The following is a 144,179-nucleotide window of genomic DNA, read 5'->3' as shown; positions in this document are numbered from 1 at the left end:
GAGAAAAGTCTATGACTTGGGTGACTAGAGTCTCTGAAAATGTTATGGGCTTTCCTCTGACACCGCCTATTATATAGGTCCTGGATTGCAGGAAGCTTGGCCCCAGTGATGTACTGGGCCGTACGCACTACCATCTGTAGCGCCTTACGGTCAGATACCGAGCAGTTGCCATACCAGGTGTTGATGCAACTAGTCAGGATGCTCTCCATGGTGCAGCTGTAGAACCTTTTGAGGATCTGAGGACCAATGCCAACTCTTTTGAGTCTCCTGAGGGGGAAAAGGTTTTGTCGTGCCCTCTTCACAACTGTCTTGGTGTGTTTGGACCATGATAGATCGTTGGTGATGTGGACACCAAGGAACTTGAAACTCTCGACCCGCTCCAGTACAGCCCACCTTTTCCTGTAGTCCACGATCCTTTGTCTTGCTCACATTGAGGGAGAGGTTCTTGTCCTGGCACCAGACTGCCAGTTCTCTGACCTTCTGCCTATAGGCTGTCTCATCGTTGTCGGTGATCAGGCCTACCACTGTTGTGTCATCAGCAAACCTAATGATGGTGTTGGAGTCATGTTTGGCCACACAGTCGTGGGTGAACAGGGAGTACAGGAGGGGACTAAGTACACACCCCTGAGGGGCCCCAGTGTTGAGGATCAGCGTTGCCTACCATTACCACCTGGGGGCGGCCCGTCAGGAAGTCCAGGATCCAGTTTCAGAGGGAGGTGTTTAGTCCCAGGGTCCTTAGCTTAGTGATGAGCTTCGTGGGTACTATGGTGTTGAATGCTGAGTGGTAGTCAATGAACAGCATTCTCACATAGGTGTTCCTTTTGTCCAGGTGGGAAAGGGCAGTGTGGAGTGCGATTTGAGATTGCGTCATCTGTGGATCTGTTGGGGCGGTACGCGAATTGGAGTGGGTCTAGGGTATCCGGGACGATCCTGTTGATGTGAGCCATGACCAGCCTTTCAAAGCACTTCATGGCTACCGACGTGAGTGCTACGGGGCGGTAATCATTTAGGCAGGTTACCTTCGCTTCCTTGGGCACAGGGACTATGATGGTCTGCTTGAAACATGTAAGTATTACAGACTCAGTCAGGGAGAGGTTGAAAATGTCAGTGAAGACACTTGCCAGTTGGTACGCGCATGCTTTGAGTACACATCCTGGTTATACATCTGGTCCCGCGGCTTTGTGAATGTTGACCTGTTTAAAGGTCTTACTCACATCGGCTACCGAGAGCATTATCACACAGTCATTCAGAACAGCTGGTGCTCTTGTGCATGCTTCAATGTTGCTAGCCTCGAAGTGAGCATAAAAGGCATTTAGCTGGTCTGGTAGACTCGCGTCACTGGGCAGCTCGCGTCTGAGGTTTCCCTTTGTAGTCCGTAATAGTTTTCAAGCCGGTGTAGTAGGATTCAGTCTTAATTCTGTATTGACGCTTTGCTTGTTTGATGGTTCATCACTCCAGACCGCACGTTTCCACTGCTCCATAGTTCGGTAGTGAGAATTGCAACTGAGGACAGACGATTTCTACGCGCTACACGCTTTAACACTCGGCGGTACTGTTCTGTGAGCTTGTGTGGCCTACCACTTCGCGGCTGAGCCGTTGTTGCTCCTAGACGTTTCCACTTCACAATAACAGCACTTACATTTTTCCAGGGCAGCTCTAGCAGGGCAGAAAGGTGGCATCTTATGATGGGGCCACGTTGAAAATCACTGAGCTATTCAGTAAGGCCATTCTACTGCCAATGTTTGTCTATGCAGAATTTGCTATGTGCTAGATTTTACACATGCTGAAATTGCCAGATCCACTAATTTGAAGGGGTGTCCACATACTTTTGTAAATACTGTAAAGTGTATATCCTGAATAAAGCTTACGGGCCTCTCGTGTCTTATTGTTTCCATATAATGTTTTATAATGTTTTATACTGCATCTAAAAGGTGAAATGAGCATTTCTATCAGGCATAACACATCATAAGAAGGTGCGGCAATGATTCACACTAACTCTATCCTTTATGCTTTATAAAGATACAGCTCATGTAAATCGTGACCAAAAGGGTTCGCAGTACAGTCCTAAAAAAACACAATGAGTTTGAGCCCAGGAGCCATTGACGAGAAACCTGGCATGCTTGAATTATTAACACAGTAAAGGAGTGGAAGGGTCAAGGGGCATCGTGTCACTCACTGTGCTCTGGTTTCAGAGGAGGCGGGGGCAGCTAGAGGGGTTTGCTACACTCCCCTCAACACCCCGACAACACAGGAAACAGCTGTCGATGAGCTCATCAAGCTTTTGTTTTGATCAGGTTATCAGAAAACGCTTGGAGCTTTCAGTGACAACAACCACTATAGGTATCAGTCTCACATACCTTTCCTGACAACAGGCTATTGGATGTTTGCCATAGCAAAGGCATGGTCATATGTTCTCATACCAGTGATAGGTCCCATGTTAAATTAAACCTTCATAAACCCTTTATTAGGCATATAAGGATACTACCTAAATAATTTGAAGAAAATGTAATGTTAAATAAAAGGTGGCAAATATATTATGTCGCATTTATCAAAGGGACAGATGTAAATGACTGGTGAAGCATCTATGTAGTGCTTATGAAGACTTTATGAATGTTCCATAAAGCCTTTATTAGTTATGTTTAGTTACAAGTGGGACCCAGGGATTCTAAGTAAAAGGCAAGCATGGGTAAAGGATACTTCCCAGACAATTTGTGAATTTATTATTCATTTTGGACTTCGGTAAGTTGTTTTAGGCTGATCGGGCACACAACATTTTATAAGGCAAGCCGAAGTCGGTAGCAGAAGTCTACGCCCCTTCGTCGGTGATTGGTCAACAGAAGGGATTCTTCAATAAAGTCTTTGTCGTCATTCAATGAGAAACAATTCATTTTCATGCACATTTTTTCATTGAGAAATACTCCACCAAACATCTTAGTTAGATGTAAAATTGCACAATTAACATCTCCTCTGCAAAAAAGTCTAAATTAATGACAGATTTCTCGAGTTATCTTAGATTAATTCTGACTATTTTGAGGAAGTGACCACCGGCTACAGCATCTCAAAATGGACAAAGTCCTATTGCTGCTTTTTTCTCGTTTCCCAAGCAAAGGTATTTTAAGGGAGTATACAAGCACACTCGTTTGGTTCCCCTAATAGGCGCCAACTGAACTGAAGCATGCTGAGTGTATCGTTGTATCAGTAGTGGATCTGGAATGCAGATGTAGGGTGTATTCATGCGAGTTTACAAGCAACTTGGGAGAAAGCTGGAATGTCTGATTGTTGGACAGGGAAAGTGCTACAGGGGGACTAATAGCAACCATTCTTTAATAAAATGTGAGATAACAAAGCAGAGACAAGCAAATCTGCCAAAATGATGGGAATCCAGATTAACTTTGTGATCTTTTCGACTCGTTCAGTCAAAATAACAAATCTTTCGACTCATTTCGTTCATTTGAGTCAGTAATGCCCAGAGCGCGCAGGAACCCCTACCGGCGGACAATGAACTGAAAACTCGAAAGAGTCATTACATTTCTACAAGCCTCTCGTTCACCATAGGGGGCTTGTTGGAGCTGTCATTTGTGGCTGAGACTTGTAAACATGTGCCTTAAACAATGCAGGCCACATTTGTTGACTGCTAGGCATACAAATACAATTATTTCTTGACACATTTGAAACTGGGTCTAGTTGTAACCACAACCGGACTAGATTATGAAAGACTCTTGGCGGAATCTATTGCTTGACTGCAGTGAGGGTGATGATCAGCACAATATCATTTGCGAACTGCAGCCCACCAAACGATTTGTTTTCAAGTTGAGCAGAGGCTGTGTATGTTTTGGTTCTACAAAGCTGTGTTCATCATAACGTTCAATACACAATTAATTGCATTCATTTTTGCACCATGTGATCAATTATCAGTTAGTTGTAAACATGTATTTTTCTTCTCTATACTGCCTGCAGCAAGATAATCTATTTTCCTGTGCGTATATGACAGTTGTTGGTCAGAGCACGTCTCTGTGGCCCGCTAAACTGTCACGCTCTGACCTAAGAGAGCTGTTTTTTCTCTGTTTAGGTAGGTCAGGGTGTGATAGGTGGGTGGGCATTCTATGTTGGTATTTCTATGTTTTGGCCGGGTATGGTTTCCAATCAGAGGCAGCTGTCTATCGTTGTCTCTGATTGGAAGCCATACTTAGGCAGCCTTTTTTCCCTTGGTTTTCGTGGGTAGTTGCTTTCTGTTTAGTTTGTATAACCTGATGGAACTGTTGGCTGTCATTTTGTTTATTTTGTCTAGTGTTCGTTTTCATTAAAATATAACGATGAGCACTCAACACGCTGCGCCTTGGTCTCCTCTATATGACGCCCGTTACAGAGACGGAGCATGTATCAATCCTGCTGTAGCACCCATTGTAGCCTGCAGGTCAAATCAACTACTACAATGAACGAGTCACTCAGAAAAAAACTAATCATGACTCTCTCAGTCAGTAAAAAGAGTTGTTCAAAGATAACCAACCAATCGTACGCGAACTGTACATCACTAATGGAAACACACCTTTGGTGGGAAAATGCACATATTCTTTCTATGCAGACTTTAGAATATTCACATTAAAATCTGCCTCCAATTGGATGGAAACCTAGTTTATGTCTCCAAATTTCATGGAATTGTACAATGCATTTGCTGTCAAAGGAATACAAAGCTACATTCTAGCTGTTGGAACAGCGTGATATAAGGTATTTTTTTCTGCTGCAGCCGCTTGCCGGTACTTGGTGAATTATCATCAATGAGGCTCCTTAAAGGAGTTGTGGTGCAGCATTTAACTTGCTCTTTTATGCTCAATCTCAACTGATTACTTGACAGAAATGAAACCTATACATTTTCCTCATATTTCTTTTGAAAGGAATCCATAAATAAAAGTAAAACATCTTATTACAAAATGTTAAAGTATTAAAAAGTAAAAATCCCTCTCTGTGCACCAATCCAAAAATAATCTAAACTCTTAAAACAATCACAAATGCCTCTACTCCCCCAGAATGTTCAATGGGAGGTACATTTGGAAGCAATGTAGAAAACAGGTGTTTGTGGTTGTACGCTATAGCCTTGACCTTGACACAATATTAATGGTCATCACAGCATTCTTGTACATATAAATAACATAGTAATTTCCCAATAATCCAGGGTTTCAAGTCTTATAAATCAATTTCTGCATTATTCTAGTTGGCAGGCTCTTTTATGCAATTCACATTACAGTGAGTGCATCCCGTTTTAGTATGTGTAAGTGAGCCCTGCTGGAATCGAACCCCACGACCTTGGTAGCACTATGATCTTACTAACTGAGCCACAGGACAATATTGTGTCGATAACGTAACGTCGCTAAAAAGCACAAGGGAGAAAGGAAGAGGTGAAGAAGCTTTTGGCATGTCATTTCAAGACAGCCACATGAAATAACAGAGAAGAAAAGAAGTTCTGAGCCTTGCTAGCCCCAACTAAAACATAAACACGCTTATCCTGTGCATAAGAAAGATGAACTTACATTTCAAACAAAAATATTTAAAAAAAACATTTTGAAAACCCAACGGCTTTGAAGTGAAGATTAAATCCTACTTCGCTTTCCTGTTTGGACTCGGGAATGGCGTTACCGCCTTCATCTTCCTCATCGGAGAGAATATTAATCGACAAGCTGCCATTTTGGTTTACTCCTTTTGAACAAAACAACTCCAAATGCCAAGGCTGTAATCTCAGATGTGCTTGCTGGGCAAGTTCCTTTGTTTCCACACGGAGTCATATATGCAGTTTACATAGAAAAGGGAGTATGTTTTTGCTTGTATTTTTGGTCAGGCATTTTGGGGGCCACCTCATGCTGCATCTGCATCAATATTTGTCAACCAGGGTGTGTTGAGTGAGACTAGGCCCTCGGGTGTGTGAGTGTGGGCACGTGCATGTGTAGTCTGGACAATATGTGTGTGTGTGTGTGTGTGTGTGTGTGTGTGTGTGTGTGTGTGTGTGTGTGTGTGTGTCTCTGTATGTGACCCAATGGCGGGTATAGCGGAACAGAGTCAGAAGCAGTGGTGTGCGTGTGTGTGTGTCTGGACAGGATACAAAGGTGTGTGTGTATTAGCCAAAGGGGCCCTGAACAAAAATATAAACGCAACATGTAAAGTGAAATAAAAGATCCCAGAAATGTTCCAGACGCACAAAAGGTTTTTCTCTCAAGTGTTGTGCACAAATTTGTTTATATCCCTGTTAGTGAGCATTTCTCCTTTGCCAAGATAAGGTGTGGCATAAGGTGTGGCATATCAAGAAGCTGATTAACATCACTTTGTGATGGGGACAATAAAAAGCCACTCTGTGCAGTTTTCCTACAGTTTTGTCACACAACACAATGCCACATTTGTCTCAAGTTTTGAGGGAGTGTGCAATTGGCATTCTGACTGCAGGAATGTCCACCAGAGCTGTTGCCAGATAAGCCTCCTCCAACGTAGTTTTCCAGAATTTGGCAGTACATCCAACGAGTCTCACATCCGCAGACCACGTGTAACCATGCCAGCCCAGGACCTCCACATCTGGCTTCTTCACCTGTCTGTGGGTGGGCCTGTGCTCTCCCAGGTCCACCCATGGCTGCGCCCCTGCCTAGTCATCCATAGAGTAGGGCCTAACTAATTTATTTCAATTGACTGATTTCCTTATATGAACTGTAACTCAGTAAAATTGTTGAAATTGTTGCACGCTGCGTTTATATTTTTGTTCAGTATAAAAAGAGTTACGTCCTATTCCACCCTCATTTCCACTTCCCCAAAACCCATAGTTAATTTCTTAAAATGCTTTACTAATCCCCATTGAACCAGTCTTGATACATTATTTGGCCATACAAAATCTCCATCAACAACAATAACCAAAATGGTTTATGAGCATTTCCGAAGTCTACTACTCTGGAGGTATCATTGAAAACCTTGTGTAATATAAAAACACATTTCTATATACTGTAGTGTCGTAGTTCTGTATTTGAGCAATAATATAAAACAATAATATATGCCATTCAGCAAACACTTTTAAGTACCATGCTCTACCAACTGAGCTACAAACAAACACAATCAGCAGTACTTGCTTTACATGCAGGGACAGTACAGTATGATTCACCTGAGCCAGAGACTTCATGGCAGCTGTGGAACACATATTGCAACTGGAAAAAGACAAAAGCCAATGTTGTTCTTGTTCCCAGGCATTTTTTGGGGGGAAAAGAACAGAATAAAAATAAACTTGAATGAAAGCAGGGCTAACATGAACACTGAAAGAAAGCTCAAGTTGTGATGATTCTGTGTAGTTCAGTTGCTACAGCTTGGCAAATACAAAGCCAGGGTTGTGGATTTGATTACCGCTGTGCCCACCCATACAAAAAAATGTATTCACACACTACTGTATAAAAGCGTCTGCTAAATGGCATATACTGTATAACTTAAGATTTCTGCTCAGTATCTCTCAACCAATTTCATTAGAGGACTCAGAAAGAGCCTTCAAGTTAGACTTATGTCCGATGACCTCACTGAGAACTACTGCACGGCAAAGCGTATTGTCTGAGTTCACGAGCAATGAAATGTTTTACTTGCAGGTTCCCTCTCTGTAATGCAACCCAATCAGAAATAATACAAGATAAGAATAAAAATTATAATGGCTCAGTAGAATAGAATTTAAAAAATGTGTCAGGAAGGCACTCAACAATTTATAGTACAATATTTACACGTGTGTCGGGGAAGGGAGGGATTAGAGCAAGTGTTTAAATTCTGTAGTATTTAGCAATAATAAATACAAGTCTAGCAGCAGTTGTGATGTGTGTGTAGTAGGAATGTATATGTGTTTGTGTGTGTGTGTGTGTGTGTGTGTGTGTGTGTGTGTGTGTGTGTGTGTGTGTGTGTGTGTGTGTGTGTGTGTGTGTGTGTGTGTGTGTGTGTGTGCATGTGTGTTAAGGTGTGGAGAGTCAGTGCAAGGCTGTCTTCACTAGTCCAGTTCAAGTGTTCAGCAGTCTGATGGCTTGTAGATAGAAACAGTCTCTGAGTCTGTTGGTCTGATACCCCATGCTTCGATACAGTCTGCCCAACAGTAAGAGAGTGAACAGTCGCCCCATGGCTGGGGTCCTTGATGATGCTTCCTCAGGCACTGCTTCGATTAGATGTCCTGGATGGGTGGGAGCACGGCCCCAGTGATGTACTGTGATGTCTTAACCACCCGCTGGAGGGTCTTGCGGTCGTGGGCGGAGCAGTTCCTGTACCAGGCCGTGATGCAGCCAGTCAGGACGCTCTCAATGGTGCAGCGGAAGTATTTGGAGAGGATCCGGAGAGGCATAGCAAAACTTTTTAGCTGCCTGAAAATTGGTGGTGTTGTTGGTCCATGTCAAGTTCTTAATGATGTGGACGCAAAGGAACTTAAAACAACTGACTCTCTCCACTGCAGCCCCGTGGATGTGGATCGGGCGTATCCTATCCTCTGCTTCCTGAAATCGACAATGAACTCCTTTGTTTTGCTGACGTTGAGGCCGTTGTCCTGGCACCACAATGCCAGTTCACTTACCTCCTACCTTGTCGTTGTTAATGATCAGGCTTACCACCGTGGTGTCATCAGCAAACTTGATGATGGAGTTGGTGTCGTGCTTAGCCACACAGTCGTGGATGAACAGGGAGTACAGCAGAGGGCTGAGGACACATCTCTGACGGGCCCCAGTGTTCAGAGTCAGTGTGGAGGAGAAGTTTGCTGCCAGTCCTCACAGCCTGTGTGTCTGTCTGTCAGGAAGTCCAGGATCCATTTGTAGAGGGTGGTGTCCAGGCCTAGGGCCCTGAGCTTGGTGACGAGCTTGGAGGGAACAATAGTGTTGAATGCTGAACTGTAGTAAATTAACAGCATTCTCTTTTCCAGGTGAGTTAGGCCATTGTGAATTGCAATGGAAATGGCATCTTCCGTGGATCTGTTGGAACGGTAAGCAAAATGGAGTGGGTCCAGTGCAGAGTGCAAATTTACAGGGGCCCGGGGGGTGTAAAAAAATAATGCACATTTGACCATTCTCCTATAATCCATGTGGCTGCACTTTCATGTGGCTGTCATCTCAGGGCAGTCCCGTATCTCAGGTGTCCCAACTTTTCTTTCTACAATCAATCGCCGAATGTCATTATACTTATTATAATGGATGTGTCTTTCCATTCATCATATGGCACAAGTGCAGAGTGCACTGTTTGGGTGCTGGAATTATTTGGGGTGGACGAACATCCGCAGGTAGCCTAATTTTTGAAGTGATTTGTTTGACAATAAGATGAAAACATCATGACTGGCTGTGTTGTTGCCCAATTAAAATGTAATACAAAATGTTTACAGTTATATGACATGTCTTTACTGTCAGGCCCATTAAAAATCACATAGGAGGTCCCGAAAAAAATAGAGACCCCCTGAATTTCACAGTATAATTCACACTCTGACTCTGGTCCACTGTGTATGGCATGCTGACCTTGATGTGGGGACTACAGGGAACATTGTTATCGAATAATGATTCAAGTTTGAGTCTGTATTGTCTTTTTGCATCCTTAATGGAGCTCGTACCTGCTTGCCTTGTACGCATCGTGCGCAACCGAGTCATCAGGGTTCGTTCTGCCCCTTCGCTAAGCAACCGGTGGCCCCACACTCAAAGACTTCCTGACCTACTTTCCGTGTGTGTGTGTGTGTGTGTGTGTGTGTGTGTGTGTGTGTGTGTGTGTGTGTGTGTGTGTGTGTGTGTGTGTGTGTGTGTGTGTGTGTGTGTATATTACAGGCTGGCAGCTGAGGCCAGTGTTGCCATGTGTTGGCCAGCTGTGGTCCCCTGGTGCGGATATCCAGAGTTTTGCAAAATTGTAGCAGAGGAGGGCATATTCAGGAGAGGGGGGGTGGGGCGAATGTAAATACCGGCTTCCCTTTCTGGCTTTCTTCTAGCGGTAACAACAGTCACCCTTGTTATACTCAAGACACCGTTATCTGTTACATTGAGCTATGGCATTAGGCAGGACATACTAAAAACGAACTGAACAACGAAGATAGAGAGATCCAAGCTGTTTATTTGGTCTCAAGGCTGTTTGTTCAGTCAGCGATGTGAAGAAGAATAGAAAAAAATGGGAGGTAGTCCAACCCTCTCAGTGTTTAAAATCTGTGTCGTAATTCATTAATGCAACCCGTAGCAAAACACTATGCAATGGACATGTTCAGGTATTCACTCCCCATTTCTGTCTGTTTTCTTCCGTTTACTTCTAGTGAATATGACCCTGGTCATCTGATGACTTTATAGCCTTTTTGGAACTGTTTCAAGGCACTTAGTGCCATTTTGTAGTCTTGCTAATAATGTTGGCAGAAGTGTGAGGTATTACTCTGGTGCCGACGTATAAACAAACTCTGAAGATTGTTTACCTGACCGGATCCTCATGTCCTTAGTTTCATGAAAAAAGACCTCAAAGCCTAACGTACCTATCTACCCAAACAAACTATTACAGCTTTTTGTGAAATGACACTAATTACTTATTCGAAATTCGTAACAGGCACACGAAAAAGTATTACACAATTTCATTCACAACGCATTTCATGTGTATTACACAATTTCATTTCTTTATAACCCATTCGTGTACATTACCCAAATTCCAATTTGTTGTGGCTAACGTTAGGACTGTGAATAATAAATGTGTGATAATTGCAATAAAGAAATCACTCAAGTAGTTTTATTGGAAGATATGAACATTTTGGATATGAGTTGGAACCTATTTTGGCGTTTAATAGAAATGGCTCTTTAAAACGTAGGAACAGAAGCCATCGCCCTTTGGAAAGAGTGAATACATTCTTAATTGCCTTGAACTTACAAACAAATTCAAACCACAATGTATGGCATTGATAGGGGAGCTCACACAGCAAATAGAACTGAAAAAGAACAAGGATCATGTGGCCTGGCTGGTTTGGCTGTAATGCTGCAGCCTCTGGCACACATCTGCAGTATTGGCATAGTTTCAAATCCGGCCTAATGCCTTTTGACACAACCTCTATCTTTCCTACTGCCATACTCTCTCACTATCTGAACATAAAAATGGCATCCATGAGTTCATCTGACTCTGGGGAAGTAGATAAAGGGCTTCATTGCAAAAATCGCCAAGTGTCCCTTTAAGCCTTTAATGCTTAACATTAACCGCTTTCCCAACAGCGTGTATAAAAAAAAGAACTGTTGAATCATTAAGCAGTTGAGTAGGGCTCTTAGTGGAAAAGTCCAGTAGCTCCTCCACCGTAACAGGGTTGCATGGCAAGGAGATAATAACAAATAAATAACCAAACAGAATGTCCAGACAAACAAGCTTTTATCCATCATGAATCCATCTTACAACTCCCACATGATCTCACATAGTGAGTTTATCTCTCTATAGAAAAAGTAAGAAGGGCAGTTGATAGATAAAACTAGGTATAACCTAGAAACCAATTCGACCATTCACAAGTACTTTAATCACACCTCATATCTGCTCAGAACGATGAACGATAAAAGCAGTTGGCAAAAAAGGCAAGGTTAAAATGCATCAGGCTTTTCTTTGTTCAGTAGCTCTCACCGCATATAGGAGACAGCTTGTCACTGCACATAAATGAAACACGGTAAGTTTGAGGTACTTTTATGCTGTTTTTAATTGACCAGCTAGACTGTCTGGAACACCGACCCAACAGGAGCCATTAGCGTCAGGAAGCCATTTTCTATTTCTCTTGATGATTTTGATATATTGCGTATGTATTTTTATGCTCAAAACCTTGACATTTTTTTCAAATGGGATATTACACTAAAAAAGCTTACTGAGTGACTACCCACTGGTTGAATCAAGATTGCTTCCACGTAATTTCATTGAAATTACATTGAACCAACATGGAATAGACGTTGAATTGAAGTCTGTGCCCAGCACAGACCTCAGCATTCTGTACTAAAGACAACGGACTGCAGAACTGTATTTTCATACAAGAAGCAAAGCTAATATCATGAATCAAAAAAGCTGCACCACTGATCGCAAAAACCTTTTAAAAAATGTGTGAACCAAAAACATGCAAAGAGGTGAAAAGGAAACAAAAGTAGTACGTGTTATGAATTATGAAGTGATGGAACACAACCATGGCCTGTATTCAGGCGCACATATTGACTCAAGCAGGAGGACGGTAGAGGTAAGATGTTTCAGAGCCATACAGAATGTTACCAGCAATCAGGCAGGAAATTGGGCCTTTTTTCATTGCATACCAAATGGAAGAGAATGCGAAACAGGGAGGGACTACCTGAAATGGTCAAATAAGAAACACATTTTTGTTTTACATTGCAAAAAGTTTTCTATGTTTTCTGTTGCCTGCCCTAATGAACACAACCCAGATTGTTTTTCTCAAGCTCATGTAACAGTATAGCTTCCGTCCCTCTCCTCGCCCCAACCTGGGCTCAAATCAGGGACCCTCTGCGCACATCAACAACTGACACCCCACGAAACATCGTTACTCATCGCGCCACAAAAGCCACGGCCCTTGCAGCGCAAGGGGAAACACTACTTAACCTGTTAGGGCTAGGGGGCAGTATTGACACGGCCGGATAAAAAACGTACCCGATTTAATCTGGTTACTACTCCTGCCCAGTAACTAGAATATGCATATAATTATTGGCTTTGGATAGAAAACACCCTAAAGTTTCTAAAACTGTTTGAATGGTGTCTGTGAGTATAACAGAACTCATATGGCAGGCAAAAACCTGAGAAGATTCCAAACAGGAAGCGCCCTCTCTGACAAGTTGTTGTTCATCTTGGCTCTTTTTATTGAAGACTGAGGATCTTTGCCGTAACGTGACATTTCCTACGGCTCCCATAGGCTCTCAGAACCCGGGAAAAAGCTGAACGATATCGAGGCAGCCTCTGGCTGAAACACATTATCGCGTTTGGATAGTGGCTGGTCAGAGTACTCTGAGACTCACGCTCGTGCACGAGGGCACGAGATGTATTTATTTTCTCTCTCTTTGTACGTATACAGGCTTTCCCGGTCGGAATAGTATTGCTTTTTTACGAGAAAAATGGCATAAAAATTTATTTTAACCTCTCTGGGCTAGGCGGGACGAATTCGTAACAGCCAGTTGAAGCCTGTGGCGCGATTTTCAAAACCTTAAAAATCTTTTACTTAAATTTCTCAAACATATGACTATTTTACAGCTATTTAAAGACAAGACTCTCATTAATCTAACCACACTGTCCGATTTCAAAAAGGCTTTACAACGAAAGCAAAACATTAGATTATGTCAGCAGAGTACCAAGCCAGAAATAATCAGACACCCATTTTTCAAGCTAGCATATAATGTCACAAAAACCCAGAAGGCAGCTAAATGCAGCACTAACCTTTGATGATCTTCATCAGATGACAACCCTAGGACATTATGTTATACAATACATGCATGTTTTGTTCAATCAAGTTCATAGTTATATCAAAAACCAGCTTTTTACATTAGCATGTGACGTTCAGAACTAGCATACCCGGGGGAATTCGCTAACATTTTACTAAATTACTCACGATAAACGTTCACAAAAAACATAACAATTATATTAAGAATTATTGATACAGACCTCCTCTATGCACTCGATATGTCCGATTTTAAAATAGCTTTTTGGTGAAAGCACATTTTGCAATATTCTAAGTACATAGCCCAGGCATCACGGGCTAGCTATTTAGACACCCGGCAAGTTTAGCACTCACCAATATCAGATTTACTATTATAAAAGTTTGATTACCTTTTGTTGTCTTCGTCAGAATGCACTCCCAGGACTGCTACTTCAATAACAAATGTTGGTTTGGTCCAAAATAATCCATCGTTATATCCGAATAGCGGCGTTTTGTTCGTGCGTCCCAGACACTATCTGAAATGGTAAATCAGGGTCGCGCGCATGGCGCAATTCGTGACAAAAAAATCTAAATATTCCATTACCGTACTTCGAAGCATGTCAACCGCTGTTTAAAATCCATTTTTATGCCATTTTTCTCGTAAAAAGCGATAATATTCCGACCGGGAATCTCCTTTTAGCTAAACAGAGGAAAGTAAACAAAGCTTTCGGTCGACGCGGGCACGAGCCTGAGTCTCACAGTACTGTAACCAGCCACTACCCAAACGCTTACTTTTTTTCAGCCAGAGCCTGCAAAGCCACGATTCAGCTTTTTACCGCCTTCTGAGACCCTATGGCAGCCGTAGGAAGTGTCACAGGACAGCTAAGATCCTCACTCTTCAATAAACAGAGACAAGAAGAACGACACCTTGTCAGACAGGCCACTTCCTGCCTGAAACCTTGTCAGGTTTTTGCCTGCCAAATGAGTTCTGTTATACTCACAGACACCATTCAAACAGTTTTAGAAACTTTACGGTGTTTTCTATCCATATGTAATAAGTATATGCATATTCTAGTTACTGGGTAGGAGTGGTAACCAGATTAAATCGGGTACGTTTTTTATCCGGCGGTGTAAATACTGCCCCCTAGCCCTAACAGGTTAAACAGCGGTTGACATGCTTCGAAGTACGGTAATGGAATTTTTTTGTCACGAAATGCGCCATGCTCGCCACCCTTATTTACCCTTTCGGATAGTGTCTTGAACGCACGAACAAAACGCCGCTGTTTGGATATAACAATGGATTATTTGGGACCAAACCAACATTTGTTATTGAAGTAGCAGTCCTGGGAGTGCATTCTGACGAAGAACACCAAAGGTAATCAAACTTTTCTAATAGTAAATCTGACTTTGGTGAGTGCTAAACTTGCTGGGTGTCTAAATAGCTAGCCCTGTGATGCCGGGCTATCTACTGAGAATATTGCAAAATGTGCTTTCACCGAAAAGCTATTTTAAAATCGGACATATCGAGTGCATAGAGGAGTTCTGTATCTATAATTCTTAAAATAATTGTTATGTTTTTTGTGAACGTTTATCGTGAGTAATTTAGTAAATTCACCAGCAGTGTTCGGTGGGAATGCTAGTCACATGCTAGTCACATGCTAATGTAAAAAGCTGATTTTTGATATAAATATGAACTTGATTGAACAAAACATGCATGTATTGTATAACATAATGTCCTTGGGTTGTCATCTGATGAAGATCATCAAAGGTTTGTCCTGCATTTAGCTGTGGTTTGGGTTTATGTGACATTATATGCTAGCTTGAAAAATGGGTGTCTGATTATTTCTGGCTGGGTACTCTGCTGACATAATCTAATGTTTTGCTTTCATTGTAAAGCCTTTTTGAAATCGGACAGTGTGGTTAGATTAACGAGAGTCTTGTCTTTAAAATGGTGTAAAATAGTCATATGTTTGAAAAATTGTTTTTGCATTTTTTAGGTATTTGAATAACGCGCCACGGGATTACACTGGCTGTTGAGTAGGTAGCCCATAGAGGTTAAGGTCGCAGAGCGAGTGACGTCACCGATTGAAACGCTATTAGTGCGCACCACCGCTAACTAACTAGCCATTTCACATCGGTTACACTCATCCATTCGCACTGAATAGTGTGGGTAAAAGTGGTTTATATTCCACACTAATTTACACCTTTACATGGTAAGCAGAAACACACTGTGGCTCAGTGAGTATATCCTTACAGTTAGCAGCGAGGTGAAGACATGCCCCGTCTAGATGCTATAGAGATCTACATACTGAGCTGTATCGTCATGTTTGAAGCAGGGATTAACCTAGAAAATTGAAAAGTCAAATGACTTTGAGGAATTTTGTGGACACTGACCTTTGTATTTGGGATGTTTGGGGGCCGTCTCCAAAAGGGAGCAGATTTTGGCCAAAAGTGTATCAAGCCATTGGGTATGTAAACAGTCAGTTCAATCAGTTCGTAGGAGATGCAGGATTGGATCATGTTTAATTTGTCACCGTCACAGTTGCTCTGTGACCTTACTCTGTCAGTTCAGGGCGAAGAAACCTCTTCGAGATACATTGCAGACTGTTCTGGCTTCGATCCAAAATATCTGCCTCCTTGAGTAGGTGTTATTTCAAGAGTGGTGTGAAAAAGTGTTAAATGATACAGCAGCCATTTTTCAGGAGAAACTTGACTGACTGGCTGGCTCACAGATTTTTCCTTATTTAATTTGGTAGGGTTACAAGGACTAAAATGAAAGGCGAAATACGATACAACCCTCCTAAAAGTGTGCTAAGACAAGACCCTTGTTTTTGTTTCAGGTATTACAAATAGTCAAAGGCCAACTTCATGAAACTTGTATTCACTTTTAGACATGTCACAGAAACTGAGGTTCCTATGTATGGGTTATGAATGTTTTATGAAGTCCTTAAGTAGGCACCCTTCAAGTAAAGTTTTGAATGTCAGGACTTCTAAATCAAATGTTTTTTGTCACATGCTTCATAAACAACAGGTGTAAACTAACAGTGAAATGCTTACTTACGGGCCCTTCCCAACAATGCAGAGAGAAAAATATAAACATTTTAGAAAATAATAACACAAGGAATAAATACACAATATATACAGTTGAAGTCGGTAGTTTACATACACTTAGGTTGGAGTCATTAAAACTCATTTTTCAACCACTCCACAAATTTCTTGTTAACAAACTATTGTTTTGGTAAGTCGGTAAGGACATCTACTTTGTGCAAGACACAAGTAATTTTCCGAACAATTTTTATAGACAGATTATTTCACTTATAATTCACTGTATCACAATTCCAGTGGGTCAGAAGTTTACATACACTAAGTTGACTGTGCCTTTAAACAGCTTGGAAAATTCCAGAAAATGATGTCATGGCTTTAGAAGCTTCTGATAGGCTAATTGACATAATCTGAGTCAATTGGAGGTGTACCTGTGGATGTATTTCAAGGCCTACCTTCAAACTCCATGCCTCTTTGCTTGACATCATGGGAAAATCTAAAGAAATCAGCCAAGACCTCAGAAAAACAATTGTAGACCTCCACAAGTCTGGTTCATCCTTGGGAGCAATTTCCAAACGCCTGAAGGTACCACGTTCATCTGTACAAACAATGGTACGCAAGTATAAACACCATGGGACCACACAGCCATCATACCGCTCAGGAAGGAGACGCGTTGTCTCCTAGAGATGAACGTACTTTGGTGCAAAAACTGCGAATCAATCCCATAACAACAGCAAAGGATCTTGTGAAGATGCTGGAGGAAACAGGTACAAAAGTATATATATCCACAGTAAAACAAGTCCTATATCAACATAACCTGAAAGGCCGCTCAGCAAGGAAGAAGCCACTGCTCCAAAACCGCCATAAAAAAAGCCAGACTACGGTTTTCAACTGCACATGGGGACAAAGATTGTACTTTTTGAAGAAATGTCCTCTGGTCTGATGAAACAAAAATAGAATTGTTTGGCCATAATGGCCATCGTTACATTTGGAGGAAAAAGGGGGAGGCTTGCAAGCCGAAGAACACCATCCCAACCATGAAGCACGGGGGTGGCAGCATCATGTTGTGGGGGTGCCTTGCTGCAGGAGGGACTGGTGCACTTCACAAAATAGATGGCATGATGAGGAAGCAAAATTATGTGGATATATTGAAGCAACATCTCAAGACATCAGTCAGGAAGTTAAAGCTTGGTCGCAAATGGGTCTTCCAAATGGACAATGACCCCAAGCAAACTTAAAAGTTGTGGCAAAATGGCTTAAGGACAACAAAGTCAAGGTATTGGAGTGGCCATCACAAAGCCCTGACCTCAATCCTATAGAACATTTTTGGGCAGAACTCAAAAAGCGTGTTACAGCAAGGAGGCCTACAAACCTGACTCAGTTACACCAGCTCTGTTAGGAGGAATGGGCCAAAATTCACCCAATTTATTCTGTGAAGCTTGTGGAAGGCTACCCGAAATGTTTGACCCAAATTAAACAATTTAAAGGCAATGCTACCAAATACTAATTGAGTGTATGTAAACTTCTGACCCACTGCGAATGTGATGAAATAAATCAAAGCTGAAATAAATCATTCTCTCTATTATTATTCTGACATTTCATATTCTTAATATAACGTGGTGATCCTAACTGTCCTAAGACAGGGAATTTTTACTAGGGTTAAATGTCAGGAATTGCTAAAAACTGTTTAAATGCATTTGGCTAAGGTGTATGTAAACTTCCGACTTCAACTGTACATGCTCCAACAAATCTCGTGTCCTGACTTTCAAAACTGTACTTGAAGGGTGCCTACTTCATAACACATTAATAACCCATACATACCACACTCATTAGCAGTTTCATACATGCTTATGTCGACTTGTGCCAACAACCACCAAGTTGATATTTTTGTTATGTTTTGTCATTGTTGCCTTGCAGTTGTTGCTTATGAATGCTGGTATGTATGGTTTATAACTGTGTTATGAATTACATAAGTAGGTACGCGTCAAGTTAAGTGTTCCCAAATATTCACTTTTATGGCTTTTAGTCTTGTGTCCAGTTTATTAACTTGTAATTAATCTCAACAATTGTCCACATAATGAAGCTTCAGACTAAGCAAATGTTCAGTAAGAACAGGAATACACGGTAACAGCATTGGGTAGAAGACAAAGAAGGCAGCTGAGCACAAAATTATAAATCTGCAAGATCTTTAAATTCCATCTAGCCGTTTCACAGGTGTCATGTTTCAACCCTTGAAGAAGACGGAAGAAAGAGAGAAAGAAACTTCAACATCTAACACAGCACTGCTGCTTTGAATTCATCATGAGAGCGTTTCAGTATAATGTAGGTATATAGACTGTGTATGTTGTGGTAACACTATTAACATCATGATTAGGCTATTATATTTTATGCCCTTAATGAGAAATGCAGACAGTTGCGGGCTATGGGAGTAGCCTGCAAAGCAGAGATATTCTAGAATGATTTCATGAGGTTGTATTCACAGAGTTTCAACATATTTTGCTCATGAAACAGTTAGTTCACAGTGTCCTCAATAAGTTGTGACATCTAGTGACTGGTGCATTGAAAGAGTATATCCGGTGTTTGAGAATTTTTTTAAATGATCACTGATGATCGTTTTATCAGCAACTGTACAAGAAGTACCCTCACAAAATAGTTATACTAATACAATTATATGAATAAAACCCTCTTTAGTGAAGTGAGTTGACACTGTCTTAAATCTCTTATGGGTTTCAAATGTTCTCTTCTATGAGACATAATGTATCTATCAAACAATGCTTCCATGATTCAAATGGCCATTGGCCATGTCAGCACTCAGTCCCACAGACATGCCACAAGTGTAGAATAAAGTTGTCCCTGAGTGCTGGCCTGGATTTAGTTTCACTTTCTAACAGTTTTCATTCTTCAATTTAAGATTTGCATTGGGGAAATAAGCTTAGTTGACCCGGAGCTGATAAATTCTACCAGTAATATGCTAGTGTTATTAGTGACACATCAAGTAGCCTTGGACCTGATACAATGCATTCAAAAAGTATACACCCCTTACTTTTTCCCCATGTTTTGTTTTGTTACAGCCTGAATTTAAAATGGATTAATGTGTATGTGTCACTGGCCTACACATACTACCCCATAATGTCAAAGTGAAATTGTTTTTTTGACATTTTTACACATTTATTAAAAATGTCAAGTTTAAATGTCTTTAGTCAAGAAGTATTCAACCCCTTTGTTATGGCAAGCCTAAATAAGTTCAGGAGTAAAAATATGCTTAACAAGTCACATAATATGTTGGATGGACTCTGTGTGCAATAATAGTGTTTAAGAGTTTTGAATGACAACCTCATTGCTGTACCCCACACATACAATTATCTGTAAGGTCCCTCAGTCAAGCAGAAAATTTCAAACACAAAGAAGAAGAAAAAAAGCAGATATTGAATATCCCTTTGAGCATGGTGAAGATATTAAATACACTTTGGATGGCATGTCAATACACCCAGTCACTACAGAGATACAGGCGTCCTTTCTAACTCAGTTGCCAGAGAGGAAGGAAACCGCTCAGGGATTACACCATGAGGCCAATGATGACTTTAAAACAGTTACAGAGTTTAATGGCTGTGATAGGAGAAAACTGAGGATGGATCAAACTTGTAGTTATTACTCCATAATACTAACCTAGTTGACAGAGTGAAAAAAAGGAAGTCTGTACAGAATAAAGTATTCCAAAACATGCATCCTATTTGCAACAAGGCACTAAAGTAATGCTGCAAAAAATGTGGTAAAGCAATAAACCTTTTGCCCTGAATATAAAGTGCTGTTTGGGGAAAATCCAATAGAACACATTACTGAGTACCACTCTCCATATTTTCAAGCATAGTGGTGGCTGTATCACTGGGGAGTTTTTCAGGATAAAAAACAAACAGAATGGAGCTAAGCACAAGCAAAATCCTAGAAGAAACCCTGGTTCAGTCTGCTTTCCACCAGACACTGGGAGATGACCTTTCAGCAGGACAATGAGCTAAAACACAAGGCCAAGGTTTCTTAGCAAGAACACACTGAATGTTCCTGGGTGGTCGATTTCCAGTTTTGACTTACATCTGCTTGGAAATCTATGGAAACACTTGAAAATGGCTGTCTTGCAATGATCAACCACCAATTTGACAGAGCTTGAAGAATTATTTTAAGAATAATGGGCAAATATTGTACAATGCAGGTGTGCAAAGCTATTAGAGACGTACCCAGAAAGACTCACAGCTGTAATCGCTGCCAAAGGTGATTCTAACATGTATTGACTCAGCAGTGTGAATACTTATGCAAATGCAATATTTCTGTATTTCATTTTCAATACATTTGCTAACATTTCTAAAAACATGTTTCACTTTGTCATTATGGGGTATTGTGTGTAATCCATTTTAATCAATTTTGAATTCAGGCTGTAACACAACAAAATGTGGAATAAATCAAGGGGTAGGAATATTTTCTGAAGGCACTGTAGGTGGAAAGTGAAGTCTGCCCAAGCTATCTTGAAACAAGTCTGCCCACAACACAGCAGTTCAAATAAACACAAGCCCATTCAACTGACAGTGCTGATAGACATTGAACCGTCTGACTCTGCTGTGTCAAGACCGACTGGCCACTGGATAAGGTTGTAGGCTACTAAAAATGGGCCAAGGGAGTCTACAGGAAAACCTACTTGTGAATGTTATCTTATCAATCTATAGAAACTTACAATAAAATGGCCAGTGGTGAGTGCCGTCTATCACCACTAAATGAATGAGCACTCAACCTTGAAGCCAGTCAGTGTTTTGACTTTTGAATATCATGACCGAAAAGGATATATCTATATGTATCTACCTGAAATAAGCTAATCTACATTCTCTGCACAACCTTTACTGGTTGGACGCGAGTTTGTTTCCTTGTCAAATGCCCTTTTCCTTAAAGACTGGGGGCTTTGTTTCAGGCAGAGATTAACTGAGAGATATAAAGGCAGGCAGGCCGATATTTGAGACTACTCTGTGTGAGCCTGCCTGCTTCTGGCAATGAGAAATATTCACTGTTTTTCAGAATTTCTAGATCCTTGGCGATCGTCCTGTTGTCATGCAACAAGGATATCAACTAACTGTTGCTTCTACTTGTTTGCCTACTTTGGTTGGTTATGGTAATGACCATGCCTTTTCTACCTAATATTCAGCCACACCCACGCCAATAAACAAACACATCATACGTAATGATAGATAGATAGGTGAAGTCAACTTTCCCAACTGTCAGTGGTGGTGCAATAACCGCTTGGGGCAAAGTAATATTCAGGTGTGACTCAAACATCAACACTTTTTCAGGTGGAGCTTATACCTGCATCATCAAAAGGGAGTGGTGTTCTTTTCATCATACAGGTTTCACAAATCAACTGTCATTGTGGACCCCAGGAAGGGTAGATGATGCATTTGCAGCGGCTAATGGGGATCCGAATAAATACCAAAATTGTATGTACACTGTGGTTTCGACACAGTATTTCCCTGACTCACACAGCAAATTGGCCAGTGTTACCTAATGTTGATTTTTCAATGTACCCTTCCCCATTTTTTTGTGTTGATTCAGGTAAAATGATTAACTCTTAAAGTGTTAAATTAACACTCATTAGTCAAAAAGAACATCAGTTTTTCTGTTAATAACCAGTGTTAAACCAAAACCACACCATCATTATCATATTTCCCAGCATGTTCTATTGCAGGATGTTCTTTAGAATTGTTTGTTTCAATATCTATGTTTTTGCATGTACATTGATTGATTAATTAATCATATGCTACTCAAATATAAATAACATACATTTTTCTAAGCTAATCCAATCTGTTGCTTGGAAATGTTTTTTGCAGGTTAGATAGTTTAGGTAGTCTCATATCTTATCCTTTTCAACCTGGCAGTCATTCTAAATGTAGGCTGCGGGTGAATAAAAATGTTGGATATCCCCACTCTGGCTGGATTCCAATAGGAATTACACATTACTTTGCAAGCCATCATAATGTGACTTGCAGCCCTGAAAACCATGCGTTTCAGGCCACTGTATTTGGGTGAAACTAGGCCCTCAAAATAATGCCTCATCAAATACTTAATTTAACTTAATTTTAATTATAACATATTCACTTAGGATCTCACTTGTTGAAGGCCACCAGACTGAACATGGATGCAGGTTGTCATCAAGTATCTCTCTGAACTTTGCTCCATTCACCTTCCCTCAATCCTGACGAGTCTCCCAGTCCCTGCCGCTGAAAAACATCCCCACAGCATGATGCTGCCACCACCATGCTTCATCGTAGGGATGGTGCCATGTTTCCTCCAGAACGTGATGCTTGGCATTCAGGCCAAAGAGTTTGATCTTGGTTTCATCAGACCAGAGAATCTTGTTTCTCATGGTCTGAGAGTCTTCAGGTGCCTTTTGGCAAACTCATAGCAGGCTGTCATGTGCCTTTTACTGAGGAGTGGCTTCCGTCTGGCAACTCTACCATAAAGGCCTGATTGGTGGAGTGCTGCAGAGATGGTTGTTCTTCTGGAAGGTTCTCCCATCTCCACTGAGGAACTCTGGAGCTTTGTCAGAGTGACCATCGGAGTCTTGGTCACCTCCCTGATCAAGGCCCTTCTCCTCCAATTGCTCAGTTTGGCTGGGCGGCAAGCTCTAGGAAGTCTTGGTGGTTCCAAACTTCTTCCATTCAATAATGATGGAGGCCACTGTGTTCTTGAGAACCTTCAATGCTGCCGAATTTTTTTGGTACCCTTTCCCAGATCTGTGCCTTGACAGAATTCTGTCTCAGAGCTGTGACTCCAATGAAGTTGTAGAAACATCTCAAGGATGATCAATGGAAACAGGATGCACCTGAGCTCAATTTCGAGTCTCATAGCAAAGGGTCTGAATACTTACGTAAATAAGGTATCTGTTTTTTGTTTTTAATACATTTGCAAACATTTCTAAAAACCTGTTTTTGCTTTGTCATTATGGGGTATTGTGTGTAGATTGCTGAGGAAATAGTTTTATTGAATACGTTTCAGAATAAGGCTGTAACGTAACAAAATGTGGAAAAAGTCAAGGGGTCTGAATAATTTACAAAGGCACTGTATTATCATTCACAATGGATGTTAAAAACACAAACATTTTTACTTACTATGTGAGGTGAAGAAAAAATAACTGAGAAGGACAATCAGAAATCAGACATCCCCAAATGGGTACTTTCCTACATTTGCTCGCAGCAGGCTAGTTAGCCTACTTCTATGTGTGCTCAGTTGCGCATGCTCCGTCAACATTAAGAGAACAGAGAAACCAGACACATGCTGATTGCGCACAAACAAAACGCAATGAACAAATTGAGAAAACTTGTAAATGGTATGAAATAAATCAAAACTTGCTTTTCATAAGTGTAGCAGGTTGTGAACTCTCCAAATAACGTTTCCACATCGAGAAAGTGAATGGTAAATTGCAACACACTCCTCCCCTTCTTCTTGTCTCAACATTTCAAATGATACTCAAGACACACTGTTTTTTTTCACACACATATTTTAGATGCATTGCTAATCATCTCAATAATCAGCTAGGCCTATTGCCACACGCATTGTGTAGACACTGGACCAGTGTTGAATTGAACACCATCAGTGTTGATTTAATACTGGATCATTTTGTATGCAGGTTAACCTTACAAGCATTTTGTGTTTTATCCCATTTTTTATCCCATTTAATATCTCAGGTTTTTATGAAGAGGATAAATATAAAGCATTTAGCTAATAGCAAATATTGAAAGGTTTAAAGCATTATCAGTTCTTTAACGAACATTATTAAACTGTAATAACAAACCTTTACAGTAGTAGGCATAGTAATGAGGATCATAGTGTTTGAGTTTTCTATAGGCTATAAATATGCATGCCTATTGTCAAATCAACAAGTGTCAATTGTTGGCTAATTACAGTTTCCCTTTACTCAAGTGGTGTAGGTTGAATCCATATTCTATTGCTTCTATTATTAGCTTTCGCAGGATGTCTTCTCGGAGGAAACGTGAAAAAACGAAGGTACGGAAATGCCAGAGTTCTACTTGGAAAAGGTCCAAACCCTGTTTTATCCAGAAGCATTTGACACACAGCCTAAATCTATGAGCTAGCGTTACGACTTACTGTCTGATGAACTCTCTCACATTATTGCATTATAAGGAACGATGTTACAGAAATAAAAAAAATTGCAATTCATTCGTATTCCTTAGAGGGCATAAGTACAAGTATGTTTCCTATAGGTTACATGGCATCAACTTTCAACCCCCCCAAAAATAACTAAAGTTGTTTCCCATCATTTTCTTGAAATATAATTCTTACTACAGACTTGTTATAACCAACTTGTAACTCAATGATGCGTTTTTATTACAAAAAAGTTTTAATAGCCAACTTACCTCGGTGAAAAAATTATCCATCGTCCTTAAATTAATCCACAAGGATCTCTGTATGCTAATCGCGCAGGCAAAACATGTGTTTTGATGTACAGGGCAAAGGCATCTTCTTTAGTCCATGATCAGAAATACATCTCTTCCAATAGTTCTCGGCACAGGGAAAAAGGGAATCAATTCTTCTGCAACTTCTGCCTTTGTTTCATAGATTACATTTCCAGCAAAATCAGCATTTGTTATTTAAAATAACATAAAAATCAGTCTTCCGATATTGGAGAAAAACGGGACTTGATGCGCGATAAAACTTAGTATGGAGGGAGATCAAATGCTGTGCACCTGGACACTTTGTCTGCCGGACATTCACATTGGTAAATAGTCCAACTCGCTTAAGTAAAGTATTTGTGGCGACTGGCGAGCCAAGTTTGGAGTGACTCCATCCGTAGATACTGTAGCTCCACCCAGCACTGGTTTGAATGGTAAAGTAAATCTCACCCCAGGATTGCCTCTCTTACCCCGCCTGCCGTCCAAAGTAGCCTAAAGTTTGAAACCTGACTGCGGACTGCCGCTGCGGAGATTTTCAAATAGTGTGAAATAAAACAGTGTGAAAAAGTAACAGTCTATGTCAATTGAGTTTTTCTATATAAGTAAGCAATAGGCATATGAACATGGATTCCATCGCGTGTAATCAAATAATGGACTGTGCAGGTCACAATTATCTTATGAAACTGAAACTGACATATAGGCCTATCCCACTGGGCACCAGGGGCGAAAATCTGATATCAACTTTGGAGGGGACAATTACATGAAATTTTCTCAAGAGCAATTCCTGAGGGGGACACCAAAAGTAGTGCTGTAACACATAGCCTACATTGTAATATGGTAAATGTATATTGAGGAACCAAAGAAATAAGGTGTTTGCCGTACTCCTAACTACCGGTACCCAATCCATGGCATTTTCCAATTATGTTCCTATTTTACAAGTCCAAAAAATTGAGAACCTTTCATAATGTTGCCAAACAAAGACTCAACAAACTTACCTGAGACTCCCTGTCTCTGCCAGTCTGTCCCTGCATATCTGTCCCCAACTCTGCTGTCTGTGTGCCTGCTCTGCCTAATGACATCATTGTGAAACATTTCCATTAGAATTTCATTTCTTTCTTATGAACATTTTATCAACTAGTCTTTGAGATATTAGGCTACTAGGGTTCTTACTATGCGTTTTGGTGTATTGAAAAATACTCTGATGTCCGTCTTTTATTTTTCTGCCATTTTTCTACCTGGCTGGCTGGCTGGCTACACACACAGTGTGTAGGTTATTTACAGTAGGAGATGGGCTTCTATCATCTTCAATCATTCTATTTGGGCTTCGATCTAAAAGGTAGCTAGCAAATGTGAAACGGATTAAAATTACAAGAGCTGACAGCTGTATGAGTTCACCATTTACACAACATATGCTGCAACCTTTTGTAATTTTAATAGTTTGTTTCATATTGGCTGGCTTCCAACAATAGCTGAATTTGCAAAGCTAGCGAGCACCAATTCAGTTTCAGTGGTGTTTGCTATAATCTTTGCTACCCGGGTTAAATAAAGGTGAAATAAAATAAATAAATAAAAGTTCACTTGCGACAATTTAGCTTTTGCAACGAGACCATTAAATATATTTAAGACAATGGTAGAAGAGAGTGTAGTTCTGTTCAGTTTGGATTTCAGTTTATCGCTAACCTTATCACAGGGACTTTGAAGCACTAACTTGCATCATCTGCATGCTGATTCCATCTTTGACGACGCCACATAAATGGAATAGGTACTAGCTAGCTTAATAGTTCATATTTGCGCGCTACCTCTGCATATTCAGCCAGTGTGCGATTGACTGGATTAACCTGTTGGGGATAGGGGGCAGTATTGACACGGCTGGATAAAAAACGTACCCGATTTAATCTGGTTACTACTCCTGCCCAGTAACTAGAATATGCATATAATTATTGGCTTTGGATAGAAAACACCCTAAAGTTTCTAAAACCGTTTGAATGGTGTCTGTGAGTATAACAGAACTCCTATGGCAGGCCAAAACCTGAGAAGATTTCAAGCAGGAAGTGGCCTGTCTGAGAAGTAGTGTTTCATCTTGGCTCTTTTTATTGAAGACTCAGGATCTGTGCAATAACGTGACACTTCCTACGTCTTCCATAGGGTCTCAGAGCCCGGGAAAACGTTGAACGATATCGAGGCAGGCTCTGGCTGAAACACTTTATCGCTTTTGGCAAGTGGCCACTCAGAGTACTATGGGCTTAGGCGCGTGCCCGCTTCGACCGAATACTTTGTTTTCCTTTGTCTGTTTATCTAAACGCAGATTCCCGGTCGGAATATTATCGCTTTTTTATGAGAAAAATTGCATAAAAATTGATTTTAAACAGCGGTTGACATGCTTCGAAGTACGGTAATGGAATATTTAGAATTCTTTTGTCACGAATTGCGCCATGCTCGTAACCCTGATTTAGCCTTTAGGATAGTGTCTAGAACGCACGAACAAAACGCCGCTGTTTGGATATAACGATGGATTATTTTGGACCAAACCAACATTTGTTATTGAAGTAGAAGTCCTGGGAGTGCATTCTGACGAAGACAACAAAGGTAAGAACATCTTTCTTATAGTAAATCTGACTTTGATGAGTGCTAAACCTGCTGGGTGTCTAAATAGCTAGCCCTGTGATGCCGGGCTATCTACTGAGAATATTGCAAAATGTGCTTTCACCGAAAAGCTATTTTAAAATCGGACATATCGAGTGCATAGAGGAGTTCTGTATCTATAATTCTTAAAATAATTGCTATGCTTTTTGTGAACGTTTATCGTGAGTAATTTAGTAAATTCACCGGCAGTGTTCGGTGGGAATGCTAGTCACATGCTAGTCACATGCTAATGTAAAAAGCTGGTTTTTGATATAAATATGAACTTGATTGAACAAAACATGCATGTATTGTATAACATAATGTCCTAGGGTTGTCATCTGATGAAGATCATCAAAGGTTAGTGCTACATTTAGCGGTGGTTTGGGTTTATGTGACATTATATGCTAGCTTGAAAAATGGGTGTCTGATTATTTCTGTCTCGGTACTCTGCTGACATAATCTAATGTTTTGCTTTCGTTGTAAAGCCTTTTTGAAATCGGACAGTGTGGTTAGATTAACGAGAGTCTTATCTTTAAAATGGTGTAAAATAGTCATATTTTTGAAAAAATGAAGTAATAGCATATCTAAGGATTTGAATAACGCGCCACAGGATTCAACTGGCTTTTGAGTAGGCAAGCGTCCCACCTAGCCCATAGAGGTTAACCTCACGTCAGTTACGTGCATTGTGTGCCTTTCAGACAGTAGATACGACCTCTCTGTTACCTAGCAAGCTAAGGAACTGGCAGTGGATCAAACCATTGTGAGGCATTAGGTGGGGGGGTTGCAATCTTTTGAAACTTAAAAACGCGCTATTAAGTATCTATAATCAGCACAATTGCTTTCATTGCGTATTATTAATATTATTTAAATTACATAGTTATGTTTCAGTGATATATTGGGGGGGACAAATCATATTTTTCCCAGGATGGGAGGGTCGTGTCCCCCCCGTCCCCCCCGGGATTTCCGCCCCTGCTGGGCACACACTGTAGAGTGACCATTGTTTCCACGTCTTTTCAATTACATTATGTTGAATCAACATGGAATAGACATTGAATTGAAGTCTGTGCCCAGTAAGACGTTGCAATATGGTGTAATTGCAGACCAAAATTTGGGCCGTTTCTTGATGTGGGCTTTCCTTGATATTAATTATTTATTTATTTTATTTCACCTTCATTTTTACCAGATAGGCTCGTTGAGAACAAGTTCTCATTTGCAACTGCGACCTGGCCAAGCTAAAGCATAGCAATTCGACACATACAACAACACAGAAACTGAAACACATACAACAACAACACGCAAATGAGGTAAGTTAAGGCAATAAATAGGCCATGGTGGTGCTTAAAGCTAGTGAGGGAGATAAGTGTTTCCAGTTTCAGAGATTTTTGTAGTTCGTTCCAGTCATTGGCAGCAGAGAACTGGAAGGAAAGGAGGCCAAAGGACGAATAGGCTTTGGGGGTGACCAGTGAGATATACCTGCTGGAGCGCGTGCTACGAGTGGGTGCTGCTATGGTGACCAGTGAGCTGAGATAAGGCGGGGCTTTACCTAGCAGGGACTTGTAGATAACCTGTCGCCAGTGGTTTTGGCGACAGGTATGAAGCGAGGGCCAACCACCGAGAGCGTACAGGTCGCAATGGTGGGTAGTGTATGGGGCTTTGGTGACAAAACGGATGGCACTGTGATAGACTGCATCCAGTTTGTTGAGTAGAGTGTTGGAGGATATTTTATAGATGACATCACCGAAGTCGAGGATCGGTATGATGGTCAGTTTTACGAGGGTATGTTTGGCAGCATGAGTGAAGGATGCTTTGTTGCGATATAGGAAGCCGATTCTAGATTTAATTTTGGATTGGAGATGCTTAATGTGAGTCTGGAAGGAGAGTTTACAGTCTAACCAGACACCTAGGTATTTGTAGTTGTCCACGTATTCTAAGTCAGAGCCGTCCAGAGTAGTGATGCTGGACGGGCGAGCAGGTGCGGGCAGTGATCGATTGAATAGCATGCATTTAGTTTTACTTGCATTTAAGAGCAGTTGGAGGCCACGGAAGGAGAGTTGTATGGCATTGAAGCTCGTCTGGAGGTTAGTAAACACAGTGTCCAAAGAGGGGCCAGAAGTATACAGAATGGTGTCGTCTGCGTAGAGGTGGATCAGAGAATCACCAGCAGCAAGAGCAACTTCATTGATGTATACAGAGAAGAGAGTCGGCCCGAGGATTGAACCCTGTGGCAAACCCATAGAGACTGCCAGAGGTCCGGACAACAGGCCCTCCGATTTGACACACTGAACTCTATCAGAGAAGTAGTTGGTAAACCAGGCGAGGCAATCATTTGAGAAACCAAGGCTGTCGAGTCTGCCAATAAGAATGTGGTGATTGACAGAGTCGAAAGCCTTGGCCAGGTCAATGAATACGGCTGCACAGTAATGTCTCTTATCGATGGCGGTTATGATGTCATTTAGGACCTTGAGCGTGGCTGAGGTGCACCGATGACCAGCTCTGAAACCAGATTGCATAGCGGAGAAGGTACGGTGGGATTCGAAATGGTCGGTAATCTGTTTGTTAACTTGGCTTTCGAAGACCTTAGAAAGACAGGGTAGGATAGATATAGGTCTGTAGCAGTTTGGGTCTAGAGTGTCACCCCCTTTGAAGAGGGGGATGACCGCGACAGCTTTCCAATCTTGGGAATCTCAGACAATACGAAAGAGAGGTTGAACAGGCTAGTAATAGGGGTTGCAACAATTTCGGCAGATAATTTTAGAAAGAGAGGGTCCAGATTGTCTAGCCCGGCTGATTTCTATGGGTCCAGATTTTGCAGCTCTTTCAGAACATCAGCTATCTGGATTTGGGTGAAGGAGAAATGGTATCAGGAAACGCCCATTGATGCCTGCCGTTGGACAGTCCATTAATATCTGCCAATGATGAGTTCCTGCACTATCCCACTCAGTTTATATCAAGGAACCATTTCCGGATTTCAGATGTCAAAAAAGCACGTTTTAAAGGAATGCTTTAGATATGATTAGAATTGCATTTCTTCTGGCAAAGTGAGAGGGTAATAACTCTGGTGCCGTTCAGCTATCCTCAGCCAGAAACCTCACAATCTTAACCCGGTCAAATTAGGTTTCTATGCAAACCTTAAACACTGTAGAAGTCAACCAAACATGTTTCATCATTCTACATTACATTTTGTCTACAGATCATGTCAATTAGCCCATGAAGATCAGCCATCATTACGCACCAATGATACGAGCAGCGTTCACTTGATTGACAGCGTCTTGGTCCAATGACCACCTATCGTTTTGAAACATAGCTAGGTAGATAGCCAGTGAGCTGGGATTTCCAGATATACAGTACCAGTCAATAGTTTGGACACGCCTCATGCTAAGGTTTTTGTTATTTTTACTATTTTATACATTGTAAAATAATAGTGAAGACTTTAAAACTATGAAATAACACATCTGGAATCATGTAGTAACCAACCACTGTCAAAATATATTTATTATTCAAGATTCTTCAAACTAGCCACCCTTTACCTTGATGACAGCTTTGCACAATGTTGGCATTCTCTCAACCAGCTTCATGAGGTAGTCACCTGGAATGCGTTTTAATTAACAGGTGTGCCTTGTTAAAAGTTAATTTCTGGAATGTCTTTCCTTCTTAATGTGTTTGAGCCAATCAGTTGTGTAGTGACAAGGTAAGTGTCACGTCCTGACCATAGTAAGATGTTATTTTCTATGGTAGAGTACGTCAGGGCGTGACAGGGGGTGTTTTTCTATGTTTTGTGTTTCTATGTTCATGTTCTAGTTTTGTATTTCTATGTGGGTTTTGTTTGGGATGATCTCCAATTAGAGGCAGCTGGTCCTCATTGTCTCTAATTGGAGATCATACTTAAGTAGGGTTTTTTTCCCACCTGGGTTTGTGGGAGATTGTTTTTGAGTAGTGTATGTTTCACCTCTGCGTCACGGTTTGTTGTTTTTGTTACTCAGTTTATTTATATGTATTTGCATAGTTTCACAGTGTAAATAAAATGTGGAACGACACACACGCTGCACTTTGGTCCGCTCCTCCTTCCAACAACCGTGACAGTAAGGGTGGTATACAGATGATAGCTCTATTGGGTAAAAGACCAAGTCCATATTATTTCAAGAACAGCTCAAATCATTTAAGAGAAATGACAGTCCATCATTACTTTAAGACATGAAGGTCAGTCAATTCGGAAGTGCAGTCGCAACAACCAAGCGCTATGATGAAACTGGCTCTCATGAAGACCGCCACAGGAAAGGAAGACCCAGAGTTACCTCTGCTGCAGAGGATATGTTCATTAGAGTTAACTGCACCTCAGATTGCTGCCCAAATAAATGCTTCACGGAGTTCAAGTAACAGACACATCCCAACATCAACTGTTCAGAGGAGACTGCGTGAAGCAGGCCTTCATGTTCAAATTGATGCAAAGAAACCATTACTAAAGGACACCAATATGAAAAAGAGACTTGCTTGGGCCAAGAAACACGAGCAATGGACATTCAACCGGTGGAAATCCGTTTTTTGGTCTGATGAGTCCAAATTTGAGATTTTTGGTTCCAACTGCCATGTCTTTGTGAGACGCAGAGTAGGTGAACAGATGATCTCTGCATGTGTGGTTTTCACCGTTAAGCACTGAGGAGGGGGTGTGATGGTGTGAGAGTGCTTTGCTGGTGACACTGTCTGTGATTTATATAGAATTCAAGGCACACCTAACCAGCATGGCTACGACAGCATTCTGCAGCGACACGCCATCCCATCTGGTTTGCGTTAAGTGGGACTATCATTTGTTTTTCAACAGGACAATGACCCAGCACACCTCCAGGCTGTGTAAGGGCTATTTGACCAAGAAGGAGAGAGAGTGATGTCCTGCATCAGATGACCTGGCCTCCACAATCATCCGACCTCAACCCAATTGAGATGGTTTGGGATGAGTTGGACCGCAACGTGAAGGAAAAGTAGCCAACAAGTGCTCAGCATATGTGGGAACTCCTTCAAGACTGTTGGAAAAGCATTCCTCATGAAGCTGGTTGAGAGAATGCCAAGAGTGTGCAAAGCTGTCATCAAGGCAAAGGGTGGCTTCTTTGAAGAATCTAAAATATACAATATATTTTTATTTGTTTAACTCTTGTTTTGGTTACTACATGATTCTGTATGTGTTATTTCATAGTGTTGATGTCTTCACTATTATTCTACAATGTAGAAAACAGTAAAATAAAGTAGCTGTGTACAAACTTTTGACTGGTACTGTATCTGGTTTACGATTTAGAAATGAAAGCACTTTATGAATCTAGTTTGCCTGACAATTCAATCTGAATTCTTCCGCTGCTCTATGTTAGTTACATACTTCAGTCTGAGACTGACATAATTGAAGTAGTTTGTGGTGATGTACAAAAGCTATCAGCGATTGGATCATTTCTAACCAATCAGAGAATCAAAGGTAATGACCAATTTTCAAAACCCTGCTTTACACACGTGTGTTCTGGCTTTGGCTCAACCCATTGGTTTCTTGGACCAATCAGAGCGGTTAGAATGTGTTTGCGTTCTGGGTACTCAGATTCAGACTCATTGCAGAGAAGAAACTAAAGTCTGTGGGTGTGGTGTAGCGTTTGGCTGGAGCAAGGAGTTTGGGTAGCCAGGAAAGTCTCTAGTCCCCCCATTTGAAGGTTTCAAAAGGTTGTTGTGTTTACAACAAAAGGTTGTTGTAGTTTACTATTGTTCGATTATGCAATAGCCTATCATCTATAAATATATACAGGAAACAAACATATAAATGCAACATGTAAAGTATTGGTCTCATGTTTTATGAGCTGAAATAAAAGATCCCAGAAATGTTCCATATGCACAAAAAGCTTATTTCTCTCACATTTTGTGCACAAAATTTGTTTACATCCCTGTTAGTGAGCGTTTCTCCTTTGCCAAGATAATCCATCCACCTGACAGGAGTGGCATATCAATAACTGATTAAACAGCATGACCATTACACAGGTGCACCTTGTGCTGGGAATAATAAATGTCAACTTTAAAATGTGCAGTTTTGACACACAACACAATGCCAAAGATGTCTTAAGTTTTGAGGGAGTGTGTAATTGATATGCTGACTGAAAGAATGTTCACCAGAGCTGTTGCCAGTGAATTGAATGCTAATTTCTCTAACATAGCCACCTCCAGCGTCGTTTTAGAGAATTTGGCAGTACATCCTACCGGCCTCACAACCGCAGGTCCAGGTTGAGAGCCCGACTGTTTTCCATTCTGAGTATTGACAACACAGACAGTCTTTTCTGAGACATTGTGCATTATATGTCCATTGTGCTGTTTACAATTTTAAATGAGTCTTGAATTATGCATGCCAAGCACCAGAGATAAGGGACCGTTGATATTGCAACCACAACTCAAATGCTGGTTTACCAGTATGATCAAAATTGTGAACTGCTTTCTTTTGTTTGTGCCGTAAAGAACTGTTGCCCGCTAAAGATGATAATCTGTTTGCATCTACCAATTTATTGGCTGTCCAGTTTCCAGATGACCTGTCCCAGAACTTCCTCTACAGTTCATCTCTTTCCGTAATGTGGTGAGGTTGCCAAATAAGGAGAATGCGAGAGGCTCAATTAAAGATGTTGCATAACTGCTGTATTTGCACCACTCCCTTCTGCCCAGTTTCCCTGATGTTGCTACGACAATCAAGCTGTTTTTAACCTTCCCTGTAACTGTCACTTCTGCGGAGAAATCGTTTTCTACACTAAAACTCATAAAGAACTACCTAAGGAGCATTAGGTTTTTGGTCTGCTATGTTTTGAACATCTGAGTAAGCCCCACTTATTGTACTGGCCCCATAGCCTGGCCATGGCATTTGCTTACTGATATCCCCTTGCATTCAATCAGTTAAATTATTTATTTTTCAAGGCCTGAGGCACTTTGATCAGTCACAATCTTGAATCCCAAGAAACAAATACTTAGCTTCCGAGTACATATGGAAATTAAAAAGGTTTTTGAATGACTTTTTTTGAGGGTTACTGTCAAAATGATTTATTAACAACAAAAAAATAGACATTGATGAAAGTCGCATTGGCCCCCAGAGCTCATGCCCCCTCCCCCTTATCCTATGAACGACTACATTCACTTTTAATTTTGTGATGTGAAAATAAAGATTCTTTACATAAAAGATATTCCAAATGTTGCTCTGTATATCTGTTTGGACTTGGCTTCAAGGGGAATCATGTTACAGCAGGGCTCTCCAACCCTGTTCCTGCAGAGCTACCGTCCTGTACATTTTCACGCCAACTTTAATCTAGCCCACATGGTAATTAGCTGGTTGATAAGCTGAATCAGGTTAGTTACAACTGGTGTTCGAGCGAAAACCTACAGGACGCTAGCTCTCCAGGGACAGGGTTGGAGAGCCATGTGTTACAGACTACAGTTAACAATAGACAATTTCACTTGGTTTCATGGCTTGGTATGAATCGCCATCTATTGGCCAATCAGAATACTAACAATGAAATGCATCGAATACATTTCTTGTTCATAGTGCATGGCATATGCAAATTAGTGTAAATTATTGGTCTATCAATTTGATGTATTTATTTTTCATAAAATAACAGTTTTTATTCTCTTTCAAAACGGTGATACAAATACAACACTTAAACACGTTGAATATACATTCTTTAGTCAGAATCAGAATCCCCTTTATTCAGCAAGTACATTTACATATAGCCGGAATTTGACTTGGTAAAATGGTGCAGAGAGCAATAGACAAAATATAAAGACAGAATAAAGACAGGAATTTACACATTGTCTACATACAGTATATACACATAGGTACAGAAAAGATAGAACAATTACACATCATAGGAGACTATCGGCAAATTTACAGTGGAGGATATACAATTTACATTGGAAATGTATCTACTGTATATCAATAGTTAAGATTGAAAATATCAATATGCAGAGTGTTTGAACAAAAAATAATTATGGGTAGCAGTTTATTTTAAGGTGCACAAGTATACAGTGCCTTCAGAAAGTATTCACACACCTTGATTTTTTTCACATTGTTGCGTTACAGCCTGAATTGAAAACGGATTAAATTGAGATTTTGTGTCACTGGCCTACACACAATGGGGAATAAAAAGAAACGGAATAGAACTAAGAACAGGCAAAATCCTAGAGGACAACCTCATTCAGTTTGCTTTTCAACAGACACTGGGAGAGAAATTCACCTTTCATCAGGACAATAACCCAAAAGAAAAGGCCAAATATACACTGGAGTTGCTTAACAAGACAACATTGAATGTTCCTGAGTGGCCTAGTTACTGTTTTGACTTAAATCGGCTTGAAAATCTATGACAACAATGACAGAGCTTGAATAATTTAACAATTATGAGCAAATATTGTACAATCCAGGTGTGCAAAGCCCTTAGAGACTTACCCAGAAAGACTCGGTGATTCTAACATGCATTGACTCAGGGGTGTGAATACTTCTGTAAATTAGATATTTCTGTATTTCATTCTCAATAAATTTGCAAACACTTCTAAAAACATGTTTTCACTTTGTCATTATGGCACATTGTCTGTAGATGGGTAAAAAAAAAATGTAATCCATCTTGAATTCAGATTGTAACACAACAAGATGCGGAATAATTTATGGGGTATGAATACTTTCTGAAGGCACTGTAGCTAACAAGGTCTTTAGTATGTCCTATTAGCCATATATTAGGCCTGAATTAAGGTGTCGATGAGGTGTCGATTATTCGCACACCCTGTACAAACACATATAAAACATAAAAATCTACAAAAGCAAACTTTCCCTCACTGAAACTCAGGCAAATAAATAGAACGTAAAAAAATGTAGCATCATTGTCCAAATACATACGGAGAGCACTGTATACATGCACCAAGTCCTAATACATTGTGATCATTCTAATTTAAAGATATACTTTGGAAGTTTAGTATCTCATGAAACTACACAAATCCTGTGTTTCAGACAAACATTATATGCTTTTGCTCACGAGTGTGGGGAGATGTGCTTCTTTTCTTCCAAAGTGGTCATTTCTGGGAAAAATGTCTACAAGTAAGAATAAGGTTATTTAGTGTAGGGAACACATCGGTACTATGCTTTTCTTAGTTCTACATTGAGACAGCATACTAAGAGTCTGTTTCTTGTGTAACTTGCTCTATATTAAATACTATATAAAAATGATATATTTACAGACCACCCAATGCCCCAGTAGACTCCATAAACAATATTATCGCCACTGTTAATTCAATACATCGGTCAAATGAATGAATTATTTTAGGTGACTTTGATAAGAATTGGCTAGATAAATCCTCTGCTAAGGATAGAAAAACTATTGAAAATATATGTATTTTACTCAATTAATTAAAGAACCAATGATAGTCATACCACAAACTCATAATGGGACTTTGCTGGATTGGCTCTTGGTGACACGTCCTGACAGGATTAGAAATCCAGGTGTTCTTCCAGACGGTTTCAATGATCTGGTGTGTTTGGAAAATTAAGATACCTAAAGCACCACCCAAATTGATTAAAATACATGGGATTACTTTCCCACTGAATTCACAAAGGTATGTGATAAACATGGACCTTGGAGAACAGTGAAAGTGTAGGGCTGTCACCTTCCCTGGGTTAGCTCTGAATTAATACATCTGTTCAGAGAAAGGGATAAAAACTGGGCTAAGTACCGTAGAACCAAAGATCCAACTGATTGGGAGTCCTATAGAAAATTAAGAAACTCCAGTAAAACTAAAAGTAGAAATGCAAAAGCCTCCTAATGGATAGTCTTAAAAATCATTTAAAAAATCCACAGCACTTCTGGAAATACACAAATTACCTTTTAAATAGGTCAAATAATCAACCTATTAATAAAAGAATCCTAAATGACCATGTCATTCAAGAGCCAGTAGATATAGATTATGATTTTAACCAGAATTTCTTATCTATTAGCTCATGTGTTACCTCAAATAATAATTTCAAGTACAATTCCATTAGTAGCTAGGTTTCCGTCCAATTCGCTACAGATTTTCATTTGAATATATTAAAAAATATGCATGAAGAAAATATGCGCCTTTTCTCACAAGTGGTGTTTCCACCAAACAAACTTTTTTCAGATAAAAATGTGTGATTGATGACATAGTGCACACAAATGTTCATGTGCTGAATAAAATTCAAAAGTTCAATGTATTTTCATGGCATTTTCAACTATACCGATAGTTTTGTCACAAAAACTGTTGCGTTAAATAGCAAATGTGCCTACTCGGGTCTTGGCACATGCGCTCTAGCCAACAGCTTGCAGATACCGTGCGGATAGGCTAGTTTACATGATGAGATGATTATGGATAAGAGAGAGATTATTTTTATTTGTTAAACAGCTGTCAGTCAAGCGTCGATCATCATTTCACCAGAATCAGACCCTCGATATTTATTGGAAAGGAGCATCAAGATCACAGTGCACTTTCACCACCCTGTAAAGTTCATTATAAATTACTTCATCTGTAGCCTAATAAAACTGCATGGTTTCCCAAGTCATAGTGGGAGGACCACACATCATATCATCGTGTGACTCCAAGTTTACTTCGATATGATGGTTATTATATATATTTCCACCGCCATTTCTCACATAATTAATTTTACTTGCACAAACAAATCCCACCTTGTCTTGCAATTTTTGTTTTCTCGACCGACACATTTTCTGTTTCCATCAGGCCATGACATTTTTATATGTACTTTACTCACCTAAAAAGGTTGATGTAAACCTGGTTAGAGCTAGGTATACATGGAACCAGGATACCAGGACACCCCAAATCAGACATTTAAAGCTGCAATATGTAGGTTTTTGGGCAACCCGAACAAATTCACATAGAAATCATTTTCTACACTCTCGATGCTTGTTTTGTCACATGAACTGAAATTAGGCCAACTATTAGAATTTTGGTGATTTCTGCATAGTGCATCTTTAACTTTAAAAAGTTCAAACCAACTGATATACTGCCTATCCTCAATGATATAAATACTGTTACTGTCACGACTTCTACCGAAGTCGGTTCCTCTCCTTGTTCGGGCGGCGCTTGGCGGTCGACGTCGCTAGTCTTCTAGCCATCACCGATCCACTTTTCATTTTCCATTGGTTTTGTCTGTGTTTCCCACACACCTGGTTTTCATTTCCCAATTACTGGTCATGTATTTAACCCTATGTTTCCCCCATGTCTTTGTGTATGTATGTTTATTGTTAGGGTTGGTACATTTCCGGCTGGTTTGTTCCGGGTGCTGTGTTCACCAGTGTTGGATGGCAACCATTATTGTTCGCACATTGGTTTTGTTACTTCGTGCTATTTTCTCTAGTAAAGTGCGTTGTTCACTCATCTCTGCTCTCCTGCGCCTGCCTTCATGCACCAGCTACACCCACTGCCTGACAGAAACACACACCAGTCGTCATGGAGTCAGCAGGAGCAGATACCCCTGTTATTGGGTTCGAGGAGCGCGTCCAGGAGCAAGCGGCGATGCTCCATCATCTCGGCACCACCATGGATCGCGTCCTACAGACTATGGATCGCTGGGAGAGAAAGGGAGGTCCTCCAGCGCCTCCGCCAGCGCAACCAAGGTCTCCACTACTCGCCCCTCTTTCACCCGGTCCCAGTGGGATTCGTCTGGCCCTCCCTAGGGAATATGATGGGACGGCTGCACAATGTCAGGGTTTCCTCTTACAACTGGAGCTCTACCTAGCAACCGTCCACCCGGCACCTTCGGACTGAGAGAGGGAGAGCCCTCTCAGGGAAAGCCCTGGAGTGGGCCAACGGCGTGTGGGGAGAAAGAGATGCGGCGCTGGACCACTTTGAAGACTTCACCCGCCGCTTCCAGGCAGTCTTCCACCACCCGCCCGAGGGTAGAGCGGTGGGTAAATGTCTCATACATCTGAGGCAGGGGATGAGGAGCGCCCAGGATTCGCTCTGGACTTCCGGACCCTGGCCGCTGGCGTGGGATATAACGACAGATCGACCACTATCGTTGCAGTTTGCGTGAGGACATCCACCGAGAGTTGGCCTGCAGGGACACCACCCTCACTTTTGATCAGCTGGTGGACCTGTCCATTCGGTTGGATAACCTGCTGGCTACCCGCGGACGTCCAGATCGAGGTCTGTTGGTTCCATCCCCCAGCACCACCGCTCCGACGCCCATGGAGCTGGTAGGTGCTACGCTTAGGGAGACCGGAGGAGGTTCCGTTTCATGCACCGTCTGTGGCCGCAGAGGGCACACTGCCGGTCGGTGCTGGGGAGGTTCCTCTAGGAGTCGAGGCAGCAGGCAGGGCGCTCTCGCGTCACCCTATGTGAGTCTGCACCATGCTCACCCAGAGCTCTCTGTTGCCCACATGTTTTTGAACGTTACTTTTCCTGAGTTTTCCCCGCATTCCCAGCATAAGGCGCTCATCGATTCTGGCGCAGCTGGGATTTTCATTGACAGATCATTTTCCCATAGATTAGGGATCCCCATTGTTCCAGTGGATATGCCCTTCCCAGTTCACGCCCTAGACAGTCGACCATTAGGGTCCGGGTTGATTAGGGAGGTCACCGGGGCCCCTGGGCATGGTGACGCAGGAGGGTTATAAGGAGAGAATTAGTCTCTTCCTTATTGATTCTCCTGCGTTTCCCGTGGTGCTAGGCCTACCCTGGTTAGTCTGTCATGATCTCACTGTTTCATGGCAATGGAGGGCTCTCACGGGGTAGTCACTAGAGTGCTCGCGGTGGTGTTTAGGGATTTCCGTTGGTGCTACTACGGTGGAAAGTCCAGACCAGGTCTCCACCGTGCGCATTCCCCGTGAATATGCCAATTTGGCTCTCGCCTTCTGTAAGAAGAAGGGGACTCAATTACCACCCCATCGACAGGGGGATGGTGCGATAAATCTCATGGTAGACGCTGCACTTCCCAGGAGTCACATGTATCCCCTGTTACAAGCGAAGACGGCGGCTATGGAGACATATGTCTCCGAATCCCTGCGTCAGGGGTACATTCGGTCTTCCACTTCACCCGCCTCCTCGAGTTTCTTTTTTGTGAAGAAGAAGGAGGGAGGTCTGCGACCGTGTATTGACTATTGAGGTCTAAATCAAATCATGGTGAGGTACAGTTACCCGCTACCTCCATCGCCACGGCGATTGAGTCAATGCACAGGGCAAGCTTCTTCATGAAACTAGATCTCAGGAGCGAGTACAACTTGGTGCGTATCCGGGAGGGAGATGAGTGGAAGACGGCCTTCAGTACCACCTCAGGGCATTATGAGTACATCGTCATGCCGTACGGGTTAATGAATGCTCCATCAGTTTTCCAAGCCTTTGTAGACAAGATTTTCAGGGACCTGCACGGGCAGGGTGTAGTGGTGTATATTGATGACATTCTGATATACTCCGCTACATGCGCCGAGCATGTGTCCCTGGTGCGCAGGGTGCTTGGGCGATTGTTGGAGCATGACCTGTACGTCAAGGCTGAGAAATGCCTGTTTTTCCAGCAGGCCGTCTCCTTCCTAGGGTACCGCATTTCCACCTCAGGGGTGGAGATGGAGAGTGACCGCATTTCAGCCGTGCGTTATTGGCAAAATCCCACCACGGTAAAGGAGGTGCAGCTGTTTTTAGGGTTTGCAATTACTACCGGAGGTTTATCCGGAGTTTTGGCCAGGTGGTGGCTCCCATTACCTCACTGCTGAAGGGGGGTCCTGTACGTTTGCAGTGGTCGGCTGAGGCGGAAAGGGGTTTTGGTCACCTTAGGGCTCTGTTTACCTCGGCTCCCATGCTGGCCCATCCGGATCCTTCTTTGGCGTTCATAGTGGAGGTGGACGCGTCCGAGGAGGAGCCGTGCTCTCTCAGCGCTCGGGCACGCCACCGAAGCTCCGCCCCTGTGCTTTCTTCTCGAAGAACCTCAGCCAGGCGGAGCGGAACTATGATGTGGGGGACCGGGAGTTGTTGGCTGAATGCCTTGAAGGCGTGGATACATTGGCTTGAGGGGGCTAAACACCCTCTTTTCATCTGGACTGACCACCGCAATCTGGAGTACATACCGGCAGCGAGGAGACTGAATCCGCACCAGGCAAGGTGGGCATGTTTCTTACCCGTTTTGTGTTTACCCTGTCCTACAGACCAGGTTCCCAAAATGTGAAGGCGGACGCACTGTCCCGGCTGTATGACACAGAAGAGTGGATCATACTCCCATACTCCTGGCCTCCTGCCTGGTAGCGCCGGTCGTGTGGGAGCTGGACGCAGACATTGAGCAGGCATTACGTACAGAGCCCACTCCCCTCCAGTGTCCAGCTGGGCGTCTGTACGTTCCGTCTGCTGTCCGCGACCGGCTGATCATTGGGCCCACACGTCACCCTCCTCTGGTCATCCTGGTATCGGTCGGACAGTGAGATGTCTTAGTGGGAAGTACTGGTGGCCCACTTTGGCTAAGGACGTGAGGGTTTATGTTTCCTCCTGCTCAGTGTGCGCCCAGTGTAAGGCTCCTAGGCACCTGCCCAGAGGTAAGTTACAACCCTTACCCGTTCCACAACGGCCGTGGTCGCACCTGTCGGTAGATTTCCTGACCGATCTTCCTCCCTCACAGGGTAACACCACGATCCTGGTTGTTGTGGATCGTTTTTCTAAGTCCTGTCGTCTCCTCCATTTGCCCGGTCTCCCAATGGCCCGACAGACTGCGGATGCCCTGTTTACACACGTCTTCTGGCACTACGGGGTGCCTGAGGATATAGTGTCTGATCTGGGTCCCCAGTTCACGTGGAGGGTCTGGAAGGCGTTCATGGAACGTTTGGGGGTCTCAGTCACCCAGAGAGTAACGGGCAGGTGGAGAGAGTGAACCAGGATGTGGGTAGGTTTCTGAGGTCCTATTGCCAGGACTGGCTGGGAGAGTGGGCGGCGTTCGTGCCCTGGGCAGAGATGGCTGGACTGGACTCGAGGCGTCGGGCAAAGGGCCTTCAGTACCTCGTGGAGTGGGAGGGGTACGGTCCGGAGGAGAGTTGCTGGGTTCCGGTGGAGGACATGTTGGACCCTTCAATGCTGCGGGAGTTCCACCGTCTCTGTCCGGATCGCCCTGCGCCTCACCCTCTGGGTCGTCCCAGAGGCTGGCGTCGGCACGCTCCAAAGGGGGGTTACTGTCACAACTTCTGCTGAAGTCGGTTCCTCTCCTTGTTCGGGCGGCGCTTGGCGGTCGACGTCGCTGGTCTTCTAGCCATCGCCGATCCACTTTTCATTTTCCATTGGTTTTGTCTATGTTTCCCACCCACCTGGTTTTCATTTCCCATTTACTGGTCATGTATTTAACCCTCTCTTTCCCCCATATCTTTGTGTGTGTTTGTTTATTGTTAGGGTTGGTACGTTTCCGGCTGGTTTGTTCCGGGTGCTGTGTTCACCCGTGTTGGATGGCAACCATTATTGTTCGTACATGCACCAGCTACATGCACCAGACTTCATGCACCAGCTACACCCACCGCCTGACAGTCACGTTGGTATGATGAGATTTGGGAGACAGGCGCAGGAATGCGTAATATTTTTTTTTATTAAGCCCCAAATTAAAGGCACGGGGACGAAGACCAAAGAAACACGTAACAAAAACACAGGGTTGAAACCCAAACAAAAGAGCGAGGAGTACCTCGAATAAATAACACTAGCGCACAATGATTATCACACCGGACGAGACCCGTAATCATCTGCGCAATCCATAAGGGCACGAAAGCCCAAAACACACAGCACAGGTACTCACACACACCAACGGACATTGTAACAATAATCGACAGCACCATGGTGAACAAAGGGCACATATATACAAATACAATCAGTGGGAATAGGGGCCAGGTGTGCACAATGAAAGTTACCGAGGGATCCATGACAAATACCAACAAAGGAGCTGGCCTAGATGGACTGGAACCCAAATGTATAAAGTCGTCCGCTAATGTTATAATGTATCCTTTCAGATATTCCCAAACTGGGGTGCCGTCGGGGGTACGCCAAATAAAAAGGTGATTCACATTTTTGAAAAACAGTACATTTATATTTTCCAACAGGGCTATACATTTGGGTGAGTTTTTTTTGTCGTCTGAGTAGCCTCGTTTCACTGCCAAAAATAAAATTCAACCATATAGTGTTCAGCGAAATAACAACACAATGTCAAATACAGGTAGCCTAGTCAAATAATTAACATCCAATCATCTAGACGTTCCGCTAGCGGAACACCTGCTCCAATATCCAATGATAGGCGTGGCGCGAATTACAAATTCCTCAAAAATACAAAAACTTCAATTTTTCAAACATATGACTATTTTACAGCATTTTAAAGACAAGACTCTCCTTTATCTAACCACACTGTCCGATTTCAAAAAGGCTTTACAGCGAAAGCAAAACATTAGATTATGTCAGCAGAGTACCCAGCCAGAAATAATCAGACACCCATTTTTCAAGCTAGCATATAATGTCACATAAACCCAAACCACAGCTAAATGCAGCACTAACCTTTGATGATCTTCATCAGATGACAACCCAAGGACATTATGTTATACAATACATGCATGTTTTGTTCAATCAAGTTCATATTTATATCAAAAACCAGCTTTTTACATTAGCATGTGACGTTCAGAACTAGCATACCCCCCGCAAACTTCCGGTGAATTTACTAAATTACTCACGATAAACGTTCACAAAAAACATAACAATTATTTTAAGAATTATAGATACAGAACTCCTCTATGCACTCGCTATGTCCGATTTTAAAATAGCTTTACGGTGAAAGCACATTTTACAATATTCTCAGTAGATAGCCCGGCATCACAGGGCTAGCTATTTAGACACCCACCAAGTTTAGCACTCACCAAAGTCAGATTTACTATAAGAAAAATGTTATTACCTTTGCTGTCTTCGTCAGAATGCACTCCCAGGACTTCTACTTCAATAACAGATGTTGGTTTGGTTCAAAATAATCCATAGTTATGTTCAAATATCCTCTGTTTTGTTCGTGCGTTCAAGACACTATCCGAATGGTAAAGAAGGGTGACGCGCACGACGCATTTCGTGACAAAAAAATTCTAAATATTCCATTACCGTACTTCGAAGCATGTCAACCGCTGTTTAAAATCAATTTTTATGCCATTTTTCTCGTAAAAAAGCGATAATATTCCGACCGGGAATCTGTGTTTAGGTTCAAAGACGAAAGAAAATAAAAACATGGGGTCGACTCGTGCACACGCCTCAGCCCATTGTCCTCTGATAGAGCACTTACCAAAGGCGCTAATGTGTTTCAGCCTGGGGCTGGATTTACATCATTCAGCTTTTTCCCGGGTTCTGAGAGCCTATGGGAGCCGTAGGAAGTGTCACGTTACAGCAAAGATCCTAAATGTTCAATAAACAGAGCCAAGAAGCCCAAGGAATGGTCAGAGAGGGTACTTCCTGTTTGGAATCTTCTCAGGTTTTTGCCTGCCATATGAGTTCTGTTATACTCACAGACACCATTCAAACAGTTTTAGAAACTTTAGGGTGTTTTCTATACAAAGCCAATAATTATATGCATATTCTATTTTCTGGGCAGTAGTAATAACCAGATTAAATCGGTATGTTTTTTTATCCGGCCGTGTAAATACTGCCCCCTAGCCCTAACAGGTTAAATACATTGGAAAAGTACAAATGTACACTGTCCATTTACAATGTATTACAATGGGCATTTACCATCACGAATTGGACATGCTCTAATATACTGCAGAAATGCCCAATTGACTGGCTCGCTGAACTCGGGATGGCCGAGCAGTGATTGTGGTTCCTCTCGATCGCTCGTTGGTGTTGATTTCAGCCTGTCCATTTGATGATGGAAAATCCCTCATTAAATACATTGGAAATGTACATTGTCCATTTGCAATATAACATGTACAATGCCAATATATTATACTGCCATCAAGTCAGCCATCAGTCAGTAAGATATCATACTGACACCAAACTTAAACACACTGACACCAAACTCCAAGCCGGTCCACAACTCATAGCGCCTTCTGTTAAAACCATTAAAAACCATTAAAAACATAGTTACATTTGAGCTGTTGGTCCAGTTCTGACATTATGTTTTGGCTTGATAGGTCATTCGGAGCCTGAGCAGTGACCTTAATTAGTGCTGAAAATGCACTTATTTCGGGGGATGCTACGGGGTCCTTGAACAAGCTATCGGACAGAAACGTTTACGGTCTCTATGGGCCGAGGCGGTTTCAATGCACCTAGTCTTGTGATTCTGGGACTTTAATAAATGTTGTCATTTTCGCGGCGTTAAAAATTAATTGAATATATTGCAAATGGACGAGGCTGTTACTCTGCCTGAGAACCTTCTAGAGCCACATAACTCACCGTGCAGAGCTCTAGGTCTGATGGTTCTTTAATGGTGCGAACGCCAGTAACTTTTGCAGGATCTGTGTGTCTGTAAGCCCCATACTCTGTCACTCCATCCTGGCTGTGTGTGTGTGTGTGTGTGTGTGTGTGTGTGTCACTCTATAATGACTGTGTGTGTGTTTGAGTACCGAAAATCACTGAAAATCACAGAAATCACTTAGAGCTCCAAAACCCGCCTTAAGGTAAGTTAGCTCCCATGCCAATTCCAAGTCTTTCTAACCTCATATCTGACTAACTCTGAAATTTTAAGTTATTTCAGAATTAAAGTTAACTGGATAAAGCAACATGCTTTGTGACATTATGTTAGCTAGCTATCCCCAGTTAGATATTGTGTTTTCACTTATTGTATCTTCATACTGCATGTTGCGTTCTCCATAGTGCACTCTTACGTTTGTAAGCTGGCTGCTCGTTCTAAATAGTATAATCTAATCTGTTCAAAACAGACTTGTCATGCAAAAGTGAAAATGGTGTATTTATGCTGTTGTTCAAATGCACAGCACTATATATATCTTCTCTGGGTAACTACCGGTAGTTCAAAAACTTGCCACTACATTTCTGTCATGCGGCCGCTGCCCAAGACCTTACTCTGCGAATTAGATTTAATCTATAACAATCTTTGCAGATTACTTATTGTATGCCATTAAAAGACTCATCGTTGCACAGTGTATGAATCACTAAATTGGTTGTCACTCCCCAAACAGAAGATAACTGTATTGGTACCATTTTTTAAAAATTGGATCACCTTAAATTTTCCTCTTTATATTAAGGAACACCTAACTTTACAACACTCACACTATACCTTTTAACAACAGCAGCAATGACAAATTTCAAGCGTACATCATGAGCCTGGAGAAGATCTTTCAGATACAAAGGCCCAACTGACCGGAAAATGTTCCTACAATCTTGAAGTGTGGATGCCGATTGGTCAGAACAGCGATGAATAGTCCTTAGCACGGGTACTTCCTGTTTGAGTTTCTTCCTATAGTAAAGGAGGAGAAAAATTGAGTTGTGGTCAGATTTGGGGGAGGGCCTTGTATGCATCCCGGAAGTTGGAATAACAATGGTCAAGTATTTTTCCAGCGTGAGTACTACAGTCAATATGCTGATAGAATTTAGGTAGCCTTTTTCTCAAATTTGCTTTGTTAAAGTCCCCAGCTACAATAAACGCAGCCTCAGGATATATGGTTTCCAGTTTGCATAAAGTCCAGTGAAGTTCCTTGAGGGCAGTCGTGGTATCGGCTTGAGGGGGGATATACACAGCTGTGACAATAACCGAAGAGAATTACTTCGGGAGATAATACGGTCGGCATTTGATTGTGAGATATTCTAGGTCGAACAAAAAGACTTGAGTTCCTGTATGTTATTACAATTACACCATGAGTAATTAATCATGAAACATACACCCCGCCCTTCTTCTTCCCGGTGAGATGTTTATTCCTGTCGGCGCGATGAACTGAGAACCCAGCTGGCTGTATGGACCGGGACAGTATATCTGTAGTGAGCCATGATTCCATGAAATAGAGTATGTTACAGTCCCTGATGTCACTCTGAAAGGAGATCCTTGCCCTGAGTTTGTCTACTTTATTGTCCAAAGACTGAACATTAGCGAGTAATATACTCAGAAGCGGTGGATGGTGTACACACCTCCTGAGTCGGACTAGGGATGAGCAAAACTACTCCATTTTGCTCATCCCTTCCAAAAGGCAGAAACTCAAACAGGAAGTACCTGTGCTAAGGTCTATTCAACACTGGTCTGACCAATCAGAATCCATGCTTCAAGATTGTTTTGACCACGCTGATTGGGATATGTTCCGGGTAGCCTCTGAGAATAACATCAACGTATACAGTGACATAGTGACTGAGTTCATCAGGAAGTGTATATTCCCACTGTGATGTTGTTCCCACTGTGACTATTAAAACCTACCAAAATCAGAAACTGTGGATAGATGGCAGTATTCGCACAAAACTGAAAGTGAGAACCACCACATTTAACCATGGCAAGGTGACTGGGAATATGGACAAATAAAAACAGTGAAGTTAATCCCTTTGAAAGGCAATCAAACAAGCAAAACGTCAGTACAGAGACAAATTGGAGTCGCAATTCAACGGCTCAGACACGAGGCGGGATGGGGTATCGCTGCAGAATGATGTGGTAGCCATGCTGGTTACGTGTGCCTTGAATTCAAAATAAATCACAGACGGTGTCACCAACAAAGTACCCCCACGCCATAACACCTCCTCCTCCATGATTTACAGTGGGAAATAAACATGCAGAGATCATCCGTTCACCCACACGCATCTCACAAAGACACGGCGGTTGGAACCAAAAATCTCCAATTTGGACTCTTGATCAAAGGACAAATTTCCACCAGTCTAATGTCCATTGCTCATGTTTCTTGGCCAAAGCAAGTCTCTTCTTATAATTGGTGTCCTTTAGTAGTGGTATCTTTTCAGCAATTTGACCATGAAGGCCTGATTCACACAGTCTCCTCTGAACAGTTGATGTTGAGATGTGTATGTTACTTGAACTCTGTGAAGCATTTATTTGAGCTGCAATTTCTGAGACTGGTAACTCTAATGAACTTATCCTCTGCAGCAGACTTAACTCTGGGTTTTCCATTCCTGTGGCAGTTCTCATGAGAGCCATTTTCATCATAGCGCTTGATGGTTTTTAAGACTGCATTTGAAGATACTTTCAAAGTTCTTGAAATGTTCCGTATTGACTAACCTTCATGTCTTAAAGTAATGATGGAATGTCGTTTCTCTTTGCTTATTTGAGCTGTTCATGCCATAATATGGACTTGGTCTTTTACCAAATAGGGCTATCTTCTGTATACCTCTCCTACAATGTCAAAACACAACTGATTGGCTCAAATGTATTAAAACCTCTACAGGATCGGTGGGTCCCCCGTGGGACGGTTGAGCTAACGTAGGCTAATGCGATTAGCATGAGGTTGTAAGTAACAAGAACATTTCCCAGGACATAGACATATCTGATATTGGCAGAAAGCTTAAATTGTTGTTAATCTAACTGCACTGTCCAACTTACAATTTCTATTACAGAAAAATAATATCATGCTACTGTTTGAGGAGAGTGCACGGTTATGAATTTGAAAAGTTATTAATAAACCAATCAGGCACATTTGGGCAGTCTTGATAAAAAATTTAACAGAAATGCAATGGTTCATTGGATCAGCCTAAAACTTGTAGACCTCCACAAGTCTGGTTCATCCTTGAGAGCAATTTCCAAATGCCTGAAGGTGCCACGTTCATCTGTACAAATAATAGTACGCAAGTATAAACACCATGGGACCAAGTAGCCGTCATACCGCTCAAGAAGGAGACGCGTTCTGTCTCCTAGAGATTAACGTACTTTGGTGCGAGAAGTGCAAATCAATCCAAGAACAACAGCAATGGACCTTGTAAAGATGCTGGAGGAAACAGGTACAAAAGTATCTATATCCACAATAAAACGAGTCCTATATTGACATAACCTGAAAGGCTGCTCAGCTAGGAAGAAGCAACCACTCCAAAACCGCCCCCCAAAAAAGCCAGACTATGGTTTGCAACTGCATATGGGGAAATATATTGTACTTTTTGGAGAAGTGTCCTCTGGAGGCCTACAAACCTGACTCAGTTACACCAGCTCTGTCAGGAGGAATGGGCCAAAATTCACCCAACTTATTGTGGGAAGCTTGTAGAAGGCTACCCGAAACGTATGACCCAAGTTATACAATTTAGAGGCAATGCTACCAAATGCTAATTTAGTGTATGTAAACTTCTGACCCACTGGGAATGTGATGAAAGAAATAACAGCTGAAATAAATCATTCTCTTTACTATTATTCTGACATTTCACATTATTAAAATAAAGTGGGGATCCTAACTGACCTAAGACAGGGAATTTTTACTGAAATTAAATGTCAGGAATTGTGAAAAACTGAGTTTAAATGTATTTGGCTAAGGTGTATGTAAACTTCTGACTTCAACTGTACACTGCTGCCATCTAGTGGCCAAAATATAAATTGTGCCTGAGCTGAAATAATACATTATGACCTTTCTCTTGCATTTCAAAGATGATGGTACAAAATATATTTTTTCTTCTTTGTATTATCTTTTACCATATCTAATGTTTTATATTATCCTACATTAATTTCACATTTCCACAAACTTCAAAGTGTTTCCTTTCAAATGGTATCAAGAATATGCATATCCTTGCTTCAGGTCCTGAGCTACAGACAGGTAGATTTGGGTATGTCATTGCAGGCGAAAATTTAAAAAAGGCTCAGATCCGATGTAAAGAAATTCCACAAATTAATTTTTAAGAAGGCGTACCTGTTAATTGAAATGCATTCCAGGTGACTACCTCATGAAGCTGGTTGAGAGAATGCCAAGAGTGTGCAAAGCTGTCATCAAGGCAAAGGGTGGCTATTTGAAAAATCGCAAATATAAAATATATTTTGATTTGTTTAACTTGTTTTTGGCTACTACGTGATTCCAAATGTGTTATTTCATAGTTTTTATTTCTTCACTATTATTGTACAATGTAGAAAATAGTAAAAATAAAGAAAAACCCTTGAATGAGTAGGTATTCTAAAACTTTTCACCGGTAGTGTATGTGGCAGGGTTTACCAACAATCACGGATTACAAATGGATAACCAGCCACGTCGCGGACACAAGATGTCCACCATTGTTCCTGTACCGAAGAAAGCAAAGGTAACTGAACTAAATGACTGTCGCTCCGTAGCACTCACTTCTGTCATCATGAAGTGCTTTGAGAGACTAGTTAAGGATCATATCACCTCTACCTTACCTGACACCCTAAACCCACTTCAATTTGCATTCCGCCCCAATAGATCCACAGACGATGCAATCGCCATCGCACTGCACACTGCCCTATCCCATCAGGACAAGAGGTATACATTATGTAAGAATGCTGTTCATTGACTATAGCTCAGCCTTCAACACCATAGTAACCTCCAAGCTCATCATTAAGCTCTGGTCCCTGGGTCTGAACCCCGCTCTGTGCAACTGGGTCCTGGACTTCTTGATGGGCCGCCCCCAGGTGGTGAAGGTAGGATCCTCAACACAGGGGCCCCACAAGGGTGTGTGCTCAGCCCCCTCCTATACTCCCTGTTCACCCTTGACTGCTTGGCCACACATGCCTCTACCTCAATCATCAACTTTGCAGACGACACAACAGTGGTAGGCCTGATTACCAACAACGACGAGACAGCCTACAGGGTGGAGGTGAGGGCCCTGGCGGAGTGGTGCCAGGAAAATAACCTTTCCCTCAATGTCAACAAAACGAAATAACTGACTGTGGACTTCAGGAAACAGCAGAGAGAGCAGGCACCAATCCACATCAACGGGACCGCAGTGGAGAAGGTGAAAAGCTTCAAGTTCCTTGGCGTACACATCACAGATGATCTGAAATGGTCCACCCACACAGACAGTGTGGTGAAGAAGGTGCAACAGTGCCTCTTCAACCTTATGTAACAGATGTAAACCGTACTCTCCTTGCGTTGTGTTTTGTCCAAATAAATCACATCAGCCAGTGGTCCCAGTTGAGCATCATTTATTTCTGTTGCTGTTGTTAAATAGGAAACAGCACGTTAGTTGTGCAGGGCTTAACGGTATTGATGGTTGTCGATGGCAAAATCCCTTGCATCACATTTTCATACTGGGCGAACAAAATACAAAAATACAATACAAAATATAACATGTGTAAATAGCTGTTGTTAAATAGTTGTGCAGGGCTTAACGGTATTGATGGCTGTCGATGGCAAAATCTGTAGCATGAAGACAACTGTGTTAGCAGTGGGCTAATGTGACCATTACGTCGGTGTTTGCTAGCTAACACACTTATTTAAAGCAATCATATGTCAAAGCACATCCCAGAAAGCCCCTCAATCCCTAACAGGTACCATATACCCACACATGTATAAATCAGCAATGTACAGCAAACGTGTACACATTGTAAAATAGAAAATAGAAAACAGTATTCAGAACGTGACCTACCCCTTGCATCACATTTTCATACTGGGAAGACCTGACGTTTGCGATCTCCCCCTATCTGCATACGGGGCCAATCACAACACGCCTTATTGTCATCAGAGTTGAACCAACCAATAAGAATGCTTATTGGTTGGTTCAATAAGAAATTTGGCAACTGCACTGCCCGCAACCGCAGGGCTCTCCAGAGGGCGGTGCATTCTGCTCAACACATCACCGGGGGCACACTGCCTGCCTTCCAGGACACCCACAGCACCCGATGTCACAGGAAGGCCAAAAAGATCATCAAGGACAACAACCACCCAAGCCACTGTCTGTTCACCCTGCTACCATCCAGAAGGTGAGTTCAGTACAGGTGTATCAAAGCTGGGACCGAGAGACTGAAAAACAGTTTCTATCTCAAGGCCATCAGACTGTTAAATAGCCATCACTAGCCGGCTACCACCTGGTTACTCAATCCTGCACCTTAGAGGCTACTGCCCTATATACATATACATGGAATCACTGGTCACTTTAATAATGGAACACTAGTCACTTGAATACATACTGCTTTATTCATTTCATATGTATATACTGTGTTATATTCGACTGAATTTTAGTCAATGCCACTCCGACATTGTTCTTCCTAATATTTATATACTTCTATCCCCATTCTTTACTTTAGATTTGTGTGTATTGTTGTTAATTGTTAGATATTACTGCACTGTTGGAGCTAGGAACGCAAGCATTTCGCTACACCTACAATAACAACTGCTAAATATGTGTATGTGACCAATAACATTTGATTTGATGAATGAAAGATGATAATTGTACAAGATGTGTAAGCTCACCTTTAAGGGGGCTGTGTAAGAGGCTTTGTAAGGAGCTTACAGATGGACAGTGGTAAGGGCAACGGTTTCACAGACATCAGTGGGAGTAGTGCAGAGGGCTGCAAAAAAGCAAGCAGTTTTACAAGCAGTGTGGTTTGTGTTGCACATGCCTGTGAGAAGTGGCTAATGGATCAGCACTCTAGGCTCCAAAATATGAAATTAGGTGAAGTCAAGAGCAGGTGCTGTGCATGTTTGACCAATGAGCAGAATGCATCTTGTAAACCAATCAACCAATGTTTTAACGACAACATTCGTGCTGATAACAACCGGGACCGCTGGTCTCTACACATAATCGAATGCCTGCCTCGCGGTTCAATTGCTGTTTATCGTGGCCCATGTGAAAGTCCCTTTAGGCATTTGTAGATCAGCCCTCCACGTCTCAGCAGCGTCGCGCGCCCAAATGATCGCCAGAATGGAGTGAACCGTGTGCGTGCGTGTGCGTGTACGTGCGCGTGTCGCCAGAGAAATGCAGAGCGAGCCACGCAGAACACTACCATAATAGGCACACGCTACCACGCGCACAGGCGAAGCCGCTTGATAAAATACACTCATTGAAAGGAGGGCTTTGTAACTTACTTCACTGTCAACGGTAAGAATCACTCCATTGAATATTTATTTTTGAAAAAGATTAACAATTGCTCAAGTGCGCTTTTTCAAATCGTTTTATTTTCAGGGTGTGTAGATTTCTGCTTTTCACCTATCCATTTGGATAGGTAGAGCGCACGTTGGATAATGGGATGTATTTGACAAAAAAAGGAGCACTTCTGAGCAAATTGACTTGACTGATTATGTGGACAAATCCTAAAAATGTATGAGTAACCTTGTTTGCAATGGAAATGTCATAATTAGTCCGTTTTCCCTTCTATGCAATTCTACCGACAAAATGTCAAGATAAAGGGGTGTGTTCTCTTTCTCGTGCATAATGTCTGGTGAAGTATGGACCTTTTCCTCCATACAAGTATTTTACATGTCTTGATGATAGTGTAGTTTATTAATGTAGGAGCTCTTTAAAAGTAAATATGACTGATTACAAACATTGCGTGCTAATGATGCACAAGTGTCACAATTTAGGCTGACCAAATGGACAGAAACTCCACATTTTATAGAGATTGTGGAACATCTCTCCAAATGGAAATTATAGTAATTCCAGAAATAAGATTATTTGCCCCACCTCTTTGTGTATGGAGGTGTGACACTACATGTAACACACACTCACACACTGTCATATCATTAGATCTGAACGCGACCGAATTAGGTGACTGATTTATTAATATCATATTTCATCTGAATGTGCACAAATAGGAGATGCTCAGTTCTTGTATGGCATGTGTGATGAGAAGGGGGTGTAGGCTACTAGAGTGCCTATCCTTTCGCAAGACTCTTTAGCATCATTTAAAATATTTAGCATCATATCTGATTCGGTTAAATAATAAGTAAAATATTGTTATCATTTTTAGTGTCCATCGTTGCAATTACATCTCAAATACTATTGGGTTGGAGTGAAACTTCGATTAGTAATGCCAAGTCCTTTGTTTGGCGGGACGCATGCGCATTGCTTTTAGGGTGTGGATTGCTGGATGCATGATATTCTACCATGCTTATCAATTGCCTGTCGCGTGTCCCGAAGTTCGATATCCTTATCGATAGCCTAAAATACTACTTTATTTCTTAAATCGAGAGAATTGAGAATGTGCACGGGTTCTCTTTTTTTACGACAGTGATTAGGGCGGGAATGAGACATTTCGTATTGACATGTTATATTATCAAATGTATGACCTAAACATTTGGCTATTATTCAATAACAAAAATAGCTACCGTTCGGTTTGCTTTAATGCATGTTTGTAGGCAATGCAATTTTGGTTTCTGCTTCAAGCTACACTGTCGCCTATACTTAAGCCACCTGTCAAGAAGCAGCATAATGCATTTCAATAACTGCTCTGCTATGGATGCATATCATTTTAACGCATCATTTGGGTATCATCATTACATCTGCAGGAGGGGAATTGGCTATAAATTGGAGGCAACCTGATGTCTATTCGATGCTGCTATGAAATTATGGCTGAATAACTGAATAACTCATCCCATAAACTAAGATATAGTCTAGTGAGCACCATCCAAAGTCCATGGACTTTGAAATTTGGTCCGTCCGCCCTGGCTTTGATGTCAACGTCCAAAGTAATCATTTTTATCTCCGATTGGGACCGGCCTTAATTTCAAACTCCACAGCCGTCTGGTACTTCACAATACAGTACTCTCCTGTGATCTACTGTGCCCCCCTGGATATGCCACACCTGTCAGGTTGATGGATTATATTGAAGAAATGCTCTCTAATAGGGATGTAAACACATTTCTGGGATCTTTTATTTCAGCTTAGGTAACAAGGGACCAACACTTTGCATGTTGTTTATATTTTTGTTCAGTGGTTGCTTCAGGTTGTGTTTTTATGGCCTTTTATGCATTTCCTTGGAATCAATTCCAATGTTAGTCCATTATAGTTTGTTAAATGGCTTACAGAAACAAAATAACAAAATGTAGACCTATTCCTAAATAGGTTAACTTGAACCCATTTGCACTCCACATTGAAGCCATGCTATTACTTACAATAGAATTCACACTGATATAAGGGCTATAGTTCAGGGCCCGGTTTCCCAAAAGCATGTTAAGTTCATCATTAGAACCTTCGTAGGATCTCTGAGCTGTTTCCCAGAACCAGCGTTAACGTTGCACTTGAAAATGAACGCAATCGAATGCCTGCCTCAGACCACTTGATGCACAGCGCATTGTTATATACTGTTTTACCTTCCTGTGTCACTTGATTTATTTGTCTATCTGTGACTGCCGATAACTTCAGAACAAAGTTGACTGCAAATAGAAAGTTGCCAATGTCTTTGCAATTGACACAAACAAGTATAAAAAATATGCTTTAAATGAAAACTGAGATGACTGCATTAAAATAAACAATAGGCTATAGGCCTATTTTAACTATATTAAAATACATTTCATGTTCAGTCGAGTTCTATTTTGCTACTTGTAGGCTAGGCTACTGTCTGTAATTTGTCTCAATATATTTAATGATGTGTAGCCTAACGTGCACAATAATGTGCCAAAACTGTGATTTAATGCATTTTTATTGGGTAAGCATTAGAATAAGCCACGTCAATATTTGCAGCTATTGTGGAAATATTTCTCTAGGAGCTGATCTGTCATCAGTATTGTGAAATAATTCTAATGTTAAGGTAAGATTTGAATTGAGAAAGCTGAAGCGAGACCCTGTCAGTATCGACATATGCTCCAACGATGCGCTCAGTGACCATTCTATCTGTGTGGTGTTTTGGGAAATGCATGTTACATTTTCAGTCATTGCAGTAAAGATGCATTGTTAAAACACTCGTATACCCAAGATCCATCGCTATCGGGAAACTGGGCCCTGTACAGTAGAGTACAGAACAGTAATGTTCATACAGTAAATTAAGTGTGAGTACTGTAGAGTATAGTAAAGTTCAGTATAATGTACTATATTGTACTGAACTCCACTCTACTTGACTGTACTCTATGAAGTACACTCTACTGTAGGCCTACTCTACTGTATTGTGCTGAACTAAATGCAACTTTGCTCTACTGTACTGTGCTGTATTGTACTTAATCTATGATTGGTTCAGATTTGGCCCAGTCCGGGCAGACCAAATATGGTCTTGTTTGGGGGTGAGTTCATTTAGAATAATACTCAGCATGCTTTGAAAGAGTAGATTTACATTTTAGGCTTGTAGCAGAAATGTGTCTAGAGCGACTTAGTCAGTGCATTCAACTAAGGTAGATAAACAAGCACATATCATATTCATAGCAAGAAAAACATTTCTGTAACTGTTACGGAGAACGTTACTGATAAATTGTGAAACCGTTGCAAAGTAGACTTAATGATTCCGAATACAGGAATGGTGTTGCTGTAAGCTTATGGCTAGCTGCATATGATCTTATTTATTTTTGGGGTTTTGATGTTACCGGTAGAGTGCAATGGTATGTCTTATTTAGGGGATCCAATTCCACGGGTGGAAGCAGAAAATTGAACACAAGTGGCTTCTTTGTTGAACTGCCAATGAATGGGATTATGTGTTTCACGTTCACATAATACTGTTTCTGTTTTAATTAAAAACCAAGCAGTTCGCACACTTGGAAAGAGGGTACAGAGAATGTAGTAGGAACATACAGGTGCTCAGGACATTGCCCTCACTGCTAACTCTAGCCACACCCACTAAACCTCTAATTAGCTTTTGGCTGGGATTCATGCTAATAGGCAGAATGTAAGTATATTCATTTAGATAGAATATCTAGGTACAAGTCTTTGATTGACAAACAAAAACCCCAAACCAATTTTGAAATAATATAAAATGGCCCTTTGACTACTACATTAGACCATTTTACAGTTAATAGGATGGGTTCCTTAGAATTTATTAGGAATCATAGGGAGTATTTAATCATATAATGTTTCTCGCTCTAGAAAAAAAATACAATTGAACAAATAATATCCTGCTCTTATGGTAGCCTATAGGCAATATGATTCCCTTCTCAAAATGTCTAAATGAAAAGTACACAATGAAAATATATAGACTACCATTCAAAAGTTTGGGGTCACTTAGAAATGTTCTTGTTTTTGAAAGAAGAGCATTTTTTTGGTCCATTAAAATAACATCAAATTGATCAGAAATACAGTGTAGACATTGTTAATGTTGTAAATGACTATTGTAGCTGGAAGCTGCCAGTTCAGGATTTGTGAGGCATCTATTTCTCAAACTAGACACTCTAATGTACTTGTCCTCTTGTTCAGTTGTGCACCGGGGCCTCCCACTCCTCTTTCTATTGTGGTTAGAGCCTGTTTGCGCTGTTCTGTGAAGGGAGTAGTACACAGCATTGTACGAGATCTTCAGTTTCTTGGCAATTTCTCGCATGGAATAGCCTTCATTTCTCAGAACAAGAATAGACTGACGAGTTTCAGAAGAAAGTCCTTTGTTTCTGGCCATTTTGAGCCTGTAATCAAACCCACAAATGCTGATGCTCCAGCTCCTCAACTAGTCTAAAGAAGGCCAGTTTTATTGCTTCTTTAATCAGATCAACAGTTTTCAGCTGTGCTAAAATAATTGCAAAAAGGTTTTCTAATGATCAATTAGCCTTTTTAAAATGATAAACATAGATTAGCTAACACAATGAATGTGCCATTGGAACACAGGAGTGATGGTTGCTGATAATGGGCCTATGTAGATATTCCATATAAAAATCAGCCGTTTCCAGCTACAATAGTCATTTACAACATTAACAATGTCTACACTGTATTTCTGATCAATTTGATGTTATTTTAATGGACAAAAAAAATAGCTTTTCTTTCAAAAACAAGGACATTTCTAAGTGACCCCAAACTTTTGAACAGTGGTGTATGTTTTATGCCCAGTACGGTCATGCTTCAGATATAACAGCAATCCAACATTTCCTCATCCCCAGTCTCTATACTGTGAGCACCATCTGTCACACAAAACCCTGTCTGCCAAGAAATCATGACTGCAATACAAACTGACAATGCTATTTAATGCAGCCAGAATTGGCATACCGTCAAACCAATTCAATATACCTTGATGTGACCATATCCAAGACGGAGCCTAACTTTTAGCCAAATTTGCTCTGCATTTTGTGAGATGTTTATCATTATATACTATGGGCTCTATTTTCGGCTGGCATTAAGGCGGCACTAGTGTCAAATGCACGTTACTTTGCAATCGTCATGTAGTGCTGCCACACTGGCATTTTCCAGCCCTAATGCCAGGTTTGGTAATTTACCTGCCTTATATCAGCTTGCTTGCGCTCAGATGGGCGGGGTGGAAATATTTGAGGTGTGCCCATAAACATGATCCAAAGTGCTAATTTTAGGTAGCGCTGATGGATATTTAAGACCAACCAAAAGCTGCTTTCAGTGGTAACGCAGTTCGTTATTGCATGGATTTTGACAGCGGAATCGCAGCCTATCCAGCAGTGAGACACAGTGCACATATGTGGATGGAATAAGAGTAACCTAATGTGCTTTCGTTGCCTGTATACGTCATATTTAAAAACACAAATTTTTTTTCACATTTTATTTTCTATAAAACCAAGCATAGCCTCCCCTCAATGAAGGCTTTTTTTTTTGTCTGCTCAATGCAATCGCGAAGTAGTCAAGACTGTCGATAAAGGGTTTGGCTCCTGAGACCGCTTGGAAATACATCTTAGTCACCAAAGCTTTAATAAAATATCAGGTTTGAGAGTAAAACAGTGAGCTGACATTCCCTTTTTATGTATGCATTGTAGGCAGGCCCGCATAATTTTAGCCATGCGGGTCCCATTTTTGGATGTGTGTAAAACCCTCCATAGTCTGCGTTGTTTGAAATGCCCACGGGGAGAAATGGTGCCTGTGAGTGTTTAAAGGAAGTTGTTGTTTTGTTTAGAATTTGATTTATAATTATATTCTCTTTTTAGGCCTTATCAATAATGAATTTAATCTTGCTTATTGACCATGTTTGGCATGTCCATGCTCAGCCATGATTCAATTCACAGTAGGCCTAGTCCTTATATCAGTGTGAATGCGATTGAAGCCATGCTATTACTTAGAACAATGTGGACTGCAAATGGGTTCAAGTTAACCTATTTAGCGTAGGGGTGAAGTTTAGGGTTATGGTTCGTATATAGTTAGTTGAAATGTTACTGATAGTCTGCAGAGCATCTACAGATTGACTATCCAAATCAAGTGTAACCAAATGTCTTATTCCCTTCTGAAAATACAAGGTGCAAATGCTTGGTAAAAGCTTAGCAAATCTGGTCCTAGTTTAGAGGTTGAGAGAGAGAGATGAGTGGCTTAAATCATGTAAGATATGATGGGATAACGTTGTGAGTCCTAGTTAAGTCAGATTTCATTTAGTGTGTGAGTGTTCAAGAGTGGGTGCTGAAGAGGATATTACAGTAATTTTCTCACCGTTTTTTATAGGGCAAGAGGGGAATCAAAGGCTTGTCAAAAACATTCAATTGTGTGTGGGGAGGGGTTATAGATGTGCATGTTGGGGTGAGTGAGCATTGTGTGCTTTGAGTGTATTGCAGAGAGAGAATGTATCTGTGTGTTAACAAGAAAGTGTGTGTGTGTGTCCCGACCCCTCTAGCAGGGGGTTCGGAGGATAGTACCCGGTCTCCCAGCGTCTCCCCTATCTGTCTGGCCACTCTGTGCAGACCTGACCACTGTGTTGTGGCTTTGCCCATGTCTGCCCTGATGCTGCCCACTCAACCACACAGTGAAACGGTCAACGAGAAGCTGTCTTAATAGACCAGCCTAGTCAGTCTGTCAGACAGACAGACAGACAGACAGAGGTAGAGGGAATTTTTTAAATTTTATTTAACCTTTATTTTGACAGGGAGTCAATGCTGAGACAAAGGTCTCTTTTCCAGATGAGCCCTGTATAGCACCAAAATATACATTAAACTACACATTCATATACACAGTAAAATATTTGTATTTTTTTAGGGAAACTCATTAGCTGCTAAAAAAACAAAAGATTACACCACTACATATCTACAATACAAAAATGTATAATACCACCATACAACAATATTACAATGTCCGTGTGTTTGCGTATGCGTGTGTGTTCCTGTATCTCTTCAGTCTCCACTGTTCCATAAGGTGTATTTTCATCTGTTTTTTAAATCTGATTCTACTGCTTGCATCAGTTTCTTGATGTGGAATAGAGTTCCATGTAGCCATGGCTCTATGTAGTACTGTGTGCCTCACATAGTCTGTTCTTGACTGGTGGCATGTCTTGTGGGGTATGCATGGGTGTCTGAGCTGTGTGCTAGTAGTTTAAACAGACACCTCGGTGCATTCAGCATGTCAACACTTCTTACAAAAACGAGTAGTAATGAAGTCAATCTCTCTTCCACTTTGAGCCATGAGAGATTGACATGCATGTCATTAATGTTAGCTCTCTGTGTACTTTTAAGGGCCATCCATCCTGCCCTGTTCTGAGAAATTTGTAGTATTCCAAGGTCCCTCTGAGGCACCAGACCACACGACTGAACAGTAGTCCAAGTGTGAAAAAACTAGAGCCTGTAGGACCTGCGTTGTGGCATGTTTTTAGTAAAGATTGAAAAAAGTAAGGGGCCTAGACAGCTGCCCTAGGGAATTCCTGACTCTAACTGGATGTTGGAGAGGCTTCCATTAAAGAACATCCTCAGTGTTCTGTTAAACAGGTAACTGTATCCATAATATAGCATGGGGTGTAAAGCCATAATACATACGTTTTTCCATAAGCAGACTATGATCGATAATGTCAAAAGCCACAGTGAAGTCTAAAAAAACAGCCCCCACAATTCCTAAGCTTACTAAGGGTTGGTAACAGGCTGATTTTGGTCGGGTATTTGATCAAGTAAACGGGGCTTTACTGTTCTAGAGGAATTACTTTTGCTTCCCTCCAGGCCTGTGGGCACACTTTCTAGTAGGCTTAGATTGAAGATGTGGCAATATCGTCTGCTGTTATCCTCATTCATTTTTCGTCCAAGTTGTCAGACCCAGGTGGCTTGTCATAGCTGATAGTCAACAATACTTTTTTCACCTCTTCCAATCTCACTTTACGGAATTCAAAACTACAATGCTTGTCTTTCATAATTTGATCAGTTAAACTTGGATGTGTAGTTTCAGCGTTTTGTTTCTGGCATGTCATGCCTAAGTTTACTAATCTTGGCAATAGACAATTACTTTAATTATATTTTTTATCTGTGGATTTTGTGATGAATGAGTCATCTGATTCAATGCATGATGGAGCTGAGTTTGCCTTTTTGCCAAAAATTTAATTTAAGGTGCTCCAAGGTTTTTCCTCATCTTTATAAATGTTTTCTTTGTTTCATAGTATAGTTTCTTCTTGTTTTTATTCAGTTTAGTCACATATCTCAATTTGCAGTACGTTTGCCAATCGGTTGTGCAGCCAGACTTATTTGCCATTCCTATTGCCTCATCCCTCTCAACTATACAATGTTTCAATTCCTTATCCATCCAAGGGGATTTAACAGTTTTTACAGTCATTTTCGTAATGGGTGCATGCTTATTAGTAACTGGAATAAGCAATTTCATGAATGTGTCAAGTGCAGTGTCTGATTGGTCCTCATTACACACCACAGACCAGCAAATATTCTTTACATTATCAACAGAATACGTTTTGTAGTGATTCCTATGACCTCTTATACACTATTAGGCCCAGCCTTTGGAACTTTGATTTTCCTAGACATGGCAACTATATTGTGATCACTACATTTGATGGATTTTGATACTTCTTTAAAGCACATATCTGCAGCATTAGTAAAGATGTGATCAGTACATGTTGTTGATTTCATTCCTGTGCTGTTTAACTTCTCTTACTGATAACCTGAACGAGGTTGCAGGCACTAGTTACAGTTTGAAGTTTTTTTCTTGAGTGGGCAGCTTGATGAAAGCCAGTCGATATTTAAATCACCCAGAAAATATACTTCTATGTTGATATCAGATACATTATACAGATACTGACTGTTAGCATTTGGTTGTCTATAGCAGCTTCCCAGATGAACCTGTAGCCATATTACTTCAACAGTATTTAACATGAGATCTTCTCTGAGCTTTAAAGGAATGTGGTTCTGATCGACGATTATGATTTTTCAATGCCGATACCGATTATCGGAGGACCAAAAAAAGCCGATACTGATTAATCAGCCAATTTTTTAAAATTTTATTTATTTATTTATTTTGTAATAATGACAATTACAAAAATACTGAATGAACACTTATTTTAATTTAATATAATGCATCAATAAAATCAATTTAGCCTCAAATAAATAATGAAACATGTTCAATTTGGTTTAAATAATGCAAAAACAAAGTGTTGGAGAAGAAAGTAAAAGTGAAATATGTGCCATATAAGAAAGTTAACGTTTAAGTGCCTTGCTCAGAACATGAAAACGTATGAAAGCTGGTGGTTCCTTTTAACATGAGTCTTCAATATTCCCATGTAAGAAGTTTTAGGTTGTAGTTATTATAGGAATTATAGGACTATTTCTTTCTATACGATTTGTATTTCATTTACCTTTGACTATTGGATGTTCTTATAGGCACTTTATTGCCAGTGTAACAGTATAGCTTCCGTCCCTCTCCTCGCTCCTACCTGGGCTCGAACCAGGAACACATCAACAACAGCCACCCTTGAAGCAGCGTTACCCATGCAGAGCAAGGGGAACAACTACTCCAAGTCTCAGAGCGAGTGACGTTTGAAACGCTATTAGCGCACACCCCGCTAACTAGCTAGCCATTTCACATCGCTTACACCAGCCTAATCTTGGGAGTTGATAGGCTTGAAGTCATAAACAGCGCAATGCTTGAAGCATTGCGAAGAGCTGCTGGCAAAACGCACGAAAGTGCTGTTTGAATGAATGCTTACTAGCCTGCTCAGTCAGCCTGCTCTATCAAATCATAGACTTAATTATAATATAATAAACACACAGAAATACGAGCCTTAGGTCATTAATATGGTTGAATCCGGAAACTATCATCTCGAAAACAAAACGTTTTTTTTCTTTCAGTGAAATACGGAACTGTTCTGTATTTTATCTAACGGGTGGCATCCCTAAGTCTAAATATTCCTGTTACATTGCACAACCTTCAATGTTATGTCATAATTACGTAAAATTCTGGCAAATTAGTTAGCTACAAGCCAGGCGGCCCAAACTGTTGCATATACCCTGACTCTGCGTGCAATGAACGCAAGAGAAGTGACACAATTTCACCTAGTGCCTGCTAACCTGGATTTCTTTTAGCTAAATATGCAGGTTTAAAAATATATACTTCTGTGTATTGATTTTAAGAAAGGCATTGCTGTTTATGGTTAGGTACAGTCGTGCAACGATTGTGCTTTTTTCGCAAAGGCGCTTTTGTTAAATCATCCCCCGTTTGGCGAAGTTGGCTGTCTTTGTTAGGAAGAAATAGTCTTCACACTGCATATATCCTGACTCTGTTGCAAGAGGTGACACATTTTCCCTAGTTAATTAACCTCTTACATCTAGACGTTCAGCTAGCGGAACACCTGCTCCAATATCCAATGATGGGCGTGGCGCGAAATACAAATTCCTCTAAAATCCGAAAACTTCAATTTTTCAAACATATGACTATTTTACAGCATTTTAAAGACAAGACTCTCGTTAATCTAACCACACTGTCCGATTTCAAAAAGGCTTTACAACGAAAGCAAAACATTAGATTATGTCAGCAGAGTACCCAGCCAGAAATAATCAGACTACCCATTTTTCAAGCAAGCATATAATGTCACAAAAAACAAAACCACAGCTAAATGCAGCACTAACCTTTGATCTTCATCAGATGACAACCCTAGGACATTATGTTATACAATGCATGCATGTTTTGTTCAATCAAGTTCATATTTATATCAAAAAACAGCTTTTTTACATTAGCATGTGACGTTCAGAACTAGCATACCCCCGCAAACCTCCGGTGAATTTACTAAATTACTCACGATAAACGTTCACAAAAAACATAACAATTATTTTAAGAATTATAGATACAGAACTCCTCTATGCACTCGATATGTCCGATTTTAAAATAGCTTTTCGGTGAAAGCACATTTTACAATATTCTCAGTAGATAGCCCAGCCATCACGGCTAGCTATTTAGACACCGACCAAGTTTAGCCCTGACCAAAGTCAGATTTACTATTACAAAAGTTTCATTACCTTTGTTGTCTTCGTCAGAATGCACTCCCAGGACTGCTACTTCAATAACAAATGTTGGTTTGGTCCAAAATAATCCATCGTTATATCCAAATAGCGGCGTTTTGTTCGTGCGTTCCAGACACTATCCGAATGGTAAATAAGGGTCGCGCGCAGGCGCATTTCGTGACAAAAGATTTCTAAATATTTCATTACCGTACTTCGAAGCATGTCAACCGCTGTTTAAAATCAATTTTTATGCCATTTTTCTCGTAAAAAAGCGATAATATTCCGGCCACTTGACAAACGCGATAAGTGTTTCCGCCAGGGCTTTGAATTACGTCATTCAGCTTTTTGCCGCCTTCTGAGAGCCTGTGGCAGCCGTAGGAAGTGTCACGTAAGAGCAGAGATCCTTTGTAATGGATAGAGAGGATGAAGAAGGCCAAGAAATGGTCAGACAGGGTACTTCCTGTACAGAATCTTCTCAGGTTTTGGCCTGCCAAATGAGTTCTGTTATACTCACAGACACCATTCAAACAGTTTTAGAAACTTTGGAGTGTTTTCTATCCAAAGCTAATAATTATATGCATATTCTAGTTTCTGGGCAGGAGTAATAATCAGATTAAATCGGGTACGTTTTTTATCCAGCCGTGAAAATACTGCCCCCTAGCCATAACAGGTTAAAAGATTTTCATGTTAGCAGGCAATATTAACTAAATATGCAGGTTTAAAAATATATACTTGTGTATTGATTTTAAGACATTTATGTTTATGGTTAGGTACACGTTGGAGCAACGACAGTCCTTTTTCGCAAATGCGTACCACATCGATTATATGCAACGCAGGACAGGCTTGATAAACTAGTAATATCATCAACCAAGTGTAGTCAACTAGTGATTATGATTGTTTTTTATAAGATAAGTTTAATGCTAGCTAGCAACTTACCTTGGCTTCTTACTGCATTCGCGTAACAGGCAGGCTCCTCGTGGAGTGCAATGTAAAGCAGGTGGTTAGACGTTGGACTAGTTAACCGTAAGGTTGCAAAATTGAATCCCCGAGCTGACAAGGTAAAAATCTGTCATTCTGTCCCTGAACAAGGCAGTTAACCCACCGTTCCTAGGCCGTCATTGAAAATAAGAATTTGTTCTTAACCTCCCTGGGCAAGGTGGGACGCCAGTGGAATCGCGTGGGGCGAAATATAAATACCTCATAAATGCTATAACTTCAATTTCTCAAACATATGACTATTTTACACCATTTTAAAGACAAGACTCTCGTTAATCTAACCACACTGTACGATTTCAAAAAGGCTTTACAGCGAAAGCAAAACATTAGATTATGTCAGGAGAGTACCCTGCCAAAAATAATCGCACAGCCATTTTCAAAGCAAGCATATATGTCACAAAAACCAAAACCACAGCTAAATGCAGCACAAACCTTTGATCTTCATCAGATGACACTCCTATGACATTGTTATACAATACATGCATGTTTTGTTCAATCAAGTTCATATTTATATCAAAAAACTGCTTTTTACATTAGCATGTGATGTTCAGAACTAGCATACCCACCGCAAACTTCCGGTGAATTTACTAAATTACTCATGATTAACGTTGACAAAATACATAATTATTTTAAGAATTATAGATGCAGAACTCCTTTATGCAATCGCGGTGTCAGTTTTTAAAATAGCTTTTCGGCGAAAGCACATTTTTGCAATATTCTCAGTAGATATCACGGCTAGATAATTTGACACCCACCAAGTTTGGCCCTCACCAAACTCAGATTTACTATAAGAAAAATTGGATTACCTATGCTGTTCTTCGTCAGAATGCACTCCCAGGACTTCTACTTCAACAACAAATGTTGTTTTGGTTCGAAATAATCCATAGTTATATCCAAATACCTCCGTTTTGTTTGTGTGTTCAGGTCAGTATCTGAAGGGTGACGCGCGAGCGCATTTTGTGACAAAAAAAATCTAAATATTCCATTACCGTACTTAGAAGCATGTCAAACGCTGTTTGAAATAAATTTTTATGCGATTTTTCTTGTAAAATAGCGATAATATTCCAACCGGGCGACGTTGTATTCGTTCGAAGACTGAAAGAAAAACATGGAGTCCTCTCGTGGACGCGCACTCCAGTGTCATTGTTCTCAGCCTGACCACTCACAAAAACTCCTGCTGTTTTTCGCCCAGAGACTGCAGAGATGTCATTCCACTTTCTGGCGCCTTCTGAGAGCCAATGGAAGCCTTAGAAAATGTCACGTTACAGCAGAGATGCTGTATTTTTGATAGAGATGCCACAGAAGGAGAACAAATTGTCAGACAGGGCACTTCCTGTATAGAATCTTCTCAGGTTTTGGCCTGCCATATGAGTTCTGTTATACTCACACCATTCAAACAGTTTTAGAAACTTTAGAGTGTTTTCTGTCCAAATCTACTAATTATATGCATATTCTTGTTTCTGGGCAAGAGTAGTAACCAGTTTAAATCAGGTACGTTTTTTTTTATCCGGCCGTGCAAATACTGCCCCTTAGCCCCAACAGGTTAACTGACTTGCCTAGTTAAATAAAGGTGTAAAAAAACAAACAAAACAAAAAAAAATCGGCAAATACCGATTTGTTATGAACACTTGAAATCGGCCCTAATTAATCGGCTATTCCGATTAATCGGTCGACCTCTAGTTCTGAATACACGTTATTATTCACAACAACACATGAAAAGAAAAATACAACCAGAAAAACACAGTAAAAAGGTCCCTTGAGGCACCAATTCTTCCCATTTTTAAAGTGTATTGTAGATCATTGCACACGTAGTAAGGTGCAAGGAAATTAAAGGCTGCTTTACATAACTCTTTAGACCCCAAAGGAGTCTCCAGAGTTAACAAACCCTGTGAACGGGTTTGATAACATGTCATTTTAAATCTTAACAGTGACGTTAGCTAAGTCGGAAGTTTGTGGAGCAGGGCTTTGTAAACAAAAAGTGCTTAATGATGTGATCTACGTGACTTCAAAGAGGTCCAGCCAACCTTTTGGTAAACAATTCAGTGATGAGTAATAAAACTAAGGGAGCTATGAAAAACGGCATCCAAGGGTTTAAGAGTAGAGGCAGCTGCACATTGATAAATAGTATAAACAAGAACAGGTAGAAAGGTTGATCTGCTTCCTGTTGACTAGAGAGAGAGACGAGATCTGTTTCTGTAAATAAAGCCCACTTTAAATCTTAGTTTCTTAACAAGCTCAATCGTATGTTTTTTTGAAACAATAAATCATTGTCAATCCAAATATAGAGATATTTGAATGCAGGCACTCATTCGATTATAGAACCATCTGATGAGTAAAGATGTAATCCATCTGAGACAATTTATGAGAACATGAAAACAACATATATTTAGTTTTGCACGTATTAAGCGTTTTAAATCAGTAAGGGCTTCCTGCAAAATTGGACTGTAGCCTTGTCACAGCCAGGTCAGCAGTTAGGGCAATTGCGTTCATAATAGTAGCATTCGCCAAATTATTATTTTCTTTTTTTTGCAGATTGACCAATAGCATTTATATAAATAGTGAAAAGAACAGGTGCTAGTATCACCCCCTGTGGAACACCTTTATGTACTTCAATCAATTTTGTCACGATAGCCTGTGTTCTGTCACTCGGATAATCATGAAACCATGAACAGGCGTCAGAGATCAGGCCTATCGAGGAAAAGGTATTCAATAAAGTAGCATGATCAACAATGTCAAAAGCTCTTGACAGGTCCACAAAGCAGCACATTTTATTTTAGTGTCTAGGGAATGAGAGAAGGGAGAGGAAGTGGGGTGGGGATATGCTGTCAATAGCCCCGTTTATACCTGGTAGTAATATGCGTCCTTTGTCCTGATCTTGTCCAACTGATCTTGTGCCTAACTACCTCCCAGATGTAGTTAGGCACACATTGTAGACAGATCTTGACATTTAAATCATCATTATCCCGCTTTCTAAAATCATTGACAGGTGGCACCATTGACTTATGACATAAATAACTATCATTTTTAAGAATAACCGTCAAATAATTTGCATACCTGGAGGCACCAGGACATCTAGCATGTGTAGATGCATATATGAAAATGTGGGCACAACCAGAATGTAGACAAGATCAGGACAAAGGATACATGTTAGCGCCAGGTATAAACAAAGCTTTAGTTTGGGTTAAAAGGCAACAGGCCTAAGGGATTGATATTCAAAAAAGAGGGTAGTGCGGGATGTGCTATTTTAAGAGTGAGGGCTCGACTCAATCTGTATCGCTGAAGCGTTACAGATTGTGCGATCGAAATGTGAAGGTCTTTTCCGATTGAGCCGACATAGATAGCTTTTACCGTGAATGCAGTCTCCGCTAACGCGGGAACATTGCCTTTAAATTTAAATCGCGCTGTAACGCCGAACTTCAGTGGTACAGATTTAATCCAACCCTGAATTCACAAACATTGTACTTTACAACTATATTTTCCTTCTGTAGATCCTATTGATTGATGTTGGGTCACCTCTTTAGTGGATAAAAGCAGTAGGCCTGAAGCAAAATGTGTACCTTACGCAAAAACGCAATGCAAGAACGTAATTAGGATCATCATGCTGCGTAGGTAATTGCTTTTTCGCGTTGCGTACTTACCTAATGTAGGAATTAGTCTTAAGAGACACAGCAGGCAGACACTGGGATGTAGGTGTGCATGAGAGTGGCGCGTTGGTGGCAGCTGGGGGATCCAGTCTGGAGTAGTATTGATTGACAGTGGATGCCTAGTCAAAACCAAGGGATGCTAGTCATCAGGACTTTTCTTTACAGTGATTGTGGATAGCCAAGTGGTGACCCTATATACCTGTACATACAGTTTAAGTCAGAAGTTTACATACATCTTAGCCAAATACATTTAAACTCAGTTTTTCACAATTCCTGACATTTAATCCTTGTAAAAATACCCTTCTTAGGTCCACTTTATTTTAAATTTCGTTATGCTAATAGCGATAGGATTTTTCGCCGCATACGGGACGGAGCCCGACCAGGGGTTAAGAATGTGAAATGTCAGAATAATAGTCTTTAAATTTGTCTTTAAATTGTTTAACTTGGGTCAAACGTTTTGGGTAGCCTTCCACAAGCTTCCCACAATAAGTTGGGTGAATTTTGGCCCATTCCTCTTGACAGAGCTGGTGTAACTGAGTCAGGTTTGTAGGCCTCCTTGCTCACACATGCTTTTTCAGTTCTTCCCACACATTTTTGGAGGTCTACAGTTTGTGGAGCTCTATCATTTTTTTCTTCTGTGGTCTTGGCTGATTTTTAAATGTTGTATTTCAAGACCTGGCTGATTTCTTTTGATTTTCCCATGATGTCAAGCAAAGAGGCACGGAGTTTGAAGGTAGGCTTTGAAATACATCCACAGGTACACCTCCAATTGACTCAAATGATGTCAATTAGCCTATCAGAAGCTTCTAAAGCCATGACATAATTTTCTAGAATATTCCAAGCTATTTTTAAAAGCACAGTCAATTTAGTGTATGTAAACTTCTGACCCACTGCAATTGTGATTAATTGTAATACAATTTTGGGAAAAATGACTTGTGTCATGCACAAAGTAGATGTCCTATCCGACGTGCCAAGAATATAGTTTAACATCAAATTTGTGGAGTGATTTGAAAAACGAGTTTTAATCACTCCAATGGAAGTGTGTGAATGTTTATTTGTCAGGAGCTCTGTCAGGAGGAATGGGCCAAAATTCACCCAATTTATTGTGGGACGCTTGTGGAAGGCTACCCAAAACGTTTGACACAATTTAAAGGCAATACACTCAATTAGTATTTGGTAGCATGTAAACTTCTGACCCACTGGGAATGTGATGAAATAAATAAAAGCTGAAATGAATCATTCTCTCTGCTATTATTCTGACATTTCACATTCTTAAAATAAATTGGTGATCCTAACTTACCTAAGACAGGGAATTTGTTCTAGGATTAAATGTCAGTAATTGTGAAACTGAGTTTAAATGTATTTGGCTAAGGTGTATGTAAACTTCCGACTTCAACTGTATAGGCATATGCAATATGTATAAGCTCTAATATGCGTATGTTTAAAAAAAAAATGAATCATCACCTTAGAAAGCACTTTTCATTTCCCACTCAGTTTCAACCTGTTGTTGAACTTCTTTTATGATACTGTTTTGATCATAAGTGTTTGATGTGATTTTTCGATTGCATTTGCATTGATGTCAGTGGTTAGAGGGACAATAGGTCGCTAATGGCATGGTACTCAGCGCTCTAACAGTTGCTAGCGAGTTGGTTACTACCAACACATGTACAGAGTGCATAAGAGGAGTTTACCGGGACTCAACAGTCATGTGGAATTTCCTGTGTGGCGGTAATAATACCGCAACAGCCCTAGCCATACCATATTTGTGGGCTTGAGAACAAACGTTACAACACCGCCTGAAACTCCTTCCATTCACCTTTTATGGTTACAAAACTGCCTCATTTGCGATATGATTCGGAGATTTTGGAACTGGGCCATGACAGTTTCTAAAAGAGAGCACAATTGGCAAATTTGACATTTTCTGTAGAGGTATGGGCAGAATGTTAACCTTTTTGTAGTGATTTTTTTCCAATTAAAAAAAAAATGCATTTTGCCTATATAGCGAGTGCCAAACACTGGCTGCGCATTCCTTAAGATTGTTCGACTAGACAATTTAAAAGTATATGCTACAGCCCATACATGCTACATCCACACTACAGCCCACACACATTTGTTCAATATTTCAAAAGATAGAAACACAATCTCCTGCTTTGATAAAGAGTCTATTTAATAATAGACTATGATGTCACGCTTCTTGCACACAATACTGTAGCCTATCCATACTGTCAAATATTTTAAATAAACTACCAGTCTCTTTACTTAAATGGTGGCATTTTATTTGTTGTGTAGTGGGAATAAACCAGTCATGTCAAAGGAGAGATGTCTTGCAATATGATTATTATTTAGGACAATTTAATAAACACAAGGCTACATTCTGCTATCTTACCAATGGCAAATGCATCCGTTTTATGATTAGGCCTAGGCCTACGTTTTGAATGTTTTTAGTAGTCTACCATTATTATATGCCAAATTCCTGTGCATCAAACAACTCCATTTCCCTTAAGGCCTCCGAAGACAGATGAGATTCTATATAAACTGAACAAATATAAATGCAACATTTAAAGTGTAGGTCCAATGTTAGGTTTCATGAGGTGAAGTAAAAGATCCCAGAAATTTTGGATGCACTAAAAGCATATTTCTCTCATTTGTTTAGCTCACATTTGTTTACATCCCTGTTAGTGAGCATTTATCCTTTGCCAAGATAACCCATCCACCTGACAGGTGTGGCATATCAAGAAGCTGATTAAACAGCATGATTATTACTCTTCAATGTGCAGTTGTCACACGTCGCAATGCCACAGATGTCAAAAATGTTGAGGGAGCGTGCAATTGGCATGCTGACTAAAGGAATGTCAAACAGAGCTGCTTCCAGATAATTAAATGTTAATTTCTCCACCATAAGCCGTCTCCAATGTTGTTTTAGAGAATTTGGCAGTACGTCCAACTGGCTTCACAACCGCAGACCACGTATAACCACACCAGCCCAGGACCTCCACATCCGGCTTCTTCACCTGCAGGATCGTCTGAGGGGGGGTTGCTGAGGACTATTCTGTCTGTAATAAAGCCCTTTTGTGATTAAACTAATTTTGATTGTCAGGCCCACCCATGGCTGCACCCCTGCCCAGTTATGTGGCTGGAGTGTTTGTGAGAATAAGAAAAAAAAGTGTTTGGGGTTTATTTGATACACCAAGCTCCAAACAGCCTCTGGAGTTAACATCAGCACAATACGTTTTCTTCGGGAGCTTCCTGCGTTGTATTGATACAATGGAGTACTTGTTGCGATATCAATGCTGTAGGAGTTGTGTATATACTTCACCCTGTTCTGGGATGAGGTCGAACACCATGACTTTCAGTGCGATAATTGCCTGCTCGAGGAGGGCTACAGAGAAGTCACTACGCTGGGCATACAAATAGCTAATTTGCACAGGCTACTAAAAAGCCAAGACCTGTGATTTTCTTGTTTTCCTCCACTCTTATGGCCATGCATCGCGCTGGACTGATAGGTTATCTTCGATAGACTGGCCGCTGCTTGGAAGTGATCGCTCACCGACGGAGAATGGAGTCGGCGGGACCTTTTTGTTTCTGAATTGCGGGATGATCCTCTCTTGGCTGGCTGGGCGGGGAGATGCGTCATCAGAAGTCGAGGGTGGCGTCCTCCTCTTTCTGAGCCCTCTGTGGTGACGGGATTCATGAATGGGCTGCTGACATCATCGAATAGCTTCGCTGCTCTGGAGCCTGATGTCCCGGCGCCATCTTCTCATGGAGCGTTGGAGGTTCCTTCCGTATCGGCCAACGTTATGATGGCATCGCCGGGGTCTAAGGTGGGTTCTGCTTCACCGGGGTCAACGGTGGGCTCGGCTATTCCTGTCATTTGTGCGGGGCGAGTTAGAGGAGCCCCTGGTGGGGCTATGGTTGGGCTGATGGCTCCGGCTCGAAATGGACAACAGCCATCAACCATTATGGGAAGCTCCATGGTTAGATTGTTGGAAGTCTGAAATACCCGTACACTTTGTTTTCCTGGAGCTAGGGTATTGGAGTTATCAGAAGTCAAGCCCACCATCAAGAAACAGATTCCTGCTCTGAAAACAGTTGCGTTGCATATATGTGTGGTGTGAAATCTGTAAAGCCAAGAGACAATTTCTTACAGCTCTTGGAGAATGCTCAGAAATTAGCAGGACATCTAATTGTCTCGGGCCCAATTCCATCTCCTTGCCGTTGCAGGACTGAGTCTTTTAGCCGTCTTTGGTCTCTTCACCCATGGTTAATGCATCTGACCAAGGACTAGGGCATGTCCTTCATTGACAATTTTGACTCTGGAATAGGCCTGGCTACTTTGTAAGATGGAATTCGCCTGGGTGAAAATGGCTCCCGGCTGTTGTCATCAAATTGGAAAGGTTCTTGGTCAACTAAATTGATGTGAGGACAATATTAGCATTATATGCAAGTCAGTTTTTACCACCTCCTCTTTGGTCACTATGGGAGTTCAACATGTTATATCCGATTGCTATTCCTACTTTGTTTTCTTTTCCTAATAGGTGTAATCCAATCTTTGAGTCTGCTGTTCTGAAATCTCAAAGTAATCAGATTTTTATTGAAACTCAGATTTTAAATGCAGGAAATGTTTGACCTTTTTTACATCTTAACATTCATAGTTTATTACATGAAATGGATAATGTCAAGATCTGGCCCTCTCAGGCAGACCCTGATAATTTTTTATATCTGAAATCTGGTTAACTGATAGCAACCTCAGAGTCCAGGGTTTTATGGATGGTTACAATGTGTTTAGGGCTGATACGAAAGGCAAAGGTGGTGGTGTTGCTATTTCCACAAATAATCTTCTTTCTGTGTCTGTTAAAGGCTACCTCTATTCCTAAACAATTTGAATTGTTGGCTTTGTGTCTTCAGTTTGGTTCAATTTTTTGGGGGGAATCTATCGTCCACCCTCCAGCAAGAAGTGTGTACTAAACAAACTCACTGATTTAGTTGCCATTTTTACTACCCCAGAGGTGTTGATCACTGGAGATTTTAATCTTGCATGGGGAACACGGTCAGGCTATTTTGAGAATTCTGTGAGTAAAACTAGTTAGTAAAGCAAAATCTGAGTTATGTTAATACATTATCTGAATGTACAGGGAACCCAGCTAAATTTTGGAAAGCTGTTATGTCACTTACGGGGTGGCTCCTCTTCTCTCCCCCCAAAAATGTATTTAGAGTCTGGCTCTATTACTGACAAAATTATATCAGTAATGCATTTAATCACCATTTTATCTCTGCGGGTTATATATTTGAATGTATTTCAAAGCCAACTCTTGAAAAGAGTAGTTTGGATGTTGATGGTGAAAATCTATTGAATGATACTGAGTTTTCTTTTCGGAAATTCACTGATAAAGAAGTCCTGGATGCTTTGCTATCATTAGACAACAACAAAAAATCAACAGGGGCTGTTCATTTGGAGCCTAGTGTGCTGAAGTGTGCAGCTCCCTTTTATTGCTGGCTCAGTAGCCCACATTTTTTATTTAACAATGTTGTCAGGAAGTATTCCAAAAGCATGGAAATCCGCATCTGTGCTGCCACTCCATAAGGGTGGAGCTACAAATGATCTTGACAACTATCGCTCCATTTCCAGACTACCTTCTTTAGCTAAGATTTTTGAATCCTTGGTTAATGTACAACTTTGTTCCTTTTTATCTGATAATTGTATTTTTAATATAAACCAATAAGGGTTTAGGCCTGGGCATAGTACTACCACAGCCACCATGCTAGTTGTTAATGATCTTGTAAATGCCTCGGATGCTAAAAAGAGCTGTGCTACCTTGTTTATTGACCTATCGAATGCGTTCGACACTGATCATTTTGTTATGCTGAAGACGTTATCAAAAATAGGCCTGGGATATACAGCCTGTTTATGGTTTCAGAATTATCTTAGGGACAGAACACCTGCCATCTTGACAGATGGGGTTAAGTCTGAATTTCTTCACGTTCAAAAAGGTGTTCCTTGGTTCGATTTTGGGTCCATTATTGTTCACCTTACATATTAATGACATTGGAAACACTTAATACTTCTAACATTCATCTCTATGCAGACACAGATTTATGTTCCTGTGCCACCTCGGTGCAGCAGGCCATTCGTGAACTTCATCAAGAATTTGATTCAATTTAGAAATCACTTACTTGTATTTACCACTAATTTAAGATCTGTAAAACCAAGCTCATGCTGTTCTCTAGGTCACGTAATGTTGACCCTGAGGACTTGCATATTTGCGCTACAAATGGAGCCCAAATTGAGCTTATTTCTCAATATAAGTACCTGGGTGTCTGGATTGATGACAAGTTGTCCTTAACGCATATAGAAGATCTGACTAAGAAGCTAAGATCCAGTATTGTTTTTTTATATCTCAATAAATCATGCCTCTGTATTGAAAATAGGAGAAGGATTGTTCAAACAATGCTTCTCCCTGTATTGGATTTTGGTGATATTGTTTACATGCATGCAGCAACCTCTTTTTTTTGAAACATTTGGACGCAGTCTACCATTCCGCAATACGTTTTATCATGGGTGACAATTTAGGACTCATTGTAGTCTGTATTAAAAATGAACCTCTCTGATTGTAAGAAGAGAGCTGCATTCTCTTTTATTTATTTTTAAAGCAATCTTACAGAGACTGCCTCCATATCTAACTTCATTAATGAAGTTAAGAATCATAAGTTACCAAACCCGTTCTCAGGAATGGATATTACTAGAGATCCCTTCAGTCTCCACAGATTTGGAAAAGTCTTTGTTTAGTTTTTTTGCCCCCATTTGTGGAATAATCTGCAGAGTAAACTGCCACTCAGGCAGTTTAAATTATTGATTGAGGACCTCTATGTAGTTGAATGCGATTGCTTTTATTAAATGTTTATTTTGTTATTGTGTTATACACATGTATGTTTTTATTGTAATGTATACAGGGCTCTTGTAAAATTGATTTTAATCTCAATGTGACTCCCTGTTTAAATAAAGGTTAAATAAAACATTTCAATAAATAAAAACAGATTAGGGCCTAATACATTTATTTCAATTGACTGATTTCCTTCCATAAACTGGAACTCAGTAAAATAATTAATTATTGCTTGTTGCGTTTATATTTTTGTTCAGTGTATATAGAATTTGTATAGAAACATTAGACATGCAGTGAAGTGAAATTGAATATAGTGGGTTGGGTTTTGATTTGGTGCCAATAGATGACACTGGGGGCTAAAATGATTCGTATTTTATCATATCCACTACGTACGTACATGCATAAATAAATACATACATACATACATACATACATACATACATACATACATACAGTTCCATGTGCAAACACACATGGATAAATACACAAATTATATGCAACACTTATACACTTACATGCATCATATGAACAGTATGTGTAGATAATAGTTATCGGAAGCTCGATTATTTTTACAGACTCAGACCTTTTCAACTCGATCAGTCAAAATAACAAATCTTGACTCATTTTGTCCTTTTTACGAACAATGAACTAAACTCGAAACACGCCTGATTTTGCAAGTCTCTCATTCACTATAGAGGGCTTATTGGAGCAGTCATTTTGTGACTGAGACTTACAGAAGTGTGCTTCAAACAATGTTTACGTTGTGACCGACCGCATTGATTCTATCTTATGTCGCAAAATCTGAAATTGTGTTTTTTACATTGGATAAAAGCGGAGACACAGAGCTACAAAATGGTATAGCATACACTGCATTTGAGGAACAATGCAATGCTTTGAAAGTTGATAAACTTGTAACCTCACTTTTGAGAAAATGGCCTGTGAATATTTGGTACACATACTGGAGAGCTCTTTGTCTACACCCATTCAGCATCGTTCACACCCTTTTTTTCAATTTCCGTCTAAATCTAACTGCCTGTAACTCAGGCCCTGACGCAAGGATATGCATATTCTTGGTACCATTTGAAAGAAAACACTTTGAAGTTTGTGGAAATGTGAAAGGAATGTAGGAGCATATAATGCAATCGATCTGGTAAAAGATAATACAAAGAAAAAACCAACCGTTCTTTTGTATTTTTTTTTGTACCATCTTTGAAATGCAAGAGAGAGGCCATCATGTATTATTCCAGCCCCGCTGCAATTTAGATTTTGGCCACTAGATGGCAGCAGTGACTGCAAGGTTTTAGACTGATCCAATTAACCATTGCATTTCTGTTCAACATTTTGTATCAAGACGGCCCAAATGTGCCTAATTGGTTTATTAATAACTTTTCATGTTCAAAACTGTGCACTCTCCTCAAACAATAGCATGGTATTCTTTCACTGTAATAGCTACTTTAAATTGGACAGTGCAGTTAGCCAATATCAGATATGTCTATGTATTGGGAAATGTTCTTGTTACTTACAACCTCATGCTAATTGCATTAGCCTACGTTAGCTCAACGTCCCGCAGGGGACCCATCGATCCTGAAGTTAAGGGTTGATCTGAGCATTCTGTCCTAACAGCAGTCAAGCACCCAATCTAACTGGCTAACGCTCGCTAGCTTGCTAGCTACTTCCAGACACAAATGAGAGAACAGCTCACTGACCATTTTACTTTCCCTAGCAGAGCTGGTTAGGCTGTTATGTTTTCCAAAGCGTTGGTGACTGCAGCTGTGCTGCTGGCAACAATTTACACTTTTTTTTGCCAACGTATACTGACCCCGGCCATATTCAACGGGTGTTGAGCGTTTGTAAATTTGTCAGTTATTCTGCTCTCTGGCACACTCAGACGAGTTCTCTGAAATCGGAGTAGATTGCCAGAGCGAATTTACCAGCTACGTCTATCAACAGTTGTCGCAGTGACATTCTATTGAAATGGATACTTGCATAGTGGACTCTTTTTGATAAGACATGTAACTTTTTGATAAGACATGTAGCTTGTTAAGACATGTAGCTAGATGAATCTGCAGGTAGCTAACCAACCAGGTTCAATGTGGCTCTGAGATACGAATAATAAGATCCTACACGTAACGTTAGCTAGCGAGTCAGTCAGTCTAATGTTGGCTCCCTAGCTAACAGTACACTTTAACCTCTCTAGGGTAATCGTCCCACCTACTCAACAGCCAGTGGAATCCCGTGGCGCGATATTCAAATAACTTAGAAATGCTATTACTTCAATTTCTCAAACATATGACTATTTTACACAATTTTTAAAGACAAGACTCTCGTTAATCTAACCACATTGTCCGATTTCAAAAAGGCTTTACAACGAAAGCAAAACATTAGATTATGTCAGCAGAGTACCCAGCCAGAAATAATCAGACACCCATTTTTCAAGCTAGCATATAATGTCACCAAAACCACAGCTAAATGCAGCACTAACCTTTGATGATCTTCATCAGATGACACTCCTAGGACATTATGTTATACAATACATGCATGTTTTGTTCAATCAAGTTCATATTTATATCAAAAACCAGCTTTTTACATTAGCATGTGACTAGCATGTGACTAGCATTCCCACCGAACACTGCCGGTGAATTTACTAAATTACTCACGATAAACATTCACAAAAAGCATAACAATTATTTTAAGAATTATAGATACAGAACTCCTCTATGCACTCGATATGTCCGATTTTAAAATAGCTTTTCGGTGAAAGCACATTTTGCAATATTCTCAGTAGATAGCCCGGCATCACAGGGCTAGCTATTTAGACACCCAGCAAGTTTAGCACTCAGAAAAGTCACATTTTACTATAAGAAAAATGTTATTACCTTTGCTGTCTTCGTCAGAATGCACTCCCAGGACTTCTACTTCAATAACAAATGTTGGTTTGGTTCAAAATAATCCATAGTTATATCCAAACAGCGGCGTTTTGTTCATGCGTTCAAGACACTATCCGAAAGGGTAAATAAGGGTGACGAGCATGGCGCAATTCGTGACAAAAAAATTCTAAATATTCCATTAGCGTACTTCGAAGCATGTCAACCGCTGTTTAAAATCAATTTTTATGCCATTTTCTCATAAAAAAGCGATAATATTCCGACCGGGAATCTGCGTTTAGGTAAACAGACAAAAGAAAATAAAGCATTCGGTCGACTCGGGCACGCGCCTAAGCCCATAGTACTCTTATCGGCCACTTGCCAAAAGCGATAATGTGTTTCAGCCAGAGCCTGTCTCGATATCGTTCAGCTTTTTCCCGGGCTCTGAGAGCCTATGGGAGCCATAGGAAGTGTCACGTTAGAGCAAAGATCCTCAGTCTTCAATAATAAGAGCCAAGATGAAACACCACTTCTCAGACAGGCCACTTCCTGCATGGAATCTTCTCAGGTTTTGGCCTGCCATTTGAGTTCTGTTATACTCACAGACACCATTCAAACAGTTTTAGAAACTTTAGGGTGTTTTCTATCCAAAGCCAATAATTATATGCATATTCTAGTTACTGGGCAGGAGTAGTAACCAGATTAAATCGGGTACGTTTTTTATCCGGCCGTGTCAATACTGCCCCCTAGCCCTAACAGGTCAAAGTGTAATGTTAGTTAGCTAACGTTAGCTGGCTGGCTCGCTAGCTAACATTATGTGTATGCTCTCCACTTTCTGGAGGACCAAGTTTTGAAATCAGTGGAATTCGAGTATGATAGTTAAGGAGATGGAGAAAACACCAGTCTGGTTTACATCGTCAAACTAAGGCAACCATGCATGGCATCAGACAGGGACGCGTCCAACCATGATTTATGCTGGTAAGATTTTCAGACATTACACATTTCTAATTTTGACAAAGTGGTTTCATTTCAAGTGTACTGTTAGCGACCCAGCCAGCTAATGTTAGCTAGCTATGTGTATGATCTTATTCTTCGTATCTCAGACTAGTTATAGCCATAGAACCTGGTTGGTTAGCTACCTGCAGATTCATGCAGGGTAGTAACGCCATGACTTGTGATTATGGTCCATTGTTTAGCTAGCTACATGTCTTAACAAAAGACTCCACTCTAATTTTGACAAGGTATTTTAATTTCAAGTTAGGGTACTGTTAGCTAGCTAGCTAACGTTAGCTGACTGGCTCGCTAACTAACGTTACGCTATGCATTGGGATTCATTGTTTACCTAGAAGCTATCTAGCTACATTTCTTTGTGTGCCAGAGCGCAGAATAACTGATGCATTTTTGAACGCTCAACACCTGTTGAATGTGTCAGTGAACGTCGGCAACAAAGTGTAATTCAGTTGTTGCCAGCAGCACAGTTAGTCATTTAGTCATCAACGCTCTGGATAACATGAAAAAAGCCTAATCAGCTCTGCTAGGGCGAGTAAAATGGTCAGAGTGGGGTGTTCTCTCATTATGTGTCTGGAAGCAGCGAGCCAATGTTAGCCAGTTAGCTTGGGTGATTGACTGTAGTTGTGAGGTCAGAGCTTTCGGAACAACCCTACTTATTGGCCAGAGCGTCCAGTGTGCACTCAACGCGAAACCTCAGATAAAGCGATAGGGCGAGTAATGTCAGTGAGCTGTTCTCTCTCAGATGTTTGGAAGTAGCTGGCAAGTACAGAACGGTTGGATTAACTCTTAAAGAGATGGGTGGGGCTAAGGCTTAAGAGGGTGTGAACAATGCTGAATGGGTGTAGACAAAGAAGGGCTCTCCAATAGTAGTACCAAAACATTGAAAGACGGTTTTCTCAAAAGTGAGTTTACAAGTTGATCAACTTTCAAAGGAGTATTACTTTCTCATTGTTCCTGAAAGATGTAGTGTATGATACACTATTTTGTAGCTCTGCGTCTCTACTTTTATCCAATGTAAAACACAGAAATTCAAATGTTGCTACATAAGACAGAATCCAGGTGGTGAGTCACATACAGACTTCTGTAAGATACTTTGGTGTAGAATACTATAATACACACTGTACTATCCCTTTATCATGTGTAGTACAGTGTGTTAAAGTATTCACACCCCTTGACCTTTTCCACATTTTGTGTTACAGCCTGTATTTAAAATGGCTTACGTTTTGTCACTGGCCTACACACAGTACCCCATAATGTCAAAATGGAATTATGTTTTTAGAAATGTTTACAAATTAATAAAAAATGAAAAGCACATGTCTTGAGTCTAAGTATTCAGCCCCTTTGTTATTGCAAGCTTAAATAAGTTCAGGACTAAAAATGTGCAACAAGTCACATAATAAGTAGGATGGACTTACTCTGTGTGCAATAATAGTGTTTAACATAATTTTTTGAATGACTATCTCATGTATGTACCCCACACATACATTATCTGTAAGGTCGAGCAGTGAATTTCAAAAACTGATTCAACCACAAAGACCAGGGAGGTTTCCAATGCCTCAAAGTGCACCTATTGGTAGATGAGTAAAAAAAAAAAAAAGACTTTGAATATCCCTTCGAGCATTAAGTTATTAATTACACTTTCGATGGTGTATCAGTACACCCAGTCACTACAAAGATGCAGGCATCCTTCCTAACTCAGTTGCCGGAGAGGAAGGAAACTGCTCACGGATTTCACCATGAGGCCAATGGTGACTTTAAAACAGTTACATAGTTTAATGGCTGTGATAGAACTGAGGATGAACAACATTGTAGTTACTCCACAACACTAACATAATTGACAGAGTGAAAAAGAAGCCTGTACAGAATAAAAATATTCTAAAACATGTATCCTGTTTGCAACAAGGCACCTAAGTAATTCTTTCAAAAATGTGGCAAAGCAATTCACTTTTTGTCCAGAATACAAAGTGTTATGTTTGGGACAAATCCAATAAAATACATTAGTGAGTACCACTCTCCATATTTTCAAGCATAGTGGTGGCTGCACATGTTATGGGTATGCTTGTAATCGTTAAGGACTGGGGATTTTTTTCAAGATCAATAAGAAATTGAATGGAGCTAAGCACAGGCAAATTCCTAGAGGAAAACCAGGTTGTCTGCTTTCCACCAGGCACTGGGAGTTGAATTCACCTTTCAGCAGGGCAATAACCAAAAACACAAGGCCACGTCTACACTGGAGTTGCTTTACAAGAAGACAGTGAATGTTCCTGAGTGTCTGAGTTTTGTGTTAAATCTACTTGAAAATCCATGGCAAGACCTGAAACTGGTTGTCTAGCAATTATCAACAACCAATTTGACAAAGCTTGAAGAATTTTGAAACTAATAATGGGAAAATGTTGCACAATCCAGGTGTGGAAAGCTCTTAGATTTACCTAGAAAGCTGTTATCGCTGCCAAAGGTGCTTCAATTCACCCAGGGGAGTGAATACTTATGTAAATTAGATATTTCTGTATTTCATTTTCTACAAATTTGCAAAAGAATCTAAAAACATGTTTTCACTTTGTCATTGTGGGGTATTGTGTAGATTGGAGAGATTATATTTTGTATTTCAGGCTGTAACAAAACAAAATCTGGAATAAGCCAAGGGTATGAATACTTCATGAAAGTACTGTAAGATATGTAATAAACAACTGAGGAGAATTGTTATTTCAAGTAGCCCTGTGTGGAAATCCATTTCCTGGTTGCAAAAATTCTAATAGTTTGCCTAATTTCAGGTTGTGACAAAACAAGCAAGTATAGTGTAGAGAATCATTGTACCATTACTAAACAGCTCTGAAATATATATTTTCATAACCGAAAAGAGTGTATATTCAGCTGTTTGAAGCTGGTGTGCAAAACGGAAAGTAAAAGACGCAAAAATGAAACTTCAGAATGAGGAGCTTAGAAATAGTCCACAGCACAGCTCTACCGCTTCTTAGACTTGCTTTCAATCAATCTCTAACTCACATAGGGGGCAAAAGTGAGAACACTGGGAGGCGTCCTTACATTTTTTAAATAAACGCAAAATGAGTGCTGTATTAACATCCCTTTCAAATGAACCTTTGTCAATCATCAAACATATTACACATTTACAGCTAACCCACATGATTTTCTTTATTGTATACTTAAGCAATAAGGCCCGAGGGTTTGTGGTAAATGGCCAATATACCATGGCTAAGTGCTGTTCTTCTGCACGGCGAAACACGGAGTGCCTGGATACAGCCCTTAGCCGTGGTAGATTGGCCATATACCACAAACCCCCAGAGGTGCCTTATTACTATTATAAACTGGTTACGTAATTAGAGCAGTAAAAATAAATGTTTTGTCATACCCGTGGTATACGGTCTGAAATACCATGGCTGTCAGCCAATCAGCTTTCTGGACTCGAACCACCCAGCTTATAATATGGTTTAAATACTCTTCTACTACTATAATATTCACTGTCGTGTTTTTGTGGACTACTGTAGTATACTATAGTATTCACTGTAGTGTTTTTGCCGGAATGACTGTTGTATACTGTAGTATTTGCTGTAGTCTGTTGTGACAAAGCTCTTAAGAAAAGGAGAAAAAAAATGAGAATGCAATGGACTCTACCTAGTGGCAAGGAAAATTATGTGAACCCTTTGGAATTACCTGGATTTCTGCATAAATTAGTCATCAAATTTGATCTGATCTTCCTCTAAGTCACAACAATAGACAAACATAGTGTGCTTAAACTAATAACAGACAAATTGTATTTTTCTTGTCTATATTGAATATATAATTTAAACATTCAGTGTGGGTTGGAAAAAGTATGTGAACCCCTAGGCTAATGACTTCTCCAAACGTTTATTGGAGTCAGGAGTCAACTAACCTAGAATCCAATCAATGAGACGAGATTAGAGATGTTGGTTAGAGCTGCCTTGCCCTATTAAAAAACACTAACAAAATTTGAGTTTGTTATTCACAAGAAGCATTGCCTGACGTGAACCATGCCTCGAACAAAAGAGATCTCAGAAGACCTAATATTAAGAAATGTTGACTTGCATAAAGCTGGAAAGGGTTACAAAAGTATCTCTAAAAGCCTTGATGTTCATCAGTCCATGGTAAGACAAATTGGCTATAAATGGAGAAAGTTCAGCACTGTTGCTACATTGCTGCATGTCTGAAGTTTTGCAAAAATGCACCTTGATGTTCCACAGAACTATTGGCAAAATATTCTGTGGACAGATGAAACTACAGTTGAGTTGTTTGGAAGAAATACATAACACTGTGGAGAAAAAAAGGCACAGCACACCAACATCAAAACCTCATCCCAACTGTAAAGTATGGTGGAGGGAGCATCATGGTTTGGGGCTGCTTTGCTGCCTCAGAGCCTGGACAGCTTGGAAAAATGAATTCCCAAGTTTATCAAGACATTTTGTAGGAGAATGCACTGTTATCTGTCCGCCAATTGAAGCTCAACAGAAGGTGGATGTTGCAACAAGACAACTACCCGAAACACAGAAGTCAACAAGAGAATGGCTTCAACAGAAGAAAATACGCCTTGTGGAGTGGCCCAGTCAGATTCCTGACCTCTTCCTGATTGAGATGCTGTGGCATGACCTCGAGCAGATCACACCAGACATCCCAAGAATATTGCTGAACTGAAACAATTTTGTAAAGAGGAATGGTCCAATATTCCTCCTGACCGTTGTGCAGGTCTTATCCGCAACAACAAAAAACGTTTGGTTGAGGTTATTGCTGCCAAAGGAGGGTCAACCAGTTATTAAATCCAAGGGTTCACATACTTTTTCCCACCCTGCACTGTGAATGTTTACACGGTGTGTTCAATAAAGACATGAAAACGTATAATTGTTTGTTATTAATTTAAGCAGACTGTCTATTGTTGTGACCTAGATTCAGATCAAATTGTATGACCAATTTATGCAGAAATCTAGGTATTTCTAAAGGGTTCACATACTTTTTCTTGCCTCTGTACGTGTGTATTTATCCTATTGTTTTTACCAATCAAATATCACTGTTGTGTTTTTGCAGACATGACTGTAGTATACTGTATTCTTTTTGCGGACATGACTGTATTATATTGTAGTAACACCTACCGACTAGTGTTGTCAATAGTCAATGTGCAGCAGGTGGAACGGAGTCAGGCGCAGGACACCGAGAATGAGTAATAAAGGTCTTTACTCAACAAAACAACAAAATATTCCACGTAGGGAAACAAACTCAGCTCACAAACATACGCGACAGCTTAACACGGAACAAACACGCACAAAACCAATGGGGAAACCAGAGGGTTAAATGGGGAACAATAGTTAAGAAACGGAAATCAAGTGTGAACAAGAAGACGAAACAAATGGAAAAAGAAATCGTGGATCGGTGGCAACTAGAAAACCGGTGACGACGACCGCCGAACGCCGCCCGAACAAGGAGAGGGACCAACTTCGGCGGAAGTCGTAACATCATGATACCAGAATTTTGACTTCGATACCGATACAGGTTTATTATCACGATACTCGATACCAAAACGATTCCGACCCGAGTTAAGCGAGCCTAAATGGAACGTAATTCCCTTTTTTTATGCACTTGTCTCTCTACTTGTATTCTGACCTTGAACTTAATCATAAGAATAGCATGCTATTCACCCGCTATTTGTTTGGTGTGGATATCAGAGAAATTAAGGTGTGGCTGAGGTGTGTACAGATATGCCATATTCTGAATTTGACATAATTCCACCACCATAACGCTCAATGAGAGATGAATAAGGTCGGGCAACCTGTCGGTTCCAAGTGGAACAACATCTACTTTGTTTTCCCGATTAGAAATAACCCCATTCTCCATGCATTTTAATTTACGAATTGATAAGAGGCTGAGCTACTGATAATAGCTAGGTAAATGAGTAAACCGTTTGGTTAGGGGGATTGTAAATATAAATTACAATATAAATAGTTTTTGATCTATTTGACCTTAAGATCGCTGGAGACATGCGGAACCAGTAATATGGCATCAAACGTAAGCAAAACTACCGAGTTGATTTGTGATTTTTAGAATCCCCAGATTTTTGACTGTATTTTTTACAATGTATATTGTGTTAAATATTAGCCACTATCGGTAGCCAACGTCAGGTATACCCACATACATTTATAACTGTCACTTTAGTGTTAGGTTCCTTACATTTTGCATCATTCCATTCTGTTGTTAGTTTACCTTTCTTTCCTCTGCCACTTTCTTGTGGTTGCTCCTGAGGATCGCTAGCAATAGTGGATCATATTAGGCTAACGTATTAAAAGATGTGCAATAATTTGGGACATGTATCCTATTTTGAATCTATGGAACACAGACCATATGTAGCAGTTTAAACCTTGTGCACAGTTCACAACAACTGGACCGTTGTCATCACACCGTTGATTAGTGAGGATTATTATACTAGATTTATAGGACCACTGTTCAACCTATGGACTCGGGAGAGGCGAAGGTCGCGAGCTATGCGTCCTCCGAAACACAACCCAGCCGAGCCGCCCTGCTTCTTGACACAATGCCCGCTTAACCCGGAAGCCAGGCGCACCAATGTGTCGGAGGAAACACCGTACATCTGGCGACCGTGTCAGCGTGCATTGCGCCAGGCCCACCACAGGAGTCGCTAGAGCGCGATGGGACAAGAATATCCCTGTCGGCCAAACCCTCTCCTAACCTGGACGATGCTGGGCCAATTATGCGCTGACTCGAATCACTGCGACACAGTGCCTTAGACCACTGTGCCACTCTTATTGTACACTTGTCACCTTTCAATATTTCATGGATTGAACAATTGAATATGGCAACTTTCAGGATGAATCAAAACCACAATTTTTGATTCACCAATATATTTTGTGCGTAAAGGCTCTCCAAACCCTGTTTTTATATTATTCATTAATCTAAATAATATACAAGATCATAGTATTTTTAAATATACCAATAGTGGCTGAAAAGGAAGAATATGAGTGTATTTAGGCCTACATGACTTTCTTTTATTAATACTTAATATTCTTAACCGTTCTCTCCGTATACAGTACATTCGGAAAGTATTCAGACCCCTTGACTTTTTCCACCTTTTGTTACGTTGTAGCCTTAATCCGAAATTGATTCAATAGTTTTTTTCCCCCTCTACAATCTACACACAAAACCCCATAATGACAAAGCAAAATATACTTTTTTGTATGTATGAAAAAAATAATACATATACATACATTTTCAGACCGTTTACTCAATATTTTGTTGAAGCACCTTTGGCAGTGATTACAGCCTTGAGTCTTCTTGAGTATGACGCTACAAGCTTGGCACAACTGTATTTGGGGAGTTTCTCCCATTTCTTCTCTGCAGATCCTCTCAAGCTATTTTCAGGTCTCTCCAGAGATGGTCGATCAGGTTCAGTTCTGGACTCTGAGAGACCGGGGGTGTGTGTGTGTTCCGAAGCCACTCCTGCATTGTCTTGGCTATGTGCTTAGGGTTGATGTCCCGTTGGAAGGTGAACCTTCACCCCAGTCTGAGGTCCTGAGCGCTCTGGAGCAGGTTTTCATTAAGGATCTCTCTGTACTTTCCTCCGTTCATCTTTCCCTCGATCCTGACTAGTCCCCCAGTCCCTGACGCTAAAAAACATCCCAACAGCATGATGCTGCCACCACCATGCTTCACTGAAGGGATGGTGCCAGATTTCCTCCAGACATGACACTTGGCATTCAGGCCAAAGAGTTCAATCTTGGTTTCATCAGACCAGAGAATCTTGTTTCTTATGGTCAGTCTTTTTGGTGCCTTTTGGCAAATTCCAAGCGTGCTGGCATTTACTGAAGAGTCACATCCATCTGGCCACTCTACCATAAAGGCCTGATTGGTGGAGTGCTGCAGAGATGGTTGTCCTTCTGGAAGGTTCTCTGATCTCCACAGAGGAACTCTAGAGCTGTCAGAGTGACCATTGGGTTCTACGTCACCTCCCTGACCAAGGCCCTTCTCCCCCGATTGCTCAGTTTGGCCGGGCAGCCAGCACCAGGAAGAGTCTTGGTGGTTCCAAACTTATTCCATTTAAGAAGGATGGAGGCCACTATGTTCTTGGGGACCTTCCATGCTGCAGAACTGTTTTGGGACCCTTCCCCAGATCTGTGCCTCGACACAATCAATGGAAACAGGATGCACCGGAGCTCAATTTCGAGTCTCATAGCAAAGGGTCTGAATACTTATGTATTTTTAAAATATTTTTTTTATACATTTGCCCAAAGAAATAAAACATGTTTTCGCTTTGTCATTATGGCGTATTGTGTGTAGATTGAGGAAATGTTTTTATTTAATCCATTTTATTATAAGGCTGTAACTAGTGATGCAACGATATGACATTTTTGGCCAATACGATATCCAATATTTTCCTTGCCAAAAAACCCGATACCGATATTTAACATTTTAGCGGACTTTTAAGCATTCTAGTTAAATAAAACACACACACATGGATGCAGTGGTCTAAGGCACTGCATCTCAGTGAAAGAGGTGTCACTACAGCGTCGTCCGGGTTTGGCCGGGGTAGGCCGTCATTGTAAATAAGAATTTGTTCTTAACTGACTTGCCTAGTTAAAGGTTACTCTCACACACCCCCCCCGCCCACACCACATCACACCACACTGACCAAAAATGATTTTATGGGGGGGCATTTACTTATGTCCCCATTACCAGTAAAACATAATCAAAACCTATTTCTTTCACTTACTTGCTGTTTCGTTGTTCATTTGTTCAGTTTCATTCTCAACCTGGATTTCTATGGAATGCCGTTTGGGTCTTTGCGTGTCCAAAAAGATACACCTCAAATAACACTATTTGACATGTCAAATAAGCTTGTTGACCAATCAGGACCTGAATATGACTGCATGTCACATAATAATTTAACGCGTTCATACATTTTTTTAACGTAGTTATTACACATTCTCACTCGTATTTCATATGTCATAACGATTCATCGATACGTATGCTGGTAAAGTTGTCTCGTGCACCTGCCCTTCACCAAGCTCTGGACAGTGCTGGTCATAAAAAAAGCTAGCTAACTGATGGACGCAAACAATGTTCTTCCCCAAAAACAGAGCAATATGACATCTGTTTCAGTAGCTATAGTTAGCTAGTGAGAATGAGGTGTCGTCATCTAAAATAATCCTAATTTGTAAAACAGTTCTTACTTGATTAATGGTGGTCAGACCATCTATGTGAAGCTAGCCACAATAAGGATTCGCCAAAATAGTGGACTTTGCGGTTAGCCTTCAAAATAAAAGTATGTCATTGACTGTGATGCAAATTAATACAAATAGTAGAATTATGCCATTAATAGATCATGCTAAACGAGGTTGGAATGTTATATAAAATCAACAAAAGACGATTTATTAATTTGACATATCTGTTGATATCGCACTGGATGTATTATACACAGCTCAAAAAAATTAAGGGAACACTTAAACAACACAATGTAACTCCAAGTCAATCACACTTCTGTGAAATCAAACTGTCCACTTAGGAAGCAACACTGACAATAAATTTCACATGCTGTTGTGCAAATGGAAAAGAAAACAGGTGGAAATTATAGGCAATTAGCAAGACACCCCCAATAAAGGAGTGGTTCTGCAGGTGGGGACCACAGACCACTTCTCAGTTCCTATGCTTCCTGGCTGATGTTTTGGGTCACTTTTGAATGCTGGCGGTGCTTTCACTCGTGGTAGCATGAGACGGAGTCTACAACCCACACAAGTGGCTCAGGTAGTGCAGCTCATCCAGGATGGCACATCAATGCGAGCTGTGGCAAGAAGGTTTGCTGTGTCTGTCAGCGTAGTGTCCAGAGCATGGAGGCGCTACCAGGAGACAGGCCAGTACATCAGGAGACGTGGAGGAGGCCGTAGGAGGGCAACAACCCAGCAGCAGGACCGCTACCTCCGCCTTTGTGCAAAGAGGAGCAGGAGAAGCACTGCCAGAGCCCTGCAAAATGACCTGCAGCAGGCCACAAATGTGCATGTGTCTGCTCAAACGGTCAGAAACAGACTCCATGAGGGTGGTATGAGTGCCCGACGTCCACAGGTGGGGGTTGTGCTTACAGCCCAACACCGTGCAGGACGTTTGGCATTTGCCAGAGAACACCAATATTGGCAAATTCGCCACTGGCGCCCTGTGCTCTTCACAGATGAAAGCAGGTTCACACTGAGCACATGTGACAGACGTGACAGAGTCTGGAGACGCCGTGGAGAACGTTCTGCTGCCTGCAACATCCTCCAGCATGACCGGTTTGGCAGTGGGTCAGTCATGGTGTGGGATGGCATTTCTTTGGGGGGCCGCACAGCCCTCCATGTGCTCGCCAGAGGTAGCCTGACTGCCATTAGGTACCGAGATGAGATCCTCAGACCCCTTGTGAGACCATATGCTGGTGCGGTTGGCCCTGGGTTCCTCCTAATGCAAGACAATGCTAGACCTCATGTGGCTGAAATGTGTGTCAGCAGTTCCTGCAAGAGGAAGGCATTGATGCTATGGACTGGCCCGCCCGTTCCCCAGACCTGAATCCAATTGAGCACATCTGGGACATCATGTCTCGCTCCATCCACCAACGCCACGTTGCACCACAGACTGTCCAGGAGTTGGCGGATGCTTTAGTCCAGGTCTGGGAGGAGATCCCTCAGGAGACCATCCGCCACCTCATCAGGAGCATGCCCAGGCATTGTAGGGAGGTCATACAGGCACGTGGAGGCCACACACACTACTGAGCCTCATTTTGACTTGTTTTAAGGACATTACATCAAAGTTGGATCAGCCTGTAGTGTGGTTTTCCACTTTAATTTTGAGTGTGACTCCAAATCCAGACCTCCATGGGTTGATAAATTGGATTTCCATTGATTATTTTTGTGTGATTTTGTTGTCAGCACATTCAACTTTGTAAAGAAAGTATTTAAGATTATTACATTCATTCAGATCTAGGATGTGTTATTTTAGTGTTCCCTTTATTTTTTTGAGCAGTGTACTTTAGAATTGCATTGGGGGCATACTTATTTCACTGTAGAGCCTAACCTATGGATTGTGGATCAATGAGATGGGGTATCAGTCGTAGCTCTTATTGCAGGACTCTGAAACAACTGTGAATTGAGCCACATTTATTGTCAACCTATGTGTAGTGAATACTATTCTAGAGGAAAAACTATACTGCTTGGATGTTTTGGAGTCTGATAAATCTGAGGACTTTGGGAAAATATATCTTGGGTATTGAGTAGACTGATACCCATTTTCATTGATTCCCCATTTCTTAGGTAAAGCTGTACAATGCAATATGAATGTCAATACACACAATAGGCTGACTGGAGAGGTGTTTTCACACAGCTACAATGCTAATATTTGTGAAAACTCTTCAGTTGTGTTCTGTGGGTGTCACCGAGTAGACTGATGCCCCATTTCATTGCTTCACATTCCAAACTTGTTAAACATTATCTAGTCTAAATATGGCATGATTCCACCAATTGTAACCTTCTGCATCACTTTCAAAGAGGTACTTTTATTTTGAAGGCAAACCACAAAATTCACTACAGCCTAATCTCTATTGTGGCTAGCTTCACAACAAATAGTCCGGTCGAGCATCACTAGCCAGATGAAGCTAGCTGGCTGCTTATAATGTTAGCTTTGGGCAACAGGGTTAAGTAGCTGGCTAGCTATTTATTTTCATGAACTGAAGTTCAATATCAATAAGTGAACAACAAGTGGCTACCTAGCTAATACTTACTCACAAGGATTCCTAAATCATTGCTAAGAATAATGAAAAGGACTGCAGTTTCTACTGGTCATTGTTTTCAGGCTGGTTGTGTTGATGCTAGCTAGGAACCAAGCTAAAGCTAACTAGCTACCCCAGAAGTTACGGTCAAACAAATAATGCTTTATTACCAATGCGGTATTGTAAACACATCGTTCGTGGCCGGTGTTTGCTTGTTTGCAGACTTCTGTACAGCTTTGACAGTGCTACTCATAGTAGTGGTGGCGCTTGGCTTGCACGTGCAAATTCAGAACACACAACATTCTATAATAGAACTGTATTTTACATGTCAAATTAAAAGCTTAAATAGTGTTATTTGACGTGTATCTTTTTTGACATGCAAAGACCCAAACAGCGTTCCATAGTATGTTGTGAAACTAATAGCAGTGACGCTATTACTGTGTAACTCCGGTAGGGCAACATCTGAAAAATAGCGCACTTGGTAGTGTATACCGGTGGTCGACCAGTCGCGAAAGCCAACATCACCCACGACAGAGAACGGTTGATTGTCAAGGTGCAATGAATTCCATTATCTTGGCTTTAACTTCTATGGGCTAGGTGGGATGCTTGCGTCCCACCTACTCAACAGTCAGTGTAATCCCGTGGCGCGATATTCAAATACCTCAAAAATGCAAAAACTTCAATTTTTCAAACATATGACTATTTTACACCATTTTAAAGACAAGACTCTCGTTAATCTAACCACACTGTCCGATTTCAAAAAGGCTTTACAACGAAAGCAAAACATTAGATTATGTCAGCAGAGTACCCAGCCAGAAATAATCAGACACCCATTTTTCAAGCTAGCATATAATGTCACATAAACCCAAACCACAGCTAAATGCAGCACTAACCTTTGATGATCTTCATCAGATGACAATCCTAGGACATTATGTTATACAATACATGCATGTTTTGTTCAATCAAGTTCATATTTATATCAAAAAACAGCTTTTTACATTAGCATGTGACTAGTATGTGACTAGCATTCCCACCGAACACTGCCGGTGAATTTACGAAATTACTCACAAAAAACGTTCACAAAAAACATAACAATTACTTTAAGAATTATAGATACAGAACTACTCAATGTCCGATTTTAAAAATAGATTTTCGGTGAAAGCACATTTTGCAATATTCTCAGTAGATAGCCCGGCATCACAGGGCTAGCTATTTAGACACCCAGCAAGTTTAGCACTCACCAAAGTCAGATTTACTATAAGAAAATGTTATTACCTTTGCTGTTCTTCGTCAGAATGCACTCCCAGGACTTCTACTTCAATAACAAATGTTGGTTTGGTCCCAAATAATCCATTGTTATATCCAAATAGCGGCGTTTTGTTCGTGCGTTCAAGACACTATCCGAAAGGGTAAATAAGGGTGACGAGCATGGCGCATTTCGTGACAAAAAAAATTCTAAATATTCCATTACCGTACTTCGAAGCATGTCAACCGCTGTTTAAAATCAATTTTTATGCCATTTTTCTCGTAAAAAAAGCGATAATATTCCGACCGGGAAAGCCTGTATACGTACAAAGAGAGAAAATAAATACATCTCGTGCACGAGCGTGAGTCTCAGAGTACTCTGACCAGCCACTATCCAAACGCGATAATGTGTTTCAGCCAGAGGCTGCCTTGATATCATTCAGCTTTTTCCCGGGTTCTGAGAGCCTATGGGAGCCGTAGGAAGTGTCACGTTACGGCAAAGATCCTCAGTCTTCAATAAAAAGAGCCAAGATGAACAACAACTTGTCAGAGAGGGCGCTTCCTGTTTCGAATCTTCTCAGGTTTTTGCCTGCCATATGAGTTCTGTTATACTCACAGACACCATTCAAACAGTTTTAGAAACTTTAGGGTGTTTTCTATCCAAAGCCAATAATTACATGCATATTCTAGTTATTGGGCAAGAGTAGTAACCAGATTAAATCGGGTACCTTTTTTATCCGGCCGTGTCAATACGGCCGGATATGAAATGAATGTACTGAAAACCCTTTAGAATGAAAAGTCCACGAGACTGGGTGCGCAAGGGAACCACGCCTGCAACGCCCGTTACACACCTGCATAAGGTAAGTCTGAATACCAACTACAGAGAAGTGTGTAGGAAAGGCGTACGTAAGAAAGGCATACATTTCCTTAGTCTGAACCGGGCCCTAGAAGTGCTTCCATGCATTGAGTTATTGAACTTGTTTTGGCTGATTTCACGGGGCTGCAGATGACAATCTGTTTCCCTTATTTCTGACCAACCATTTTGTGACCATGCTGTCTTGAAGAAATGTTTGGGGTGTGGTTGATTGTTCTGAATGGCGTGTTGAGTTTGATCATCAGTGAGTTTATTCATGTGTGACAATTTTCTAGATGCTCGTTATGTAAAACCACTGCAATAATGTCCTTTTCTTTGTAGTTGGCTTGTTTGGAGAGGCTTTGCTGGTATAAAGGTCCAGTCAGTTTATTGGCAGTGCCCTCCAATAATGTGATTGTCTTTAAGTACTGTAAAATCATTTGTATTTCTAAAATATCCATTGTTTATGTAAATGCAGTGGGTAAGTGTAATTGATTTTCTACCATCAGAAGTACATTATTGTTTGTCACCGATTTCGGGCCTCTTGTGATCTTGGTCAGCTGAATCTTTGAAGGCACTGCATGTCAGAAAGCTTCATAGTAACAATATCTAAGTCATTTTGGTGTACCCTTGTTAATGTGTTTATTTCTGTGCCAAACAAGCAATCCTAATCTGCTAAGCTTTAATAAACTTTTCATTTTCTTTATCTTTCTCTGTACTGCTATCCTTTATTGGGCCTAGAACCTGTCTAACGTTTAGATCAGGTGTCTGATCCGTTGCTTTGCTCAGAACTGTTGAACCAACTAAATAAGTGCTCACGAACCTGTGACTTATGTTCTGATTGACGTGTTCCTCTCATTAAACTGTAACTGGCATTATCTGGTAGTTGTGCCATTTTAGATACCCCTAGTTGGCAGGTGTTACTACAATAAACTAGTCATGTATGCAAAAACACTACAGTAAATACTGCGGTATACAACAGTCCTGTCCGCAAAACACTAATAGTGAAGTCCAAAAACACTAGTGAATACTATAGTATACTAGTCATGTCTGTAAAAACACTGTAGTGAATACTATAGGTTACTACAGTCATGTCTGTAAAAACACTGTAGTGAATACTATAGGTTACTACAGTCATGTCTGTAAAAACACTGTAGTGAATACTATAGGTTACTACAGTCATGTCTGTGAAAACACTATAAAGTTGAAGTCGGAAGTTTACATACCTTTTGCCAAAGACAGCTTTGTCCCTGACCTGTTTGGAGATCTCCTTGGTCTTCATGGTGCCGCTTGCTTGGTGGTGCCCCTTGCTTAGTGGTGTTGCAGACTCTGGGGCCTTTCAGAACAGGTGTATACAGTTGAAGACGGAAGTTTACATATACCTTAGCCAAATACATTTAAACTCAGTTTTTCACAATTCCTGACATTTAATCCTAGCAAAAATTCCCTATTGCAGGTCAGTTAGGATCACCATTTTATTTTAAGAATGTGAAATGTCAGAATAATAGTAGTGATTTATTTCCACTTTTATTTCCTTCATCACATTCCCAGTGGGTCAGACGTTTACATACTCAATAAGTATTTGGTAGCATTGACCTAAGTTAAACAATTTAAAGGCAAACATTTCGGGTAGCCTTGCACAAGCTTCCCACAATAAGTTGGGTGAATTTTGGCCCATTCCTCCTGACAGAGCTGGTGTAACTGAGTCAGGCCTCCTTGCTTGCACACGCTTTTTCAGTTCTGCCCACAAGTTTTCTATAGGATTGAGGTCAGGGCTTTGTGATGGCCAGTCCAATACCTTGACTTTGTTGTCCTTAAGCCATTTTGCAACTTCTTTGGAAGTATGCTTGGGGTCATTGTCCATTTGGAAGACCCATTTGTTTTTCACTTCCTGACTGATGTCTTGAGATGTTGCTTCAATATATCCACATAATTTTCCTCTCTCATGATGCCATCTATCTTGTGAAGTGCACCAGTCCGTCCTGCATCAAAGCACCCCATAACATGATGCTGCCACCCCCGTGCTTCATGGTTGGGATGGTGTTCTTCGGCTTGCAAGCCATTTCATCAGACCATAGGACATTTGTCCAAAAAGTATGATCTTTGTCCCCATGTGCAGTTGCAAACCGTAGTCTGGCTTTTTTATGGTGGTTTTGGAGCAGTGGCTTCTTCCTTGCTGAGAGGCCTTTTAGATTATGTCAATATAGGACTCCTTTTACTGTGGATATAGATACTTTTGTACCCGTTTCCTCCAGCATCTTCACATGGTCCTTTGCTGTTGTTCTGGGATTGATTTGCCCTTTTCGCACCAAAGTACGTTCATCTCTAGGAGACAGGATGCGTCTCCTTCCTGAGTGGTATGATGGCTGCGTGGTTCCATGGTGTTTATACTTGCGTACTATTGTTTGTACAGATGAACGTGGTACCTTCAGCTGTTTTGAAATTTCTTCCAAAGGATGAACCAGACTTGCGGAGGTCTGCAATTTTGGCTGATTTCTTTTGATTTTCCCATGATGTCAAGCAAAGAGGCACTGAGTTTGAAAGTAGGCCTTGAAGTACATCCACAGGTACACCTCCAATTGACTCAAATGATGTCAATTAGCCTGTCAGAAGCTTCTAAAGCCATGACATCATTTTCTGGAATTTTCCAAGCTGTTTAAAGGCACAGTCAACTTAGTGTATGTAAACTTCTGACCCACTGGAATTGTGATTAAGTGAATTAATCTGTCTGTAAAAATTGTTGGAAAAATTACTTGTCATGCACAATGTAGATGTCCTAACCAACTTGCCAAAACTATAGTTTTTTTAACAAGAAATTTGTGGAGTGGTTGAAAAACAAGTCTTAATGACTCCAACCTAAGTGTATGTAAACTTCTGACTTCAACTGTATATACTGAGATCATGTGACACTTAGATTGCACACAGGTGGACTTTATTTAATGTGACTTCTGAAGGTAATTGGTTGCACCAGATCTTATTTAGCTGCTTCATTGCAAAGGGGGTGAATACATATGCAGGCACCAATTTTCCGTTTTTTTTTATTATTTTTTTTAGAATTTTTGGAAACATGTTATTTATTTTTTCATTTGACTTTTTACCAATTTTGACTGTTTTGACTATGTCCATTACATGTAATCCAAATAAAATCCTTTTAAATTACAGGTTGTAATGTAACAAAATAGGAAAAACGCCAAGGGGGATGAATACTTTTGCAAGGCACTGTATGCTTACCCAACCATTAAATAACATTTTAATAAACTACCAGCTACATTAATAAAAAGCAATCGCACAGAGAACAGAAAGGTATTAGGTGAAGAATAGGTAGGTAAAGAAGGGTGAAGGAGCAGTGGTTTTTTTAAAGTGACTATGCATATATGATGAACACAATGCAGATAGCCCGGTTAGCCAATGTGCGGGAGCACTGGTTGGTCGGCCCATATATAGGGAATTTGGTGCCATTTCAGGAGAAGGCAACTCATGCCTTCCATTATATCAATACAGTTAGAGAGCCATGGACAGGCAGTTCTGCTCCTACAGTGTGTATTTAAGATAATAGTTAGCTGCTCTGCGCTCCACCTCTGATCTAAAGTGTACATTTTCTATTGACTCTGGCAGATTTGAACATCTGCTCCCTACAGCAAAGTGACATTAACATCTTAACAGGTCATGTTTGCGTTAAGTACGCTCTTATTTGTGACCCACGTGATCTCTTGTGTTTTGGAGGTCAAAGTCATTGTCATGGTGGGATGACAAACATGATGTTTGACTGTGTTCATACGATCTATTCCATTCACCAGCAGCCATGTGTAGCTTTTTTTCTGATGCATTTCTGAAATGTTTGATTTGGAATGCACAGAGCATTGTTTAAATTTAAAACACAGTTCAAGGCATTCAGGATTTTCACGAAGTGAACTTGGATTTCGTTGTTCAAAGATTGCCATATAGGCTCTTTTATATCGACCACCCATTTGTAGAGTTGAGATAGTCCTCTCCTTCCAGCCCAAGGAATCTCTAAAACGGCCAATATTAGATTATCTATTATCTATAGAGCAAAAGCAGAGAAGATCCAATAAACCTAAAAGAAAGGGCTGTGTATGGGTGAGGGGTCAGACTTGGGTCAAACACGTCAAATTATGTCTAATACCAATGGAAAAGTTGCACTGAAAATACTTCTTTTATAATTACAATGTATATTAAATAAGGCCACAGGTCAATTTAGTTGGCCTCAGTTGGGTTCTAGATGTGAACCACTGTGCACCTGATGCCCTGAAAAACAGTGATGCTTAGAACTATGGGGACATACAGAATAAAATGGAGTTACATGACATTTCAAAACATCAATGTGTTGCTCAATGTGCGTGTTGCATTGAAAATACGTAAATATGATTTGGACCATGAGCATAGCAGTAAACTCACTCCAGCATTTAAACCTGTTCAAAATGGACACCTTATCATTGGTCTCAGACAGCTCTGTGTCGATCATTTATCCCACTTATGCTTTGTGCCAACCCTACGAGATGGATCAAACGGCCTATTGAGTTGACATACACAGAGGGCTAGCCAGTAACTCAGATATGTTTTTTCTTTCCCCAGCTCTGCTCATAGTTGGTCCTATAGGAGCTCTTTTATTTTCTAGACTGCATACATTCTTTTATAAATGGCTGACATCTGGAATCGATTGGAGGTAATATTTGACATGGTGTTGATCAGAGTTTTTATTGAGTCTATATGCCAATTGATTTCCTGAATTGACATGAGCTTAAATAGAACGGATGTGTCATCTCAGTTTAAAGGTGTAGGAGGTTACAAAAACATACAAATAACTGACACAGTTAAACTGTGAAGGACCATCTTGATGCCTCAGCTCTTTGACATCATTAACATTGTACCACCCCCAGGAGACCCAGTAGGCAAGTTGGATCATGCCCCGGTACAAAGCATTGTTCTGGGATACAGGCTGAGGATCAGTCCCTTTTGTATCCTGGAGCTCGACCATTACACGGAAGATACACCATCTGAGGCACGTCATTTGAACAGGTGATGGCTCCCTAGGGGTGGCCATTCTGGTTAGCGCAGTTACGGTACATGTGATGCCAGTTTTACAAGGTGTCAACAACAGCGTTAAATGTGCAATGGCTCAGTAGCACTAAAGGAGCAATAATGTGTCGGCGTATGAGATTATATTCCTATGTGAAATAATAATCACCCTAGTTAAAGATGAAAGGAAATAAATAAATATGGTCTATGGCTTTTGTTACGTGTGTGTGTGTGTGTGTATGTGTATATATATATGTGTGTGTGTGTGTGTGTGTGTGTGTGTGTGTGTATGAGGAAGCACAGTTCCCGCTCAGCCCAGTCAAAACTGTTCGCTGCTCTGGCACACCTATGGTGGAACAAGCTCCCTCACGACGCCAGGACAGCGGAGTCAATCACCACCTTCCGGAGACACCTGAAACCCCACCTCTTTAAGGAATACCTGGGATAGGACAAAGTAATCCTTCTAACCCCCCCCCCCCCCCAAAAGATTTAGATGTACTATTGTAAAGTGGTTGTTCCACTGGACATCATAAGGTGAATGCACCAATTTGTAAGTCGCTCTGGATAAGAGCGTCTGCTAAATGACTTAAATGTAAAATGTATAGACATATATATATATATATATATATATATATATGTGTGTGTGTGTGTGTATATATATATATATATGTGTGTGTTGTGTGTGTATATATATATATGTGTGTGTGTATATACATATATGTGTGTGTGTGTATATACATATGTGTGTGTGTGTGTGTATATACATATATGTGTGTGTGTGTGTGTGTATATACATATATATGCGTGTGTGTATATATATATATATATATGTGTGTGTGTGTGTGTATATACATATATATATATGTGTGTGTGTGTGTGTGTATATACATATATGTGTGTGTATACATATATGTGTGTGTGTGTACACACACACGGGTTTAAATGACAGCATTGGTTTAGAGATACTATAGTCACTGTAACTACCCACCAAAAAAAAGCAAGAACTTTTCAGACTAGGGTTGTAAAAATTCTGGAAACTTTACAAAAATATTCAGGTTTTCCAGAAATCCTGTTTGGAGGTTACCAGAATTTTGCAACCTTATTTAAGAATATGGCCAACCAGTGTTGCCAGTTGCTTCTGTTCAAGGTTTAAAAAGGCTTCAAAAGTTTGATTTCCACTTTAAAATGTCAGACATGATTAGCCCTAACTAAAAATGTATCATCCCCTACAAAAATGTCCATTAATTATAATCCACACAATAATTCCCATTTACGATAACTTCAGGATTTGTTTTACTGCTGTGAGACAGGTCAAATTAAGATCCTATATCTGTAGCATTACAAGTTCAAGAAAAATAACATTAATGGGAACTAACAGTGATTCCTCCATCCAACATGTCCTTATCAAATCACAATACATTAACCAGCCTTACTTCCAAACCCACCGCATTGTCTGCTGTAGGAAATAAATCACACGAGTGAAAAGCAAACCATCTCTGAGTTCTTGAACACTCTCTGTTATAGTCAGACTTAGTCAGACACAGCTGTTTAGTCCAGGTTGGAAGGATAGTGGATGGCCGTGTGGTTTGGTATGGGGGGTTGTAAATACCATAAAGCCCTCGGATGTGTTGGCAGCTTCAGGAGCGTGGAACAGGAGAGATGCTGAAGTGTTAAAGGAGACGTTGCGGACGACGGATCAATCGTGGCCCTCTCTGGGTGTCACTGGACACTTTGATACGGAATTCAATACATTACCGATGTTACTATGCGATTATGCTCTATTTACAGTATTTGGCTTTTGGGTCTACATTTGTATATGGTTGCTGCACATTGGGGTTACTTGTTGTTACATTGTAATGTTTGTACGTTGTGGCTAATTGCACAGACATGTCCCTGCTCTATTTCATGGCTAACTCTGTGCTTCACCATAACTGACTTTGCATAAAAACCTAAGTTAGTTCTTCTGAATGTCTGCCCTATTCAGCCATTCAACGTGCCAAAAAAATTGCGCTGCCTGTGTCCAAATGATTATCTAGTATTACCTCTATTTTAGTGTATTATCTTGAAGCGATAATAGTGCAACAAATATCTGCATTGTTGTGGATTCAAGCCCTTACAGGGTCTAGTGAATATTTTTTATATGCTGTTATCCCGCTGCTGAGGTTTGATTACACCTGTCCATTAGTTTAAATGCCCTGACAGCCTGACCTGGATGTGTCAGACAGCGTAGCGCGACACTGAAATCTTTCCCCCACTTTAAAGGGAAACAACGCCTGGAGTGCTCGCTTAAATTCACAATAACCCAAGATGGGATGTCAAATGAGGTACTCTGAAGTGCTCACTTTGTCAAAGTGTTTAGACATATTTCTGTGTGTGTTCTGAATGTCGGTTGGGTTGGAATATCTGTACTATTCAATGTAAAGTGTTGGCCTATATGTCAAACCTGTGAACAGCACACCAAATAAGATGTAAAATGTGTATAATAGTATAATAAAATGCACATAGATACATTTTTCAATCATTCCTGAATACAAGGGAAGTTTTGCTGAACTATTAATGACAAACATTGTAGATTACAGCAACCTGATTCTCTTTTAGGCTATCACCTACTGCACTGGCATTCTTGTAATGGTAATAAGCGTAGTAGTGGGTCTGTGGTATGACTGGTCTTTTCCTATGGTGGTCGTGCAAGGTTATGCCAGCTTGGTGAGGATGGACGTTATGATGCTGACAAGTCTAGAGGGAAAGGATTTTCAAACGGAAATGCCACAGTATCTTGCGGGACTGAGATTTTAGTGGATGTATTTAATTTCCCTTCTGTTGCTTGCTTTCCCGTTTGTTGTTTGCCATTTATTTCTGGCATTTTGGGTGAATTCGCATTCAAACCGAAGCTCTCAAAGCGCATTGAACGAAAAGTCAAAGCTTGCTTACTCACTCTCGTCTTTGCTGAGTACGTCCTTTGACTCCTAAGCAGCCACTGAACACACAGACAATTCTTTCTCGGCGGCCATTTTGATCAATAGCCATTTCCAGCTAAGGAGGTTGCCCCAGCTTTGTCAATTTGGGAATTGATCCAGTAAACACCAACAAATTGTGTATGTCTGTGTGTTTGCGCATTTTTGTGTGTGTGTACAGCCTTGGGCCAAAACAAGCAGTTGACACAGTCTAAATGCACAGTATGGAAAATGACTCTCCTTTTTTCAATGTCTAAGCAATACTAGACGGTGGACTTGAACTACAAAAAGTCATGATTGATTAGTGGAAGTTCATGTGAAACCAGAGTGCCTTCTGCAGAAAAAAAACAGGCATTACAGTATTTTTTTTTTCAGTGAGACATGATGGATAATACTGGTTTATAGGGTTACAAAATGTTCAATAAATCCTGCTTGTAGGATGCTTATTCCATCTTGATTACAAGAATATTCCAACAAAGATATCAGGAAACCTGGGATTTTTGGGAAAAGTTTCTGGAATTTTGCAACATCAGCGTTAGTCTTAAAGGGATAGTTCACTGAATAGATACATTTAAGTACTTTGTTCATTAGTCCACTCTTTGCTCTGTACTGGAAGTGTTTTATCGCAAACTTGACTGCTGACATGCTACACTTTTGGGGATTATATTAACGGTGGACTGATTTAACAAAGTACTTTCCCTTTTGTTTAACAACTTAGCGCTGTTTGAGTTGAATCATTACACATTAAATAGCCTGTGTGTCCTGCGGATAGTTCTCGATGACTGAGGCCGTTCCACTGGATTTTTCATGAAATAGCCATAGATACTTGGTAACTAATCTAGAGAATTGGAGCACGAGAGGTCATTTGCAAGTATTGAACTGCTTGTGGTCTTTTTTTTAAGTTTGCCACGCTGACAATGGTTTTAAGTTTACTAGTGATGGGAAATTCAGCTCTTTTTACTGACTCAGACGTGTTCGACACATTCAGTCAAAATAACTAATCTTTCAACTAATTTTGTTTGAGTCAGTAATGCCCAGATTGCGCAGGACCCCCTACCGGGGAATGATGAACTGAAAACTCGAAAGAGTCATGATTCTACGAGCCTCTCGTTCACATGTCGTTCACCATAGGGGGCTTATTGGAGTTGTCAGTCCTGTCATGTGCTTGAAACAATGTACATTTGTTGATTGCTAGGCACACAAAAAAATATTATTTCTTGATACACTTGAAACAAGGTCTAGTTGTGGCCGCAACCGGACTAGATTATGAACAACTCTTGGCAGAATGCATTGCTTGACTGCAGTTTCTCGAGTTCGAGTTTGTTGGGTAGATGCTGTTTATGTTTTGGTTCTATAAAACTGTGTCCATCATAACATTCAATAATCAATTAATTGCAGTTATTCTTGCACCATGAGATCAATTATCAGCTCTAAACATGTCTTTATCTTCTCTATGCTCATGATCTATTTTCCTGTGTGCATATGACAGAGAGTTGATGGTCGGAGTATATCTCTGGAGCCGCTGAGCCGTGCATTAATCCTGCTGCAGGTCAAACGAATAACTAAAATGAACAAGTCACTCATAAAAACTAGTCATGACTCTCTAGTCAGTAAAAAGAGTCGTTCAAAAAGAAAGAATCGCTTGAACTGCACATCACTATAGTTTACACATTTGTCCAGATATTTCTATAGCTTCTTAAAAATACATTTCTATTTCTGTAAAGCCATTACAAAAGAAATGATCACGGAAATCCAACATCTTGTTAGTTATTTAAATGCCATATCACTAGAAATGATAAACTTTTAAGTAAAAAATAGTACACCTGGTTATTGTTCTATTCAGGCACTGTGACAAATCAAATCAAAGGGAAGCACAGCCGCGAGCTGCCTAGTGACACGAGCCTACCAGATGAGCTAAATCACTTCTATGCTCGCTTCGAGGCAAGCAACACTGAGGCATGCATGAGAGTATCAGCTGTTTCGAACGACTGTGTGATCGCTCTCCGTAGCCGACGTGAGTAAGACCTTTAAACAGGTCAACATACACAAGGCTGCGGGGCCAGACAGATTACCAGGATGTGTGCTCCGGGCATGTGCTGACCAACTGGCAGGTGTCTTCACTGACATTTTCAACATGTCCCTGACCGAGTCTGTAATACCAACATGTTTCAAGCAGACCACCATAGTCCCTGTGCCCAAGAACACAAAGGCAACCTTCCTAAATGACTACAGACCCTTAGCACTCACGTCCGTAGCCATGAAGTGCTTTGAAAGGTTGGTAATGACTCACATCAACACCATTATCCCAGAAACCCTAGACCCACTCTAATTTGCATACCGACCTAACAGATCCACAGATGAGGCAATCTCTTGCACGCCACACTGCCCTTTCCCACCTGGACAAAAGGAACACTTATGTGAGAATGCTATTCATTGACTACAGCTCAGCGTTCAACACCATAGTACCCTCAAAGCTCATCACTAAGCTAAGGATCCTGGGACTAAACACCTCCCTCTGCAACTGGATCCTGGACTTCCTGACGGGCTGCCCCCAGGTGGTAAGGGTAAGTAGCAACACATCTGCCACGCTGATCCTCAACACTGGAGCTCCACAGGGGTGTGTGCTCAGTCCCCTCCTGTACTCCCTGTTCACCCACGACTGCATGGCCAGGCACGACTCCAACACCATCATTAAGTTTGCAGATGACACAACAGTGGCAGGCCTTATCACCGACAACCACGAGACAGCCTATAGGGAGGAGGTCAGAGACCTGGCCGGGTGGTGCCAGAATAACAACCTATCCCTCAACGTAACCAAGACTAAGGAGATGATTGTGGACTACAGGAATGGGAGGACCGAGCACGCCCCCATTCTCATCGACGGTGCTGTAGTGGAGCAGGTTGAGAGCTTCAAGTTCCTTGGTATCCACATCAACAACAAACTAGAATGGTCTAAACACACCAAGACAGCCGTGAAGAGGGCACGACAAAGCCTATTCCCCCTCAGGAAACTAAAAAGATTTGGCATGGGTCCTGAGATCCTCAAACGGTTCTACCTCTGCAACAGAGCATCCTGACTGGTTGCATCACTGCCTGGTATGGCAATTGCTCGGCCTCTGACCGCAAGGCACTACAGAGGGTAGTGCGTACGGCCCAGTACATCACTGGGGCTAAGCTGCCTGCCATCCAGGACCTCTACACCAGGCGGTGTCAGAGGAAGGCCCTAAAAATTGTCAAAGACCCCAGCCACCCCAGTCATAGACTGTTCTCTCTACTACCGCATGGCAAGCGGTACCGGAGTGCCAAATCTAGGACAAAATGGCTTCTCAACAGTTGTTACCCCCAAGCCATAAGACTCCTGAACAGGTAATCAAATGGCTACCCGGGCTATTTGCATTGTGTGCCCCCCCCCCAACCTCTCTTTTTACGCTGCTGCTACTCTCTGTTATCATATATGCATAGTCACTTTAACTATACATTTCATGTACATACTACCTCAATTGGGCCGACCAACCAGTGCTCCCGCACATTGGCTAACCGGGCTATCTGCATTGTGTCCCACCACCCGCCAACCCCTCTTTTACATTACTGCTACTCTCTGTTCACCATATATGCATAGTCACCTTAACCATATCTACATGTACATACTACCTCAATCAAATCAGCCTGACTAACCGGTGTCTGTATGTAGCCTCACTACTTTTATAGCCTCGCTACTGTATATAGCCTGTCTTTTTACTGTTTTATTTCTTTACTTACCTATTCTTTACCTAATACTTTTTTGCACTATTGGTTAGAGCCTGTAAGTAAGCATTTCACTGTAAGGTCTACAACTGTTGTATTCGGCGCATGTGACAAACTTTGATTTGATCAAATTTTAGTTGTCACATACAAATGGTTAGCAGATGTTAATGCAAGTGTAGCAAAATGCTTGTGCTTCTAGTTCCGACAGTGCTGTAATATGTAACAAATTCACGACTACCTTATATACACACAATGTAAGGGGATGGAATAAGAATATGTACATATAAATCTATGGATGCGCAATGGCCGTGCGGCATAGGCAAAATGCAATAGATGGTATAAAATACAGTATATACATATGAGATGAGTAATATAGGATATGTAAACATTATTAAAGTGGTGTTATTTAAAGTGACTAGTAATACCATTATTAAGTCCGTTGATTTAAGTGGCCAGTGAGTTGGCAGCAGCCTCTCTGTTAGGGATGGCTGTTTAACAGTCTGATGGCCTTGAGATAGAAGCTGTTTTTCAGTCTCTCGGTCCAAGCTTTGATGCATCTGTACTGACCTCGCCTTCTGGATGATAGCGGGGTGAACAGGCAGTGGCTCGGGTGGTTGTGGTCCTTAATGATCTTTTTGGCCTTCCTGTGACCGGGTGCTGTAGGTGTTCCTGGAGGGCAGGTAGTTTGCCTCCGGTGAAGTATTGTGCAGACCGCACTACCTTCTGGAGAGCCTTGCAGTTGAGGGTGGTGCAGTTGCCGTACCAGGCAGTGATACAGACTAACAGGATGCTCTCGATTGTGCATCTGTAGAAGTTTGAGGGTTTTGGGTGACAAGCCAAATTTCTTCTGCCTCCTGAGGTTGAAGAGGAGCTGTTGCGCATTCACCACCCTGTCTGTGTGGGTGGACCATTTCAGTTTGTCCCTGATGTGTACGCCGAGGAACTTTCCACCTTTTCCACTACTGTCCCATCCATGTGGATAGTGGGGTGCTCCCTCTGCTGTTTCCTGAAGTCCACGATCATCTCCTTTTTGTTTTTTTGATGTTGAGTGAGAGGTTATTTTCCTGACACCACACTCCGAGGGCCCGCACCTCCTTCCTGTAGGCTGTCTCGTCGTTGTTGGTAATCAAGCCTACCACTGTAGTGTCATCTGCAAACTTGATGATTGAGTTGAAGGCGTGCATGGCCACACAGTCATGGGTGAACAGGGAGTACAGGAGAGGGCTGAGAACGCACCCTTGTGGGGCCCCAGTGTTGAGGATCAGTGGAGTGGAGATGTTTCCTACCTTCACCACCTGGGGCGGCCCTTCAGAAAGACCAGGACCCATTTGCACAGGGCAGGGTCGAGACCCAGGGACTCAAGCTTAATGATGAGTTTGGAGTGTACTATGGTGTTGACTGCTGAGCTGTAGTCAATGAACAGCATGATTACATAGGTATTCCTCTTGTCCAGATGGGATAGGGCAGTGTGATGGCGATTGCATCGTCTGTGGACCTATTGGGGCGGTAAGCAAATTGAAGTGGGTCTAGGGTATCAGGCAGGGTGGAGGTGATATGGTCCTTGTGGGGTGAACTAGAAATGAGGGTATAAATATGAAAACCAGTGTCCCTCACCTACAAAAATACTACAGTTTACTATAGAATACTACAGTACTTACTATAGAATTATGTAGTATACGGTATAACACTATCACACTGTAGTATACCTTGATCATGTGTAATACCTACTATAGAATGTTATAGTATACTGTAGAATACTCTAGTAAATACTACATTTTACTACATAACTCCAAAACACTAAATACAGTAAATACTACACTATCTAAGGAATATTGTGCCATTTGGGATTCAGCCTAGGAGGAAAACCTTTGACGTGCCCAGGTACAAAGCACTTTGTGTTTTGATTGAGAATTGGACATGAATTCCCCCCTCGTACTTATCTCGAGGTCGAGCATTTTCATATCCCCCAATCATATCCCCATTTTCACAAAATACTTAGTTGCCAGCTTGCAATACAATATTTAAATCACTAGCAGATGTGTGTATGCATGGTTTGAAATGCACATTTTTGCGTGACAACTGCTGCACGCACATTTTGGGGTATGTTTTGTACGTACACATGGTTTATAAATAAGGCCCCAGGTACCTATCCAGATATTTTATTAAAGTTGTCCACCAGGGACTCTTATATAGGCTTCTTTTATATTTATGGTAAGAACACCTTTTTATATATGGCAAAGTATCACGTCAACTCAGTCATACTGACCATAATTTCATTTTAAAAGAATAGAATAGAACAACAATTTTTCATGTTTGTACAGTATATGTAATGTGTCTGTATCCCATTGTAGTCTGTTTATTTAGCTATTTATTTAGATTACGTTTATTTTCAGTTTGTAGACTTTAAATGAATGCTGTCAACCTTGAAAGTCAAAAGGTATTTGTTGCTGTGTAGGCTTACATGATTGTCCAAAAATCATGAATGAGATTCCTTATATTATTTTATTTGACCACTGGCTTGGCTTTTTGTTTGGAATGTGAATATTCCCTTTTTGAACAGTGCTATCGATAGTCATGCTAGTTGATGTTTTACATTGCATATTTTATTCACAATGCAGACACGAACACACACCTACGCACGCATGTGTGTGTTTGTCGCCTGAGTAAGTTTTCTAGTGTTTGCTGTTTTTTCAGTGTTACTGTGCTCCTTATGTTACCTTATTTTCAGTAAAGTATTTACGTTGATCCTAAACCATTGATTCCTTGTCTGATCCATTCTCTGCACCTGGGTCCAACCCCACCATGTCACAGCAAGCTTCTGTCCAAAACATGAATCCAGCAGAGATCACCCAGATCAGGAACATCATAACCCATCAAGGAGCATTGTTGGGACGGCAGCAAGAACAACTCTTCCAAATCTCAGAGACCCTCCGGGCACCTACCGATTCCCTTCAACCACGGCACGCCCCCAACCCAGGAGCAGCCAATGCCCAAGTCTCATCACCCAGTGTTACAGGCATCGCCGTAGTTCCTCAAGGGAACCTGCCCCGGGAACTCAAGATCCCAGCCCCAGAGCAGTATGACAGCCACCCGGGAGGATGTAAGGGTTTCCTCACTCAGTGCTCTCTGGTGTTCAAGCTACAGTCCTCCTCGTTCCATACCGATCAGGCCATGATCGCCTACATCATCTCTCTACTCTCGGGCAAGGCCCTGGCGTGGGCAATGATAGTGTGGGAACAGCAGCCACCATCCTGCAGCTCCATATTAGCCTTCACTGCCGAGCTGCGACGAGTCTTCAACCACCCAGTCAGTGGACGACTGTTAAGACTCCGCCAGGGGGCCAGACCAGTGGCTGATTTCGCCATTGAGTTCCGCACCCTCGCCGCCGAGAGTGGGTGGAATATTGAGGCACTGGTTACCGCCTTCAACCAGGGCCTGTCTAACTCCAAGGATGAACTGGCCCCTCGGGAACTGGGAGAGTACCTCGAGTCCCTGATAACACTAGCAATCAGGATTTACAATCGCATCCGAGAACAGGTGAGACAGTGCCCTTTTGACACCACTCCAGCATCCCGGGTTCCTGAGCACCCCAAGCTCCCCGAACCCATGCAGTTGGGACACACACGTCTGAGCCCACAGGAACGTGACAGGCACATGCCCAAAGGCTGCTGCCTCTACTGAGGAGGTCTTGACCATTTCCGTGCTGCATGCCCAGAGCGGACGGGAAACACCAGGGGAGACCCTGACGAGCTGTGCAGTTTCACCCCGGCTACCCAGTCACTATCCGCAACCCTCCACTGGGACAACTGTCAGCACCAGATTCAAGCCTTTGTGGACTCCGGGGCCGCAGATAATTTCATTGATCAAGAAGTTGCCAGAGAATTACAAATCCCTTGCATGAAATGTCCCATCCTCTGCAGATTCAAGCCTTCAAGCCCTTGGACGGCCCATCGGCTCCGGCCAGGTGGAATACAAGACCAAACCCATTCTACTGCAGGTTGAGGTGAACCACTCAGACTTTGGTACCCCTGGCTAGCGCTACATAACCCACTATTCTCCTGGTCCATGGGGCACCTACTAGACTGGGGTAAGGACTGCCAGACTAAATATCTAAAACCCCCACCAAGAGCCTCGCAACGTCCTCTTGTATCCATTGAAGACCAAGACTTCTCCGCTTTCCCTCCCAAATACTTCAACCTCCAGGAGGCCTTCAGTAAGAGGCAAGCGGCCACCCTTCCCCCTCATCGTCCATAGGACTGTGCCATAGACCTCCTGCAGGTTTCATTCGCCCCTCTATATCCCCCCGCTGGTGCAGGCGGCTTCTTCGTAGGTAAGAAGGATGGAGGCCCGCATCCTTGCATTGATTTAGAGGGCTGAACTGGATTACGATCAAGAATCATTACCCCCTACCGCTGATGCCCACTGCCTTGGAGTTGGACCAAGAGGCCCAATTCTTCACCAAACTGGACCTCCGCAACGCTTACTATCTGGTGAGAATTAGGGAAGGAGATAAGTGGAAAACTTCCTTTAACACCCCTAGTGGCCACTATGATTATTTAGTCATGCCCTTTGGATTATCGAACTCACCGGCAGTCTTTCAAGCATTGGTCAATGACAATTTTAGGGATATGTTGAATCGGTTCGTCTTTGTTTACCTTGACGACATCCTGATCTTCTCCAAGACCCTTTCGGAACACATACTGCACATCTGCCAAGTTTTGAGATGCCTCCTGCAGAGTCAACTATATGTCAAGATAGAGAAGTGTGAGTTCCACATATCCCAAGTTTCCTTCCTGGGTCACATTATCTCTACCGCAGGCATCCAAATGGATCCCGTAAAGGTGGTCACCGACTGGCCCCGCTCACCTCACTCACAGGTCCAGTTTACCAATTTTTACAGGCATTTTATACGCAACTCTGGTGCCATGGCAGAGCCTCACGGTCCTAACCCGCAGGTCCCAGACCTGTTTTTGCTGGCCCTCCGAGGCTGACAGGGCATTCATGGCGCTCAAGGGACATTTCACCTCAAAACCCATCCTTTTTCATCCTGATCCTACTCGTCCCTTTGTGGTAGAGGTGGACACCAGAACGGTGCAGTCCTTTCACAGCGGGAGGAGGAGGACAAGAAACTGCACCAATGCGCCTTCCTCTCCAAGCAGTTCTCGCCTGCGGAACGCAACTACCGTGTAGGCAATTGGGAGCTCTTGGCAGTTAAGTGGGCCCTTGAGGGGTGGAGACACTGGTTGGAGGGGGTACCTCATCCTTTTGTGATCTGGACGGACCAGAAGAACTTGGTCTCCATTCAAGAAGCCAAGAGGTTGAATGCTCACCAGGCTAGGTGGGCTCTGTTTTTTTTAACAGGTTCGATTTCACACTAGCTTATCGCCCAGGATCTAAGAATCAGAAAGCAGATGCCCTGTCCTATCAACACGATGTCTCTAACGAGGAGAGGGACTCCAAGCCCATCATCCCCAGCTCCTGCATTGTGGCCCCTGTGGTATGGAGTATTGAGACCACGGTCCGACAAGCCCAGACCCGATAACCTGACCCCGGCGGGGGACACACTTCCAGACTTTACGTTCCGCGATCAGCCCGTTCCCGTTCCGTGATCAGCCCGTTCCCGAGTACTACAATGGGGACACTCCTCTATATTAACTGGGCATCCAGGGGTTAATCAGACACTGGAGTTCCTGAGGAGGAAATTCTGGTGGCCCAACATGATTGATGTTAGATCCTTCGTTGCGGCTTGTTCCACCTGTGCCCAAAGCAAGTCCTCACGACAGCGACCGGCTGCGTTGCTCCAACCTTTGCCCATCCCCAGCCGCCCCTGGTCCCACCTGTCCGTAGACTTTATCACAGGGTTACCATCCCAAGGGCTTACCACTGGTCATCAATCGGTTCTCCAAGGCACCCCATTTCATCGCTTTACCCAAGTTGCCCTCGGCGAAGGAGACAGCTGATCTCATGATTACCCATGTCTTTCGACTATACGTACTTCCCCAGGACATTGTCTTGGATCATGGGCCCCAGTTTGTCGCACAGTATTGGAAAGCCTTCTGCTCCCTGTTGGGGGTGTCGGTGAGTCTCTCCTCGGGATTCCACCCATAGTCGAATGGGCGAACTGAGCGGGCCAACCAGGAGTTGGAGAAGTTTATCCGCTGTTTCGTCTCCACCCAGGCCAGCAACTGGAGCAAGTACCTCGTCTGGGCAGAGTATGCTCACAACACACTGCCGAACTCGTACACTGAACTGTCGCCATTCAAGTGTCAGTTTGGGTCCCCCCCCACCCATTTCCAGAACAAGAGGCCAAAGTGGGGGTGTCTTCAGCCGAGGCGTTCATTCGATGATGTCACCGCATCTGGATCAGAGCGCAATCTAACCATTCTTTCGCTAACATTTTACTCCTTGCCACTCCTTGCCATAGACAGACTGGCAATCTTCAAATATGAACATTCTATCATGAGCTCGAGGGGAACAGTGGAGTTGATCCTGATTTGATAACCCTCACAGCTATCCTCCAATCACAACATTATTCAAATATTTGGAACTCTATCACTTTTTTCTCTTCACAGAACAAGTCACTGGCTTCCAGTTGAAGCTCGCATCCGCTACAAGACCATGGTGATTGCCTACGGAGCTGTGAAGGGAACGGCACCTCCATACCTTCAGGCTCTGATCAGGCCCTATACCCAAACAAGGGCACTGCGTTCATCCACCTCTGGCCTACTGGCCCCCCTACCTCTGAGGAAGCACAGTTCCCGCTCAGCCCAGTCAAAACTGTTCGCTGCTCTGACACCCCAATGGTGGAACAAGCTCCCTCACGACGCCAGGACAGCGGAGTCAATCACCACCTTCCGGAGACACCTGAAACCCCACCTCTTTAAGGAATACCTAGGATAGGATAAAGTAATCCTTCTAACACCCCCCCCCTTAAAATATTTAGATGCACTATTGTAAAGTGGTTGTTCCACTGGATATCATAAGGTGAATGCACCAATTTGTAAGTCGCTCTGGATAAGAGCGTCTGCTAAATGACTTAAATGTAAATGTAAGTTGGTTTCTGGCTGCTAAGCAACCCTTTTTTGTTTGTCCAAATGAAACCAGTCTGTCAAAAGTTGCTAGCTCATGTTCAAATTCTCAAACTAAATACATACTGCAATTCCAATCACAAAACCTATTTGCTTTGATCTGCCTAGCTAACAGCTAAATGTTTGTTTTTTACTTTGTATTCATTCTAATTATTTTTGAAGCTTCACCTATTGTCATGAAAAATATGAATGTTACAGTGCCTTCAGAAAGTATTCACACCCCTTGACTGTTTTCCACATTTTGTTGTTACATCCTGAATTAAAAATGTATTACATTTAGATTTTTTTGGTCACTGGCCTACATTCAATAGTCTATAATGCAAAGTGGAATGATGTTTTTCAAAATTCTTACAAATTAAATATGAAAACCTGACATTTCTTGGGTGAATAATTATTCAACCCCTTTGTTATGGCAAGCCTAAATAATAAAATTTGCTAACAAGTCACATAGGTTGCATGGACTCACTCTGTGTGCAATAAAGCCCTGTTTCCATTGGCACTTTGAAGTCAACCCGGGTTGGGAAGGTGTCAGTTAAGTGATAATTCCCGAGAAGACTTTGAGGGCATTGTCACTTTTTATACGGGTTACCAACATATAAAATGTTTAACCTCTCTGGGCTAGGCGGGACGAATTCGTCCCACCTACGCAACAGCCAGTTGAATCCCGTGGCGCGATTTTCAAATACCTTAGAAATGCTATTACTACAATTTCTCAAACATATGACTATTTTACAGCATTTTAAAGACAAGACTCTCGTTAATCTAACCACACTGTCCGATTTCAAAAAGGCTTTACAACGAAAGCAAAACATTAGATTATGTCAGCAGAGTACCCAGCCAGAAATAATCAGACACCCATTTTTCAAGCTAGAATATAATGTCACATAAACCCAAACCACAGCTAAATGCAGCACTAACCTTTGATGATCTTCATCAGATGACAACCCTAGGACATTATGTTATACAATACATGCATGTTTTGTTCAATCAAGTTCATATTTATATCAAAAACCAGCTTTTTACATTAGCATGTGATGTTCAGAACTAGCAACAAACTTCCGGGGAATTTACTAACAATTTACTAAATTACTCACGATAAACGTTCACAAAAAACATAACAATTATTTTAAGAATTATAGATACAGAACTCCTTTGTGCAATCGAGGTGTCCGATTTTAAAATAGCTTTTCGGTGAAAGCACATTTTGCAATATTCTCAGTAGATAGCCCAGCCATCACGGCTAGCCATTTAGACACCGACCAAGTTTAGCCCTGGCCAAAGTCAGATTTACTATTACAAAAGTTTGATTACCTTTGTTGTCTTCGTCAGAATGCACTCCCAGGACTGCTACTTCAATAACAAATGTTGGTTTGGTCCAAAATAATCCATCGTTATATCCAAATAGCGGCGTTTTGTTCGTGCGTTCCAGACACTATCCGAAATGGTAAATCAGGGTTACGAGCATGGCGCAATTCGTGACAAAAAAATTCTAAATATTCCATTACCGTACTTCGAAGCATGTCAACCGCTGTTTAAAATCCATTTTTATGCCATTTTTCTCGTAAAAAAAGCGATAATATTCCGACCGGGAATCTCCGTTTAGGTAAACAGAGGAAAGAAAACAAAGCTTTCGGTCGACGCGGGCACGAGCCTGAGTCTCACAGTACTGTAATCAGCCACTACCCAAACGCGCTACTTTTTTCAGCCAGAGCCTGCAAAGCCACGATTCAGCTTTTTGCCGCCTTCTGAGAGCCTATGGCAGCCGTAGGAAGTGTCACGTAACAGCAGAGATCCTTTGTAATGGATAGAGTTGGCAAAGAAGGCCAAGAAATGGTCAGACAGGGTACTTCCTGTACAGAATCTTCTCAGGTTTTGACCTGCCATTTGAGTTCTGTTATACTCACAGACACCATTCAAACAGTTTTAGAAACTTTGGAGTGTTTTCTATCCAAAGCCAATAATTATATGCATATTCTAGTTACTGGGCAGGAGTAGTAACCAGATTCAATCGGGTACGTTTTTTATCCAGCCGTGTCAATACTGCCCCCTAGCCCTAACAGGTTAATTAAAAACATTATTTTGTTGAATTTATTCATACTATTTCATCCTTCCACAAGAAGGTTGACACATCAAGGGTTGCTACCCAAGCTGGCTGGTTGTTCGTTCTATTGGTTCGGTTGCTAGAGACGTGACCCAGTTGTCTTTTTGTTCATTATCTATGGACGCGACCCAGTTGTTCGTTCTAAATGTTCCATTGCCATACTGGCTGGAAACGGTCTTATCCCTTTCTTGCTAGCTAGCCAACTACGGCTAACTTACAGTCACGTCAAAAAGTGAAGCCAGAATAACAGCAAAATAGTCGCGTTTGCCTTTGTTCAAGTTGTATTCTAGTGACATTTATTTGGATACATCCCTAACAATGAGGTAATGAGATGCGATTTCGCCTGGCATAGAAAATGTGCTCACTCGTAAGAACACTGTTGTTTAACCTCTATGGGCTAGGTGGGACGCAAGCGTCCCACCCGTGGTGCACTCCATCAACAGCAGGTGCATTTCAAGAGCGGCAAATTTGAATCCAAATAAATGTCAAAATTCAAATTTTTCAAACATACAACTATTTTACACCCTTTGAAAGATAAACATCTCCTTAATCTAACCACGTTTTACGATTTCAAAAAGGTTTTACGGCGAAAGCATAAATTTAGAGTATGTTAGGACAGTACATTTACAAGAGTTGTGTGTAATGTTTTGTCAATTCAAAGACAGGGTCACCAAAACCATAAAACCAGCTAAAATGATGCACTAACCTTTTACAATCTCCATCAGATGACACTCCTAGGACATTATGTTAGACAATGCATGCATTTTTAGTTCTATCAAGTTCATATTTATATCCAAAAACAGCGTTTTACTATGGCATTGATGTTGAGGAAATCGTTTCCCTCCAATAACCGGCAGTCAAGTCAGCGTCACAAATTAAATAATTAAAATTAGAAAACATTGGTAAAATATTATATTGTCATTTAAAGAATTATAGATTTACATCTCTTGAACGCAATCAACTTGCCAGATTTAAAAATAACCTTACTGGGAAATCACACTTTGCAATAATCTGAGCACTGCGCCCAGAAAAATACGCGTTGCGATACAGACTAGACGTCATGTTGGGGAGATCTAAAATCGAAAATACTATGTAAATAATCCATTACCTTTGATTCTCTTCATCAGATGTCACTTCCAGGTATCACAGGTCCATAACGAATGTAGTTTTGTTCAAAAAAGCTCATCATTTATGTCCAAAAATCTCCGTCTTGTTAGCACATGATCTAAGCCCGCCGGACTTCACTTCATGAACGAGGGGAAAAAATATATTTACGTTCGTTCAAACATGTCAAACGTTGTATAGCATAAATCATTAGGGCCTTTTTTAACCAGAACATGAATAATATTCAAGGTGGACGAATGCATTCTCTTTTATAACGTATTGGAACGAGGGTACCCAACATGAACTCGCGCGCCAGGTGTCTAATGGGCCATCATCGTTCCATGGCTCTTGTTCGGTCAGATCTCCCTCCAGAAGACTCAAAACACTTTGTAAAGGCTGGTGACATCTAGTGGAAGCAATAGGAAGTGCCAAAATATTCCTCAGCCCCTGTGTTTTTCAATGGCATAGGTTTAAAGGTAATACAACACATCAGGTATCCACTTCCTGTCAGAAAATGTCTCAGGGTTTTGCCTGCCAAATGAGTTCTGTTATACTCACAGACACCATTCAAACAGTTTTATAAACTTTAGGGTGTTTTCTATCCATATATAATAAGTATATGCATATTCTAGTTACTGGGTAGGATTAGTAACCAGATTAAATCGGGTACATTTTTTTATCCAGCCGTGCAAATACTGCCCCCTAGCCCTAACAGGTTAAAGGGGCTAGCCAGCAACACAGCTAACACAATCACTTCAAACTGAAGCTGGAAAGACTGCAAACTTGCTGCACTTCATTTCGTTTAACCTTTTTTCTATTGACATTTCTTTGTATATATCCATAAAATTGATGCTAGCTGATTCATGATTTCGACTGGCTGAGAAACGCTGCCTTCCTGTCTCTCGTCCCGACTCTTGACACGTTCATTACTATGGGACAGCTGGAGATTGAATTTGAATATTGAAACAAAGTTGTAAATGTCTGAGAGGCAGACAGCAAGGTTTATACAAATTTCCGTTGTTGAAAACTAAACGTTAGTCTAAAAGAAATGTGAGATAATGTCTAGATGCTTTTTATAGTGGAGAACAAGTTCATAAAGTGCCTGGATGGGCTGATGAGAGAGTGGATTGTGCAGTCTGATGGAATAGAGTACACAGGCATTTTAACATCATAGATTTAGCCGGTGGTAACTTGTGGAATAGACCCTGCTGGAATGCGGTTTTAAGACCATAGGGGATTTTAGAAACACTTCAAATAAGGGCTGTGTTTCGTGTAAGCTTACCCAGGCGTGCCTTTTTGATAACCATGTAAATCTCTCTCGGACAAGGTGACTTTCATCAATATATTCGGTTCCATCTACTCTCAGATTCTAAAATGCTAATTAACATCAAAGTAGACATTATGCAAGACTATAAATCCCTACAAAGCTCTTGCATGTCATCTCTAGCTGGCAGCTTTTGTAACAGGTACATTTAAATAAATGTATCCAATTTATTCATTACTACATTTAGCTAACATTAGATTGTTAATCCAGAGATTCTTACCTTTGCCTCAATTCGGCAGTCTCATCCAGGTCATCATGGCATTTGTAGTTCTTTATGATAGCCACATTAGCAGCTAATTAGCGTTTCATTTTGAGGGGGGTAAATACAGGTGAACATATTGATAAGTCACCTTGTCCGAAAGAGATTTACACGGTTATCGAAACATAACACCAGTGTAAGCCTACACGAAACACAACCCTTATGTTAAGAGTTTCTAAAATCCCCTGTGGGATTTTAGAAACATGATATAAAAGCGATTGGAACCATTTCCCTGTTTGAGCGCTAGGTTTTATGGGTATTATGACTCATACTGTGGTACTTGATTGCTTTTCCACCACTGCCTCCAGAAATGTGAAGTTGTCATGTTGCTAGGTAGCCAATATGTGATTGCGCTGCTGGCTTCGATAATGTTGCCAGCTAGCGAGCAAGAGGTTTAAGAATTTAATTCACTCTCCCCATGCTGTAACTGTTACCCCATACTCCTGCCAGTGCCAGCCAGACACAGAGCCATGTATTTAGCTTGCTAACATTAGCTAGCTAGCTAAACGGTTAAAATCAAATTGTATTTGTCACATGCGCCAAATACAGATGTAGACCTTTTCGTGAAATGCTTACTTACAAGCCCGAAACCAACAATGCAGTTTCAAGAAAAATAAGAGTTAAGAAAATATTTGGGGGCGTGCTCTGCATTTTCCTATAGTCTACAATCTGCTTTGTCTTGATCATGTTGAGGGTGAGGTTGTTGTCGTGACACTACACTGCCAGGTCTTTGACATCCTTCCTATAGGCTGTCTCATCGTTGTCGGTGATAAGGCCTTCCACCAGTGTGTCGTTGGCAAACTTAATGATGGTCGTCGGCAAACTTAATGATGGTGTTGGAGTTGAGCTTGGCCATGCAGTCATGTATGAACAGGGAGTACAGGAGGGGACTATGCATGCACCCCTGAGGGGCCCCTGTGTTGAGCATCAGTGTGGCAGATGTGTTGTTGTCTACCCTTACCACCTGGGGGTGGCCCGTCAGGCAGTACAGGATCCAGTTGCAGAGGGAGGTGTTTAGTCCCAGGGTCCTTAGCTTAGTAATGAGCTTTGAAGGCACTATGGTGTTGAAGGCGGAGCTGTAGTCAATGAACAGCATTCTCACGTAGGTGTCACTCTTGTCCAGGTGGGACAGGGCAGTATGGAGTGCAATAGAAATTGCGTCATCTGTGGATCTGTTGGGGCGGTATGCGAATTGGAGTGGGTCTAGGGTTTCTGGGATGATGGTGTTGTGAGCCATGACCAGCCTTTCAAAGCACATCATGGCTACGGATGTGAGTGCTACAGATTGGTAGTCATTTAGGCAGGTTACCTTTGTTCTTGGGCACAGGGACTGTGGTGGCCTGCTTGAAACATGTTGGTATTACAGACTCGGTCATGGAAAGGTTGAAAATGTCAGTGAAGACACTTGCCAGTTGGTCAGCGCATGCTCTGAGTACCCATCCTGGTAATCCGTCTGCGGCCTTGTGAATGTTGACCTGTTTAAAGGTCTTACTTTAAAGCTCCCGAGTGGTGCAGCGGTCTAAGGCACTGCATCTCAGTGCCAGCGGCATCACTACAGACCCTGGTTCGATTCCAGGCTGTATCACAACTGACTGTGATTGGGAGTCCCATAGGGCGGCGCACAATTGGCCCAGCGTCGCCTGGGTTAGGGTTTGGCCGGGTTAGCCCAACATTGTAAATAAGAATTTGGTCTTAACTGACTTGCATAGTTAAATAAAGGTTAAATTAAATAAATAAAACATTGGCTACTGAGAGCGTGATCACACAGTCGTCTGGAACAGCTGGTGCTCTCATGCATGCTTCAGTGTTGCTTGCCTCGACGTGAGCATAGAAGTCATTTAACCTCTGGGCCAGTGGGATGTTAGCGTCCCACCCTAGTCAACAGCCAGTGGAATCGCGTGGCGCGAAATACAAATATCTCAAAAATGCTATAACTTCAATTTCTCAAACATATGACTATTTTACACCATTTGAAAGATAAGACTCAAGTTAATCCAACCACGTTGTCCGATTTCAAAAAGGCTTTACAGCGAAAGCAAAACATTAGATTGTCAGGAGAGTACCCTGCCAAAAATAATCACACAGCCATTTTCAAAGCAAGCAGATATGTCACAAAAACCAAAACCACAGCTAAATGCAGCACTAACCTTTGATCTTCATCAGATGACACTCCTAGGACATTATGTTATACAATACATGCATGTTTTGTTCAATCAAGTTAATATTTATATCAAAAACCCGCTTTTTACATTAGCATGTGATGTTCAGAACTAGCATACCCACCGAAAACTTCCGGTGAATTTACTAAATTACTCATGATAAACGTTGACAAAATACATAACAATTATTTTTAGAATTATAGATACAGAACTCCTTTATGCAAACGCTATGTCAGATTATAAAATAGCTTTTCGGCGAAAGCCCATTTTGCAATATTCTGAGTACATAGCTCGGCCATCACAGGCTAGCTAATTTGACACCCACCAAGTTTGGCCCTCACCAAACTCAGATTTACTATAAGAAAAATTGGATTACCTTTGCTGTTCTTCGTCAGAATGCACTCCCAGGACTTCTACTTCAACAACAAATGTTGTTTTTGTTCCAAATAATCCATAGTTATATCCAAATACCTCCGTTTTGTTCATGCGTTCAGGTCACTATCCGAAGGGTATTTTGTGACAAAAAAATGCAAAATATTCCATTACCGTACTTAGAAGCATGTCAAATGCTTCTTAAAATAAATGTTTATGCTATTTTTCTCGTAAAATAGCGATAATATTCCAATCGGACAACGTTGTATTCATTCAAAGACTGAAAGAAAAAAATGTAGAAAAAAAGTCTCGTGAACGTGCATCTGTCTCACTGTCCCCAGGCAGGCCACTTACAAACTCTGCTGCTGTACTTTGCCCAGAAACAGGAGACACGTCATTCCGCTTTCTGAACGCTTTAGAGAGCCAATGGAAGCCTTAGAAAGTGTCACGTAACAGCACAAATGCTGTAATGTCGATAGAGATGCAACAGAAGGACAACAAATTGTCAGACAGGGCACTTCCTGCATGGAATCTTCTCAGGTTTTGGCCTGCCATATAATTTCTGTTATACGCACAGACACCATTCAAACAGTTTTAGAAACTTTAGAGTGTTTTCTGTCCAAATCTATTAATTATATGCATATTCTCGTTTCTGGGCAAGAGTAGTAACCAGTTTAACCTGTTAGGGCTAGGGGGCAGTATTTACACCGCCGGATAAAAGACGTACCCGATTTAATCTGGTTACCACTCCTACCCAGTAACTAGAATATGCATATACTTATTACATATGGATAGAAAACACCCTAAAGTTTCTAAAACTGTTTGAATGGTGTCTGAGTATAACAGAACTCATTTGGCAGGCAAAAACCTGACAAGGTTTCATGCAGGAAGTGGCCTGTCTGACAAGGTGTCGTTCTTCTTGTCTCTGTTTATTGAAGAGTGAGGATCTTAGCTGTCCCGTGACACTTCCTACGGCTGCCATAGGGTCTCAGAAGGCGGCAAAACGCAGAATCGTGGCTTTGCAGGCTCTGGCTGAAAAAAAGTAGCGCGTTTTGGGTAGTGGCTGGTTACAGTACTGTGAGACTCAGGCTCGTGCCCGCTTCGACCGAAAGCTGTGTTTTCTTTCCTCTGTTTAGCTAAATGGACATTCCCGGTCGGAATATTATCGCTTTTTTACGAGAAAAATGGCATAAAAATTGATTTTAAACAGCGGTTGACATGCTTCGAAGTACGGTAATGGAATATTTACAATTTTTTTGTCACGAATTGCGCCATGCGCACGACCCTGATTTACCATTTCAGATAGTGTCTGGGACGCACGAACAAAACGCCGCTATTCGGATATAACGATGGATTATTTTGGACCAAACCAACATTTGTTATTGAAGTAGCAGTCCTGGGAGTGCATTCTGACGAAGACAACAAAAGGTAATCAAACTTTTATAATAGTAAATCTGATGTTGGTGAGTGCTAAACTTGGTCGGTGTCTAAATGGCTAGCCCGTGATGCCTGGGCTATGTACTTAGAATATTGCAAAATGTGCTTTCACCAAAAAGCTATTTTAAAATCGGACATATCGAGTGCATAGAGGAGTTCTGTATCTATAATTCTTAAAATAATTGTTATGCTTTTTGTGAACGTTTATCGTGAGTAATTTAGTAAATTGTTAGCGAATTCCCCGGAAGTTTGCGGGGGTATGCTAGTTCTGAACGTCACATGCTAATGTAAAAAGCTGGTTTTTGATATAAATATGAACTTGATTGAACAGAACATGCATGTATTGTATAACATAATGTCCTAGGGTTGTCATCTGATGAAGATCATCAAAGGTTAGTGCTGTCTTCTGGGTTTTTGTGACATTATATGCTAGCTTGAAAAATGGGTGTCTGATTATTTCTGGCTTGGTACTCTGCTGACATAATCTAATGTTTTGCTTTCGTTGTAAAGCCTTTTTGAAATCGGACAGTGTGGTTAGATTAACGAGAGTCTTGTCTTTAAATAGCTGTAAAATAGTCATATGTTTGAAAAATTGAAGTAATAGCATTTCAAAGGTTTTGAAAATCGCGCCACAGGATCCAACTGGCTGTTACATAGGTGGAACGAATTCGTCCCGCCTAGCCCAGAGAGGTTAAATCGGGTACGTTTTTTATCCGTACGTGAAAATACTGCCCCCTAGCCCCAACAGGTTAACTGGTCTGCTAGGCTCATGTCCCTGGGAAGCTCGCGGCTGGGTTTCCCTTTGTAGTCCGTAATAGTTTGCAAGCCCTGATACATCTGACGAGCGTCAGAGCGGGTGTAGTAGGATTCAGTTTTAGTCCTGTATTGATGCTTTGCAGGGTTTGATCGTTCGTTGGAGTGCGTAGCGGAATTACTTATTAGAGTCCCACTCCTTGAAAGCGGCAGCTCTTCCCTTTAGCTCAGTGCAGACGTTGCCTGTAATCTATGGCTTCTGGTTGGGGTATGTACGTACGGTCACTGTGGGGATGACATCATCGATGCACTTACCAATGAAGCTGGTGACTGTGGTATACTCCTCAATTCCATCGGATGAGTGGTTTTTTGTTGTTGTTGTTGTTTGGCGAACAACAAGGAACGCCTAGGAAGTCGACCAGTTGATCGCGATCAACCAGTTGGTGACCACAGCTCTAGAACATTTTGTGAAGTTCAGTCTTGTGCTTCTTTCTGTGGCCTGATATTTCTGCGTAGCAGTCCCGGAAGAGCTGCACGGCAGTCACGTGCGCACCTTAGAGGGAACATTGGTTATGGGTATGCTTGTAATTGTTATGGACTGGGGTGTTTTTCAAGGATAAAAAAGAAACGGAATGGAGTTAAGCACAGGCAACAAAAAAAGAACCTGGTTCAGTCAGCTGTCCACCAGACACTGGGAGATTAATTCACCTTTCAGTAGGACAAAACCTACAACAGAAGGCCAAATCTACGCAAGAAGTCAGTAAATGTTCCTGGGTGGCCTAGTTACAGTTTTGACTTAAATCTGCTTGAAAATCTATGGGCAGACTTGAAAATGGTTGTCTAGCAATGATCAACAACCAATTGTGACTCAACACCTGGATTTGGTTTTATGTAGCATCATTTGAATTTCTGTTTTTTACATTGGCTAAAAGTAGAGACAGAACTACAAAATGGTAGACTGCATCATACACTGCATTTGAGGAAACAACGGGAAAGCAATTATGATTTGAAAGTTGATCAACTTGTAAACTCACTTTTTAGGAAACCGTCTTTAAATGTTTTGGTACTACCATTGGGCTACTATTGGAGAGCCCTTCTTTGTCTACATCCATGCAGCATTGTTCACACCTTAAGCCTTAGCCCCACCCATCTCTTTAAGGGTTGATCTGTGCGTTCTGTACTAACTTGCCAGCTACTTCAAGACATCTAAGAGACGGAGAACCGCTCACTGACATTCCTCGCCCTATCTGTGGTTTTGCGTTCAGAACACACACTGGACGCTCTGGCCAATAAGTAGGGTTGTTCCGAAAGCTCTGACCTCACAACTACAGTCAATCACCCAAGCTAACTGGCTAACATTGGCTAGCTACTTCCAGACACATAATGAGAGACCACATTCTGACCATTTTACTCGCCCTAGCAGAGCTGGTTAGGCTTTTTTCATGTTATCCAGAGCGTTGGTGACTAACAGTGCTGCTGGCAACAACTGAATTACGCATTGTTGCCGACGTTTACTGACACCGGAGATATTCAACAGGTGTTGAGCTATTAATAATGAATCAGTTATTCTGCGCTCTAACACACTAAGACGAGAGTCTGTTAAGAAATGTAGCTAGCTAGGTAAACAATGAATCTCTACGCATTGAGGTAACGTTAGTTAGCGAGCCAGTCAGCTAACGTTAGCTAGCTAGCTAACAGTACCCTAACTTGAAATGAAAATACTTTGTAGACATGTAGCTAGCTAGCTAAATAATGGACCATAATCACAAATCATGACGTTACTACCCTGCATGAATCTGCAGTTAGCTAACCAACCAGGTTCTATGGCTATAACTAGTCTGAGATACGAAGAATGAGATCATACACATAACGTTAGCTAGCGACCCAGCCAGCTAATGTTAGCTAGCTAACAGTACACTTGAAATGAAACCACTTTCTGTCAAAATTAGAAACTTGTAATATCTGAAAATGTAGCTAGCTAGACTATCTTACCCGTGGTCTGAAATCGGAGTAGATAGCCATCTCCATCTCGTTGATTTCAAAACTCGGTCCTCCAGAAAGTGGAGAACATACACTTAATGTTTGCTAGCGAGCCAGCCAGCTAACATTAGCTAGCTAACATTACACTTTAACATTAGGTTTATGCAGTTTTACTGCGCGATACATTTTTATAAAGAAGTCACGTTTGACACAATTACCTAGACATACTGACCAGCTCCAATAGACAGACGCGTGCTATATGGTAGACCAATCCAAACTCGTCTCTCGGCATGTCCAGCCCACTCATTATCTCAGCCAATCATGGCTAGCGGGAAGGTTGTTCACTTTATCTGTGGCTAAACCAGCTAGGCTCGTAATTTAACAATTTTATTTGAATATACTAGTTTCCTGAATCGGGTCACAATTTACCAGAGCTTGAAGAATTTTGAAAATAATGGGCAAATATTGTACAAAGCTGTTAGACATAAGGCTCTGTATGGTCAATACGACGTCTGCATTGGCTGTGCAGCATTTACGGTGATGCGGCATCTGCAGAAGTCAGGGCATTCATAATTCTTGCGCTTTGCGAAGCAGCACAGCTGTTGGGCAGAGCTTTTGTGAAGGAAGTTGTCACAGAAATGAGTTAGTTTATAACGGACTTCCAGCCCCCACCTACAGTCAACCAATCATGTAAATACGGAGCCCTCCGCATTGTTACAAAATTTGGGAGGTGCACGGCGATGTGTTACAGAGCTCAATTTGGCCTCTGCATGTCTTCGGAGGTTCGTCAATAGCATCACACCCTTCATACGGAGCCTCCGGCCACATTTTCCGATCAAATGTAAATTGATAGAACCACAGCTGTAATCACCACCAAAGGTGATTCTAATGTATTGACTCTGGGGTGTGTATACTTATGTAAATTAGATATTTACACAAAACATGTTTTAAAAAAAAAACGTATTTAATACATTTTTAGTTCAGGCTGTAACACCACTAAATGTAGAATAAATCACGGGGAATGAATACCTTTTTACGGTTCTGTATTTCAAACAACCAATGAGCAACTCTGCCGTTAATCCAGCTGTATATTGAACGTTGAGATTGCCGAAAGACCAATCTCTTTGGCACTGACATGGAGTGGCAAAGAGTGGAATGTTAGCTAAAAAAAACTGGTACCCAGACTTGAGACATTCAAACCTCTCCTGGATCAAAATCCCTGTTGCCTATAATTTTTTAAAATAGCGCTCCTTGTAATGCACTTTCGTATACCCCGGTATGGACCAGAAACAATATGAAAATCTGGACACCGTCCAACCCTAACGCACACAGCTAGCTGGGTCAACCCACATGAAAAAATACTACATTTTACTATAGAATACTACAGTACTTACTATAGAATTACTATAGAATTCTATAGTAAACTGTAGAATACTATACTACACACTGTAGTGTCCCTCGATCATGTGTAGTACCTACTATAGTGTCAGGTGTGTGCGTACTGGTAGCAAAGTCAGGTGCAGGAGAGCAGAGATTTGTGAACAGGCGCACACTTTATTGAGGCAAAAGTGCAAAACGCGCAAAACAGTCACAAGACTGATGTTTAACAATAAACATCTTTGTGAAAATAACACGGAAAAAACAAACCAGTCTGGCGCGTCTACAATAGACACGTAACACAAACAATCTTTCACAAAGACATGATGGGGAACAGAGGAATAAATACATGTAGATTGATTGGGAAATGAAAACCAGGTGTGCAGGGAACAAGATAAAACAAATGGATACATGAAAAATGGAGCGGCGATGGCTAGAAAGCCAGTGATGTCGACCGCTGAACGCCGCCCGAACAAGGAGAGGAGCCGACTTCGGCGGAAGTCGTGACATATAGAATCTTGTGCTATACTGTAGAATACTACAGTAAACACTACCATATTATCTGAAGAAAAAAATCTACAGTAATGTCCCACAAACACTATTGTCCACAAAAACACTACACTTTAACTATAGCAAATCCTACAGTATTACATTTGCATATATACTTCCCATTCCCCTTCCCTTTATCACAATTTGTGCCACCCATAAGTGAGAAACCTACATGCCAAGTGTAGACTTTAATGTGTTCCAGACAGTACATAGAAAAGAGCAGAAGCGCTGAACTATCCATTCAGACCCCAGTCCTACTTACCTACAGGTAATGGAACATTTGCTCTATTAGTATTACTCCAGTAGGTTTCCTGAAGGAGTAAGAGTCCATGTTTGTCAGATAATAAAACAAAAACACTATAGTAAATATATTTTTTTTACTACAGTATCGATACCATAGTCAACTGTAAATACTACAGTATAATAATACAGTATACACTAAAGTATTCACTGAGGAGGAAGAGTTTTTTTGGGGGGGCAGAATTTGGTCCACAAACACGACGCTGAATACTACAGTAAAGTCCACAAAAACAACAGTGAATACTATAGTATTTACACTTTAGTATACTACAGTGTTTTCTCTTGAGGAAAGACAACCAGGGAAATTGCAGATGATTCTTTCCTGCGCTCAGCAGTTGCTGGGACTAGCCACATCCCTAACCCCTTCCCTCTTGGTTTACTGGTTGCATCCCAAATGGCACTCTATTCCCTCTATAGTACACTAGTTTTGACCAGGGCTCTGGCAAAAAGTTGTGCACTTTGTAAGGAACAAGGTGCCATTTGGGATGCAAACACGGAGTTGCTTTTAGAGCCAAGTTAGCAACAGCATGATTGATGATCCAGTATCCACCACCAATGGCTCTCTTCTCCTAGATGTTTGTGATAAAACATCTGCTCTGACGTTGTCAGTCTAAATTAACATTTGATATGCAGAAGACTCAAGAGATGGTAATTCCGCATTAAGTTTGGATAGTGTGGTTCCTTTATTAGGACAATCTTTTCTCTCCTGTCCTTTTCTCCCTTGCAATCATATCAACCTCTCTCTCCTCTCTTTCTCTCTTGCCGCCTCTAACTCTAGTCGTCTCCTTTTACAATGTCCATCTTTCACACTGTTTCTGCCCTCATCTCATTTACCTGTCTCTCTTTTAACTGCTTGGTTTCTTCCTCCCCTCTTCCTTCTCTCTCTCTTCCGTGCTGTCTCCTTAGTTGCTTCTCTATCCCTCGCTCTCCACCGCCTCTCTTTTTCTTGCCATCTCCCTTATTGCTTCTCTGTCCCTCTCTCCTCTTCCCCCCTTCTTTCTTTCTTTCTTTCTTTCTTTCTTTCTTTCTTTCTTTCTTTCTTTCTTTCTTTCTTTCTTTCTTTCTTTCTTTCTTTCTTTCTTTCTTCTTTCCTTCTTTACTTCCTTCCTCCTTTCCTTCTTTACTTCCTTCCTCCTTTCCTTCTTTACTTCCTTCCTTCTTTCCTCCTTCCTTTCCCTTCCTTCCTTCCTTCCTTCCTTCCTTCCTTCCTTCCTTCCTTCCTTCCTTCTTCCTTCTTTCTTTCTTTCTTTCTTTCTTTCTTTCTTTCTTTCTTTCTTTCTTTCTTTCTTTCTTTCTTTCTTTCTTTCTTTCTTTCTTTCTTTCTTTCTTTCTTTCTTTCTTTCTTTCTTTCTTTCTTTCTTTCTTTCTTTCTTTCTTTCTTTCTTTCTTTCTTTCTTTCTTTCTTTCTTTCCTCCTTTCTTTCTTTCCCTCTCTCTGGTACGGGGCAGATGGACTTCTCTCCAGGAGGCCCAGAGGTCTCAGTAATCCGGTGGCCGTGGCAGGCTGGGGCGACGGCTCCTTTCACCGGTGGTCTAGGATGACACACTAAAGGTCAAGGCTGCCATCCTAAGATGCCCTCCCTTCCTGTCTGGCTACGCTACTATTATAACCATGAGCCAGCCATGTTACAGTGCTGTGGGAAATACAATAGGCACAGACACAGAGGCACTATAAAGTTCCATGCTAACAAGGGTTTATAAGGCCTTATAAGCATTAATAAACCCTTAATAATCCATTAACAAGGCATTTATAAGTGTTAAAAAGTTACCAGTATTGTCACAGATAAAGACAGTGAAAGGCACAGTAGAAGGCATGGTTACATGCCAACAACAGTTTGTGTTATAAGGCACGAGTAAGCCCGTAACAAGACATTAATACCTGTAAGAAGTTCCCTGTCATGTATAAATTACTTTTCAGGTTTAGACATTGAGAAGGATATAATAAAACATAAATATGTTAAAAACAATTAGGATTTTTCTTTATTGTCAACATTTTAGTCCTTGCTATAAAGTATGCCATTTTTTTCAAGATCCCTGTGACCATATGAAAAAGGACACTATGTCGAAACACATCAACTCACTTCAAAGTACTCAACACTGCATTTATTTTCAATACGCGATTGGAATACAACAGTTAAGTGCACAACTAGCTACATCCTAAACATTCATAAATCATTGACACCCATGGACATCGCAAAATAAGATGTTTTAAAATACAATTCCACTACTTCACTGAAGGGGGTTAGTATGGAGTCATATGACGTTAGTGCTGCTAATTTGTGCTGTTAAAATGGCGCCTTGAGTATAAGACTTGACACAAGCCTGAAAAGATTTGCTCTCTACCCTTTCAACCACCATGCTTGTCATACATTGGTCCTCCAGATGAGGGAAGTGAGGACGACATCAATTAGTAGATAACAGATGCTGTGTGACCTCAGTGGTCATTTTGAGATTATATGTGGTGACTCAAGTACTCACGACTTGGAAGTTGAAACAGTGATTGACGTTAACTGCTATTTGCTCTTGCAGTGATTCCAGAGACAAAAGACTTGCCCTTTCAGTAAGTGGTCATTCATTTAGAGTTTTGGTGTGTGTGTGTGTTTTTTTGTGTAAGTGTTTGTGGTGTGTAAGAATTTCCAACAATCAATTACTAATTTTAAGTAAAAAAGATATGGCCACACCTACTCATTCATGGGTTTTTCTTTATTTTTCTATTTTCTACATTGTAGAATACTAGTGAAGACATCAAAACTATGAAATAACACATATGGAATCATGTAGTAACCAAAAAAGAGTTAAACAAATCAAAATATATTTTATATTTGATATTTTACATTCTTTGCCTTGACAGCTTTGCACATCCTTGGCATTCTCTCAACCAGCTTCACCTGGAATGCTTTTCCATTAGTCTTGAAAGCGTTCCTGCATATGCTGAGCACTTGTTGGCTGCTTTTCCTTCACCCTGCGGTCTAACTCGTCCCAAACCATCTCAATTGTGTTGAGGTGGGGTTATTATGGAGGCCAGGTCATCTGATGCAGCAATCCATCACTCTCCTTCTTGGTCAAATAGCTCTACACACCCTGGAGGTGTGTTGGGTCATTGTCCTGTTGAAAAACAAATGATAGTCCCACTAAGCACAAACCAGATGGGATATCGCTGCAGAATGTTGTGGTAGCCATGCTGCTTAAATGTGCCTTGAATTCGAAATAAATAACTGACAGTGTCACCAGAAAAGCATCCCCACACGATCACACCTCCTCCATGCTTCATGGTGGGAACCACACATGCGGAGATCGTCCGTTCAACTACTTTGTGTTTCACAAAAACAGGGCGGTTGGAACCAAAAATCTCAAATTTGGACTCATCAGACCAAGCAAGTCTCTTATTGGTGTCCTTTAGTAGTGTTTTTTTTTTGTAGCAATTCGACCATGAAGGCCTGATTCACGCAGTCTCATCTGAACAGTTGATGTTGAGATGTGTTTGTTACTTGAACTCTGAAGCATTTTATTTGGGCTGCATTTTCTGAGGCTGGTAACTCTGGGTCTTCCTTTCCTGTGGCGGTCCTCATGAGAATCAGTTTCCTCATAGTGCTTGATGGTTTTTAAGACTGCATTTGAAGAAACTTTCAAAGTAATTGACATTTTCCGTATTGACTGACCTTCATGTCTTAAAGTAATGATGGACTGTCGTTTTGCTTTGCTAAGTTGAGCTGTTCTTGCCATAATATGGAATTGGTTTTTTACCAAATAGGGCTATCTTCCAAACTTTTGACTGGTACTGTATATATACAGTGCCTTCGGATGTCACGTCCTGACCATAGAAGCTTTTATTTTCTATGGTAGAGTAGGTCAGGGCGTGACAGGGTTGTGTCTAGTTTAGATTTTCTACTTTGTCATGTTCTTGTTTCTGTATTTCTATGTTGTTTTTTGGGGGGATGATCTCCAATTTGAGGCAGGTGGCAGGTGGTCATCGTCTCTAATTGGAGATCATACTTAAGTAGTTGTTTTCCCACCTGGGTTTGTGGGAGATTGTATTTGAGTAAGTGTATGTTGCACCTCTTCGTCACAGTTTGTTGTTTTGTTTGAGTGTATTTGTATGTCGGGCATAGTTTCACAGTTTAAATAAAATGTGGAACGATACACACGCTGCGCTTTGGTCCCATTCTTCAGACAGCCGTGACATCGAAGTATTCAGACCCCTTGACTTGTTCCACATTTTGTTATGTTACAGCTTTTTTTCTCAAATAAAAAATCCTCAGCAATCTACACACAATACCCCATAATGACAAAGCGAAAACAGGTTTTTAGATATGTTTGCAAATGTATTCAAATAAAACAGATACTTTTTACATAAGTATTCAAACCCTCTGCTATGAGCCTAGATATTGAGCTCAGGTGCATCCTTTTTCCATTGATTATCCTTGATGTTTCTACAACTTGATTGGACATGATTTGGAAAGGCAGACACCTGTCTCTGAGTTCCCACAGTTGACAGTGCATGTCAGAGCACAGATCTGGGGAACGGTACCAGAAATTCTGCAGCATTGAAGGTCCCCAAGAACACATTGGCCGCCATCATTCTTAAATGGAAGAAGTTGCTTTGCTTTGTCATTATGGGGTATTGTGTGTAGATTGTACAAAGTACTATGCTTTCAAGAAAAAATAATCATGAAATATTGGTTTAATTTCAATGGAAATAGAATTAGCTGAGCCCTGTAGTTAAAGACGAAGCTTGCATTTTATATGGCTCCACGACAAAATTCTGTCAAAGAGGAACAGTCGTGAACAGTGACTACATACCTGAACAAGTCCGATCTCTCTTGGATCCGTATGTAGTGGCTGCTGTTTGCAGGTTAAATGGACTCATTTGTGTCTGAATTGGAGCGGTTCCCTTGGTCCGGTTCCAGCCCCTGCATACACTAAACCACATGTACTGCAGAGAGAGACACTGTGTCTTTGTGAAGAGAATTCATTGTGTGTGAGGATGTTTGTTAGGGCTTGTGGCCACGCAGGCTGCCAGTCAAATGGTACAGGGTAGAAAAGAGTCCCTATTGTCATCTGTAATAACCCGTGATAGGAACGATATGGAGTCTGTAGACATTCAGAGCAATTCACATGACAGTGAAATATTAGGGATAGGAGTATGGATTAACATGAGGTTACATCACAATTGATGGGCCTTTAGCGACTGGGCCACAAATATCTTAAACATCTGTCTACACCTCTCAACATCTTCAGTTTTGATATAAAGCACAGTGCACATTCAACTGAATTTTCCACCAGTACACTATGAAATACGTTATTAAGTCAAGAGTTTGTAAAGTGTTTGAAACCTCTAGGCTGCACAATGAATTGCCCTACTGGGACGATACATATATTGGTTGATATATCGATTGATTCTCATCAATCTCCTGGCTTTTTAATCATTTTGACTTCATCATAAAGTGTCTTAGTATCTCGCTACATGAAATGTGATCATGTGGAGAATATATGTAATACTCTGCTATATAATATGTAATATCTAAAAAATATTCTGTTATATAGTACTCGGCACCTGTAAGGTCTATTGGATGTACATATGGATGTACACTATTTGGATACATTTTAGGTATTGAAAATCCTCTTCCCCATAGCGGAGGCAGATGGTCACTCAGGTTCAATTGCATTATAATAGATGGAGAGAGCCAAGAGCCTGCAGCTATGTGTTCAGCAGAAGCCAAGTCAGACACTAGTCAGACACTATGTCTGACTTCTTATATAACTCAATTGTTGGAGGAGGAGATGCCTGAAGTGCCCTCTTATCCCTGTCACTGATCCCAAATCCAACTCATTGTTCAATGGAAAGGTATTAATAACTCTTTATTTGGACCATCCACCATAAAAACATTTTTTTGACACTTAGCATGATGTAACACGTCATAAGCGTTCCTAGTCAAGACTTGACAACTGACTTCAAACAGTCATGACAATGCCACTGATCACTAAGTCTAGCAAGGTTTTTAGCTGATGATGTTGCCATGGAAGCCACATGCAATATTGTACAATATTAGAAAATATAGACATAAGCTGCTCATGATAACTATTATATCACGCTTATTACAGTATAATTGCAGTTTTATGACAGGAGTTTCAAGTCCATTGGTACTACAGAAGGTTGGTCATCAACTTGACACCTTGGCAGATGTTTATTAATATTTGTCATCTGAATCAGTGTTTCACCAATATGAATGAAGGGTTGAATGTGTGCATGAGGCTTTGCATCATCTGTTGCTGAGAATTCCATTAGTTAGCTGCAATAATCTTCAGAGGGACTTTAAGGGGCTATTTGATAGGAGTGCATGTAGGAGTAAGATATATTTTAATTTCCACTCGCTCTTGGCGTCTGAGCGACGGGAGTTCTTTTTGCATACTCAATGAAGGGACAGTGATGTTTTGAGAGGGAAGTAACTAGCACATATGAAGTGAGTGAAGGCTAGATGTGTAAGGTGAATCTTGCTGAAAAAATCTGTCTGCATACTGATAGGTAGAAGTAGCCAGATGCGGATCAGGGGCCGTATATCAAGGGTCTCAGAGTAAGAGTGCTGATTTTAAGATCAGTTTTGCCTTTCAGATCTCAATAAATAACATTACAGGGACTGGGGGGACCTGATCCTAGATCAACAGTCAACACTAAACAATCTTTGTGTTTGCTGGCAGTAGCATTGTGAAAAATCTTAAGCATTGCTGCAGCAGATTTTTAGAAATCCGTTCCTCTGTTGGTTCATAAATTAACAGTTGAAAGCAGTACATTTTTCATGACTTGTATTGTAATTGCCGAAATACATGTACATACATCCTACTTGGTACATCAATGTTGAGTACCAGAGTGCAGTGCATCAGTATATCACCACAAGCTTTTCCAAAGTCTAAATTAATTCCTCTCTTTTTGATCTTTCAGAGACTAAAATGGGAGGCAAGCTCAGCAAAAAGAAGAAGGGATACAATGTAAACGATGAGAAGGCCAAGGACAAGGATGCCAAACCAGAGGGCGCAACAGCCGAGGAGAGCGAACCTCAGAACGACAAAAAGGACGAGGCCCCTGCTCCCGCAGAGACCACCGAGGTAGCTAACGACACAAAGGATGTGCCCGCAGCCGATACCACAACGACCAAGGAGGAAGAAAAGGGCGCCTCCCCTCCCGCCAAGGAGCCGGAAAAACCTGCAGCAGAGACCAAAGCAGAGGTGCCTAAGGCTGCGGAAGTCACCGACCCTGCCCCCAAAGCCAAGGAGAAATCAGCCGCCCCTGCGAAAGAGCCACCCCCCTCCACTAAGGAAGCCGCCCAAGCTCCAGAGGTCAAGGCCCAGGCGCCTGCACCACCCGCAGCCCAGGCTGAAAGCAAAGACGAGGCCGATGCTAAAAAGACTGAGGCCCCCGCAGCACCAGCGGCTAAAGCCGAGGCGGCCCCTGTTGCCGCTGCCCCCCAGGCCAAGCCCACAGAAGCAGCAGCGGCAGCCCCGGCCAAGGAGGCCCCGGCCGCTAGTTCAACAGCAGCACCACTGGCTGCCACTGAGCCCGCTGCACTGGTCAAGGAGGCCAATGCCACAGAGGCCCCAGTTCCAAGCAAGGATCAAACCGTAGAAGTTCAAGATTAATGGACACCTCTTTTGAAAATAAATTACATTAAACATCAAAAATGAAGTAAAATAGAGAAAAAATGTAATAAAATAGCCCACCCATATTAATATTATAATAATAATAATGATTTGTTGGAGGAGGAGGATTGTGACAACAACCTTGAGAAGGATGATGCTGCTGCTGCCGATGATTATTATTGTTATGGTTATTCTATTTTTTCTGCTGTAGTATTTGAACTTTAATAAAAGTATGTCAGCCATATGCCCCTCCATTCCACAGCATCCTTCCTCCATCCATTTCTGGGATTCAGCATTCTCCGCCTTCATCTCCCTCATAGTCCTCTCAGAGACCTCTGTAGTCTGGGACCATACACGTACATATTTCCCCTAAACAGTGTGCTGCCGATGTCTGAAAACTAAGTGGAAAAAAGGGGTTTGAATCTATTTACCAGATGGACATGCACTCTGTCCCATCCTCAACTCACCTCCTCCCCCATTCCCCAAACTCGCTCATCTCCAGAGTACCGTGTTCTCTGCTACCGTACCTGGCACGTCTGTTTTGGCGCCAAGTGAGTTCCCTTTGCTGTCCCCATAGTCGGCAGCTTATTTGGTATTTTTGGGTTGTTCGTGCTGTATATGGTCACTCAGTTTCTTGCCGCCTGTTTTGCCACAGGTTCATGCCACCTCGTTCAGACGCTGTCAGAGTTGAGAGGAGATACTTTGGAAATTCTGAGACTTTCCTAGAGGTACAATATGTCGATGCATTCTTAGGCATATGAAAATGTCCTAAGAATATTATTTTTTTTAACAATATTCTTATACCTTCTTAGTTTTTCTAAGAAAAACATTAGTTGTAGATGATCAGGACAGTTTTTGAAGCATTTCTTTAAATGTTCCTAGAAATCCTGAAAAGCTTTGTAGATTGTTCTCAGACGTTCCAGCTCTGAATTCGCAGACATCGGGAATTCTCATTTCCTTTGGGCCACTCTGACTGCAGCATAGTCTCTCTCTTCCTTACCCCCCCCCCACCACTATCTTATTTCAATTTAAAAATAAGACATATCTACTGTGTTTTAATCAATGTAACTCAATGGCTCTCAGCCTATATCACAAAGGTGCAATACATTTACACTCTAAAAAGGGATTGTGCCCAGCTGACAACAGTAGTAGTGTTGTCTGGGGATGGGGGGTTCTAAATGAATGATACTGCATGAGGCATCTACAGCCTACTCAAGCTGCCATGGTCCCTGTAACCATGGCTACCATGTGACATGTTCGAGTAGTAAGATGGAAGAAACCCGCACAAGGAAGGGAGTCTCTAATCTTGTCATCTCCACCCACCATGCATTTTTCATCTTTCTGCTCATATATGTTACATATATGTACGTATACAGTACCAGTCAAAGGTTTGGACACCTACTCATTCAAGGGTTTTTCTTTATTTTTACTATTTTCTACATTGTAGAATAATAAGGAAGACATCAAAACTATGAAATAACACATATAGAATCATGTAGTAACCAAAGAAAGTGTTAAACAAACCTAAATGTATTTTATATTTGAGATTCTTCAAATAGCCACCCTGCCTTCATGACAGCTTTGCACACTCTTGGCATTCTCTCAACCAGCTTCACTTGGAATGCTTTTCCAACAGTCTTAAAGGAGTTCCCACATTGTTGGCTGCTTTTCCTTCACTCTGTAGTCCAACTCATCCCAAACCATCTCAATTGGGTTGAGGTCGGGTGATTGTGGAGGCCAAGTCATCTGATGCAGCACTCCATCACTCTCCTTCATGGTCAAATAGCTGTTACACAGCCTGGAGGTGTGTTGTGTCATTGTCTTGTTGAAAAGCAAATTATAGTCCCACTAAGCGCAAACGAATGCTGTGGTAGCCATGCTGGTTAAGTGTGCCTTGAATTCTAAATAAATCACTGACGGTGTCACCAGCAAAGCACCCCAACACCACCTCCATGCTTCACAGTGGGAACCACACATGCGGAGCTCATCAGTTCACCTACTCTGCGTCTCACAAAGACACGGCGGTTGGAACCAAAAATCTCACATTTGGATTCATCAGACCAAAGGACAGATTTCCACCGGTCTAATGTCCATTGCTCGTGTTTCTTGGCCCAAGCAAGTTTCTTCTTATTGGTGTCCTTTAGTAGTGGTTTCTTTGCAGCAATTCAACCATGAAGGCCTGATTCACACAGTCTCATCTGAACAGTTGATGTTGAGATGTCTGTTACTTGAACTCTGAAGCATTTGGGCTGCAATTTCTGAGACTGGTCACTCTAATGAACTTATCCTCTGCAGCAGACGTAACTATGGGTCTTCCTTTCCTGTGGCGGTCCTCATGAGAGCCAGTTTCATCATAGCGCTTGATGGTTTTTGCAATTGCACTTGAAAAAACTTTCAAAGTTATTACATTTTCCAGATTGATTGATCTTCATGTCTTAAAGTAATGATGGACTGTCGTTTCTCTTTGCTTATTTGAGCTATTCTTGCCATAATATGGACTCGGTCTTTTACCAAATAGGGCTATCTTCTGTATACCACTGTCACAACACAACTGATTGGCTCAAACACATTAAGAAGGAAAGAAATGCCACAAATTAACTTTTAACAAGGCACACCTGTTAATTGAAATGCATTCCAGGTGACTACCTCATGAAGCTGGTTGAGAGAATGCCAAGAGTGTGCAAAGCTGTCATCAAGGCAAAGGGTGACTACTTTGAGAATCTCAAATATATAATATATTTTGATTTGTTTAACACTTTTTTGCTTACTACATGATTCCATATGTGTTATTTCATAGTTGTGATATCGTAACTATAGTTCTACAATGTAGAAAATAGTACAAATAAAGAGACCCTTGAATAAGTAGGTGTTCCCAAACTTTTGACTGGTGCTTTATATGTAGATTTATTCACTTCATTCATTCATTCATTCATTCATTCATTGAGTACAGTACCTTTTTGGTCAGTTTCTCCGAGTTGACACACAACATTTATTTTTGCCCAACAATGTAGAAACGTAGCAGAAACATTGCGAGAATGTTGTGTGTCACTTGGGGGATTGTCTCTTCCTCTCTTGACAAAGTAATTGCATGTCCGTGGTTGGGTAAACCTGTGTAGTCCTGTCTTTCGGTGAAGTGGAAAATAGCTTTTTTGAAGTTTGCATTCATGGCAATTACAGTTGATATTTCATTCCATGTCTTACCGCTATCTTCACACCACCTCTAATTCAAACAAAGTAAAATAAAAATGTAAGCATTCAAATGATATGTACTTGTATTAATGGTGCAGCAGTAATAAAATTTAAGAATTTGATTGAAACTTCAGGCCTCTAGCAAGACCATATTTTTTTTCCAGCTTTGTCACACGACTCAAAATACTATCGGGCCTGCCTTCACCTTTTGAACTGTCTCTGTCTGATCAGTATTTGGCGTTGGGCTTGGAAAGAGAGAGCTTGACACTTGCATTCAAGCTTTTAGTTCTGCTCAGGCTAAGTAAGCCATGAAACAACTTTTTGACCGCAGACCTACTGTATTTGTTGTGTATAATTCCTGGGCAGTAGATATGACGGACGTCACTGTTTGCTTAACAGCTTTGCTTCCTTCCCTATCTGGATACACTGTCCTTTAGTGTTAAGCGATTAGTGCTTTTTGAGGTCGTTTCGGTTATTAAAAAATAAGCATGGTTTTTGATTTCAGTTTAGATAATTTGTTTAAAGAAATTCATGTAAATGTTAATGGAAATTCCAAAGCCAAAAAGAGTGAAGATTTAATTTGCAAAAACATTAACTTTCTCTTGTATATGTCCACATTGGTAGACAATCAACAGAAAAATAGGAAATGACTATGAAGTAATAAAATATTTCAGTTGTGTTTATTGCTTTTATTTGAAGACTATCTTTAATTCCATAAAGTCACCATCTCATCTCTGCTCAGGCATTAGCAGCCAGCCAGTCAGACAACCATCTCTGTGCTCCCCATACTGTACAGTCTTTGAGCTAGTAGCTTCCTAAGTATGCTGCAGAGATAATTTTACTAGTTCTTCAAAGTACATAAGGCGTACTTACAAGACTGCTTATTACGAACTACTAAAACTATCAATTGGGTAGAGCTACCTCACGAACTGTCTCTATCCCTCTCGTCGTTGTTACTTTCCTCTCTCCTGACCAGTGTTGCCAACTCCTCAGTAAGGAAAGTAGCTATTGGCTGTTCTGAAAGTCGTTAGAATGCGCTAAATGACGTCATCGCCTAATTTGCATAATTGGCCATGTGCATGTAATTGTGAATGACGCTGTAGGAGAGAGGAATAACGTTGTAGGAGAGACAAAAAGTGAGTAAAAAACACCCTAAATATGTTTAGAACTATAAATTAACTTTCTTCTGATTATTGTTTTTTTAAAGGCACAATTCTAACCCTACTCCTTTATTTTTAACCTTATGGTCCACTTAGGAGCCTACAACAAGTCACATTAAAACATGAACATTTTTAACCATTTTTTTAACCATTTTTTTTGTATACAATCTACATTAATCTAAATGGACCAAAAAGAGACAATAGAAAAAACTGTCAATGGCAATATGAGAGAATTATGGTAACTAGTCTCGGCCCTAATTCAGGTTAATTTTTTTTATTTTTATGTAAACCAGGGCGGGATCAGCCAGGACGGCTGCACGATTCATTTGCAGTCTGGACGCGAAGGGGTGAAAATGTCCTGCTCTGACTGCAGCTGCGTGAGGACTGGGCCGCCTGTGAGTGGTTTGGGACGGGGGTGGGGCCCACGGTAGCACCCGCTGCTCGTTGAGAATAGTAAGAACGATACCTGCTTTCACGTCAGAGTCTCCAAGTCTCCAATAACACCAGAAAAAGTTGCTAGATTTGTCGCTAGTCGCTTTTTGAAAATGTGTCGCTAGAGGGGTCTGAATACTAAATATAGCGACAAAGTCACTAAGTTGGCAACACTGCTCGTGACGTCTGTGTGTACGCTATCCTTCACTGTCTGAGACGGGAACAACAGGCGCAATGGATTATGGTCATTGTAGTTAATTACCATGTTTCTGCACTGAACTAGGTTGAATATTTGAATAATGAAAACTACAACTCCCTTTGGCCCAGCGTCCCAAATAGTTCTTGGCTTAATTTCTCTCATGAATGATATGATTTTTATATTGAGAAACGCATGTTAAGCTCACAAAAAAACGAACTAAATGGAATTTAGGTAATTGAACCGACATCGGTCAATAATTCAATAATAATCAACATTTTGGTAAATTGCTCAGCACTACTGTCCTTACAAAGGCTCTAACCAGGGACCCACTGTTTTGCAAACATAACTGCCCGTGTTAGCCATAAACGCCCCCGATAAGTTAGTGGTTCCTCCTTTAATAAAAGTTGCGTCATGCTGCAGCACACCTTGCGGGCTGCCACAGAATTCTATGGCACGTTATTTAATTGTCTGTCATTGTTACCATTAACGCTAGTTAGTGCTAGTTTGACCACCAGAGGTCATCTTTGAAAAGCATTTGATAGCCTTCAGTAGTGGCTGTACTAGAGAATTGAAAACCTTTTTTTATAAGAACATAGTATATGGGATTGATTTTAAGAAATGTTGCTTAATTAATTTGATTAATATTATGGTGTTTCTATTCCAAAAAAAATGAAAAACAAAACCCTCAGGGTTTCCGTTAGGATGGATCGTAAAATATGGCACTGTACAACGTTACGGTTGGGAGTAGGCTACAGTACTAAGAGCAGTACTAATTTCAATATACTTTTTAAATAAATAAGACCTACACCACTTTTAACAGAACTTTATTTAACACTAGTGAGACTCATGTCGTCTACAGTATATCGCAAATTTTTCTTTTTTCAATGACGTGACTCTCGGACAAAAATTACATTTAGAGGATTGGAGGATTGTAAATGCATGTCTAAGGGGCATTTCTTGTTAGGGTAAAACTGATCTGTGAGAATATCTAAGGGGCTTTTATATAATTCTAAATGTTTTATTATTATCGCTATTTTGGAGATGATTTAGTTTTCATTTAACCTAGAGAAAAGGGTGAGACATTCTCACTAATTTGTAAATAAATCCAGTTTGTTATTTGGAATTATTTATTTCTGTTTTTAGAGGGAGAGTAACCAAAAGCCGCTTCATGGGTCTCCCGGTGGTGGCCGGCACGGGTATCGAACCAGCATCTGTAGCAACGCATTTTGCACTGCGATGCAGTGGCTTAGACCACTGCGCCAATCGGGAGGCCCCATCCACAAAGTTTTTAATGCTGATCAATTGCCTTGCACAAAGTTTCAGCCAATATATAACGATATTCTGGACATTATTTCGTTTTCAAAAAAATGAAAGTGAGCGATTTGTAATTTGAATAAAGGCCAAAATAATATTTATAAAGGCCAAATGTGAATTTCTCTTTCTAGAGGGAGAGAAACCATTAGCCCACGTTGCCTATTTTTTGGACAAGAACATCCCAGCCAGCCAAACACTCACAGCTTGTGAAAAACAGGGTTAATAATAAGACTTTTTCCCTGTTCCACATGTTAAAGGTTCCAATTGATTCATTTTTTTTATCAATTAGTATATTTGAGTTTAACCATAATATTTGTTGTTATTTGTTTTGTCTTTTCTGGTGGATTAAACTGAAATTGCAACCAATCATGGCCAGTTGTGATACAGCCAACCTAACTAAGAAATACATTTGATGATATTCTCCCCCTACCACCCTTCTAGGCAAGTCTATTGCCCTGTTAATAACCTCTTACATCTAGACGTTCCGCTAGCGGAACACCTGCTCCAATATCCAATGATAGGCGTGGCGCGAATTACAAATTCCTCAAAAATACAAAAACTTCAATTTTTCAAACATATGACTATTTCACAGCATTTTAAAGACAAGACTCTCCTTTATCTAACCACACTGTCCGATTTCAAAAAGGCTTTACAGCGAAAGCAAAACATTAGATTATGTCAGCAGAGTACCAAGCCAGAAATAATCAGACACCCATTTTTCAAGCTAGCATATAATGTCACAAAAAACAAAACCACAGCTAAATGCAGCACTAACCTTTGATGATCTTCATCAGATGACAACCCTAGGACATTATGTTATACAATGCATGCATGTTTTGTTCAATCAAGTTCATATTTATATAAAAAAACAGCTTTTTACATTAGCATGTGACGTTCAGAACTAGCATACCCCCCGCAAACATCCGGTGAATTTACTAAATTACTCACGATAAACGTTCACAAAAAACAACAATTATTTTAAGAATTATAGATACAGAACTCCTCTATGCACTCGATATGTCCGATTTTAAAATAGCTTTTCGGTGAAAGCACATTTTGCAATATTCTCAGTAGATAGCCCAGCCATCATGGCTAGCCATTTAGACACGGACCAAGTTTAGCCCTGATCAAACTCCGATTTACTATTACAAAAGTTTCATTACCTTTGTTGTCTTCGTCAGAATGCACTCCCAGGACTGCTACTTCAATAACAAATGTTGGTTTGGTCCAAAATAATCCATCGTTATATCCGAATAGCGGCGTTTTGTTCGTGCGTTCCAGACACTATCCGAAATGGTAAAGAAGGGTCGTGCGCATGGCGCAATTCGTGACAAAAAAATTCTAAATATTCCATTACCGTACTTCGAAGCATGTCAACCGCTGTTTAAAATCAATTTTTATGCCATTTTTCTCGTAGAAAAGCGATAATATTCCGACCGGGAATCTCCTTTTTGGCAAACAGAGGAAAAAATCACAAAGACGGGGGCAGGCAGGTCACGCGCCTAAGCCCACAGTCCCTTGATCGGCCACTTGAGAAAGGCGATAATGTGTTTCAGCCTGGGGCTGGGATGACGACATTCAGGTTTTTCCCGGGCTCTGAGCGCCTATGGACGACGTAGGAAGTGTCACGTTAGAGCAGAGATCCTTAGTAAAAGATAGAGATGGCAAAGAAGTTCAAGAAATGGTCAGACAGGCCACTTCCTGTAAAGGAATCTCTCAGGTTTTGACCTGCCATTTGAGTTCTGTTATACTCACAGACACCATTCAAACAGTTTTAGAAACTTTAGGGTGTTTTCTATCCATATATAATAAGTATATGCATATTCTAGTTACTGGGTAGGATTAGTAACCAGATTAAATCGGGTACGTTTTTTATCCAGCCGTGAAAATACTGCCCCCTAGCAATAAAAAATTAATAGCCATAATGGCGCTGTACAACGTGACTGTGTGTGTTTGAAAAAATATTTTCCAGTAAGCAACAATTTGTTTACATTCATTAACCTACTTTGTTCCAATATTTCTGTCATTCAGTGATATATATATTCCCATAGTAAATCGTTATGGATCCATAATTAAATAAACATCTGCATTTTGAAACAGTATTTTTATCATTATTTTATTAACGAAAACATAAAGATCCTGATGAAGAAGTACTGTACAGTATATGCTTTATCCGAAATTTAGCGGTTGCATGAGGTCGCCCACACACACTTAAAACATTTGGATAATAAAGCATTTTGAAGATAGAAGCTGCCCATATCTCTGCCCTCAGATACAGTGCCTTGCAAAAGTATTCATCCCCCTTGGCATTTTTCCTATTTTGTTGCATTACAACCTGTAATTTAAATGGATTTTTATTTGGATTTCATGTAATGGACATACACAAAATAGTCAAAATTGATGAAGTGAAATGAAAAAATTACTTATTTCAAAATAATAAATACTGAAATGGTGCGTGCATTCACCCCCTTCGCTATGAAGCCCCTGAGTAAGATCTAGTGCAACCAATTACCTTCAGAAGTCACATAATTAGATTGCACACAGGTGGACTTTATTTAACTAACTGTCACATGATCTCAGTATAAAAACACCTGTTCTGAATGGCCCCAGAGTCTGCAACACCATTAAGCAAGGGGCACCACCAAGCAAGCGGCACCATGAAGACCAAGGAGCTCTCCAAACAGGTCAGGGACAAAGCTGTGGAGAAGTACAGATTAGGGTTGGGTTATAAAAAAATATCAGAGACTTTGAACATCCCACGGAGCACCATTAAATCCATTATTAAAAAATTGAAAGAATATGGCACAACAACAAACCTGCCAAGAGAGGGCCGCCCACCAAAACTCACGGACCAGGCAAGGAGGGCATTAATCAGAGAGGCAACAAAGAGACCAAAGATAACCCTGAAGGAGATGCAAAGCTCCACAGCGGAGATTGGAATATCTGTCCATAGGACCACTTTAAGCCGTACACTCCACAGAGCTGGAATTTTACAAGAAGAGTGGCCAGAAAAAAGCCATTGCTTAAAGATAAAAATAAGCAAACCCATTTGGTGTTCGCCAAAAGGCATGTGGGAGATTCCCCATACATATGGAAGAAGGTGCTCTGGTCAGATGAGACTAAAATTGAGCTTTTTGGCCATCAAGGAAAATGTTATGTCTGGCGCAAACCCAACACCTCTTACCCAACACCTCTTATCACCCCGAGAGCACCATCCCCATGTTTTTCCATCGGCAGGTACTGGGAAACTAGTCAGAATTGAAGAAATGAGGGTTGGCGCTAAATACAGGGAAATCCTTGATGGGAAACCTGTTTCGGTCTTCCAGAGATTTGAGACTGGGATGGAGGTTCACCTTCCAGCAGGACAATGACCCTAAGCATACTGCTAAAGCAACACTCAAGTGGTTTAAGGGGAAACATTTAAATGTCTTGGAATGGCCTAGTCAAAGCCCAGACCCCATTCCAATTGAGAATCTGTGGTATGACTTAAAGATTTCTGTACACCAGCGGAACCCATCCAACTTGAAGGAGCTGAGCAGTTTTGCCTTGAAGAATGGGCAAAAATCCCAGTGGCTAGATGTGCCAAGCTTATAGAGACATACCCCAAGAGACTTGCAGCTGTAATTGCTGAGAAAGGTGGCTCTACAATGTGTTGATTTTGGGGGGTTAATAGTTTTCAGTTTTTTTTTTGTTTCACAATAAAACATATTTTTTGTCTTCAAAGTGGTAGGCATGTTGTGTAAATCAAATGATACAAACCCACACAAAATACACATATTTTGTTTCCAGGTTGTAAGGCAACAAAATAGGAAAAATGCCAAGGGGGTGAATACTTTCGCAAGCCACTGTAATGTTTCTCTTTCTGCTGGTCTGCCTTCAATGACTCAAACTCGGTCTTCAAAGTTTGAATCTGATCCATGTGCACCTTCATCAGATGAGCCCTGAGCCCCCAT

General features: G+C 41.1%; 2 protein-coding genes across 2 annotated transcripts in view; one reads left to right on the top strand and one right to left on the bottom strand.

Moving 5' to 3' along the window:
* The window catches only part of myo10 (myosin X), a 299,501-nt gene extending 274,287 nt beyond the window's left edge, over positions 1–25,214 (bottom strand). Inside the window, exon 1 of the mRNA XM_045693795.1 lies at positions 24,802–25,214. Within this exon, the coding sequence (XP_045549751.1) occupies positions 24,802–24,822 (21 nt within the window). The 5' untranslated portion in view covers positions 24,823–25,214. The remainder of the gene's footprint in view (positions 1–24,801) is intronic.
* A 27,912-nt stretch (positions 25,215–53,126) lies between these two features.
* basp1 (brain abundant, membrane attached signal protein 1) lies at positions 53,127–134,970 on the top strand. Its single transcript, XM_014139107.2, has 2 exons — positions 53,127–53,352; positions 133,238–134,970. The coding sequence occupies exon 2, from the start codon at positions 133,246–133,248 to the stop codon at positions 133,930–133,932; it is 687 nt and encodes a 228-aa protein (XP_013994582.1). The 5' UTR covers positions 53,127–53,352; positions 133,238–133,245; the 3' UTR covers positions 133,933–134,970.
* Positions 134,971–144,179: the final 9,209 nt, after the last annotated feature.

This window comes from Salmo salar, chromosome ssa14, assembly GCF_905237065.1.
Source record: "Salmo salar chromosome ssa14, Ssal_v3.1, whole genome shotgun sequence".
In the NCBI taxonomy this organism is placed as follows: Eukaryota; Metazoa; Chordata; class Actinopteri; order Salmoniformes; family Salmonidae; genus Salmo; species Salmo salar.
The sequence above is the reverse complement of the archived record's forward strand: the minus strand, read 5'-3'. Positions and strand labels throughout refer to the sequence as shown.

What these genes read in the sequence shown, in the direction of transcription:
- basp1 (XM_014139107.2), top strand. Translation starts at nt 133,246, where the DNA reads ATGGGAGGCAAGCTCAGCAAAAAGAAGAAGGGATACAATGTAAACGAT.